At 38.1% G+C, this 144179-nt stretch overlaps 1 long non-coding RNA gene across 1 annotated transcript; it reads right to left on the minus strand.

Annotated features, from left to right (window-relative positions):
• Window positions 1-4368: 4368 nt before the first annotated feature.
• Window positions 4369-93417, minus strand: LOC148183883 (uncharacterized). The gene is made up of 3 exons (XR_015773141.1): window positions 93313-93417; window positions 6058-6140; window positions 4369-4591 (listed from the first exon to the last, which is right to left on the minus strand). It is a non-coding gene; the product is annotated as an uncharacterized LOC148183883 (long non-coding RNA).
• Between the last annotated feature and the right edge of the window lie 50762 nt (window positions 93418-144179).

Consider the following 144179-nt stretch of genomic DNA (forward strand, 5'->3'; position numbering starts at 1 on the left):
CACACAAACTCTGTAAAAGAATAAATGACAAAACTATGTTGTTAGACCTGAGCAGTTTATCTCTGATTTACCTCACAGTGCATCAAACATGTTAATGATGTTTTAACTGACATGATGTGGGAGTTACAATAACGCTGCCCAGCATTTAGCTTGCAAATGGCTTCTTAATTACAAAAAGGTATTAAGGCTTCATGGGAAGCTGCACCCTAATGCTGCACCCTAATGGCCCCTTTTATCCCAGCTGAGCATTTCAGTACTAATGATTGTTTTAATCTCACCAGTATTTTGTCCAGCCCTATCTTTGACAATTCCTCAGTTCGATATTTTAAGAATCTCAGCTACAGTGTTGATATTCATACTAATCAGTCTCTTCTGGCATCTGCAGTGTCAGCTTGGAGCTGATTCAGGCAAAGCCATAAAGTCATAACACTACTGTTTCTGTAATTTTCTGCTATTTAGGATGCATGTAACTCAACTTCTGAGCTTTTAAAGATGCATCTGTAAGGCCTCTCGCTGTCGTTTTGAGGGAAAAATATAAACCTCAAACCACATTTGTGTTCATGATGTACAAACAATTCTGTTTCCCCCCATGAACTTAACAGTATTTCCTCTTCATAACAGTGATAAAAGAAAACTTCAAAGTTCAGAAGAGGGAAAAGGGCGATATTGGTTCCTCTGATTTAATATCTTGTATCTATCCAGTTTGCTTTGGGGAACCACTACCATCTGATACAGATATCTTTATTAAAACATCACATCCAGCTTGGACTCTCTCAATCTCTCCTTTTTTCACGATCATAGAATGGTTTGGGTTGGAAAGGACTTTAAAGATCACTTACAGCCAACTCCCCCTGCCATGGACAGAGACACCTTCCACCATCCCAGGTTGCTCCAAGCCCCTTCCAACCTGGCCTGGAACACTTCCAGGGATGGGGACAGCCACAGCTTCTCTGGGCAGCCTGTGCCAGAGCCTCCCCACCCTCACAGGGAAGGATTTTTTCCTAATACCTGATATAAATCTACCCCCTTTTAGTTTAAAACTATTCCTCCTTGTCCTCTTACTCCAGGGCCTTGCCCAAAGTCCCTTTCCAACTCTCTTGGAGCCCCTTCAGGCACTGGGAGGTGCTCTAAGGTCTCCCCAAAGCCTTCTCTTCTCCAGGATGACCAACCCTAACTCTCAGCCAGAAATACCTCAACCCTACTAGTGAGTTTGTCTGCTACAAAAGCACCTTAAGAATCACAAAATACAATAACCTCCTCAACCATCTATTTCTTCTGTTCAGGTAGGATCACAGGTAACACCAAGAGTAGCATATTCAAATTCTTAAAACCAGTAAGAGAAGCAAAATCAAGAGGTAGTTTTTATTTTCCTTTGATCTTCCACACTGAAAGAATTCAGAAACCAGCAATAAAAATATCTCAGCTATCAAACATAATATTTTACTTAGGTTGTGCTTACTTAGCAAGGCCCAGACTATCAATGGCAATCAAGGCTCTGCTTCCCAAACAGAAATGGTTTGAAAACCACCCCAAGAAAAGCACTAAATGAAGGTAAGTAGCTGTGCCCAGCACATAAAATTGAACAAGCTCTATACCCAGCATTCCAGGTCTGTGCATCCATACATGGGTCAAAATACACCCAACATTTCCCCCAGGGAATGCTGATTTTCAGCTCTTGTCATAGTTCACTGCTGATTGCTCTCCAACTACCTCAACTATGCATCAGACAAAGCAGATTTAGTGCTCTGCCTAGGACATGCAAACCCAAAAGTTTTCACTACTTTTACTTCTTTGCACGGTTCTGGGTCTGCTTTTCGTGCTGCTGTAGCACAGGTTACAGCATTCTGCACTCACTCATTCCTAGAGCATATCCAAGGAGATTATATGAGGCAGTAATTTATTGTCCTAATCCTTTGTCCAACAACAGATGCCTGCAAGGACAGAAAGTTCTCTGCTATTGATATTAAGACCAAACCTACTGCAGGTGAAATTCAGACTATGCTACCACCACTGATTGCAGGGTTTTCTTAGGGTGTGTTTCCATCAAGTCATTGAATTCCATAGATTGAAATTTGTATTTAAGACTAATCTTTTATGTACATCACACTGGTGAAAGCTGAGACCCTACCAAGAGCAGTTTCCAAACAAAAGCATCTATCTGTAGGACAATTGTTTTAATTAATGATACCTTTGTACAACAACAGAAATGGTATGGAACAAAGTCAAGCCAAAAAAACCTATTCAAATGCCAGTGCTCTATGAAGAAAGAACTCTTGGTAAGATCAAGTCACACCAGAAAACAAATCAAATCATATTCCTGGAATGCCAGAGTACACACTGGACATTTTATTTCACCTGCAATATGTGCAAGTTAGAGGATCAAATGGATGTGTTTAAAAGATACTTAAAATTTCTCATATCACTTAACTAACTTTCACATACAAGACAGGGAGTCTGTGTGACTGGGAGGGGTTTGTTCAGATTTCTGCTTAGATTTAGACCAAGAAGGTGCCATTGCATGATCACAAAGCCTGAACAAAAACCTTCACTGACAGTTTGGCAGATTTTTAAACATATATGAACTAAATACCAAAACAAGGACAGCTCATCTGGGTCTGTGTCAGCAGCAGAATTTGATGACAGCAGCAAACTATTCTTATGGGGAAAAGGAGTTTTCTGCAAAGCTCTTATCCTCAAGGCCTTTCTATTTTAGAAGTCTTGAATAAGAGGACAAAGATTTTTTTTCCTATTCTATTAAGGCAAATTCACTTTAGTAGCACTATAAAATATATCAAGTTTTTGTTAACTTTACTGACTTAGGCTAAAGAAATTCCATTTGTTCCTAAAACCTTGACATGGTTATGGTCAGTCTAACAAGGAACTGCATTCCCTTTGGCAGCTGCATCTTTCCTTAATCATTTTTGAAAACACTATTTTGATCATAAGTATAGAAATTTGCATCCTGTCAAGAGGGGTTGTAACTAGTAAACAAGAATATGGCTCCCACAGAGCTTCCCAGACAGGAAATTTTCAGTATCTGTACTCTTCTAGATCTTTAATATCTGTATTAACACATATATTTTTACTTCTCTCAGGTACCACCACAGGAAAATGCAAGAAACTTCAGAGAGATATTACAGAACATTTACTACATTCAGCTGAATCCTACAGTGCTCCCTATTAGATATCAATCCATTTTGCTGACACCTGACTGTTATGAACAATGCAACATGTTATTGTGACTGTCATTCAGCCATCCTTGTAATGCTGCATGTCAAATGCTAAACAGTGCAGGGCTTCTTACGGAGATGGCATGACTTCCGTGCAGGCTTCACTTTTACTTACAGGCAGAACTCAGAGTGCACTCAGCACTCCCATCTCCTACCAGCCTGCCAGCAGCTTTGCTGAATTCTTACATTCTCCCCGCGGTTGTTTTGCTTGAAATTTGTCTTCGTGTCAAATTTCTGTTCTGTTGTAAACATTGAAACTCCAGTTCCAGGCATGAAGATGATTTTGGATCTATTATACACTTCCCAAATGCTTTTCTCACCATCCCTCCCAAGTCAATTTAGTGCCCATTAAATGTGCCAGATTGACTGAGACTTAGGGCTGCTCTTTATTCCCGAGGAGCTTCAGGAGAGGCAATGGCACAGCAAGCTCCTACCTGGACATGCCAAACCATGTCCATCATGACCTGGTGGGAACTAAGGAATTCCCTCTGGCTGGTTTATGTGTCACAGGATCATTACTCTTCCTTGCAGCATGTGTCAGCTGTACTGCAGAGCAGAGGAAAAGAAACCATTTTTAGCACACAGGCCATACAGACACAGCTCTCGCTGTCATTTTGGACCAAGACAGGCAACCCAGAAGTGGAAGGCCTTGTATTCCATGATGAACTCTCTGGGTGCAGGGAGCACCCCTTGGCTCAGCCTTCCTGTGTCACACAGCTCCGGAGAAGAGGTCACCAGCTGTCATGCAAGCTGGCTTGAACTAGACACAGACATGTAAAACATCAGTAGGCTCAGCTTTGCTCCAGGGACTCCCAATTTATCCATGAGGCACCAGCATCACTTTCTACACGTGGAAGGGGCTGCAAACAGCGATTGCTGCAGAGAAAAATCTGCATGCAGCAAATCACTGTCACAGCCTGCACTGCTGAGAGAGCCTGTGCAAATCACAGGGAATAAAACAAGCTTTACTTGATGCAGGCTACTTCATCATCTGTTTTACACCAAAGCCTTCATGTTACACCTCACTTTTCTGTCTCCTCTTGCTAACAAAGAGAAGCAAAGAGAGGAGACGATCATGGAGAGGTGCTGCAACAGAACCAGATGGTCCAACTCTCACAAGCCTTGGCATTGTGTCTCTTTCTCTAACTTTGGTATTTTTATCTTCTCCTGCCCCCCTTGGTCCCATCTGCACCTTCCTCTTTCTCCATGTCTGTCACGTTGTTTTTCAGCTCAGCTTCCCCAGGAAGAGATGCTTATGCTGTCGTGCTCCTCACAGTGAACTCAGCAGACAAAGGAATGGGACTCCTCTTGATTTCATGGCAATATGCTTGAGGGGAGCAGAGATTTCCCAAGGCTCCTTCCTAGAAAGGGAAAAGCTCTGTGCTGAGCTTTCATGTGAGTCTCCCTCCGCAGCAGGGGCCTATGCAGAGGTCGCACCACCCCTCACAGACACTGAAGGTGCACAGAAAGAGCCCTGAAGGAGCTTGTGATCATTTCCCAGGCACTTGGAAAGTGGTTTTGCACAGCTTTTACTCTCCACCTTTTCCCTACTCTTGCCTGCCCATTTCCCAGCCAGGCTGGATCTTCTCTCTCATTGTAGCTGCCAATCCCCTTCTCACACATCTACCAAAAACAAAGGGCAAAGCAAAGAGAATTTCTTTCCCTTTGCTCTTGTCCAGCATGAATCATGAAAAAGAGAACCCACATAAAACTATTATCCCACTGCTTTAACTGCAAGCCAGGGCTGACTTCAGTGGACAGGCATTCCTCTGCATCAGTTGGTGATCTGCTAGTCAGATGAAGGGCCCTAAAACCCCCAAATTTCTTCTTAGTTTCAGTTGCAAAGAACATTCCAAAAGTAAAGCAATGAAATCATGCTGGTTTTAGTGGCATGGCAAGTAGATTTATAAAGGAGTTTGTTCATATACTCAAATATATTCTCTATATTTAAATTTAATTTCTATGAAGTTCTGCCTTCATATGAATATTATTATATACCAAGGATAGGGTGTCTGACTCTTTAGCCCATTTACTCAGATGTAAATTAGTGTCTTGCTTTTAATCCTCCCTCTGCTTTTATTGCCTTCATTGAACAATAGGGAAGCCTACTTGTAGTTAATTTACCACCTGAAGACACTAAATAAAAGTTGCAGTGCCTCATTTATTAAATCTCTCCCTAAGACTGAAGACACTAGGCATCCAGTCAAGGCTATGTTTTATTAAATATTTTCATCACTGAAATTAGAGTATTTATCCAAACAAACTCCCCATGAGGGAATCCAACATAAACCAGCTTATTTATCGGTGAGTGTTAAGTCAGGTTGGTACTGCTGACCCTTGTGTGATTCTCCAAAGCATGTTATATTTTCATTCTCAATATCTATTACTTTAGCAAACTCTCTGGCAAGTTATCTCTTGTGTTATTTCCTTTATTGTCTGCCTTTTACTATTCTGGCACTCTCAGAGTAAAGCTAGAGAAAGAAAATAAACCCATCCAAAAGGAAGAATCCCATGCCCCATGTGCTCCAGCTTGCTCCAGGCTGTATCACTGCCCCAAGACCATTTCCCATAGCAGCCCTAACACTCAGCTTGTGAGGTCAGTGCTCTTGCAGGTGCATTTTCTACTTTTCTGGGCAGAGCAGTCCCTTTCTTCCCATAAAGAACAGAGATCATATTAAGCAGGAGCCATATCAGCTGGAAGTTCCCTGTTCACACAGAATGTGAAGCTCGTACTTCTTAATCCCCAGTACAGAACTTTTAAGATTCTGAAGTGTCTGCAGATGTCACTATTGTTGTTTTTAAGTGCAGGGTCCCTCCTGTATCTTACCTGGTCAGCTCCTGCTTGATGCTGATGATGTAAGTCCTGCTAGCATGAAGACTTGGGATGGTGATAAATGGTCCCTTCTTTGGCTGCAAAAATGTCAGAAGATATGCACTGAGCAAGGCTGATTGATGAGAAGAATTTTTGGTCTAAGTGAGATTTTAACATTTTGAAGTTTACTTCTCTTCTAACTCATAACATGTAATATTTTTAGATGCCCCAGAAAACAGATGATCTGTACAACTTTCCCTTTGGACAAATATTAACACGCAGTTTCCAAAACTAATTTATTCCCTCAAACCTCAGCAGCTGCTGACTGAAAAGGCTTTGTTCCTTAAAATATGATTTGGCATAATATAACCTAACAGCATACCCTAGTCTATTATTAAGGTTGAATTGTCAAATGAATTGTGTCAATGTAAATTAAATGCTGGGTTTATATTTTTTCCCTTAGAAGAAATTTCCACCCATCTTCAAACTTTCTCATGAATTCAGAGGAGACATTTTCAAAGACATTGTTGTTATTGTTTATGAAATGTCAAAGTTTCCTGCAAAACTCTACGACATTTTTCCAACATCTTTTTCAAGCTGAGCACAAGAAATACTGCTGAGCTGCTGGTTCTATTATCTCAGATTCAGCTCTCTGACAACATGGAGAATGGCTCCATAAGAAACAAGTGCTTTCCCAGCTCATTGGATATACAGCAAATACCAAAGATCAAGTGGTTAATAATGTGCACATCAGTCCAGTCCCAAGTGATTTTTTTTTTTTTAGCAGTTTTTTTAGCAATTTTTTGGCAATCAAACATTAATACATATGAAAATTTCTGCCAGGCTCCATATGGCTTTAGCTCAATGAGAGTAAGCACTTATTCCTTTGAAGGTCAGCATAATTCAGCCAGATTATTCTGCACCTCTCATGGGAATGAACATGTCCAAAAAGCCCAGCATGGATTGGGTTTGTGTAATCCATGCCCAGCGACCAAGAACAAATGTTCTGTCTTCTTTCACAGAAGAACTCGTCCCTGGCTACTCTGGTACAGAAGTCACAGTCCAGGTGCCACCAGATCTGTTTGACTGAGTCTCTTAAAGCAGAGCAGGCCTTGCTCACACCCTCCTGCTGAGAAATAAATGTGGGAGGCAGTGAAACAAAACCTATGAGGACAGAGCCTCAAAATGCTGAAGTTCAGTCACAGGGGAGGACAGTCAGACTGTCACTCACTATTAACCTGCCATCATTTTGCAGATGCTCTGAACGTGCCACTGCATAGAGCTAAAGGACATACCATGAGGTAAAGGATATTTTATACCCCATAAATGTACAGAAAAAGGTGTTTAGAACAACCTCTTTGAGAGGGATAAAACCATGCAAAAGCATCTCGGTAATGACAGAGCCGTAGAATTGCCTGGGCTGGAAGGGACCATCTCATCCTGCTCACTGCCATGGGCAGGGACAACTTCCATTGCCCCAGGCTGTTCCAAGCCCTGGCCAGCCTGTCCTTGGACATTTCCAGGGATCCAGAGGCAGCCACACCTTCTCTGGGCACCCTGTGCCAGGGCCTCCCCACCCTTAGGGGAAAGAATTCCTTGCCAATAGTCCATCTAATCCTGCCCTCTGGCAGTGGGAAGCCATTCCCCCCAGTCCTGCCACCCCTATAATGTGACATCCCATCCTCATTGGCTTGGCTACCTTTCATTTTTAATGTCTTGTGTAATAGATCTTTTCAGCTTTATCTTTCTGGCTTCTAAATTAGGCTCAGCTGAAAGCCAGCACTTTCTTGACTTCTGCACTCCAAAAATTGATATTACATGTTGTCCTGTCCTGCTGTACAAGGGGGAGTTGGGGACAATTCTTTTAGATAGATTTCTTGGGTGAAAATAAAGGGCAAATGCAGCAGCATTATATGTGAAAACTGTTTATTGCTAAAGGAAGATAAGTGTTCCCATAGAAAGGGGATAAAAAAGGGAGCAAAAAGGGGAAAAGAGAGACAGAGAAAGAGAAGACAAGAACAGCCCCTAGAGTACACCTATGTGTATGTATAAAATAAAAATAAATACACATACACAACATACACAGATTTTCACCTCATGTATAGCATATGTTGAGGCATAAATAAAAATCAGATTGGCCCCTCTCACATGTGCATCACCACATAAGTATTTATACATATAAACTCATTCATATATATTTGTGCCATGAAAAAAATCCAAGCCTTTAAAAATTTTAATACTGACTATGGGAATATTATAATGAAAAGTGCTGAAAGAAAAACAGTCATATATAAACAAGCTCATGCAGCCTCAAAATTGGATGTTAAAATAAACCTATATTTTTTTTGCACCAAAGCCCTGCAGATATGACATCCACAATGGAAAGAAAAAAAATAAGTATTTAGTTGACCACCTGGTGGTAGCAACAGTTGTTTTAGTTAATATAAATGGCATGAGTTTTATTAATTCAAGTCGTTAACATCCTCTATACAACCTTGTTAAAAAGCATGTCCCAACTGGAGAGGATAATGGGATTGTAAAGATGTTTATAAGGAATCTGATTTACCAATATGTTCTTATTAAAATTAGCATTTATTTTGTCATAACTGTTCTATCATTGAACCTGTCCGCCTACATTTTGGTTCAGTTATTTATGACCAGTGTGTGTTATGCCAAATATGAGTATAAAACCTAATCTTAAAACAACTGTGGCTAGATATTTTCATCCAAGTTTAGCAGGAAGGCTTGGAGGCTTAAACATCAACTGGAGAAGTGCTACCACCAGCTGGATAAGTTCTGTACACCTTATGCCCTTCAAAGACCAATGTCTTTGCTTGGTTCCGTAAAGCCCTCACACTTATTTTATATCTCAGAAATAAAAAACTTTGCCATTTCACTTTCTGGAATGAACAGTAATTAAACTAAGGATTTCTTCATAATACCGTTTCACATATATTCTTTAAAAACTAAACAAGAAAACATTATTTATATCCACTTTTACAAGCAGAAATAATTCATTCCTAAACCATTTTAATAAATTACTGTTAACTCAACTTTTCCAAATGTGAACAAAAGAGAAATTCTCTTCATGAGCACAGAGCCATCATAGTCCAATTCAGTAATAACAGCAATTTCATACTGATATGAATTTGTTTAAAAGGTGACCTAGACAATGAAGCAAGTATAATTAAATTGGAAACAGCTAATTCAATAAAGTACTGATGTCAAAAGTAATAATCAGGGGAAACTTTAGTGCAACACTCATCTGCAGAAAGGATCATTTTAGAATAATGGTGTGCTTATGTGAAGAAATTTAAAATATAAAACATCTGATGGTGGTTGATTGAAAAATAAAACAAAAAGGGGTTTATGATAATAGATTTCTAAATGAATAAAAGGAACAGAGACACAGAATTGCTATCATTAATATGTTGCCACTGGTTTATAAAACAAAGAAAGCTCATTGAATTTGATTAAAATATCTGCTTCCTGGCTTGAAATGGTTAAGTATAATTGAGTTTCATCCAGCCTGAGCATTTAAAAGTGCTCTATTAAATAGGTATTATATTTTCCAGAAGACAACTGCCACTGCACAGGCATTCAGGGTACCAGCCATTCCCTCTGTGCTCAGCTAGTGCCCAAAGCTGCACTTCATCTGCCCACAACACAGAGGGCAAGTTCTCAACCTCTTCCATTTGTTTCTGCAGAAAATCAAGGGTGGCTTAATATTAATTCAGTCCCTTGATCTGCTGGCCCAGCACACTTATTGAGCTGAGGTCAGTATGAAAAATACCCAGCAGAACTCTGCAACAAAGGTCAAGCTCCTCTGCCCACTCTTCAACCACGAAGGTGAAGCTCACCTGTCCAGTTCACAATGCACTTTTCAGTCAGCTTTGGACTGTTCCAAGGCAACGGAATGAGATCCTACTTGACCATAAAAAGTCTCAAGCCATTCTAGTCCAAATGTAACGTATGTGGCCTAAACATTTATTTTTATAACATCAAAGACATTTAGAAATACAAAAGTATAACTATAAAAATAATTTGCTGAGCTGCATAAATGGTTCTCCCAGAGGGAAAATCACGAGAGACAATGAAAAAAACCAAACTTTTGTGCCATTGCTTACTGAGCAACACTCCCACTCATGAGGTTTATCTGATTTTGAAACACTACCAACAGTTTTCCTAGAAAAAATTAGTTCATATGTGCACAGACACATGGGAGAAATATTCCTTCTGCGCTGTCAAATGATGAACAGTCTATTTAAGGTATCTAGCTGATCTGTGCAGAAAGATGTTAAGTACTTAACCTGTTCTGTGTGAGATTTGCACCAAGCTATAGTCCCAGAAGGTGAAAACAACGCACTGTTATAACCGAGGATCAGGATGAAATGGGCTGGCTTGAACAGAGCCCACAAACAAACAAATGTCTTCTCCCTGTTTAAAAATTAGGAAAACCCAGATTAACTTTGCCTTGCAGACCACAGGTAGCATCACCACCTCGTGAGGCAGCGCTGCTGCACGGCAATGAGAGGAAGAACCGCGGCAGAGCTCGTTCCTCTGTTCCCATGCAGACCCAAAACACTGGCAGCTGGAGAAACCACTGCCTGACACATCAGCTGAGCCACCTGCAGCTGGAAGTCCCAGAGAAAGAAAATTATGGAAGCCCACAGTCTCATTTTTCCAGAGTCACTTTTCCTGACTACAACCGCACTGTAATTTGTCAGTCAGAGTCTCTCGGCCCAACACAGATCTTGTTTCCCTGGAGACGAGGCTTTTAAATAGCAGTTCAAAACACCAACCAGATTGAAAAGAGGAATTCAATTAAAGGGAAAAACCATCTAGTTTCACTGAGGGCCTGTGGTAGGAAAAGCTTCTGGAACATGTATTTCTGGTTTCCCAAAAAGCACGTCTGGGGTTTTTTAATTTATTTATTATTTCTTATCAACTTTGTCATAGGCACGGATAAACACAGTATGATTTTAGCTGATAATTCAGTTATGCAAATGTTTGCTATTTTTTATTATTGGCTAATAACTTGGATTACTGCTATTTTTCAAACTTTATGTAATTTAAACATTTGCTTATTTATAACATTTTGACAATTCTCATGATATTGTGTCTGCTGCTTGAATGAGATACTTTCAGAGGAAAACAAAGTTAAATCATAGTTAATATTAATGACTTGTCTTTTAGACCAGACTCTTCAAAAAAAACCTGTTGGACTGGAGAGATGTTGAATCAAGAGATCCACATGACTCACTCTCAGAACTTCAGTGAATTATGAATTTTGAGAAAATTAGTGACTCTTTATGATGTGATGCAGCTCAAACGCAATACTCTAAAATGACATATCCATGTGTAGACACCATTCCCAGTGGCACCTTTAAAAAGTATGTTTTCATGAAGGAAAAGATGGATAACCTCACACTTGAAATACACCTCTTTGGAATTTCAACACAGATTAATATAAGCTCTGTTTTTCACTTCTGTGAAAAAGCTGTGCAGCCCTTAATGATGGAAAGAAAACAGAAAGTCCCTTCCAGGCACCATTACTTGCAGCAATGATAGGCTGTTTCAATAAGTTAAATTTCAACAGCAACAAAAAGCAAGTAATTAAACCTCTGTTTTCTTTACACATTCAAGCACAATTTTCTCCTTTACCTGTAATGTTAGCCAACTAAATTTGGTGCCAACTTCCCAAGCAGATTTCCAAATGTTTCTAAAGAAACACCAAATACTTGGAAGATTTTTCCCTTCTTTGCACCAGACTAAAACATAAAACATTACTGTTGGGCTACCAGCTGAGTCTTACTGATCAATATAGAACATGATTTATCACTGAAAAATTAGGGAAATGTGAACTGTTTCTTCTGCATCACAACAGAGCAGATCACACAGAGGGAGAGAGGAAACTCATTGGCTTTTAAACAGTATAAAGACATAGTGTTACATGGCTTTTTTATGCCACTGTTGATGGGAATATGATTCAAAAACCTCTGTCAAAAGTGGTTTCCTTTGAAAATACTGCCAAGACACCAGAAGAAAACTGGTACTTAATCTTGCAAAGGAAAAAAAATAATATTTAATGCCATCTGAATAACTTCCTTACATGACTAGGCTGCAAGTTCTCAAAGAAAATTTCATACACTGAAATGTTAAAACTTTGTGCAGTGCCTAGCCCAAAGCAAATTACAGATACAAGTGAGGATTTATATGTTGTTCAGTTTAAAGTGCTGAAATGAAGTATTTGGTACCTTGAACTTGAGAAAAATTGTTATTACTTAAATAACATTGAGAAAAATTGTAGAATTATGACAACAGTCTAATGTCAGACACTTAGTAGAGAACAATATATATAATGCAAACAATTTGTCTAGTAACTGCAATACTCTTATATTTACCACTTTAACACAAGCAGCATAAACTCACCCATGTGTTGTACCTGAGTTTATTAAATCAAAATTAAATAGATTAATAGTATCTGCCATCAGCCTTTAAAAATTACCTAATTATTCTTCCTACACATGCTTATCTCCAGAAACAGAAATTAGTTATATGGTTTTCATCATACAAAAGTATGCCAAATTATACCTGAAAACATTAAATTTACTTTGAAGCATTCTGGGGTGGGGTGCTTTGTTTTTAACTGAACATGAAGGATATTAGATATCCATCATGGTTAAGACCTTACACATTTGTGAAGCAGAGCAGCAGTGACCAACACAGTGAATGGGGGAGTAGGTGACCATAACTGGTGGGACCTGATCTAACATAAGACAAGAAGTGGATGCTGTAAGAGACCTCTCCAGTAAAAATAATGGCATTTTCAGAAAGCCTTCTCCAGAAAACCTGGTCTGTATCCTCAGATACATAGGTTTTACTCTTCATAATATCTGTTTATTCCTATTTTTTTGCATATAAATAATATTTTTGTATTTACATATAATCAGCAATTTTAGAAAGTGCCCTCCTAATTTAAAGCAATTATCTAAATTAGTATTATCTAAATGACACAGATTTATTATAAACTGAGGCTCTATCTTGTTCAGCTGTGGGAACAGTGCTGAAAAACGCAATAGTGCCTCTCCAAGAAGGGTGACCTGAAGCAGTGGGCAGCTTCAAGTTGGAATTAATGACCAAAGAACTCTCATGAAAGTTTTCCTCAAGTCACCAAATTTAGGTGCAGACATCTATTTGTTTATTTTCTGAAGATTCACGTGGGGCTGGATACTCAGTGGTAGCTGACTGAACCCCTGAGAGCTGAATTAGCATCAGGATCAGCAACTCTCCACCAGCTGATGGCTCAGGGAGCTGTCAGGAGAAGAACTCTCCCTCCTGGCAGTAATTCCTTTTGGAGCACATTTGTTCTTTCAAAAAGTACACCAAAGAGACAGCCAGTACTACTACAGAGCTGCAAAAAGAAGCATTCTGTCTTAATAGCTGGGAAAGTTGTGAGCAAAAGAAAAAGCCTGGGGTTTTGAGCCCTCCTCCAAAATGTTTCAGTTATTCAGTGGTGCAGGACAACTGGAATAGGTGGTTGTTAACCATTATTTCAAGTTCATATACAGTATACTTCAATTCATCTTTTTTTTAAATCATGCTATCATAAGAAAAAAAAAATTAAAGAAGAGTTGATTGTACTGCATAAAACCTGAAAATCTCTTTTTATCATTACCTAAGCTGATGATTTTTACTGGTAGGAAGATGAAAGTCCTTACAACTACAGATTTTGATCACCTGCTTTTGTTTTATATTCTACTGTAACATTTTAAACTGCTAGAGTTGTAATTTATTCCATCTTTTCTCAAAATTGCTAGATGTAGCAATGTACAGATTTTTATATTAAAAAGAAACATTTTTGACCCAAAGACTTTTAACAAATGCAACACTCCATTTGGAAAGCATGCTTAGGTATTTTTTACCTTAAAAAAAGCAAAGATGGAAAAAACCCAAATCACTTAATACTGAGATCAGCATTGATCAAGTAGAATTAAACAAATTTTCAAAGCACCACCACAAAACGGTGTAAAAAAGAACCCTTCTCATAATAGTCTTTGGAAATAAGAAAAAAAATTCCTCTTGATCTATACAGGCTGAGTATCCACTGGGTGAAGAACAGTGTTAATTAATATTTACAATTTTGGATGATTTTTACCAACCTGAACAACAGCGAGATTCAATTCTCACCTCCACTGACATATAAAATGTGTGCTGGGAGCATTCTGGCAGGACCCATAAGCTGTTGAACAAACACATCCTAAGACAAGTCCTGAGAGATGTCTATGCAGGAAAGAATCATCTTTCTTTCAGCAAAGGACACTTGGAACAGTTTTGGTCTCCCTTATCATTTCTGCCCCCTCCTCTCTCCTCACATAATTCTTTTTAAATGATAAAGTTGAATCTTGACTCATGCTGACTCAACTCATCACTTAGTGGATTTGAGAGGGGACCTTACCTCCCCTCAGCCTTGCCTGTCATTTTCATTAAATCTTCACTTTCTTCCACACTGAGACTGAGCAACATCAGAAATGAGGAAAAAAAATAATAAATAAGGAAGTAAAAAAAGGTAACTAACTTCATTCTGCCTTGGATGAAGCCCAGCAGCAGCATCCTGCTTACTGGTCCATCAAGAGCTGCCTTTCATGCCCTTGGTAGACATTGCCCTCTCATATCAAAACTATTTACTTTTGTCATTTTCCAAAAACTGCTTTCTTACTCAAATTTTGGCCAGGAGCACCCCCATCCTGGCTTTTTCAGCCCTTTGGAAGCATATTGTCAGATATCTGGTGAAACACACAGACCATGGGGGAGTCCCTGACTTCTTGGCTTGCAAAGGCAGAGCCCTTCCACAATACATTCTGAATACCTCAAAGATCAGCATCTCTATTAGGAAATAAAACCAAACAAAGCAACCAATCTCAACAAGAAAGGACAACAAAATTTGACTAAAAGGTACTCAGTCATCAATGTGAAATATTGAAAATGTCCTTGTATTGACAAGGGACAGGACAAATCCTATTTCTCTCAGGAGAAATTCAAAGCAGAACACTCTCTTAGGTACCATGTGCTCCATCCTCCAGGGAAACCTCTCTCACTTCACTGAACATAAAAGAGTCTAGACAGATTGTTTCAGGAGATAAGCCTAAAATGAGGCAGAAAGAATACCACCCACAGGGAATTTGTTAAAATTACTGAAGATACAGATTGCAAAAAAAAACTCCTCAGAAGACTTTGAATTCAATCTTGATTTCAATAGACTATTCAAAGAGAATTTATTTTTTATATACTCTCCCCACAGGAAAAGAAAAAAGATACATTTGGGCTGCATGCTTTAAAGGTTGTATTCTTTTCCATACATAGAGTGAAAAGCAGAGGGATGAAGCACTCAAGAATTATTTAGCAGAAACTTTTAATCTTAAAAGTTGACAGAAAAGTTTAATATCAACTACTTGCTAGAAAGATAAATTCTCAAGAGATTTGATGAAAAATGGCAAAAATAACAGCTTGCATCACCACAATTATAACCTGCTTTAAACTACATATGCAATGAGGATTATCATTATTATTGATAACAAAAATGATAATATAAGGAATGAAATTCCTTCTGTGAGTGATAAGGAAAAAAATATGTTCTGTGTGTCCATTATGGGGTGGGGGTGGGTAGGGTGGAATCTGAAAATCATTGAAGGGAAGAGCTGCATCCAGTTTGATTTATGCCTGCTCTTCTTTTTATGCGTAGCCTGGGGAGCCTCATGATGATGTGTAATGAGTCAGGGTGAAATGTGTATAAATAAATGCACTGCACAATTTGTGAAGGCTCTTTAAAGCATTTTTTTAATACACTCTATTCCAAATTGCATTTTCTGGGGGAGAGATGGGAGACATCAGACAGAGCTCATGCAGCAAGAAAAATCTCAACTTGTATTCTACTTCTGTTCCTTCCTTTGTTTTGTTTTTTTTTCATTTTCCTCTTGTTCACAAGGAAAGCCATGCCCAATATTTCATCCTGATGCAGTAATAACCAGGTGGGCAAAGTTCAAGATGAATACCTCTGACAGATCTCTGTGTAGAAGCGAGTAGCAGGCTTTCTCCTCCCTGGAGCTAGGGAACTCCGTGCCATAAATATAGTGTCAGTTTTACCAGGGAAGGATCAGAACACCATCCCTCTTCTTTTTTCCCCTCTCCCTTGCTTCTCCAGTCTGCAATTCACCTTTTTTTTCCCCATAGAACATCAGGGGTGAGAGTTCAAGCAGCTACTCCATTGGTAAAGGAAAATCTATAATATCCTAAACAATGTTCTTCATTTATGGAGAGTGTGAGGACCCATCCGCACACACAGCAGTTCAAAAACCTAAATTCCTACCCAAGAAACAGAATGACCCTGAATCCTTTCTATATCTTTAAGTGCCCCTAATTACAAAGGGCAACAGAATTGCAAGTTTTCTATATTATGGCAAATTTTTGTTCAACCACAGCCAGCTAAGGGAGCCAATCCTATATTTTTTTACTGTCCAATTACAACTAATCAAAATAAATCAAGATCTATTCATCCACTTCTATTTTTTGTTTTATATTTTCCCCTCCCCCAGTCTTCACTCACTTAAAAGTATGAAAAAGAATGAAAGATCTTACAAAAAAAACTGAGTTATAATGTGCTGTAATTCAGTCCACAGGAAAAAAATCCCTTCACCTTTATGGAGGTTCAAATAGAGCTCTTTATATTCATTTCTTCCTATTCTCACAGATTTGCTTTTCAAATTCTTTCCTCTAATCATGGGGAAATTTTTAATAATTTACAAGACTGAAAGAATAGTGGTTTTAAGATCCGAAAGCAACCTTGAGCATTCAAAATAAAATAACAAAAGCTGTCACTTACACAGAAAGGAGGGTGTGTGCATATATATGCAACAGCTTTTTTTTTTTCTACATGAAATGTTTCATATAACTAATAATTTTCCATCAGTTTGTGATGGAAAAAGTTATGAAAATCAGTTATGCTATTCAGTGACTGGTACCTGGGAGTACAGTGTCACATATTCCTAGGAGTTCAGTAGCTCCTTTATTAGAAATGAGCTTCAAATTACCAATTTACAGACTTAGCACTCTAGGATATCCCTACCCAAATTGTAGCCTTTATTCACTGAATGGTGAAGTTCAAATTTAATTAGTACATGCTAAAGTTCTACCATGGCTTTATTGCGATTATTGCTATTCACTGGAGGCCACACGCCAAAAATACTTGTTATTTCTACCTGAACTTACTTGCATTTGCTAAGAAAGTTGCTTTAGAATAAAATCTAAGTCAAACATATTTTTTAATGAATCAGCACGTTGCCTTTCTCTCAGAAATTTTTATTATCTAGGGTAAATTAGAACACATAGCTTTCTTATTTGGGTAAGTACCTGCTAATGTACTGGAGATACTCGGGTTCAATTGTTAAGACTCACTAATACATCATCCAAAAGTAAAAAGGACGAAAGTAAATACATTTACTTTATGAAAGTAAAGACATTTGAGCTCACTCTGCCTTTTGATAAAGGTCTCTGCTGTCCCCCTGTGTTTATGACCAGAGAAGGAGGAAACCATTATCTGCAATAACATTCAGTTCCCCTGACATTATCACCACTTGCACCTCCTCCATCTTGCACCTCTTGCCTCTTTCAGCAGCCTCAAGTTTAGAGTCATATTTATCAAAGGAAGTTTGAATATTTATCAAAGAGCAGCATCCCAGTTGTGCTTCTGATCTAACTCATGAAGCACTTCTCACAGTGTGCACTGCACTTCAGGAGTTGCTGGAGAGCCAGCAGAGGAGCAGTGCCTCACTTATTTCCAGAGAAATGGCCTCACTGCTTGGGATGCTTGGCATCATTTACAGGAAGGGATTCTCAGCTGAAAACAGGGGTCCTGCTGGCAGTGCCCTTCTATTTATGTACAAGGAAATTAAATTTCAAAGACATTTAAGAAATACATTTTAATTCAGTGAGGTCAACCTCACCTGGACCCACCATAAAAGCACCACTGAGGAGCAGAGTGCTGTCAGTGGAACAACATCACAGAACCATAAAATGGTTTGGGCCGGAAGGGACCTTAAAAACACCTCATTCCACCCCCTGCCATGGGCAGAGACACCTTCCACTCTCCCAGATTGCTCCAAGCCCCTTCCAGCCTGGCCTTGGACACTTCCAGGGATGGAGCAGCCACAGCTTCTCTGGGCAGCCTGTGCCAAGGCCTCCCCACCCTCACAGGGAAGGAATCCTTCCCAAGTATCTCATCTAAATCTACCCTCCTTCAGCTTAAGCTATTCCCCCTTGTCCTATCAGGAAAAAAAAAAAAAAAATAGGTAAAAGGCAGTTTTAAGAAGGAGTGAATATCATAACAAAACAAAATGCAAACAGATAAGATATATTAAAATTATTTTTAAAATATGGATTATTCCTACAATTACATATGAAATCAGCATATTTAGAAGAAAAAAAGCTGTTAGTCATCATTTCCATTTATAAGGTTCTGTCTGCCTGTTAATGTTTGCTCGTTTTGTGTTTCATCACTTTTCATTTAGAAAGGTTTTATCCAGAGACTACACAGATGATTGTGTTTAAGATTACTTCAGATAAAAAGAAAAATTATTGTACACACTCCACAAGCTGCTGGTTTAAAACCCCTACCTTACAAAAATACATCACAAATATCAAACAAATAGGCTTGTCTGAGGTTTTGTTGCAATTTTCCTATTCTGTCCTAGACAAACAAAAAAATTGCTCCCAGTATTTTGCTGATATTAGTTATTTTCTGCACTTTAATTTCACAGGTGAAGTATTCTGAACTGTTTGCCTAGAATAGCTATATCAAAAAAGAAAAAAAAAAGTATCTTCTCCTTTTTGAAATGGTTCTTAAAGAGAAACAAAGATTCAAAAAAGAGAACTTTTATAGATACATCCAAGTCAACCTCTGGCAGGAAATAAAGGTCCTTCTAAAAGTTTTACCCAGCAAAAAGGAGACAGCAAAATTCATGGAATGCAAAGGAAACATTTATTTCTTCTTCTCTTGCTTACTTACTTGAACATGACTATTTATAACTGTAAGTGTTGTGAAGACAACACTTACGTATGGCAAAGATGCTCCTGCTTAGCTACTCCATTTTGTGTGCAAGACACTGAGTTCTGAACTTAATTGTAATGTGAATGATGAGTTAAGCAGATGGGGGAAATGTGAGTGCTACATGGGATGAGCAAAACATTCAAAGAGCACACAGAAAGAGAGCAGCAATAGAACAGAGGGAAGAACACCACAGATCCCATGTCCTCGTCCTTCTTTGTCTGTGTCTAAAGGAGCACAGCAGGACTGAGGTGTAATTGGCACTCGATGCCATATGCAGCTTCTTCCAGATTATTGCATTGCTTTCCCTCCAGAATGTTAAATATTCTTTATGAACAACCAGTATTACAGCACCATACCTTCCTTGGACGTGCTGTTAATGTCAGAGGGATGTTTCTGCCTGCCACATCCTTTGGGCTGTGGCTGTCAGAAGCCCTGGGGCTGCAGGGGACAAACCCTACTCCATAAGGCTGAAATTTGTTTACAGCCAACTTACTGAAACAGTGATTTCACACCTGTTGTTTTCTCTGCAAATTTTGGGCTCTTTTGTGTTATCAAGTTTCCTGCCAGGTAAAAATGTTCATCTCCAATGTTGGCATTGAACAGAATTGTATATTCAGCTAAAAGTAACTTATTGCACTTGAAGCTGAAGGGTAAAGTTAATTATGAATGTCCTAAAGTTCCTTAAAATTAATTCAAAGAGGACATACAGTTTAATTTCAAGATATGGGAGTAGATTTTTTTCTATGATTCTGCTACTGAATATACTTACAGTCTACATTCTATTTTTCATTTCAATTTCTCCTTCACTGACAGCTTCTCAAGTGCCAGTTTCTATTTCTGACAATTTTACAGCACATTTTATTAATTAATTATAAATTTACACGTACATACACACAAAAAAGATTCCTTAATTATCTGGGAAGCTCCACCAAATCATCACAGGTTTATGTCATGGGCATAAATGTTTTCCTCTTTTACTAATTACCCCAAACCTTCAATAAACACCCTCATTCTAAATTTCATCAGCCACTATGGGTGGCATTATAAAAACTAATCATGGTCTGCAGACTGGGACATTTGTGAGGGCTCTCTCAGAGGGGAAGGTACCTGTGTGAGCAGCTTGGACCAATGATACCCTGATGTAGTCCCAGCACATTAACAAAGCCCTGAAATTAAAAAAAACAATTATTCAAAGTTTAAATGTAAGTTCAGAAGGCCATGATTCTACTATCAAATTCAGCTTAATTACAAACAATAGATGCCTGTGTGGGTTGTAAGAAGCGTTTCTCACCGAAGAGGCATCGAAACACTGAGATAATTTTTACTGTGAGAGACGTTGGGAAATACAAACCTATACAATTTATAAATACTCCCAAGAGCTGAGTCTGCAGAATTGTTAGAGGTGAGCATATGCTATCAAGAGATGAAAGAAAATGGATTGTATTTATGAGACATGGCAGCCTCTACATACTTTTCTTGAAACTGCTTGTTCATGGCCTAGAAGCCTCTGTAAATGTTGTGATAAAATAAGTGCCAGAATAGGGAGCAGTCATGCATGTGATAGGAAAATTCACTGGTGTGGCAGAGGAATATATATGAGTGCTTGCATTTGTTTGTTTGCTTGCTCATACTTTTCACAGCAGAAAGAGTTATTACATTGGATGCTCTGAAACACTCCTAAAATATGCAGGATTTTGCAAAATATCTTTGTAATTGTAAAGAAGAGATGTTCTGCTTTCTTTTAAGAATGATTATAGAAAATTGGTCGTGGCAATTTAATATCCTGTGCTATGTGGCTTCATCTCTCCCCATTCTCCGCTAACCTGCTGGAAAAGGTTGCTGTTGATTTATGCTTTTGTTTGTGAATTACACTGTAGAGTTTCAGAGGCAATAAGAGCTAGAAAATTGCTTCTTACAGTCAATGACCTTCTTGTAGTTTACTTCCTTATTTTATCATAATAGAGACATTCACTTGATGGAGATTTCCCTACCAAAGAGAAGACTCTGATCCTTGACCTTAATGAACATGTTTTCCTACCTGCTCAAAGCATTACTAGTATTTTAGTGGCAGCCAACTTTGAGCAGAGATTTAAAGATGGTTTGTTATTCAGTGATAAAAGTGCAGTCTACTGAGATAACTACTGCTGTTAAGAAAACAATGGTTTATCCTTTAGATTACAGTACCGCTCACATAAACTTTCATTTCTCTTCCCCAGCAAATTCATCTTCTAAACAGGACCAGCACTGCTTGATCATTGTTGTTAAGGCTATTTATCTGTAGCTCAGAATGAAAGAAAAGTCTCTAACAAGTGCCCAAAACCTGAAATCACTGGGAGGCCTTTCCTTGACTCCAGGAGGATCTGATCAATCTCTAAATGCACAGAGCAATTATATTTTCAGATGAGGTACAGAGGGCTGCTGTCTTCTGTCAAAAATGCTCATGTAAATGAAGATTAACACCACCACACTTGAGCTAGTGGAATTGCTTTATGGAATCATTGAATCCTTAAGGTTGGACCTTTAAGGTCACCGAGTCCAGCTGTTAGCCAGCACTGTCAAGTCCACCACTAAACCTCGTCCCCAAGTGCCACATCTAAATGTTTAAATACCTCTCGAAATAGTGCTTCAGCAGCTTCCCTGGCTAGCCTGTTCCAGTGCTTGACAACTCTTTTTTGTGAAGAAATTTTTCCTAATGTCCAACCTAAACTGCCTCTGGCACAGCTCGAGACCATTTCCTCTCATCTATTACTCGTTGCTTGGGAGAAGAGACTGACCCCCACCTTACCAGAACCTAGGAGAATCACAGACTATCCTGCGGTGGAAGGCACCCACAGGAATCCTCAAGTCCAACTCCTGGACCTGCCCAGGACACCCCAAGAGTCACACCACATGCCTGAGGGTATTGTCCAGACTTGAATTGTTGCTGGGCTTCATGCCATGACCACTTCCCTGGAGAGCCTGTTAATTCTCAACCATCCTCTAAGTGAAGAACCTTTCTGTAATATTCAATATAAACCTCTCCTGACTCAGCTTCAGACCATTCCCTCGGGAGCTGTCACAGGTAACAGAGACAGCAGTAGTTGTAGGCAGCTCTAAGGAGAGATAAAATCTCCCCTGAGCCTCCTTTTTCCTGGGCTAAACACCCTCAGCTCCCTCAGCTGACTTGTGCTCCAGACCCTTTACCAGCTCTGTTGTCCTTCTCTGGACCTGCTCCAGAATCTCAATGTTCTTCCTGAATTGAGGGGCCCAGAACTGGACACAGCACTCGAGTGTGGCCTCACCAGTGCCCAGCACAGAGGGACAATCACTGCCCTGCTCCTGCTGGCCACACTATTCTGGATCCAGGTCAGGGGACATTGACCTTCTGCCCACCTGGGCACAAGCTGCCTCAGTTGTTCAGCCACTGTTGACCAGCACCCCTGGATCCTTTTCTGCTGAGCCACTTTCCAGCCACTCTTCCCCCAGCCTGTATCTCTGTGCAGGGGTTGTTGTGACCCAAGTGCAGGACATTTTCTGTGAGCATAAGTGCTTGTTCTTAACGACAGATGGAATGATGCTGTAGCGCACAGAAAGATGTGGTCAGCCAGTTCTGGTCAAACTGGGCATCATGAATTTTTGCAGTCATTTTGCATTAGCAATCATTTGTTCACAAGTACCACATTCCAGGAAATGCATGCAAGAAAACCTGTTACAGAAGTTTCCTTTTCTAAACCCAGCTCAGAATTCCCTTCTTCCTAAGGAATCCAGATTAATAGATGGTCATTATCTATCATTCTCCACCCTGTAACTCTCCAAACACTAAACTTTCCAACCATGCCTAGGAGTTATGGTGACCCTATTTGAGATGGGGTAGAAGCACCAGAGATGTGAAGCTCCCAGCCTTGTCAGAAGAGGTGGCATGAAACAAGCAAGCAGAGAGAGAGAGAGGCAGATTAATACTCCCACAGAAAAAGTGTTTACAGAGCAGATTAAACCATTATTAGACATTCCCTGCGACAGATGGCACTGGAGAAAATCAAGCGTCATGCATTCTGCCACTCACAGAAATACTCGCTAAATAGGATGCAGAATAGTCGCTAATGAAGATAACACGTAAGAGAGTATTATACTGCTCTAAGGCTTAATTTGACTCACAGGGAGCATTTCCATCTATCCCAGATTGCTGTTTCTTTTTGCAGAATTTCTTTAATGCCTTTTTTTTCTTTTAACACATTTCGTTCTGTTACCTTGATGATAGGGCAGTAAACAGCAGAATGAGATTTCTCCTAGGTTTCTTGACAAATTTCATTCCCTAAAAAAAGCAACTGAGGTTGAAAAGCCAGTTTTCTTTGTCTTCCTTTCTGTGCCACTCCAATTAGAGCCTCCCTCTGTTGATGAGTTCTTGCTTGTCTCATCTTGTTAGATGTTGTAGAGTTTACGCTAAATATTTTTATATGCAGATTTTTGATGTCCCCTTAATTTAAATATCTATTGTCTTCCTGCAAATTTAATAACCTATTATTCGGTTATGTTCACGCTTGTTTTATTCAAATCCTTCCATCTTAGTTTACAGCTAATGTCAGGTAGCATAGAAGGACAGACTGCATTAACAAAAAATGCTCTTTTTTTTTTTTAAATTTAAATAATAAGTATGAAATTGCTGCAGTTGAAAGTAAAAAGGAATGTCAACAGTTCCCTCCACCCCAGACCACCAGGTACATCTGCCAAATGCATATCAATTACTGTATAGAATAAGATATATATGCACGAGGTTGATGAGTTTACCCTCTGGTTATGGCTCTGCAGCTTCAATTACGAGCTAATCCCTCTAACTCTGGGGTGACTGAAAAATGGCTGTGACTCAGTGAAAGCCCAGTTTCAGAAATGACATTCGAAAAGTTTCAATAGAAGGAAAGAAAAATACTTCAATGGCAAAGTAATTTACATTCTGGATGTTCAGGAAATGTGTTGGACCGTGCAGGTTGTGGTTCCTCAAATTGAATTAAAAGCACAAGTCAGGTCCCCCCGTTCGAAGGCATGAGGCCACCATGACACACCCACAGGATGAGATCCCTCAGAGGTGGCATGTCCTGAGACTTCTGGATGAGCTGGGTGCTTTCACCAAGGGTCTTCTCTATTCCCAGATCCCACCTGCATGTGGGAATGCTTTCAGAGAGCATGTGAAGTTACAGGCAGGAGCAACTTCCTTGTGTTACAGTAAATCAGTAAAGTGCCTCTGCAGTGGGCATAGTAACAAACTGCAGATTTCCTCTGGCATCAAAGACAAACCTTCTGATTTACATGGTTACCTCTTACCCAGTTCCTTTTAAACAGTAAGGTGTCCTGTTGGGGCCAGGCAAACACACCTGTTCTCTCAGGACTGATGCTCCAAATGAGAACCTCAAGATGACCAAAGACATACTAAAAAGCATAAAAACTTTCTGAATCTTACATCCATTTTCTACTTTAATCAAGAACTTTCCAAGAAGTTGCCAAACTGCTACAGAGAGTAGTGGAAAGAGCCAAAGACCACACAATTGAAGCTGAGTGGAATGCACAATCCCAGGGGCATTTATGTTATTTCTGAGATACAGCTGCATCACCATCCACACGCTCACAGCAACAGGCTGAAAGGCACTGGCACACCATTTCTATTGGACCATTTTTCCAGTGAATAAGTTTCCTGTTATAAAGCAGAGGAAATTATATTTACATTATCAGTAACATAATCAATTGTAGTGAACCATTGCAATATATTAGAATTAATTTCAGGACATTTTGTTAATTACCATCCAGGAGCTTTGTTATTCGGCAGAACCTGAAGGAATTCATTGCATTTATCACAGGGCAGGGGTGAAAGTTTTAGGTTTAGATCAGGAGCTGTGTCCATGGCAATAAGCAGAAATTAATTCAATCTTCATGCTCTCTTTCTGAAACAATAATACTTTTGTCTATTACCTCTTTCTTTCATCACCTACCAGCTGTTTTTACAGACACTTCCATTTTATAAACACATCATTCTTTCTTGCTTTTATGATGATTATTTTTTCTTTATGCTCCTGTAAATTCTATAAGACTCCAGCAATAAAGAATATTTCATTTGCAGTCTTTGTGCAGAATGAAGCCAGTCCTGACACTTATCTCTCTTTAAAGAAACTACTGATTATATACCCCTAAAAAGACCACCCTATTGACATTCTCCTGTAGTGCATTGTTGTCCAGGTCAATTAACTGACATCACATGATCTTGAAATTGATACAGTTTGGGCATTTCTTTGTGACTTCAAAGGGTAGCAAAAATCTTATTTTTAATTTTCTTACACTGCTCTTTTTGTCTTGATTCAAACTAAGCTAAACAGTAAGACAGACAGAAGCATTTTATATTCTCAGCATAAATTTCCCCTTTATTCCAATGAGGCAGTCTGTTTTCCATGGAAAGGAAATGCACATTTCTGTGAGGTACTGCAGCCAAGCTCCTACAATGCAAAATATTAGGACATGCACAGCATTTTGTAAAATATGGCATACATTTTTGTTTCTCATAAACAGACTCTAATTCAGCTCACTCACTACCCATGGACAGTAGGTGTCTAGGCTTTCAGGAAAAACAAGAAAAATGCAATCTGGATAGGTTTTAAATGGAACTTGTTTTAGTTCAGCCAAGAGCAGCCTGGGAGATAGGAAGGGAGCTGAGGAGTGTTCAAAGAGACAGGCTACTTGGAGAAATTTTTTTTTGTCAAACACAGAAGAGTCTTGCTGAAAACAGACAGAAACCAGTTTTCCCCTGCAGCAGGCAGAGATATGTACACATGTGACATATTTTGACAAACTCTTGAGAGCTCACTGCTGTCTAGGGAAGGTCATCTCCTTCGAGCATGATCCCCACAGCTTTCAGCTGCATGCTGCTGCTCTTGTGAGGGATCATAATCCCAACTTTCACTGCACACCACAAGCAAAACTCTCACATCCCTTCAGCACATTTCATTCCTCATCCAGGGAACATGTAAAACAAAAAATCTTTTCTTTTTCCCCCCCCCCCCCCCAGTCTTGTCCCTTTTATTCTCCTCTCCTGAGAGGGGGATTTCCTGCCCCAGAGGGTAAATTTCACTTAATAATACAGAGTTCATGGCTGCTTGCGTCACATGCAGTCAGGAACAGATGGAGCATGTTGTGCCCTGGCTTCCCACCAATACAAATTTAGGTCTCACATCTGCCATCCCATCCTCATCTCTGACAACATGTGCTTCAATCCTCCTTCCTGGCTTCACCATCCCAATGACTAATTCCCCTCTCCCATTCCTAAAATGACAGAAAATTGGGGACTGCCATGGCAAAGTATAAAGGTTTTTGCCAGCTTTATGCCAAGAGCAATATTCCCCAGTCAGCAGTTTTGCCTGGTACAGGGTCACTTCTTGCTGCTCCAAAAGCACCAAGAGGCCACAGAAAACCTGAAATTCAGGCCTTCTGTGGCTGTGTGACAGCAGGAATTTAGAAGGTTATATTAAATTTACTGTAGCATGGATGCTTTATGACATCCAGTAAACTGCACATAAGAACATACTCAGAAACATGAGCTTCAGCTTATCTCCCCTGGTCTGCATTCCCTCTCAAGACAACAGAAAATTTCCTCCAGGAAAGGGTTCGGAATTGCATTTTAATTAAAAAGCTACTTTGGCAACTCTTCATTTTAGCCATCCTCTTCCAGCTCAATGAGCAAGAAAATCCAGGGAGAGCAGTTTTCTCGGAGCTGGCTGCTAAGAATAACCTCTCCCACCCCACATCTACACCAGAGCATGATGGATGCCACCTTCCAAAACATCTGTGGGAACTGTGCCTTTAATTTCAGTGCTTCCAATATTATTTCACATCACTGTATCAATGTCACTAAAAGATGCAACTCCTTTTGGATTTCTCTTCGACTTCTGAAGTTCTACTGTTGTCAGCCATCTGAAGCCCACGATTTTTTAATCTTGCCAGTACCAGTTGAATATAAATCTTACTTTATTCCCAATCTATGCAAATAGCAGTTTATGGATTGTGCCCTGTGTATGCTGTGAGGGACTGATTGCAAGGGCAATGGTTATTGATTCCAATGCTTCTTGGAACCCACTGTACCATGCAAGTTCAGGGAATTTTCTTGTTTGGGGTTTCTGGTTTTGTTTTTGTTGATATTTTTTTACTTGGTTTCGGGTCTGTGCGTGTGTTTGTTCCAGCCTTTTCTTCTGTAAAATGGCAGAAGAATTCTAATAATACCATTTCCCACTTCCCTTACACAGGAGAGGAGAATCTTGGCAGTTACTGTGTGATATTATTAATTTGATATTAGTATTAGTGAATGAAAACACTACTAAAAAGATCACTTACATTTTTAGAGATTAATGGGATTCCTTGACGCATATTTAGTTTCTGTCATCATAGCCTAATTACCAAAACTTCTTTTTATTAATGAGCAGCACAGAAATGTTCAAAAATAAACAGTTTTTTCAAATCTCACTTCAAGTCCTAAATCACTGAAGACAAGAAGAGACAAAGATCTGGGGACTTTGTGTGGGGCCTGGCATAACTTTTAAACATTATATTCTTATTATATAGTGGAACTTAACAAAGTTACTTTTATTTTGACAAATCTGCTCTTCCTGAGAACATCAGAATCTCTTCCATTAAGAAAGGGGGAAAAAAATTTCAGACATTGTAAAAAAGGTTAATCTAAAAGAAATAATGCATCTGGTGGGTTTAGATAAGAACCTTGTTTCAAAAGATATGTTGTAGTGCCCCTGTTGTAACCACAAACTCAGGGGAAGGAAATTTATCCTGGTAGACCAGTCCTGCATTGAAATTTGAAAACACCAAGGGGCTGTTCAGAGACACTTTCACCTTCATGGGAGATGTGTCCAGATGACTGCCCAGGAGACAGGTAAAGGAATTTTCTCCTGGGACCACAGCACCTGAGTGTCAAAATTTTAAGTCAGTTTATGCAAACAGTTACTTCCTACAAAACAGAAAATTATGTAGCTAACTTGCTTCAGACTCAGCTCCTAAATGTGCCTTCTTCCCAATGATGTAACATTCCAAGGCACAGAGAAATTAAATCAGCACAATTATGGCATATAATAATAGTAATAAACATCATCCAAAATTAAAAAGGTAAGTCTCAAAGGACACTTCTTACCACCAGAACAAGCATGGCCATGGATTTTGTTAAGGTCACTAGCCTGGGGATTTGCTTTTAGGTCAACAATGGCACTGAACTCTCGAAAAGAGGAAAAAAAAAACCTATATTAAACCAGAAGCATCATGAAAACCACAGGCAATGAGACATAAAAAATATTTCAGAATTATAAAGAATAGTCATATTAACTTGCTGCTGAGGGACTTTGCAAACCCTGCATTCAAGTTGAAACTGAAGATACAAACTCTAGAGGCCTTATGCTTTTTTCCAAATCTACTTGAAAACCATGCTCAGGTTGAAACCTAATCGATCTTTAATCATCTATCATTGCAAAAACAGGAAAATCACAGATTGCAAAGGGCAGTACTGCTAAATCCCAGGAGTGTGGAACCTTCTCAAAACACCGCTGAAGGGAAATGTGTTTTGCCAGTTTTGTCATTAATTTGCCTATCCTGTTGGGTTTTATTTTTTTAAGACTTCCTACAATTAAAGCAAAGCAAAATGAATAAAAAGTTTTAGGGCAGAACATTTATACTGCAGGACATAGCAGCTCTTGGGTTTGCATTTGCCCTATTGTATGTAGTTATTATGCAAATTTACTTATTCATAATCAATGAGGTACCAGCTCTTATATACTGTAAAACTTGAAGTGGAATAAAAACGTTTTCAGACGCTCTACAAGATTCACTACCTTACAGGACAGATTTCTGTCCAGTAACAAGCCCTGAAGAAAAAAATCCTTCCATCATCACAGGAAAATAGTGATACCTACATTCATTTGGGGAGGAGTGAGTGTCTGCCCCTTGTATAAAGTGGCTACATTCTACACAATTTTCCTAAGCCCATTGCTAATTGCTTGTTTTTGTAAATGCTACGGATGGCTACATAGGAACCTTTACCAAAATTTGATTACATCTGCTACTGTGCCTTCACCTCATGTGCTCTTCATTGAGACATGCTATGAGCAATCAAAGAAGAGACATGATTTGTGCTTGACAGACCTCCATATCGGCAGTTTATTCTCAGTTTCTACATATATACATATGGATCATTTAAATTTACAGCATTTTCTTTGCTTTTTGTAATTAGGCTGCCTGCTTAATATTTCCTGAAACTCTCTGCATTCCATCTGTCATTGGAAATAAGGCTTATTTTGTGACTTCTCTAGTTCTCTGGGATTTTACCCAATTTTAAGAGCAGACATTGCTTTAGTTAGTCCTGAAATGCCCTGGAGAAAAATTCATCAGATCCTGTTGAGCTAAAAGCATCTAACTGATGTAAAAGTTCTTTGGCCTGTTCTTTCTCCCTTTCCTGTCCCCTGTTGTCCTTCAATAATTGTATTAAAAGTAATTAAAATAATTAAAAATAATTAACCTTTTATGGGAAAACTGAAAGGGAAGTTATAGGCTACTAATATTTGGTATTTTCAGCTGTTTATTCACCTTCCTCATGAAGTCGTTCTCTACAAGGTAAACAGTAATTTATTTTAAATCTTCCCTTAAATTACATAGCCACAGATTGCCATAAGGATAAGACTTCCACTCTCTGCTGCAATCATTTTGTAGTGGCTTTTCCATGAATATTAGCTTTTTGGCATTGATTATGCAGGAATACTTCTCAAGGCTACTTTTCCACCTTTTAAAACAGTGGAGTGTCAACTGCTAAAAACTTTTTGGATATCAGCTATTGCCTCCTGATAATCATCATGCATCTCTTTTCCATCATCATCATCATCAGACAGATGTGTAAAATTACCATCTTTGCTCTCAGAAACAGCCCTGGACCCTGCATATTTATATAAAATGGTACAGAAATCTCAGGTTTTGTTGGGACCCCATTTTAGGCAGTGTCACCTCTGCTCAGAGCTCCCTGCTGACAACTCAATAATCTGCATTGTGTTTTACCACATATGATTGTAGTGAATATCTCAAGTTTTATAGTTTACTTACCTTAGTGCTGTGGTTTGCTCGTGTGACTCTAGACCATCACTTAAATGGAGGAAGGAAGAAAAAGTATTTCATTGCTAGCATCAGAAAAGAAAAAGTATAAAACCCCCTATATTCAACACAAAATCAATTCTTATTTTTCATAAAGTCCTTGCCTGTACTCATTACAAGATGCTCTCCATTTCACTTCTGCTTAGCTTCACAGCTGTAAAGCAAAATATTTGGTGATATTAATACATTAGGACAACCTTTTAACCTCTTTTCTTAAAAATTAATACAAGGGGTGGAAATGCAAATATTTCCTACATGGCCAGAAAGGAGCACAACACTGTGGTGGTGAGATTTTCCTTCCCAGTCAACACCGAACTATTCTTATCTCCCCAGCACAAAATCTCACCCAAGGGATTATTAGCATTTGTACTATGCTGCTCATGATCTACAGTTTGAAACACATCAGTGCCATGGAGAAAAGCAATATAACAACTTCCTAGATTACACAGAGCAGCAATTAGCCCAATAGCAGATCAATACCATCAATGGTTTTAGCACAAGGATAAATAAAACCTGATATTGATAACAGGTTGTGTTTCAAGCTGCTCGTGCCAGTGATAAAAATTTGATAAGACTGGAGATTTCCAAGCCTTGTTCTGGATTTTTTGGTTGTTTTTTTTTTTTTTTTATGACTAAAGTAAAGGTTTAAACTCAGACCATAACTCAATTATGCTGAGAGAGACATAAGAACAAGAAAATAAAATCAGAGAATTTAATCTTATGAAGTGTGGTGCTAACTCTGCTACAGCAACAGCTCAGTGTGTCACTGTGCGAGTATGGGATGAACCGCAGGAGGCTGCTCTGCTTTGCCACTTACATTCTAATGAAGCTTTTTCAGTTCAAAGCAGAATTTTCTCAGAAAGGGGCAGATTCTGACCTCCACAAAGCTTAGTCTGTACCTTGGTGACCTTCAGCACCTGACAGAAGATTGTTCAGTATTTTCTAACAAATCCTGTAAATGTTGGGAACACGACCTTTTCCCCCCATAGCTATACTTAACTACTCCGAGGTAAAATTGCACCTTACTGAATGATCAAGCCACAAAAACACAATACAGACCTAAGGACCAGATGCTCCCTTTGCCACAGTGTATTGAAATTAACATTTCCTTCTCTCAGGCTTGCCCTGCATTACAGAAAGCCTCTTTAAAAAATATGCTGGGAATATTAGTACTCAACTTTTTGCACAGTTAAGTAGCAAAACCTCATTCTCACTTGAACTTCTATGTATTTTCCAACAGTCTGAAACAGTCTGTTTCTCTGTGTAACAGAGAGGGGCACGTTATAAATGAGTTATGTGAAGTAAAAATTATTATTTTTATGTTGAACATGATTTTTGTCATTTAAATGGTCATTGGATTCAAGGTGACTCAATCATGCACTGAACCCAGGGTGTTCAGGAGTGAAATTTAATCATAGACATATCTCCTGAGAAACTAAACATAATCTCATTGTGATCATATGGAAGCAGTCACTTACAGAAACCTCTCTCATTTCAGCCTTTAGTTCCCCTCAGACTTTCCTTTTTTTTCTTTTTTGCCTCAAACTCTGCTTGCTAACTGAAATTATTCTTCCACTACTGTGTGGAAGCTCTTGCTGACTGGAATGTCAGAGTTATATCTATATACATGTAGTATGCATATATATATGTATGTATGTATATATGTGTATATATATATGTATATATATATATATGTAGTTACATACACACATGCTCACATTGCTCACTTAAGGGTTAATCATTTACTGATTATCTCTGGGAAGGAAATTTTCAGTGGGAACCCTGGTGATTACATGCCCAACTTCCACTGATTTCCAGAACTATCACCTTTTCCCTCCATAGAAATGAACTAGCTAACAACTGCAAATTTGAAAAAATTTGTCCATGTAGATGCCCAACAAATTATTTCAATATTAGTTAAGAAGCCGCATATAAAACTCACTGCAAAAGAAGAAAAATGTATAAAAATAGCATGCCTCCTATATTGCCATATTTCCTAAATAAAAAATAAGGCTAATTAAAATTCTACTCCATTTCAAAGGAAGAAAAGCGCCTCATTATGATTCAGTTTTCCTAATCTCTAAGTAAATGATTATAAAATGCAAATATTTGCCCATTTATGCATAAAGCAATCACCATTTTTCTTTTTAAAATAAATAGGTGTGGAAGTCAGCTTTAGCAATATTCCCTGGACTTGGTGAGAACCACATCTGACCACACCAGCAGACAAAGGGCCAGGAGCACCACACATCTGCAGCTCTGGTGCTGACAAATTAAATTCCAATTTCTACTGTATGCTTATTCCACAAATACTGGTCAGAGTTGGAAGTCTTCCATCACAGATTTTATTTATTTATTTCTAGTCTAAAGCTTGTGTTTTAAATATATAACTCTGGGGTACCTTCTAGCAACCTACACGTTATACTGTTTAATGTCACTAAGACGTTGTAGATACCGAGGAACAATGTTTCAAAACAGGTGAACTGACCTTTAGAGTCTTTCTGGGGATTCCAGTCATATTTGTCTCAGACAGAAATTGTATTTTGTTCTGGATTTTATTTGATAAAAGAAGGTTAAGCAAATACAAACAGCCAGAGCAACAACTGCTCGCTCACATAAAGATATGAGCACCAAACATCCCAGATATATTGTAGGCACATTCCCACTATTTCCACACATGCTAACTTGAAGCTTGTCTCTTTATCAGTTTAATTTTCCATGTTTACAAAATGTTCTTGTTGCTGCTTTTTAGTTGTATTTTCCTACTGGTCAAGAAAACAGACCAGAAAGTGGCAATTAAATTTATCTAGACCATGGGGCAGATTGTCTCAAACAAATGCTGCATATTATCTGCAGTGTCTTTAATAACAAACACAGCAAAAAGTCACTTTTTGTATTTAAAGAAAAAATCTTGCTATATTTAGGTCCTTCCACGGGACCAGAATAGTGCCTTATGGAAACATTCACTAGGCTTTTTTAATTAACTATGTGAGTAATCACTTTGTAGGAAGAGAGACAGAAACCTTAGCATCCTTGGAGTACAAATTCCAAGCCTACCCAGTGAAGCTGGTGGAAACTTCCCAGCTTCCAAGTAGCAGCTTGTATTTCAGAGTCATTTGCAAATGCAGATGTAAACTAAAACTGATAAATCCCAGCAGTAAGAGAAGGATGAAAAGACCTGCAGCAAGATGAAAGAGAAAGAATAGTACATAGATCAATAAACCCAGCACTTTAATTGGGCTGAGCTATTTGCAGGGAATATTTCAGAAGAATGAAACATCATTAGTTATTAACCAGCACACTCACCAATTATAAGCCATTATTGGGAAGAATTTAAAAGTGGTGCCTAGTTATGTTTTCCACTGAACCTGGTCATGAGGAGAAGTGTCCCAGTGGGGTTCTGAGACCTCTCTTTGGGGTTTGGCCAGGTCAAGCATGGCAGAATAAATCAGGATGGGTACGATGGAGTGCCCAAAGATAGATTTTAATGTTCACAGAGACCACATGGTCTGAGGGGCTGCTCCCAAAGACCCAGGGGTGTGGTTAACCTCACAATGTAAAATGTGGGTATCTGAGGGCACAGGTCCAGTTGTGACTGCAGGACAGGGACATGACCTATCATGGAGTAACTCCATCAGCATCCCCCAGCACCCTGCCTCCCAAGGATTCAGGTTTATTCCCTCTCTCAGGAACCCAGTCCAAAGCATCATCCACCCCAGATAATTCAGTTCTCACAGAGAAGTCTTTGTTTTCTAAGAGAGAGTGCAAAAAAACCCATCACCCTATCTTGTGGAGGGCCCAGTGACCAAGATTACATATTTATTGCTGGTCAGCAGCAATTTAATGTTTCGGGATGTACAAACTACTCATAAAACTTTAATATACTTGCTGAGTTGAGGTCGATCCTGGAAGAATCTTATCTCCAAAAGCCTCCTCTTGCATCTTAACCACTTTAAATACATAATCAAATTTTCACTTAAAATGCATACGCACGTATGAAATGCATTTATGAGCCAGCCACATATCTTGTAAAATGTTTCTCCAATGCAAAATAATTATTTAAAGGATTAAAATACCCTGTTAAGTTTGTTAACTAGAAACAGGACCAACAAATTATGAGAGAAAGTCAAGAAGTACAAAAAAAGCCACCAAGGAGTAGGATGTCTACATAAGCCTATTTATGGAAGTTTTTGAAGGATATACAAGGAACTTATGAAAGGTCATATATAAACTGAACATCAAGAAATGTTCCTGGCAGTGAAAATGCAGGCTAAACAGCAAGAAGTATTTTTGACAGCAAAACTTTAGTTGGTGAAACAAGCTTCCAAAGGAAGTGCTTCAGCTGGAGCCCTGAGAACTGCTCAAAGCAAGACAGGACACACATTTTCAGAACCCTGAGGTTTACATTAATTGTCCAGATGCAAAATGGGCTCTGGTTGGCATGAGAAAACAGTCTCATTTTCCTAGTTTTCAGTCAGACACATCTGAAACTACCAGTGTTACCTTATGGTCTTGTCTAGATATTTTTGTTTTTTTTCCCTTAACATTCACTGCTATTATGAAAAAAAAGTTTTATCTCCAATTACTTTACAGTCCATTAAAAGGCTGTAAGAAAAGGCATTTATAAAAGTAAGAAATGGGAATTTCTAACAAAGGGAGGAATAAAGCAGTATGCATTTCTCTATAATTAAAATTTCTGCCCTCATCACAGAAGTCACTAACATTATACAAATCTCATCAGAATAGTCATCTTGTTTGCAACAAGCTGTGAGACAGAAATCATCTGCAGTAAAATCAGTTTTGAAAGCATCCTTTAAAAGAAATCCTATCGTTCCTTTTTTCTATTTTATTACAGATACTGTTAAAATGGTTACTAGCAATACCTGGCAGATGTAGAATTAAAAACCCAGATATATAAAAATATTAAACCTTAAAGGTGTTATTTTAAAAAAATAATAATCTTGTGGCTCCTGGCTATGATTGCCAGGAGAGTTATTGGTGTATGGAGCAGGTGAATGGAGCAGAAGGCTCAGTTGCCTGGAGAACAGCAAAGCACATGGATCTGCTGCCCCTCAAGTGCCTATCCCAGCTGTACAGAGAAACAGCCATTTAGTGAATAAATGAAGCAGTGAAATTATGAAAGCAGGGAGGAAGTCCCCTAAGGATGCCAATTTTCATGGACTGTGTAAAGCACTTCAGGCATTTCCCACTGTCTGTGAGAGCCTGTTTAATACAGCACACACAAGGCAGCACTTAAAGCAGCGCAACTCCAAACTCGCTCCAGTACCAAAAGGTGTCTAACCTGCATTTACATCAGAACTCAATTTTGCCTTTCTAATTATAATAGAGTCTTCCAAGTTTTTCCTTTTTCCCATTCCATCTCATTCTTTTAAAGCAGCCTCAAACCCAGCTAAAAGCTGGAGCTCCTAGCAGAGAGAGCCATGGCTTTGGGGATGGCAAGCTGCAGTTATTGCTGGAGGACTAACCATGGCTAAAACTTCTGGAACACCTTTGTTTTGGCTCAGTGCAGCACATAAATTGAAAATTGTTATGAACAGCTTGCATGTTGTTTACTCTCCAGCGTTATTCTAGCTCCATTTTAACAAGTTTAAGCTCAAAACAGACACTCAGGGATATTTTAGACACTCCAGACCCCGTCATTTCCATTACCAATAAATAAGTGTTTATATGGACCTGTGAACTGGAAACTGTTCCAGGTCTCATCTGTGACAATGATGTAGAGATAGGAAGATTATCTTATCCTACAGTAAATACCTTTGCAGTAATCCTAGTATAGCTGGGGATGAACTGTTTTCAAACTCCTGAGGTGTCTGAGTTCTGACAGGACAGGCTTGAGGAATGAAATGCAAAAGAGTGATTTCCCCCAGAAGAATTTGGGATGCTTCCTGCTTAGAGATCTACAAAATACCTTTCAGGATGGAGCACAGACTATTCCAAAAGCCCCAGTTCCTCAGGGCTGAAAACTCAGCACTGATTTCTAGTTCCCTGTTTTCTCAACCCTTTCACCATGTTCATCTGAAGCAATGCTGGGATAACAATCTTTTACTGTCTTCTCTGCCAACTGCAATCATGCTAAAGACTTTCTGCATATGTTCTGTAGATGTCTCTGACAATATCAATTCTCTCCTACAGCACATCATCTGTGTGCAGTTGGAGCTCACAGTCTTCCAAGAGGGTTTTGCTCTCCACATTTGGAAATATATAGGAATTAAATTCTGTAGATTTTAGAGGGCTCCACAACTCCTCTGTTTCCAGTGCAGTTACCAGCACATTATGCACATGGAAATATAAAGTGGCAACTTTTTACCAGAGTCTCTCCATTATTAAGCAGCTTAACTCTGACAATGTTTTTCCCTTTACACTATTTACATGTCTATGTTTTTAAGTTCTGCCTGATATAGCTGCATAACATACTTACAGAACAAAAAGAGATATAAAAAACTCCACTGAAAAATGACCTTAAGGGATCAGACATGAAGATTTTTGAATTATACCCATACTTCAACCATCTTTAATAAATTCAGCCACTTTCCCATTCTCCCCCCCACACCCCCAAAAAAAAAAAAAAAAGAGCACAGTAACACTTTTAGATCAAATTTTCCTCAGGACTGCACATCACTGAAACATAAAAATGAAATAGGCTGAAAAATGTGGCATTTTCTGGTTCACCTCCTGTGAGGTGCATTTAAAATTTTCCATCCAACATATGTGCAGAATTAATACTTGCACACAAAAATCATTTCAGTTCAAATAAGTGGTGGAAAAACTGAAGGAACCAAGAGTCACTCGTATTCAGAACCTTTCAGGGAAAAAAGTCAAGAACAAAGAGTTAATTTGCTATTCATTTGCAATTCCAGCCAGATGACCTTTTTGCCTCAATTCTTCAGCAACAGAAAGTAGTTTCTTCCAGCTGATTTTCTGTAGATTTTTGGGTTCCTGACTTCTTCCACCAGCAGGCAGCTGTGTCCAGCTACAGCTCTCTTAACCCAATTAAGCTTAATTAAGCAGCATAGTCTCCATGTTGCTCTTAAATTTCATCCTACCATGAATGTAATGGAGTGCTCTGTTTTCTCCCATCTTGCACCAGTTCTTACTCGGTTCCTCTTTTCAGCTTTGCATTATCTTAATGATTTATTTCTCTGCTGCATTACGAGTTCCTCTGTTGCCCTTGTGAGCTGTCACACTAAACCCTCAGCTCTCCCACCCACAAAAGTTCAAACCCAACTTCCCAAATGATAAATCCTTAGCTTGTGACACACAGCTTTCCTGAACTGGATTACAGCAGCTGTCTGCAAAGGATCACACTGAATATAAATATCAGGTAGTATTTCTGCTTCCACCTTTGTGCATGTGATTTCTGGAAAGGATCTGTAGACAAAATAATTGGAGGCAGAGAGCAGAAGAACTTGAGGGGAATCACAACAGCTCTATTAGGAGAGCAGTCAATACTTCAATGCTAGTCAAGAACTATGTGAATAATTATTTTCAGTCAAACTGCAATCACACAGTGTGCATGATGTACCTAAATTATTCAACATGCAGGACAGATCACACAGTGAAGTGATGAAACAGGAGAATTAAAGGGCCTATTTTTAATAGGAGACTATTTCTAGTGATGTTCTTGCTTCATAATAAGTAGCTAGAAAATAGTGGGTTGCAGCAAACTTCAAGAGCTCAGTCTGCATCAAATATTTCTAATTACTTAATTTCCAGCTTTAATTTTCAGTAGTGCCATAACATATACCCACAGAAACATCAGCTCTCCTACCTTGCTATGGTTTCATTATCCAGCAAAGGTTCTTTGTTACAAAGGAATAAAGGTGGGAGTAAGTAGAAGCATGCAACTAATATCTCATGATAGATAATTAAAGACTAGCAAGAAGTTTTTTCCTCATAAATTGTCACTGGTGTTGCAAAACATGCTGCTGCTAACGTGTTTTATGGGATGAGGTGGAACTGGAGGTGGCTGGCAGTAGCACGTGGATGCTATCACACTGTTAAGGTAAACTTCCCTGGTTGGAGCCCTCTAAACTTTTACATTTAACATAAACCTCAGCAGGGAAAAAAAACAAAAAAAAAAAACCAATCTACAACTTCAAACCTGAACTGCTTGACTTGCTCTGCAACTGGCAGGATTTCCAGAGAGAGAAACAGAATCTGATCAGGGCAGAAGAAAGAAACAATTCATGGTAATTCCACCTTCCACACCATTTCTTAAAGTGGCTTTTCACAAAAAATACCCTTCACAAACCCTGCCAGGGGAGATCTCACTACAAGCTTAAGGACAAAGCAGATACAGAAGAGAGTGCAAAGGGTTCTTGCAGAGTCCTATACTTTATACTTGCCTTTCATTTTTTTGTCAGAAAAAAATTATTGCATTTTTTTTACCCCTTTGCCATTCCCATAGCAGCTTACACCAGCTCATATTAGGTTTATAGCTTTCTCTTTATTTTTTCCCTTTGCATTGCATTTTGGGCATTCTCATCGCTTTTACACAGCACAATACATTCTCCAGTGGGGAAATACAGAAAGAAAGAACCCAAATAGTCCAGATTCCATATTTCCTGGGAGCTGTCTCCTAGGAACAGAGTTGGAGGTGCCTCCAGAAGAAGCTCTAAGGGAAGCTCATGGTGCAGCCTTGACCTTACAGATGCTGAAAAGGGGAACTGTTGGACCCTGTGGTAAGGAGTTGGTGTGGAGGTGCATACTGGAAACCCCAACCTTCTCTCAGCCCTCTGGCCTGAAATTTAATTGCAGAGTGGCCCCAAAATGAACAAGTATTAATATCCCATGCAGCCAGCAATCCACTGCTCATTCCTCAAACACACGGCTCTGGAGGGTGCATCTCTGCCAAAGGGTACAAAGCCATCAGGTAGAAGAGAAGAGTTTTACACGTAGAAATTATTTACTAGAAGGTAGAAGTACAGTTTGACTTTGACATTTGAAGGGGGCACAAGCTGACACAGCAAAAATCTATTTTTACAGATTTCCAAGCTGACACTGAGCAAGAGGTGAGCAGAGAGAGACGAAACAAGACCACGCGTTTTTCTGCCCTTCCCTCCTTCTGTCCCACAAAGAGGGATCTGAGACATATTCCTATTTTATTTCTTTGCACAGGGAAAACCAAAAGTTCAAAGTGAAGCTGAAAGCACACTATGATCTTCCCCAAACATAGTTAACACACCCCTGCTGTACACAAAGAAAACTCGTATTTTTCTAGCTCAAATATCCCAGTCTCAAAGTTTTCTCTTCAATATAAGGACAATATAAGTAGTCAGGTTTTTGTTTTAACAAAATGCTGATACTGAGACTTTGTGTTAGTGAATAACACCAATGAAAATATCAGTAGTTTTACAACAAAAACACAGGGGCTATGCAACAAAGTACTCAGAAGCATTAATGTAAGATAAAAAGTTCATATATTAACAAAAGAAGAGAAGTTAATTAAGACTGCTGCAGCTGTCTGAAGGTCAGTGGGCACTGCAGGTGGTGTCTAAGATGGCTTTACCCAGGTCTCACAGCCACACTTCACCTTGGGCTTTAGTGGCAAGGTTTTAAAGGCAACTGAACCACATCATCTATTTTATATTATCCCTTCATTTGATTCTCATTGCTCCCACTGTTTGCAACACTGCTTGAAGAGGGTGTGAAGGACAAACCAAACAAATTAGTTAATCTGGAGAACATAATCCTTATTTAACCAGCTGACATTTCAGAAATGTGGGAGGCTGAAAAGACAGACTGACCCAAACTAGAAAGCAACATTACCCAGTTAAACTAGCCTTTCCCTGCTTTGCTATGAGTACTATAGCCTCTAGTATGTATTTCAAAGTATTTTCATGCAAAGTTGTGAAATTATGAATCAAACAGGTTAAAAAAAAATTAGACATACAAGCAGAAGCTAAATTTTAGACAAAGAGAGCCCATATAAATCAACACTAAAGGTATGGCATAAATCCTTGACTTGGCTTATTATCCTTGACACATGATTCCTTGACATTAGTGTCAACTGGAAGATTCCTATACCAGCCAATATAAAGTTTTCTGTATCTTCATTCTGACAGCAGACAGCCACAATCTGCATTTCCATAATTTGTGACTAACAACCAAAGATTATATTTATCCTGACATTTTTTTTCCCTCCCATGTTTGTCAACCCTCCCCTTACACCTTCCTGTGCCTTTTGCTGCTACACATTTCCTCCATGGCTCATAGAAATGTAAACAAAACCAGGAGCTGAAGGAATGGCCAGGCTTCTGCTTTACACTGACTCACACTCATGTCACACAAAGGCTTGGTCACCATGGCAATGAGATGCCAGTACCCATCTCCAAACTTCCATGAATATTTAAGGATGGGCAGAAAAGTTCACAAATTACTTCAACGTTTTGCTTCTTTTTCTTCTCATGAGCTGTTACGAACACCATCGCTATTTTCTTAGTCATTCTTTAGTCACAATTATTTTTGGATTAATTTTAACAAAGAATTGATATTATTACTATTAAGGCACTTGAATTAGAACCACAACATGATGTTCAGAAGTAGGGGACAAGGTCACATCGTACATAATACTGAAAAAAAATACAGATCAGAAAAATGGTTATGGTGGCCCCAGTAATTTGAGAAGTATCAGAAATTAATCACCAAAATGGTTGTTACAAAAAATGTTGCTGGAGAACATCACACATTGAAATTTAATGATTTAGTGCCTTTATGATTTGGTGCCATTGGAACTGAATGTCACAATTCAGTTCTGTCTTTAGGAGAAATGGGGGAGTATTTTGTGTGCAGACCTGGTGGTAACAATTCTGTAATTTTTGTCTGAAACTCCCATTCAACAAAAGGAGAAACAATTTTCTAGAATTACTACAAAAAGCCTATATAATATGTATATAAGCATCACTAAAGTCCCTTTTTTTTTAATAAACTCACAACTGGCACCACAATAAAACATGAGTTATGATGTCATCATAACTCAGCAAAAACTGCAAAATCGCAGCTTTGGTAAAAGTATTTTCATTGTGACACTGCTAATGTCTTCTTTATTTAAGAAAAGATCTAAGAACTTTTTTTTTAATTTGTACGCATTGCAAATATTAAGAGATATAAACTTTCTAATGAAAGTTTTTCCTTTTCTCACTAAACACAAGGCTTCTGCCTCTCTCACACCCTAAACTCAAGGCAAATAACATTACCATACTTTCAATATTTGATGTTAAATTAAATGGAAATAAAACCCAGAGTGTCTGAACTAGCTCCAAAAGATGATATTGTAACCTTTACAAAAGAACTACAAAAGCAAAGAAGGAAAATGTTTCAGCCATCTTGTGCCTCAGCATTATTAAATGCACGATCAGTTTCCAGGTCTTTCTGAAAGAAAAACCCAAGTGGTAAATTCAATCTCATTCTTCCTTTTAGCCTAAATCCTCACATTTACTGCATCTAAGTACAGAAGACATCTTTCAGCCAAAATTCTATCCCCATCAAGCCAGCTCACTGCCTGACAGCCGACATACATATTTTTATAAAATCTTTAAGGCTTGCCACAATTAAAAGTTATTCCACAGCACTGAAGACCACATTTCCCACTCCTCCACGGGCTGCCCAACCTTGCTCACTCCCACTGTGATGGTTCTGCAGCATTTGAAGCTGTATCCAGAAAAAGGGGATCCTTTTTTCCCCCAAGCATGTCCAAAAGTAGCGCAAAGTCAGATAGGTTGCTGCATCAAGAAATCCAATGTCTAAAGAGATTTTTAGGGATCACAGACATAAATTTAGAGCCTCTATACATGGCACATGTGTACATGCATTTATCTTTAACTTTAAAACAAATACTCTGCTTCTCCCTGTGCGGAGATTCCAAATAGCCACACACACAGCAGAAGTACCAGTGGTGTTTTACCCAAGATGATTTCAGGATATAAATCAGCCAAGGACCGGAGGGAGAGGTATTATTTCCAACTGCTATTTTTGGAAAGGAACAGATCATCTTTTGGACACTAGAGCTTTCTTTGATCTGAGCAAGAAACAAAAACCTTTAAAGCTAAAACAGATGGAGAACAATTGCTCAGAGTTTAAAGCTGATTATACTAATCAATAACAGTCTAAAAAGAGATGGCTCCTTCCTACATATATTGCTGCACTGGCAGGGCAGCTGAGTGGAATGTCCCAAGCTGCTCCCAGCTACCACTGTCCCCAGTCCCACAAGGACACCCTGAGGGGAAGAGCATTCCAGCCACATCTATTTCAACAAACAGCACTGAAAAACAGCACAGGCACAGCTCTAGACCACGTTTCTCTAATTAATCTTCATTTCAGGTCTAATTCTGTTTTGTGCCATGATCTGCATTAATGTGCTGGGATGCAGGTCCAGAAAATGTCAATTGTAAAGGCAATATTTGTTTTACAGGAAAACAAGCACATAAGTTCTTTAAATAATAACATCGTTGTTTTTAGGTCAAGTTTTATTGCAGTGGAAAATTTACCTTTATCAGAAGTTTTGTAACTGCTTCTCTGTTGCCTGCATTACCTCTTGACAAGATAATTGTTGGCAAGACACGAGCAAGCAGAAAACAAGGCATCAGACAGACAACACATCCCTCACCAAATTAAATCAATGTCTCCTTTCAGCTTAGTTTGTCTAGGGAAAAAACAACAACAGGAAATTAAGGAGGATATAGCTCATTTTGGCCAGAATGTTTGGATACATTCTTAATTATTTTGAGGTGTGTGTGCACATATTCCATCCCCTCAGTATCAACTCTTCATGAGCATTTTTATACTTTTGCTTTACTATAGTCCAGATATTAGTAATAATAATAAATGCTGATACAATTCAGATCCATTCCAAACTGACTACAAAATCATTTGAACAAATGCAAAGTCATTAAGAGGCACAATCTGTTCCTTTTCCAAGAGAGTGAAAATTTATTTTCCCAGCCCTTCATTAATATAATCTATTTTTTGCTCTCCTGAAAATGGAAGCTTCAGCTCTGGGTTATTTATTAACAGTAGAAACAAACTTTTAGAGGGTTATTTTCCCTACCATAAATTGAACCCTGGACAATTCAAAGCGCCTACTGCTATAAAACTGTTTTTTTGAAAAAAACTTTGCTCAAAACTCAGGGGTTTTTGCATATTTCATAGACCATAATTAAGTATTTTCAAATTTAATCTCCTTAAGTTTTTGAAATTTTGCAGGTTTTCATTAATTCCAAGTTCTGCATTTGGATGCTTAAATTAACATATAAAATAATTTTTCTGGAGGAAAACATCGCTAAGCTGCATGAAATTTAAATAGAGCAGCCTGATGCTCTCCAATGTTTGATAGAGGTACATATCAAACTACCTCATTCCATCTAAAGAAAAAAGGCAGTTCCCAGAGATTGTAATCAATATTTGGATGTTCTCACAATTTAGGTATTTACCAAATTAAATATGCAGTTAGGGATGGATGGCATTGTAGCTACTCTCACTTGCCTGCCAACTTCAGCCACTTTTAAGAGCATTCAGTGATCAAGACTGACTTTGGATCTGAGATGAGAAGGTAATTCCAAAAGGAGACAGAGCTGGTCAGGTGTTGAGGATTATCCCCACCTTTTTTCTCCCCTCCTTAACACTCCTTGAAGTTCACAGAAAAACTATGTTTCCTTCATCACTTTAAAGACTGTAGTTTGTGGGGGTTATATGACATTTAGAGGAAATGTGTCACTTTCTACCCAATAACTAAAATATTTATTTTTGCAGGAGAGTTTTGATCAGTACTTGTAACAAAACATTCAAACAATGCAAGTGATTCCAAGTTGCTGTCTTATGTCCAATTTGTATATTTTCAACAGCTCTAAAATGGAATGTGAATATCTAGGCTAACCTGAAGATCTTTAATCAAGTTACTTACTTCAGCTAAGGCTTAAGTACTCAGCAATTTGAGAGTCCAACTGATCATGAGAGAATCATGGAATTGTTTGGGCAGCTTGACTGGAGGAGTTTCCCTTGTCCTTTACAAGACTGGTGATTTTGGGAATGGGAAATAGAAAAAACTGTAAGGCCATTGAAGCAGCAAGATTCGCTTGTCCTTCTACAAAACGTATTCAACCTTTTATTTTCTACAGGTTCTTCACTTTCAGAATAAAGATGAATTGAAGTTTACAGTATACAACAGTATAACAGTGAACACCAGTATAACAAGCACAGCTACTTTTTTGATCCTTTCAGTCTTAAGAGTTATGGATTTTCTTGGACTACATCTATTCATCTCTTCTCTGTAGCAGTTGCACCAGAGCCTTCTGTATACAGAACATTTGAAGCTGCATTTTTAAGCAGAAATACTAAAAAAAGGTTAAAAAATTAAAAAAATAATAATAAAAATCAGAAAAGCTACCTGAAAGTCCATTCCCTGAGCATAATTCAGAGAAAGCATTTCCTGCAAAGGAATCCAGCTGCGAAATCTTCCAGCAGGTATTACAAATTTGGATTCATCATGGCAGATTTCAAAGTCATACTCTGAAGAGCAAGGAATTAAAAATAAAAATAAATAAATAAGAATAAAAATAAATAAATAAAAATAAAAAAGCTAGGTTAGCAGCACTATGGGAGAAGGATCCAGCCTGCAGTGGCTCAGCATCCCAAGGAAAGCCCTGCAGCACTGCACGCTCAGAGCGACAGGCGTAGAATGTGGAGCACAGCTCACTGCAGACACAGGGCAGTGTTGGGGCTGCTGCTCTGGGGCTGCACCTGGCTGCCACCCACGCTCCTCCTCAGATGCCAGCACACCTGGAAACAGCCTTCACCATCAGGAAACTTGGAAAAGCATCCTCAACATGACACACTGCCCAGCATCCCCACAGCTCACCAGTTAGAGCACCTGAACCCGCTCTCCCCCTCCTGCTTCTCACTCCAAAGGAAGCTCTCAAAACCTTCCTCTGAATATGCCCATCATTCCCCTCTCAGCTAAAGCCATCAGTAGAAAATAATCACATCCTCAGAATATACACCATTTGGACCTATGGATTTGTTCCAGCTTAAATCTGATTTCTGCATCTAAATATATTCTTTATGGGCGTTAAAGGAGGAACCAGCACCTTCTTCTCCCTACAGCTTCCAAAGCCCTTTTTATTAACTCTTTAAGGCCAAAAACTAAATAGCTAAATCACCATATGAAAATTTCCTTTATGTTACCTGTTTTGCACATCTTGGGCTTTTTAGACTCTTGTCTTACAAATTTATCTCGGCTCTTGTTTCTTTACACATTCATTACAAGCTCGTTACCACAGATATATCACAGGAAAAAAATTAATTGTCCATGAAAGTCCTAAACTTTTTTGGTCTAAATGTATTCAAAGAACTTTCAATGCACAGTGTACTTAATTTCATCGTGGTAAACAAGGAGGGATTGCCTAAAAACAATAAGTAAATCCTGAAACCTGTTTCAGGACACCACACTGCATTCTGAGCTGAGCTCATTTTTAGCAGAAACATTGATCCCCATGGATTTATCACATTCTGCCCTTGTGGCTATTACTATTCTTATGACTTCAGCACATCCATTTTCCTTTGTTTCCAGCATTTACAGCAGCCAATTCTTCACATCATTTGGCAGCTTATATATTACAATCTTCAGACTAAATTTACATGTGTAAGATATATTTAAAATGTTTTTCTGCAGCACTGAGAGTTGTACAGTTGCAAGAATAGTTTCACATCCACATGTTCAAATTTTGGGTGGGGATTTTAATACCTTTTACACATCATGTCACAAGTATTTTTATTGCTATAATTAGAATGTATTTTTTAATTTCTATTTTTTATTTAATATTAATTTACATTTATGGTGTAACTAGCATATGATTAGCATTACTCACAACAGATGTCATGAATAACTTCTTTTTATATATATATAAATACTGGATTTCATAGATTTTCTGCAGGATCCTTAAGACAATTTTTCCTGGGAGTCCAAACCGTATTTGTTCTGCTGCTAAATATTTTTTACACATAAAACCAGTGTCTGACATCACTGTGAATTCAGAGAAAAACAGACATAATTTTAATCTTAATTTTTGCTCTTTTAGGGCCTTGGAGCTCAGGTTAACTTATTGATTGGGCAATGTTTTGATTGGGGACTGAGCAGACCTGTTTCTGCCAGAGGTTAATATGGTTAAAACAAGTGAGAGCATGTAAACATACTTGTGACTTAACAAGAAAATTTCTCTATTCCTTTTGTAAATAGCTCATATTTTTCTACTAAGTATCTCTCTACCTTTTTTCATCTGTTAATACAGTCTTACTTTTTTTTTTTTCTTTCTTTCTGAGAAAGAAGCAGAGCAAGAGCATCACTCCATGCACTGACCCAGCCTGCCCCAGCACAAGGTCACCAAACTCTGTTAAACACAGCCTGTGTGAGGTGCATCTTTCACATCAAAGATGCTCTCAGACATTTTTACGTGTTGGCCTGGGCAACTTCAGCACCACTTTAGCAGATGTCTCTGTAGTATAGGCTCTGTCGCCTTCCTTCTCTTTTTGAATCTAATTCTTTAATATGGAGAGCACAAAAGGGGCTGCAGAGAATGGCTGCAGAGCACAGAGAACATCTCACAGGTGTGATTTGGGTTTATCTGTACTAATGACTTTGAGCCTGTGATATGTTTTCAAGCTGAGGATAAATAAAAGTTCTATTTTACAACAGAAATGTTCCCTGGAACCAAATCCATTAAGCCTGCAAGAGTCCTCCCTAGAACGAGGTATAAGAGAGGCAGAGGAAAATGAGACAAAAGCATTCTGGTGTTTGGCTAGTTCCATTTGATTTTCATTTGCATTGGAATAGAATTTAGTCTGTTGACAGACCAGACCAGGCACTCAAAATGTAATATGTCGGATATAAAATTAATTTGGCAGTTTTACAACAAAGCTTACAGTGTCCCAAGTAGCTCCCTTAATATTCTTCTCTGTTTAAAGCACAAATATGGATTCTATTTAGACAACTTTAAGTTACACCCAAATTAAAGAGCTGACTAGGCATTTCCTGGGGGATGCTGCTCCTGCTTTACTGCAGAGCAATTCCGGGGCAGATACACAGCAGCTGAGTGTTAGTTCTGTGCATTTCCAACCATGTCCACCCACCCTCCCCTACACCAATATTGTGATGCATTCATAAGGTACAACCAAAACTGTGGAGCCCCAAAAGTGACCTTTCAGACGGAGATGCACATCAATATTTTTACTCTCAAGCAGAATTTGCTTCCTTTTTCTCTTAGTACTGGTGTATGTAACACTTTCTTTCCAATAAGGTATTTTCAACTGAATCAGGAATGGAAGCACCAGACTGGAGCAAAAAAAGTCAAGTGCAACCAGAGACTCACACAAAAGAAAATAAGGGTTGGATTATCATTACCTAGACTGTTAATTGTGCCTTAAAAATGGAACAAACCCCTTCTTTTAAATACACCAACATGAAGAACAGGAATACTTACAAGGATTCCCTAATACAAAGTTTCAGCATTGGAGAAGCCTAGCTCTTTTGAGAGCATGCTGTGCAAGAAATATTTTGAGGAACTGAGAGGGATATGTGGGAATCTACACTAATGTCACAAGTTGTCACATACTGATATTGTCCAAAATCCCTGTCGCTGCATGCAGCAGCAATACCAGCCTATCCTCAGAGAGAAATGCAAGCAGATTCTGCTAAAGTACCTGAATTATCTCCAGGGAACACAAATCTTAGCCTGATTTTTTTAACCTGTAGTAGAAATGTTTTCCCTTAAATAAAACAAACATAGCATTCTGTGAGATAGTGCTTCTAAGGCATTAATTATTTTTATGTCCCAGTAGGCTACCTGGTACCAGAGGAAGAGAGACATTAACTGCCTTCTGGAAGACAAACGGGAGCAACATTTGCATGCATAATTTTCAAGTAAGTTAATGTACACATTCAAAAAATCTCCACCTTATTGCTAAGATGATGTGCAATAAACTAGGAAAGTATCCATTCATGGAATAACAAGGTTTCATAAGTGTTTGATTTAGGATGCACAGTCCAAACTGTTCTCTTCCCAAGGCAGGTATTGTGAGAAAAACCAAATAAATTGTTACACATCACAGGTCTCAGTCATCATGCTTATATTTGAAGGGCAAAGCTGCCCTAGATGTAAATTCACATAGGCTGTGCAGCTGCACTACCTCGGTATCAAAGCAAACAGGGGATCAGCCAAGCTATATGGGGACAATGAACAATAATTCTCTTTTTACACTGCTATTGTTAGTGTAAGAAGAACTGCTCACCTGCCTGCTGAGGCCAGGCCAGTCCCTGGAAATCTGAGAGTCTGAGAAAGAGCATCAGTGGAAGCACAAGCTGCTCCTGCGGTCCTGACACTCACCTGGGACTCAGCACAGCTTTGTATTGATCCTTGCTCCCAGAATAAAGCATCCTAAGCCAGCCTATATCCACCTGCATTTATGGATGGATACAAGCTACTGCCTGGTGGCAACTCTGAATAAAATTACTTTTTTAATTTTTGCCTTGGGAGGCTCCTAGGGGCATTTTATTTTCACATCCTTTGTCATATTTCTGAATTACTCTTCTCTGAAGTTTGCATTTGCTAATTAACGATACAACAGAGCACCGAGCTCTGTTGGCAATTTTGAAAGAGTTTTTTGGTATTTCCTTCAATAGCAATTGATTTCTTTAATCTTTAGCACAGAAATTGCTGATTTTTCTGCTGAAGGTGCCATATAAACAGACCCAGATCTACCTTTAAACGACACTGTTTAGTGCTGTTAAGCTGCACAACAATCTGCACATAAATCCCATCAATTTCCAGTTCAGTTTTTTGCAGTCCATTGTAGTGTAGAAATCAACTGCAAGGATGGACCACTGAATCCTGAATAACTGATTCCTGTGTTAGAAATGACAGCAGACAGGACACAAACTAGAACATCATAGGATTGTTGGCAAAGTCCTCTAAGATCACCGAGTCAAATAATCAACTCAGCACCACACCCATGTTCATCATTAACCATGTCCTCAAGTTTAGAACCATAAAAATCAAAAATTTTAATGAATAGTCATGACTATCAATCATAGAATCCCAGAATGGTTTGGGTTGGAGGGAACCTTAAAGCCCATCCATCCTGCCACAGGCAGGGTCACCTTCCACTACCCCAGGTTGCTCCAAGCCCCATCCAACCTGGCCTTGGACACTTCCAAACATGAGGCAGCCACAGCTCCTCTGGGCACCCTGGGATGGTGGAAGGGCCTTGCCACCTTCAGAGTAAAGAATTTTTTCCATATATCTAAACTAAACCTAACTTCTTTCAGCCTGAAGCCATTCCCCCTTGTCCTGTCACTACAGGCCCACGTAAATAATCCTCCTCCATGTGTGTTACAGGCTCCCTTCAGGTCCTGGAAGGCCAGAGTTCAGCTCAGCGTTGTGCAAAGAGAAATATCTACCCCTGGCTCCAGCACCTGAGTAGAAACACACTGTTAAAGTATGTAACAAGGTTGTTCAGTTTCAAGGACAACTCATTGCCTGTTTTCAGCTAATTTTTATTCATGCACATGATGGCTAAGGGAAGAGCTTAACAGATGTTCCTCTATGCAAAGTTGTGTATTTTCCTCATGATTTTGCAGACTGGTTGTTTCAGGGGAAGGAAGAGGAGCAGCCATGCAGACAGAGTGTCTTCTGTGCCAGAGAGGGGGAGCAGCAAGACCTCTGGGAACCTACACATCTATTAACATCTATTTTATTCTGCATACCCTCAGTCCAGTGCATTAACAAGCATCAGGGAGGCTTAGCGTACAGCCTCTGAGGGGTCAGGAGACACAAGATGAGCAGCAGCAGTATCAAAAAGTAAAATGAAGAGGAAATTGTCCTAGATCTGAAAGGAAAAAAAATCATTAAGTGAATTATTTTTCTAACTGTGAAGTCATGAAGAGAAGGGAAAAGAAGAATGAAGGGAGGAAAAAAAAGATTCTTCCTGGATGTGTCTTTAGAATAAAAGAAACCTTTAAGGTCTTTTCCCAAACTTTTAAGCGTAAAATCCAAAATCTCTCCAGTTTCAAAATCATCAGAAGTGTTTGGAAAAGCATGTGCATTTAATATAATATTGTACCTCCTGGGAACAATGGGAAAGAGCAATAAAAAAATGATGAATAGGCTTCATTCATGAAGATTTCTTAACAGGCAAGCTGAAGGGAAAAAAAAAAAAAGAAAGAGGAAAGGAGGAAAGAAAGTCTAAAGAGGAAACTTGGGCTTTCTATTTGTAACATAGTGTATTAAAACTTCCTTGATGAATAACACGTGCACTGACCTTGCATTACAGTGGTCACAAGAGGAGAACACCACCATAAATATGTTTTGGTCCCATCAGCACCTTTGGATTGTCTTGCTCTGCCTAGTGTTAAAGGTATTAAGAAATGCAAGCAGTAGATTCTGAGGGCAGCAGTGATGTAGTGGTTTTATGTGGGGGTGGGATAAAAGGGCACCAAATCACAGCAAACCTTTTCTAAAACAGAAAACCTTTTTCCTAGAACCTTTTCCATAGAAGAAACCATATCAATTCTATGATATTCGGTATCAACACATAAGAGAGCATGAGAAAAACCACCTCTCATGAGCTTCCCTTTCCTCCCCCTGCTGGGCAGCAATGCAACACTTCCAGCAGGAGCAGATTTACTTACCCATATCATTAAATCTGGCCAGATCACCTCTCAAAATTTGAAATACTCAGCATTTCCTGGTGGCAGTCTGTATTGACATCTGGAATCCTCTTACGAATACTAAACAACTAAATCAACTAAAATCTATAAAATAAAATCTATAAAATCTATAAATGGAGTTTGAGATTCAAATATCGGACTGAATTTCTCTGTAAAACCACAAGGTGGTCCATAAAAGTTGTTGGCATTTTCAGTGACTATGTGACATGGCAATACACTTGAGCTGGTTTTCCTGAAGCTTGATTATGGGAAGATACAACGGTAAAGACACAATAATGCTCCCAAATTCTTTATTGGGGAATTTCAGGGATATTGTTATTGGCCCTCACTTCTTGGTCTTCACCTAAGGAGAATCAAGAAGTCTTCAAGCAAAATTTATTGTAAACAGTGGCTAACCACAGATAATAGAAATCTAATACATTAATTGGGAAAATATAAATATTGCATCAAATAAAAATTGAAAGAAAAATAACTGTTATTTTGCATGAGTAGATGCTGACTCTCATTTCACATCTGTGCACATGTGGTAACCAAATAAGTGCTCTTGATTCCTATCTAGTCAAATACAAATTTAGGATTTGGGGTAATGTACTTTGATTATTTTTATAATCTTTTAAGGAGCAGGAGACAGAAATCAGAAATTTACACAAATTACTATACCTGACTATGTCCATCACATTTTAGGCATGGCAAGTACACAAGTACAAGCAAATTAGAATGATGTTTTAACAGGAGTTGGTTGACAACATTCATTATTTTTCAGAGATCTTTCATCATTAAGTTTCACAAAATTAGAATTCGACATAAGTCAAAGAATAAAGCATCATTTTTTTTTTCATGTCAAATCAAAGATTTTCTTTAAAATTTTCCAAGAAAATACTTTGATTTTGTAAAATGTCTTTTAAATAAGATCTTCAGGGAGGGAGATGAAAAAACTATATATTTTCCACCCTATTTTAGGTACCTTCACACATCTAAGAATAATTCTTGGATAAGACTTTTTTTAATTAAAAATAGAAAAAGAAAAAAGAAAAATATTTCTGTTGAAGACTGACAGAAAGCAATTGCTCAGTATTTCCTGTCAACCTGCTTCAGAGGTTTTTGGGACCTGTAAAATATGCCAAGTCAGACAGTTTATGCCTCTCTAACATAAGGCTTTTGCAAGTGGCTTTCATTTCCAAGGCTGTTGTAACACATCTCAGCTATTTGGGAATCCAATCTGTTTAACCAAAGCAAATGCTATGATTTATATATATAAAAATACACACACACACACATATCTGCACTCACCCACCCCTTGTGAGCTGCATGTTCAGGTTACCTTTTTAAAAAAAAACACTGACAGCAGCCACCAAGTTGAGCACGTGGCCTCGTACAGCCTGTGGCACTCCTAGCAGTCCCATTCTCCTGGGGCTCTGGTGAAGCACAGGGTAAAAGCACATGAAGATTTTCTTCTAAGAACAACACAGGAATTCTTTTTTCTGTCAAGGAACTAGATGCAACATAGCCAGAGGTGCCCCTGTAGCCTGAACCTTGTGACACGTCTTACCCAGACTCTCTGAACTCATCTCCTCCTGACTTTTCATACTTTGCTTTTGCTCTTTTCCATAGCTAAATGAACTCTTCCTACCTGGCCCTGCCTTGGTAAGTATTTCCTCATCTGTAAGAGACCTGCACGTGGTAAATAAACTCCTAATTTCAGGATCAAGTCCCAGAGCTACTTTGAAAACAAACTGTCTCGTACCCTTCAAATGCAGTTAACAGATTACACAGCATCTTTTAATTTTGGTTTAGAAAACCAGCAACAGATGGGGATCTGTGATTTGAAGTCACTAGAAATGGCTGAGCTTTGAAGATAAAGACAAAGCAATAGGAAATACTTGGTAAAAGCCTGCAGAAAAGCAGAGCAGCAAGACGAATACAACTGCATCAACATCAAAGATACAATTACCTGAAAAAGCAGAAAAAAATCATTCCACTACAAGTATTAAAATAGGCAGCACATTCAAAAGTCCTGAGCACACAAAAATGATTGTTGCTCCAGTGGCTTTGATTTACACCACCATCAGCAAGAACTTGGAGGCAGCAGCACCCCCAATGATTTCCCTCTCTTGTAACAGCACCCAGCCACGGTACAGAGCACGCCCCATACCTTGAAACAGCTTATTTTTATGGAACAGATCACTGATAGGGTAAATCAGGTTCTAAAATCTCCCTATAGAGTCAACTGATAAATGTATTGTATAGGAGAACTCATTCTACTATAAAAAAAAATCTGAGCAGTAAAGAATGGTGTTCCCAAAGATGACAGCACACGATGCATTCTGCAGGTCTGACACCAACAGGGCACATCCCTACCTGTGCGAACAATTCCAACTCTTGGCACCAGTAATCGAGATCTGAGCTGTGTGTGATTATTAGAGACAGTGTCTTCAGTGAATCTCTCTTTCTATATCTGCTCATTTATGATTTTAAATGATTGCAGCGCTACTATATTCCAGAAAAGCCATAAGCACACAATTCCCTGCTTGTTAAAACATCTTTACTAACAAGTTCCCTGTTTCACTTGTTTCGGCAAGATGGAAATAAACATATTTTCATTTGTGTTCCATTAAATTATTCCTCAACCCATATGCAGTGTCTTGATGCAGTTTGAAAGGTGAACAGATGGGATTTTATTTTTAGCTCACGTTAACACAGCCCATCAAATACTCATTTGCCTGATATACTATCATAATATAGTTTACTATTCAGCCTTTAAAGTATATCTTTGCTTGCCTTGTAACATCCAAATGACAAAAGAGAACTGTATGATAAATATTTAATTACAATCATGATGATCACTTTGTCACTGAATACTAGCAACTGTGAGTGAATGGGAGAACTTGGGTTTTAAAGAGGAACATTTAGCAACCGTGTGCTGCTGAAATCAAAGCACATTTTTAATCACAATATTTCAAATACAGGCATTTTTATGATTGGAAGAGTGCTGGAGGGGAACAAATATATGGTTTTATATAGATACATGAGGCATTTGCAACACTTATTAGGTATTAGAAGTAGAGCAAAACTTTGTTTAAGTACTTAACTATAGGAGCTTTCAATTGCATATAGTAATTCTGCAATATTGCAATATGCAATAGTACTTTTAACAAAATATTGTCTACAAAAGATAGAATGATAGAGTAGATGTAAGAGCTAAAACTGTCTTGTTCTTCCTCACCCAAATAATTAACAAATACAATTTGGAGCAGCCTCCACACTGGATTTCTATATGTTGTGTGTTTTGCACTGGGTACACACACAGCCATGCAGAAATAAAACTGAGTTTTCCAGGTCGGTATGGTACAACTTTTAATTTTCCATTTCCTCAATACATTCCACTCCACAGTCAATCTGCTCATCCCTCCAAAGGGATCTATGAGCTAAAGGATATCCCCAGCACAGAGAGCATTTCTCCACATGAATACCTCACTGAAGGAGAAATGCAGTTGTGAGAGTTCTAAAGAATCAGGGAGCAAAAGCCCTCATGAATACTGTGCTGGTATCAGAAGGAAAAAATTCAAACGGTTCCCTAGAGCACCACAAGTATTTATGACCATCTCATACATTTTAGGGAAATCTCAGCAAATATAGAGGAAAAAAGAACCACAGCTGTCCAGCAGGTATTCCCTGTCCTGGGGAAACCATCAGCAGCTTTCCAACGCTGTGTGTTTGACAGTGCTGAAGCATGAGCATGAACACTCAGGGCACGTTCTACTGCAATCACAAAATAAAGCAAGACACCAAACCCACAAAAACCAGAAGGAATCAAATGTCTGTTTGCATCCAGACCAGCTCTCTTGGCCCTACTACATCAGGTCTATGTCCTTCAGTAGCCACTTCAAAAGTGCAATCCCACTGCAGCAGGACCTGCAAGGGCAGCGCGGCACAGACTATTAGCACGTGTTAGACAGTGTTAGAGTCAACATAGCAGCTTCTCTGCAATAAGAGAGGTTTCTGCAGAGAAATGGCTAATAATTTTCACATGACAGAGGAGGTGAAAAGTTTTCACACAACTCAAAAGCTGCCTTTCATTTTCACACAGAAAATGTGCTGTGAGGAGCAAAATACCTTTGAGAAAACCACCACGAGGACTGACGGAAAGGATTTGTTTTAAAATAGAGTTGTACCTTTAGTGATCAGCAATGCTGCTCATTTGGAAATGTTGGGGGAAAATGGAGAAATTGCAGGCTGAAATGTGAATAGAAAAAGTAGGTCCTGGTGCCTCACAGAGCTTGAATTTCGTGTTTGACGGGAAAGGCTAAATGTGCTTACATACCACTTAATGCTAAATCAACTGAGGGTAAGCAGATGCTACCCTCTCCCTCAAGTTTTTGCTCATGCTATGTGCTTCTATCTGTATTATGAATGTGAGAGACAATAGTGATAATAAAGTACCCAGAAATAGTACAAAATCCCATGTGAAGAAGATAAATCAAATGAGACAAGTCAGCTATATATAAAGGCCCTAAATTATTCAAGCTGCCTAAACACCCAGAAGTGCATTCACAGCTTTATACTAATGATTGCAAATTCCAAACTGCATTGCTATATTTATTTCTAGTTTCTTTTTTTTTTTTTCCCTCAAACAGTTAGGCATAGAGGGATTAAGTCTTTAAATCCGTATTTAGTCAGCAGACACTGTACTAATTAATATGGAAAACAATGACCACAGAAAAGGAGCAGATGGCTTGAAGAGAGAATGAAGATAAGCTGAGAGAGATCTGTGTGAAGATACCAAGTACATACTTGAGCTTTCTTAAACACTGAAAGCTATAATATAGCTCCTTAATAGATAGATTTGATTTGAAATAACATTTTAAGCAGAAAGGTCAGATGAGTCTCCACATTTAGTCAGCAATGAACCTTTTTTCCAAGCTCTTTTTTTATCAAATCACATGACAGAGATAAGATTATTTCCCATAAGATGCTGATCATTTGATGTTTGAAATATTCTCATCCCTCACTAACAGCTAGAAATTTCTTCATGCTTTGTTGGTAACTTTACTAGTGTAAAAATTAAATATAAAATGGGGATAGAAATATGAAAAAAATGTAGCAATAGTAATTTTTATTTTTTTTTCCTGGCTCATGTTTCTGATACATAGGTTCAGAAGTAAAAAAAAGGAAAATGTGTTCTGATAATTTAGATACGAGTATTATTCTCATGTGAAAACTGACGCCTCAGCAGAAGAATAGGTATAGGATCCTTTTAATACAAGAATCCCAATTCCAAACTATTTTTGGTAGGATCACCACAACCTGTAGCCAATACTGCAAATCATTTGCATTCCTATTAATTTATAAGTTAAAAAAACATGGGAAAACACCTGCCTATACCTAATATTCCTATTAATCAGGAAAGTGATTAAGCAACCTCAGGGGAGGCATCAGACTTTAGCAGTGCTGGGTTTCCCTCCCTTGGTCTCATTAACCAGGAGAAAAAATGGAGGGAAAGGTGTTGGGAATTGCCCATCAGCTGCTGCTGAAGTAGCACCAGCATCATGTTAAGGACATAAATAACAGAGGCTGAACTGGTGCTGCAGCATTTCAGAAGGCAGTTTGGTCTGACAACATTTTACATCTGTGAAAGCATCAAAGCAGTATGTTTACACATCCTAAATTAAACAATTCATAAGCATAAAAAAAAAAAAAAAAAAAACAGGGAAAAACTTAATGAGTAAAACAACCCACACAATGTTGTGAAGAGGAGCACAACGTTTTGCTTTCTTTTTGTAGATATTGGGTAAAAGACATTAAATGCTTTGAGCAGGATTTCAGGCACAAATTTCAAAATATGGAGAAAGCCAGTGACCAATGTCTAGTCCAGGTGCTGCTCATTTCACCCTAAGGCTTAAACCTCTGACTGAACATTCACACTTTGTACATTTATTGAAGCACCTCTCTTATCTGGGTGCTGACACTAACTCTCTTTGGTTTTCTTTGCAGCTTCGGTAACATAAATTTTAATCCCCCTTTTCCCTTTGTAGACTCTGTAAATACTGTCACACCTGTACCCAACCAGCAGTCATGTTAATTCCCTCTATTTGTTAATTTTGTATTTGCAGCATCTAATAGGAGACCTGGAAGTCTAAATCTCTCCACAGGATTCTATTTAGGGCAAAGAACTTTAAAAATTCTTCATACTGTTAATTTTCTACTGGATTAAGTTTTCAAATCTTTCCTACTTCACGTTTTTATGCCACGATCTTCAATTGATCTTTGATTTAAAAATTTGATTTTTAGGATCAAAGACCAACAGAAATTATTCTAACAAAAGTTAAGAGTTTCTGAAGAAACAAAATGGGATTTACATTTTCCACCACAGATGCATTTCTAAAATGACAATGACTTTAGAAATTATAATTTAGCAGGTTTTCTAAGGGTGTTTGTCTACTTCACCTCCAAGCAGCTTTCATATCTGGCCTCTGAGCAGCCTTCACAAAGCCACAGTCCATGGGTATAGGAAAGGAAGGAGGAAAACCTTAGAGATACAGAGGAAAAGCTTATTCTTAACCAAGGAAAGAAAACTTGTGCAACTCAGTGGTGTGTCTCACTGAATGGCTGATATGCAAATACAGTCAATTCTATTCATTAATGTCATTCCCTCAAATTTATAAAATTTCCCTATAGACATCTTTTTTAGTAGATAACTAGAACTCCAATTTTGATGGCACCATGATGAGTTTTACAATCCCAGAGTAATTTTCAAATGAGTTTACATGACTATAACTTCTCCATTAGCTTTTTTCAATGCTGTTTCAGTTGGTGGCCAGTTTTCATGGGTTTACAGACACATTTCCTCATTAAAATAATCAAAACCAAGAAATCACATAACAGAAAGGGGGTTGAGGGTAAAAATGCTGCAGTAAAATAAAGAACATACACATATCCTGCACCTATATAAAGCAGTCTGAAAGGCACTCGACTCAAAGTCTCATTAAACTTCAATTTCTTCCTATGATGTTTCTGTGTCTCAATATACAGCTCTCTAACCTTTCACCTTTCCAAGATGTAAAATTAACAATACTGACATTTACAGGATACTGGCTTAAAAATGTCAGTAGGGGAAAATAAAAAAATGGAAACAGAAAAATATTTATCATTTGCAAAGATTTGGCCATGATAAACGCTAGCATTACCCTTGACAAAATTATACACCTGGAAGTATTCCTCCCTTCAAAGTACAAGTTTCTGTATTTCTGGCAGGTGACATTTATATAAAATGTATGACAAAAATTACTGTGGTAACAAAAAACATATTTTTTAAAAATTATCTTTCCTATTTCTGTTTCATCTTTCTTTCAGAATAGATTAACTTCAAGCACTAAGAAATCCTTATATTCTTTTTCCTTGGCTCTGCTTTTGAGCTTTCTGAAGGCCAAGGATGCTGGGCTGTCCAAGATTTTCATCACTATGAGGTGATGCCCTGCTTTCATTTCAGATTCTAAGGCACATTGCAAATCACAGCTGTAATACTAAAAGATTCCAGCAGAGAGAGACACTTTTTAAAATTGCAATATGAAAAATAATAGGTATATTACAAGGATATATCTCTTGGGATATTTAAATGGAGGAAAAAATCCTCGTAGCTAACATACCATCCAGTAGAGAACAATCCCAAAGGAAATGGAAAGCACTTATTAGTTTTATTTCTACTCCTCTATAACTTACAGGATTCTGTTCTAACAGACATATAGCTCTATTCCCCTGAAATAAGGCTATTTTATTGATTTCAATCTCTCTCATAAACTTGAAATATTTTAATTACCAAATAATCCATTTTGCATTTTACAGGCAGCAATTTGCTGAGCAACATAAACCTAACAAAAACAATGTCTGATTGAAAAAGTGAAATATGTTCCTGTAAACAGAGAGTACCTGGTGCGTCCTTGAAGTTTATTGTTTTGGGAAGGTGCCAGAGAAAAATATTAAAACATGCAATTCAAGAGAGGATTTTCTTAGTTTTAATAAGTCAATTTTTGAAATTCCCATAAACATAAGACAGAAACCCTCCAACATCTGCACTTCAAAAATGCTCAGAAAACAGGGTGGGGAGATAAAAGGCAAATATCTGCTATTGAGTCCACTCTGAAGACAGACAAGAGAAAGATTATAAGGGTCTTCATTTATTGATGCTCAATAATATTTGTTCTTCATCTAATGCCACTTATAACTCACAGCAAGTTAATAGCAGCCAAGAATTTCCTTCAGCATCCAGTACTCCTCTTAACACCAGCACAGCACTTTCAAAGCCACATTTGGCAGCACTGTACATAAAAAAGCAAATGAAAAGCTGTGCTGTCTTTGTGTCAAGCCCTGCAGACACCGTGCTGGAGCCGGGGCTGCCACAGGGCTGCTCTGAGCTCTCACAAAACAAGTTCCCTTCACAGCTCTGAAAGAGTTTAATTATAAGAAAGAATTGCTCTCCCCACTTTGCAGTGAACACACAGATAAACAGAGGCATCGTATCTGCAAGTGAGAGATGCTAAAATCAGATCTTTAACCTGAAGGCCACACCAACATGCTGCAGAGTCTGTCACATTTCTCCTTCAATAGCATAAATAATTCTTGGTTTTGTCAATCAGGGTGGCTGCAAATGCATTTGAAAGCTTTTGAGGTCTGTAAGTAGTCCACAGGAACACCACATTACAGTTTAATATGCAAGACTATTATATTTCTTAAAGTTAGGCCAAAATCAAACAGTGTGGAGATGAATATAAAAGTTCTCCCCACGCTGCAGAGCTCTGTGGACTTTGCCTGAAGCTCACAGTTCACACAAGAGAGAGACATGGATTTAAAATGCCTGCTGTTGCTCACTGTAAACACATATACTGTGGAACTGAAATTATCAATCTGCCATAGCAATGAAGTTTTAACCTGTGAGACACACAGAAACAGAGAATAATCGCTTTAAAAGTAAAGCAAGCAGAGGATTATTCTTTTAATTTAAGATGTGAGATGTTAAGGCTTTTTCTCAAGATAAATTAGTGCATTAAAAGTGAACTCAGTTTTACTTATTTTTTTTTTTTAATTACTTTCATTTTCCAGTCCACATTTGATCTGAATGAGTATCTGAAATATTTAGAACAGCACTGTGGTTAGCCCTTAACAAATCTCCACCTGAAATCTCCTTTAAAATATTGCAGCCTTCTTTTCCTTTCACTCTGCAAAGAGAAAGACAAGGGAAAGGGGGATAAAAACTAAAAATAAACCCACAGCCTCTTTTGATGGAAGTAGTGCTGTGGTTTTCCTTGGGCAAGCTTACCTAAATCCACCCCATCAGCTCTCATACATTGGCACAAGAAGTAGGTTAGAGGCACTCACAATGCACAGACCACATCAGCCAGCACCTGCTAAAGAAGTGGAAGAGCAAGTCCTCATGTGGTTTTTCAAGGTTTTCTGCTGGCTGTTATCAGTGTGGTGTGAGACCATCCCACAGCAGCTCTAACACAACCAGTTTGAGTGAAACTTTTATCAGCACCAAGGCAATGTCATTCAGATGAACACTCTTCACTGCCAGTGTGGGTGCAGACATGCAGGAAGCAGGAGAGGAAGATCCAACTTTCCCCAAGCTTGGATGCAATGTGACATTTCATTGCATTCTGCCTTTAAATTAGCATTTCAGAACCTAAGCCTTGCTTACCCTTGTGTTTCATTCAGTTGTTCTTCAAATGCCCTGATTGTCCCTTCTGTGGCCCTGATCTTCCAGAGACAAAGTCAGACATGCTAAACATAGAACAAATGCAGTGAGGGGGCACCCATCATCTTTCTTTTCATGCCACAGAACTCTGTGTGTTCCATACACCTCCAAATTCTTCCTACAGCTGACAGTAGGATCACTAGTGGTGTTTGCTGGGTGAAGCTCTAAGGCAGGACAAGGTGACCTCATCCTTGGGGCATCGCAGCCCAGGAGAGACAGACAGAGAGACAGAGATCTGGTTTTTCCTTCTCACTGTCGGAAAAAAGAGCAGGAAAACCTGACAGCCTAGGAAGGGAGGGTGAAGGACAGGCAGTGCATGAGGAAGGGCCAGGAAACAGCATGACCCCTCTCACCAGATGTGGCTCTGGTCAGAGGGCACACCTGGGGTTTTATTTAAAGCATGACTGACACGCTGCTGAATTTTCTGCCTCCTGACTCTGCCTTGGGATGCTGCCCACTGCATGGAAAAACCTCAGCCATTCTCTGCAACCCTTATTTCCAGTTTGGAGGACTTTTTTTTTTTTTTTTTTCCTTACCTGATAGGTTTGGGATTTTAAAGTTTTGGAATAAATCTGCCTTAACACCCACACTTAAAAATGCAAATAAGCTTTTCAACAATGAGGCTCCTGAAGAGGAGAGTTTATTGAAAACATAAGGCTCTTACACACTAAGCCACGTTCTCCAGGAGGGAGGAGACCTGTGGGAAGAGGAAAAAAGTGAGTGAGCCCCATGCAAAATGCATGAGTCTTGATAGCTTCCTCTAGTCCACCATATGCATATTTCATGAATTCATTACAGCAACTACTGCATCTATAAGTCAAATAAGCCAAATTGTTCAAGTAAAATGACCAGTCTGATATACAGGAAACAGACACTGTTAGAGGAATAATGACAGTCTCCACACTGAAACTGCCACATGGTTGTCAAGACTACCCAGTGTCCTGTAGGCTTGGCCAGAAGGAGACACAGGAGAAGAATAGTTGTTTCCATGGGATCTGCATGAATAACTAAGAGCACTGATCCTCAAAAGCAATTGTAGTAGCTAAGCTACAAACTGTAGTTCTAGTCACTGCTAACTCACACCCAAAATGAAAAGTTTGTAGATGACAATGTTCACTCTCAGGATCTGCACAGGGACACACACTAAAAAGATGACAAGGACCAAAAGAAAGGAACCAGCAATGCAAAAATTCTCTGTTCTCCCTCCTGTCAGACCGAGTGCTATGTATTCTATACGTGGAAATAGGCTGAGAATGAAACGGGAGAGAGAAATTCAGGTTGTCATGCAGATGGACACAGTTGCACAGTGCTTTTGGCAAGGGGGAGACCATTTCTGATCATCCTCAAACCCACTCCAGCAGGCACCAGCCACGGGGAGATCCTCTTCCCACATCCTGGCAGCAGTGGTAAGTCAGTGTACAGAGTCATCTGGATCTGCAAGGCCCCTACAAAAGTCCAGAAAAAGAGGGCAATACCAATGGAAATTGTTTATCCAGCTGATACATCACTAAGGAAAGCCAGATTTGTTTACCAGCATGGATACACAGAGATTCAACACTATTTTTGATCTGTCTGATGAGAAGTCTGAACAATGAGGAACAATAATCTTTTTTGAGATTCAGATTAAAATAGAATTTAGATCTAAGAGCCCCATATCTTGAGCAGTAAAACACAATTCAAGGTTTTAGCACTGAGACTCACAAGGAATGTCACAGGAGCACATCAGCAGAGACCAGGAGGTCTCACCACCATCCATCCCAACCTTCCACACACCAAACTCAGCACCCTTGGACTGCGTGACCTGTGTTTCATTGGGGTGAAATGAAGCAATAAATCTCTTCTCCAAAAGTGCATCTAAAACTCTTCCACTGACAATAAACACTCATCCACAGCACTGGACTAGACAGAGTTAAAAGTGGAAAACACCACCACACTTCATTGGGTACTTACATCACTTCACTGCTATCATAACACTGATCCAATCCTCCTTTCCAACACAGCCAAACAACATTTCAGATTGCCTTAAAAAAAACCAGAAACATTTAATTATGATGTTTTGGAGGCATATAAATTTAATGCAAAATTATCTCAAATTAACTCAAAGCGGTTTGAGATTTGTTCACGACCACAGCATGGTTTCCAAGGCCCACTCACATTTAGCAGGCTTTCAACTTGTCACTGCCTTAAAGAGAAAAAAAGAAAGGAATATTTAACCTTTCTTTTCTGGGTACAAAATAAATGAAAGTTTGTGAACTTTATACAGTAACATTTGTGCTTTGAATGAGCTTAATGTGCCTCCAGCAAAGCTGTACGACATTCGCCACTTCACAGCTTTAAAGTGTGTTCTAATAAAAGGTCAAGGGAAAGAGAAAAATAAGGGAAAGGCCTTCGAGGTTATAAATATACTAGACAGGAAAACCATTTCTGCTCTGCTAAATGCCTGTTTAAATATAAGTCTATTAGTCTGATGAGGTTAAGACCTGAATATAAATTTATGTCTGATTTTGAAAAGAGAGTAGTGGTATCCTCTCATTTTCCATTTTCCTCCATTTTCTAATTCTCTTCTTCCTCTTTTCTTTCCAGCTATTTCTGAGGTTCTCAGGGTTTGGGATTTAAAGATTTAAAAATAAAGCCAGAATATTTAACAAAAACATCTCATCAGAAGCAATTAACTACTTTTTGTGAGAAGTTGATATTAAATATTTTGAATGGACAAATAAACCTTGTGGTTGACCATGAAAATTTTTATATAAATTTTCAACAATCACAAAATTAATTCTTTGTCTGAAGTTTCAGAAGGGGTCTGAAGCATATGTACAACTTAAAACCATTTTCCAGCCTTTATATTGTGGAAGGACTTTCTTGACAATTACTGTGTGTGTCAAAAGTGGAGAGGAGTAGATGATGCCTTCCCAGTTTGGCCTTGGGAATTAACAACCCCACTTTGAAAAAGTGCCAGACTCTTCTAAGAAAACACCTTGGGACTGAAGCCACAGGGAAGTTTCAGATTTCTGCACTATCAGGGACTAAACTTGCCCTGCAGATGCATCTCTTTTTTCCAAGACTCTCCACAAACCCAAACCTCATTAAATGTCTGTTATAAAAAGAATCTGCCTGTGATAGTAGAACTCTTAAAAACTATTAGCTCACTTAAAAGTAATTTATTCCATTTTTTCTGTAGTTGAGGTCTATTAAATAATATTAGATATATATCCAGATATTTTTAAATGTAGTTATAGATTCCACCTCAGTAAGAAATACATACCTTTCATATAAATTTTTTTAATGTTTAAACTCCTGTTTTATAGTTTCTAATTGATGATTTTTATTGCTGAAAGGATAATTCTAGCATTTGTAATAGGAAATACTCATTTAAATTAAATCGTATATTTAAAAAATGCCATGCACAAGATCTGATTAAATATCATAAAACTTACATCACTCTGTTAATTTTTTTCCTAGTTTTTTTAACCCTGTTGTATATTTCAATTTCTAATTTGTTTTGGTTGATATACTAGAAACTTTGAGGCTTGTGATCAATCCTGCATCTGTGACCATTTTGCTGTTTATGTCAGAAACTTCTCATCCTGTATTAACATGCAACCTTGAGCCTGAAAATTCTTGCAAGGTAACTTCTTGCATCTCCTTTTGAGATATCCACAGAAAGAAAGCAACAATTAACCACAGAAACACTCTACCAATTTTTACTCTGCTACTAAAGATTAAGAAAACATTGTAAAAACAACAAAATCCCACTGATTTACAAGATTTATAGAGTTCAGTGTTTACCTGAATAGTAGCCAATAACAAGAAAAACCTTGCTTCTGGAAAAAAAATTAATAAAAAAATCCAGCATTCAAAAAATACAAAAGCATAATCAGGTCCACAAAATACAAGGGAACTAGAAACTATGATTTCAATTTCATTCTATGTTTATTTAGATATTAAAGAAGGCAAATGTGGAAATTTTGAAAAGCTAGATCTGAGGAAAAAACAGCTATTCATTTAGTAAGCATTATGCAATGCTTACTAAAATCACTATATTTATGTCATTTGGTTAGAACCTTAATCTTTGGTGCTCAACACTTAAAAGCAACTACTTTTTTTATTACCAGAACCACAGTGAAAGACAGCCTCATTTAAAATTTTCTCTAAAACAAGGATTAGATTCACTGCATTAGTTGATATGTTGAGAAGATTAATTTCTTGAATACTGAAAGTGGTTGGGAAAAAAAGCCCAAATCCTGTACCCTGCTTTGTTGTTATTTTCCGTTTCACTCTGCCAATAATTTAACTCTGGTTTGCTCTTAAAGATTTGCGAGTGTGCCCTGCATGTTGCAGAGGTGTAGGTAAATAACTGACCCAACTGGATGAAAATGCAAGCTTGGATGAAAATAGTTTCAGGAATTGATGAATAGAATAACTAACAGTGGAAATTTGCATTAGACTCTTAAAATCAGCAAATTTGACACTACTTTTATGTGGCAGATCACCCAAAAAATTTGCTTAAACTTTCTCTGGGCTGTCAGTAATGTGGTAAAAAGACTTTCAAACATGTCATCCTTAAAGGGTTGATAGCTTTAATTCTTGCTACCTGAGAATTTTTAGGTAAAACATCTCTTTTAAGAGATAAAGACATTTTGTCAAAACTGAAAAATTTATGTGAAATAGAATACAACATGTTCCCTGATGCATTTTTGTGCAGATGTTTTCAAACCTCCCATTGTCATAACTGCAAACTGAAGTTTCACTAAAAGTGAATTTTTTAAAAAAAGTTTCTAAGTACCTGATATAGGACTTTTCTTTCCCTATAAAGATTTACAGGATTTTGTGATTTCATCCTGATTTAGGATAAAGTATTTCAAATACAAAAACAAGTCAAAATATCTCTTCCTACTTACTGCTACTGCTCACAGATTAACAAGAACTCACAGCTGGAACAGAACTTGATAAGCAGGTTTTCCATTCTTCAGCTTTCTAAAAAGTTGTTGCAAATTTCAGAGGGAGAAAAAGATTTCCTGAGAACTCTACAGATTCATCCTTACAACACTAATTATCTTTCTTACCACCAGTTCAACTCTGCTCTTAGGTGGAGCCAGCCAAATCATGGAAATATGACGCTTTTGGGGAGCATTTTCAGATTCTGCACCTTTTTAGGATGATATTCAGGCAGTTATAACTCTAAAAATGGCAAATTTGCCATTGAATTCATCCACTTTAGAACATGATCCTGAATTGAAAATCAATTTTTGCCCCACTTGGTTAGGGAAGCAGTAAGAGTTCATGGCTGTAAGGAAGATTGTGACCATGCAGGCACTGACTGTACTCATAATAAAAGATCATCAAATGCTCAATTCACTTTAATCTCTGAGCATCATCTGCATATTTTATCTTTGTTATCTTTGCTTTGTTATCTTTGGTAACACCCACTGTGCTTTTATTTGCTTTTCACCAAATTATCTTTGTGCAACACTTTTCACATCAATCACAGCCTCAGGCAATCTTGTGAACATTGGGTCCATACCTCTTCCATGAAGACAAAAAAAGAATATGGAAATGTCCTGAGTAGCTGACTGTAGGGAGTTCAGACTTATTTGTTGCTCTTTTAAATTGTCATTTAAAGCAATGTTTTAAAACTTCAGGTTATCAAAAGCCCAGTGAGCTGGTCTCAGGTTCTCCAGACTCCTAATGAAAATGAATTAAAGTGTACTTCTCCAAAGACTCCATTACTACTGCAAAAACATATTCAAAATGCAGAACAATTTCACACTATCTTTACAGAAAGGCATACTCATCTTTCTATCCCTGTCCATCGCCAGAAATTAATTAATCCACAAAAGATGAGGAACAATGAAAATCTCCAGTGACTTTAACCAGACACATATAGGAAAGAACATGCCACTAGCAAAATATGCCATTATTTGCCAGTACCTATTGTCTTTGTTAAAAACTCCATATGCTATTTATGGGGAAATATTAAGGATGAAAATGTATCAAAATGATTTTTTTTTTTAGTTTTAAGCAGAAGAAAATTGCTGTACAACATAACCCATCCTTAACATTGCTGCCGTTTCCTAACATAAAGATATTTTTACAACATTTATAATAATCCTTGACTTTTAGCTATCATTTACAAATAATGTTCCTAGCATCAGGTGTCCTGTGTCCTTTGATAACATTTTCTAAGACACTGTGGCAGAGAATGCCAGCCCTCACCAGGAATGTCAGACGCCAGCTGACACACAACACTCGCCACCCAATTGCGTCTCAAGCACTCTTGATAATGAATGTTTGAGAAACTAAAGCAGCTGTAAAGTACTTCAGTTTCTCATATTTAATGAGCTTCTAACCCTTCAACAATTTGCTTTTGAAGAGAAGATATATTAATGACAAATAATTGTTAATAAGTGGCACATTATGCAGTAAAGGTAACTTAAATGTAAACCAAAACCAGCATAAAGGGGCTGTGCTGAGCCACACCAAGGGCTCATCCAACCACAACTCCTTGTTTCTGACAGCTGCCAGCAACAGAAGCCTGGGAAAGCAAGCAAGAATCACACAAGCATGAAATGCTAATTTCATGTGACTGTCCCCCAGATTCCAATTGTTACCACCTCAGGGGCCCCCAACACCAGGAATTGCATTTTAGACCACAGTCATTAGAGCAGAGTGCATCTTACACCCTCCTGGCTTTTTCTTAGCTAAATATGCCTGCTGACTTTCTGAAAATTCATAAACCCTGAAAAAAAAATTGATTACAGTAAATGATCAACGATTCAGAAGTCAGACTATTAGAAGAAACTGGAAATGTTGTGTGATCACGAGGTTTTACCAAGAGCAAAAACAGGAATGGATGAAACAGCAAAAACCTGTGCATGTGTGTAAGTGGATGCACACTGTGTACACACACACAGAGCTGAATGCCCTGAACCCACATCATCTCTCTTTTTTTTGGATGGAGAAAACTTCAGGCTGTACTTCCAGGATACTCCCAAGTTACTAGCAAATCAGAAGATAAACCTTTGATTTGGCTTGCTCTATCCTCCAGTTTTAACTCCTGCACTGGATATGAGGAATCCACAACGTAAGGAAATATCTTCAAAATTGCTTGGGCTACACTGTCTGGAAATCACAATTTAAGCAAGCTTCAAATCATGGACACACCAGGCAACAGTGTTCTAGACTTTACTTGGAAATACACAAACACAGAAAAAATTACTTGTTTTCTGTGTTTTGTTCCACATGCTTTAACAAACACATTTTTATAGAATTCTCCTGCATTTTCAAGACACATTTTGAGTGTAACCAAGCAAACTGATTTGCATACAAAAGTATTCACTGAAGCATTTTAAAATATATGTCAGCGTAGTTTATTATCTCCATGCACATTAAAAACAGTTCACACATCAAACTATAAATACTGAATATTTAAAGGAACTCCTCTACTGAGAAACCCAAAAAAACCACACTATATAAAAAATAATGTCTTTAGAAAACAGTCAAAATAATGAATAATTTAAAACAGAATGAGTTCACTAATAATTTGCAAGAGAAAGAGCTACATTCTATAATATGTTCTTCAGTCAATATTCTCCCTCTTCTCCTTCTAGCAGTTACTTTTTGTAGCACATTATCTAGCTTGACATACATGTTATAACAATTATGCATACAGAATATTAATTATCCAATTTGATATTCTCTAAGACCCTCCAAAAATGTTTTATTTTCAAATTAAATATATCTTTTTGTTTCTTCTACCTTTTATACTCCTTTTTATCTGTTCCAGGACATACAAATCCGTTTGAACACAAAGCAATGATAGCAGGTAGTAACAAGATAACATAAATAGGAGGAAGACTCCTCACAAGCATGCAAGGTTCAAGTTGCAGCTGACTGGCTTTGCCACATTATCTCCTTCAGTCTCCTTCCATCTCATAAATACTTGGGATTATAAAAACATTGCAATATCTTTCTGAGTAACAGATGTTATTTGGCTCATACAATGGCTCCGAGTACCAGATTGCAATGACTTACAAGAATCCAGAGTACAGTATGTTTTTCTATTGCTTAGCAATTCATGGAGCTGAAAATAGGAAGTATCACTGAAATCAACATATGTCTAATTCTTTTGATGGCAATTTTCTGTATAGGAAGCTAAAGGGTTTTTATTAGGAATTTTGTATTTCATTAATATCTATTCATTGCTTTCGAAAAATAGTTATTTGTGTTCCATGTGAAGCTAATGGATTATATCATCCTATCAGAGCATTTACATGGAGCCCATTCACAAAGAAAGGCTCAAATCCCTACATCTGAAACCTTGACATCACAAGGAAATATGATTCAGGATGCAAATCTTGAAGTGCTGAAAGAAACCCCAGGACTGGTCCTTCCTTCCAGGTAATCCCACAGACCAAAACTGAGAACATCTGCGTTTTGCAGGTGAAATTCCTGCCTCTCAGAAATGCTTTTTTTTTACCTGATTCTTCTCCCTCACACCTTTCCTACATCAGGACTTTGCTGTTGAGCAGAAAATATTCCAAAGGATAATAAAAAATTCTCCCTATTCCACCTCCCAGGCAGAGGAGACCTTGGTCCCTGTGCCTCACCCATGCCAGGGGATGCTCTGCTGGAGACAGAGATGCACAGCTCACACAGAAAGCACACCACAGGTTAAATCACACTTGGATTCCAAAACTTCAGAATATAACAGAGGGTGCTGCAGTGTTTGTTCAGGCTGTATATTTTATGACACAGTCAAAATAATGTAAATATACATTAAAAGTCATGAACATGGAGGGTAGGACCCTGCTTTGCGCCTTGCAAATACACTCAGGGAATAAAGACTCCCCAAATAATCTGAAAGTGAATTTAGCTCTTCAGGTGTTTTACTTGAAAACAAAACATTAAGCCTAAGAATAAGAAACTCAAAATATTTTGATAAATGATAAATAATAAAAAGATAATGAAAAAAGTGAACACATTTTGGACTCGAGGGTTAAACAACCAAAGTATTCACAAGCAAATGGATTTATAGAAACTATAGAATACTATTAAATGCATGTGTTTGCATCAGTAGAAATGAAGGTGCAGGCTGAAGAAGTGAATAAAAAATTTGCATCTTATAATTGTTTCTACAAAACACTGAGAACGTCATGTTAAGTGACAGCTGTCTTTTTTCCCCTCATTTCTTGAAACAGACTTGTCACCAGCTTCCCCACCATTATTCAGCTGTCAGCAGATAATGTGGTGGTTCTGGAGCATTTTGAGTTATCCAGAATCATATTTTTTAAGGTTTGGGAGGGAGGGGGATGTTGTTTGAGGGGGTTTTGTGGTTTGCAGAGGTTTTATCCTTTTTGTTTGGTTATTTGTGCGTTTGTTTTTCGGGTTTTTTTTTTCGCATGTAAATGAAAAATATGTTTTTCTCATTGCAGTTGCTAATTTTAAAAAATGTTCATTAGCACTATTAATTGGCATGTTGCCACCCAAGCAAGAGGTTACCAGGCTGCTGCCATAACTGAAGTTTTGTTAGACAGGCTTTCTTTCAACAAGATCCTTTTTGCCTGAGGTAAACATCCCCATAAATAGGTGGGACTGGTACAAACATTTACCACAGTGGAGGGGGAGCAGTGAGGCAGGATTAGAAGTCCCTATCCAGATTTTGAAGATATGTACACTGAAATCAGGAAAACTGCAAATATTTATTGGAATGGCAGGAAGCAAAGCCTGCTCTTGGAGAGGCTGGGTTGCTGCTTCCAAAGAAGTGTTGCCAGCAGAGTTTTGTCACCTCCACCTGACAAAAGTCAATTCATGGTGAGAAAATTGATAATAAACATATTATTCTGTGCTTAGATTTTATATTGTGTAGCTGCTAAAGGATTAACCAATATTATGGAAAAATACAGTGAAAGCAAGAGTGAAATCTTACTAGCAGTTTGTGGTTGGCTTGTTAAGTGTGTTTAAAACACAATAAAATGTAGAGTAATCAGTACTTGCCCACCAAAGCAATACTTCTGGCCTCCTGTGAGAAGGCTACAATTTTAAAGACCCACAGGCTACTTATAGTGGCCATTTATTGGAAAGATTTTCTATAAAGCTATGCAGAAACATCTCCTGATGCTTCATAAAGAACTCCTTTCTCAGATGTTCAGAAATTCATAAGGAATTTCTCAATACACTCCTCCCTTCATAAGGCATTATGTCACACAATTAGCACATCCAGCATGCAGAAGTAAAACAGTTTTGCCAAAGTGCTTTAACTTTTATTGTAGTCAGGAAAAAGACAATTATCTGGAGCTGTATCACTTAATAAAAAACCTTTTATAACCTCCTGAGTTTCCCTCTCCTTTTGTGCTATATACTAAGACTGTAGGGGTATGTCACATGAAAGATACTGAAACCAAAGCTATGTATAATTCCATTTTCTATACGGTTTCCTAAGACACCTTTTGCTGAGAATATTATGCACATCTTATAGGAAATACCTGGGGTTTACAGCAGAAGAAAATGGCCACAGCCAGCCTTATGCAGTCCCACGATGTAAGCTGCCATTTAGCCCCTGAACTTCACTGCCTATATGTGAGGTGCCCCCCGCCCAAGGAGGCAAAGATTTCGTTTCAGATGTGCATTGTTAAAGTGAGAAGTGTGGCTTTACAGCCCAGGAAGAGTGGATTCCATCCTCTGCCTTGGGAGATGGGCCCTGTGAGCCTGGGAAGGGTTGACCCACCCTGGACCCTCGTGGGGTGGCAGCCCAGGGTGTTCTGATCGGGTTTGAGCCCCTGGGGTTTCTCCCTTGCTGTGTTCCTATTAGACCCAGACCTTAAACTCCACTCTGGTTCTGTCCCACAAAACCCCCACCCTGCCTCTGTTTGGGGTCTCTGGCTCTGAGCTGAGTTTGTTCCTGTGTTGAATAAATGGTTTCCTGAGCTTAACCAAGCACAAAGCCCATCTCGTTGAGTCCCATGTCAGTCACCAGAATCCATAACCTCCCTGGACTCGATCCTGCAGCTGCAGAACGCAGCACCTCCATCCCATTTAACACCTTATTATTCTTCCCACATAACACCCATATAACACCTTCTCCACCTTTTGTAGAAAACTCTGCCCACAATCCTAATACAAGAAAAAAACTGTGATAAGCAGGACTCAAACCAGAAGCAGAGGAGCTCTTTGAAGTCAGATCTTAACCCTGCTTCCTTAGCACTGGGGCAACCATTTAATTATCCGGGGAAGGAGCAAGTAGATGTGTTTCACCTTGAGACTCCTAAAGGCTTTCCACCATGTAAGGCTGTTCCAAAGGCTGCAGCTTCCAAAGAGAAGTGTCAGGAGCATCCTTCACCCTTTGGCCAGCCAGGCTCTGCCAACAGCAAGGAACAAGCCTCAATTCCTCAGCAAGGCAAACTGATGCTGAGCTTACCTTCAGTAAACAGTGTCCAGGTCACTTCTCTTCAACACAGAAACAAACAAACAAAAAAAATAATCTAATAAAGCCTAAATCATGTAGTGATTCTCAGCTTAAAAGTTTCTGCCAGGCATGACCAGGGTGGCAGGCAGAAGGAATGAAAGGATCTGACTTCTTCTTACAAAAATAATGAAAGCATGAGAAATCTCACATTTCCAGAGGTTCTAAACATACATGACACAAAAGCACAAAATAAAAAATGCCTTATGATCAAAATGATCAATTCAGGCATAACTGAAATAGGTTCTATATTAATTAAAATATATTTTTCTTCATTTCACTGAATATTTTGCACTTTTAGTGTTCATAAGTAGTATCACTACAACACAACTGGCATAATTTATCAGGGTATTACTTTAAAAATGTAGCCAAGGACTATATCAAGGCTTTTCCAGCACAAAAGCACACTTTTTTTGTGTGTATTCTAAAGAAGATGCCAAAAAAGATATCTTCTAAGCTATTTGAAATCAGAATTCTCCGTATCAAGAAAATCTTTGTTTTTAAAAGCATTTGCTACATGTAAAAACATAATGTAATGCAATTCCAATTGCAATTCCTAGCTTAATTTTCATTCACAGTCTCATTTACTTTTGAAGCTACTTTAATTTCAATGTAAAAAGGGACATATTAATTTAGAGTTTGTCTACTGGGACTTCATGCACAACATAATATTGCAGATCTTACATGGGGTCTAATCTTGATAGAAATACCACCACCTTTGCTACCCATCAAAATTCTCAGTACCTCAAAATATCTATTTTAAACTGCAGTATTTTCTACCACAAGCTGATTTTCATGGCAAGGTTGCTCAAGAGCAGCCATGTGCATCATGTCCCCACCACTGTAAAATGTATTTCCACTCAACCACTAGCCAAGTGCCCAAAAGGAAAAGGTCATCCCAGTGCTAGCTGAAATGATGGAACAGCCATTTGTCTTGATCCCCTGCACACTTTGTTAATGATGGACTGAACAACACCGTGACTACAGCCAGCTGACAGGAATTCTAACCTGATTAAATGTCCCGGTATGTTTTAATACCCTTAAATGAAATTTTTATGGCCTGTTCTGCAAGCTTATTATTAATACAGAACCATCAAAAAAACCCACAGACATCCATAATAGCTCATCAATTTATAGCCAGGCACTTCTGACCTTGAAAAATCAGCTGTCTTTCAGATTAACACAGCTATGTTTTGGGCAGGAAAAAGAAAAAGGAAGCCATAAAATTATCATACTTATTTTGTCACATGTCATCACTGCAGCAGGGAATAAGGGCCACATTGCTGGCTTTTTATTGATATTGCTGGCAACCTCTGACATCAGAATTAGAATCTGGGAGACCTATTTCTAATAAAAATCCACTTAGGCATTAACATTTCAGCTACAGTAGGTCACAGGATGCACTGCTGGTGGGAAGGTGGTGTTTAGTCTGACTTGCAGAGTGGGTTTTCACATTTCCTGTCCTTCACAGAAAACCTCAAAGCACTTAAAAAGCATTTCTAGTGTGGACCACAACATCCACCCACAGAACAGGTCAAGGGCTCTTCTGGGAGAAGAGATGGTGAAGGAAAAGGACGAGTGGAAGTCAGGAATTCCATCCCCATCTCTGAATTAGGTGGTGGTGCATACAGTGTGCGGGATATTAATGGTGTTGAAACATTCAGGGAACAGAAATACACTTATACACCTTGGGGAATGAAGCCCCAAATTAGTGTGGTGGGAAAGAAATGGACAAAATGAGGATAAAGGTTGCTATGAAAGATGAATTCTCATACTAGAAAGAAGCCACTAATGGGATTTCTGGAGGACTGGTCTCAGGATCTGAGACAGGGAGATGCTCCTTAAGGTAAGAGGAATGGCAAATCATTCCAGGCTATAGAACATTTCCATTTATAGCCAGGAAAAAGGCACAGGGAACACAGTCTTATAAGCAGATTTTTAATTCACATTTTTTTTCCTATCAGTATCAAATGCCTCACAATTGGTTGTTTCTGAGGAGCCTCTCCCCTGGCACAAATAACCAAATGTAGCTCCAAACACCAACACAGCACTGGGCTTCCATTTTCCACCTGCCAGGCCACTGGGATGCAGGAACCACTGCTCATGCCTTCAAATAAACACTTATTATGTACTAAATCCAAGACAGATGCTTGACATTTCAGTTTACCAAGGTTTTTGATTAATGGAGTGTATTTTAATTACCATGAACTTGACCTAGTCAACTTTATTATGTACATTATTACTTTGGACTACAATAGATTTAAAAAGAATTTTTTTAAAACAGACTCCTATATAATTTTAGTGAGCCTGAATATTTTTTTTTTTTTCCTGCATATGTTTCTTCAGGAAGCAAAGACAAAAACCTTTCTCCATATTCTGTTCTTTGTAACAGACTTCTTTGGAAAATTAAGTAAATCACAAATCATATATGCTTTTATTTAAGAGAGACCTTTCAGTCTCGATTTCCTTCCTTTTGTCTTTACTTGGCTTGTTGTGAAACAATGAAAGTGAGAAAATTCTGCTTCTTTTGGTCTGTTTTTTTATCCTTTTGTCTTTAGAAAAATTAATAAAAAGAAACATCAATAAATCAGGAAAAGGAGAACAGTAAAAGAAATACTCCCACACAGGGCTTTTAATGTTCTTCTAGCTTGATTAACAACCTGTCCATCCAATCAATTAAAGATTCAATCAAGACAGGCATCTCCATTCATTTGTATAATTACAATGCAGCATCCAGGAGAATCATAATGGTACCAGATGACAGAATCTCTCTAGTTCACAGAATATTAACTTTACCTGATCTTATGATTACATTGTCTTTAAAAGAAGACATTATCAGGGGAGGCCCACAAGTGCATTTTTCACGCTGGTATCGATATCAGATGTGATGAAAATAGCTAGACCAGCACCACAAACCATCCTATTTTTGTCACTTAAACTCAGCTATTAAAAGCCAAAGGCAGTGCTGATATCTCCCTCCTGGACTGAATCTTATCAAGTAAAGATTTCATAATTAAATGAAAAGTTTAAGGTGCCCTTCTTGAACACATTCACAATTCTCTGTGAGATTTAGAAAGGATTTTGAGTGGAAACCATTACAAGTATAATTTAGAAGCATTGAAAATGAAAGCAAAAGAGTGAACAACAGAACAAAATTCTGCAACACTGTAATTTATAAATCAAATCAAGCAAGCAACAAAACAAACTCCCCTTACATACAAAAATCAGTACTAACTGTTCCCTTGTGACATTCCTAAATTTTGATTTTAGCTAAATGTCAGTCTCCTCCGAACATGAAGTAATGATATTAAAACCACCAAGTTCTCCTGCAATAATCTCTGACACTTTATTAGAAGTGTTCCAGAAATAACACCTGAGCAATTTATCCTCATCAGAGCAATCCCATATTTGTGCCCAGAGAATCAAGGGAAGGAGAAAAGCCCACTCCCAGCCTACACATAAATACCAGGCATGTTCCCACAAACCACGGCAGGCTGCCTAAAGGTTTCCAAGGCTTCATTTCATGTTCTCCTAGAGACAATTCTCCCAGAGCAGAACAGTGACAATCAGCCTGGTGCAAACATTTGTGCTGTTAGTGAGGTGACACGCTGAACCATGCAATGAAATTTGCACCATCCTTCCCAGAGCAGGTGTTCTGCTGCACCTGGGATTCCCACTGCACTGCCCAAGGACTTCTGGAAAAATGAAAATAATACAGGGAGATAATGGAATCCAGGTCTTTGCAACACAAGACTGTGATTTTGGTCCTTTTTTAAAGATATGCCCCAGGATCATTGCAATGTTTTTGTTTTCCCATGTCTCCAAGCATGCGAAGGGAATTCTTTGGAGATGAAATTGAGCAGAAAGGCAGAATCCAAGAGCCAAAACTTTGCTCACTTGACAGGACTTGGCCACAGATGCTACAGGAAAATCTTCCCCTCAGCATATTTAATGTGCAAGTAACATCCTCAAGACCACCTATTGTCTCCCAGACTTCTGTGGGCCCATAACACTTGTTGATGTGGATATATTGTCTCAGACATATTTTGGGGTATTTAGCATAGTTCCAAGCAATCTTTCTTCTCTCTAGCATCTGCACTATGGTGCAGCATTTCTTACAGATTTGTATTTCTCCTAATTCAAGTTGTAAGGCTGGAAAAAACTACCCTCCTTAACCGAGATTTCAGCTGAACTGAATGCAAAAATCAGACAGGTGAAGTGCACAGTAAAACTGTCTAATCTCTGTTCTAGAACTTTCTGAAGCTCAGGCTAACTACAGACTCATTAGATCATGTGAAAAAGAGGTGGCAATGGCTTTCAAATAACAGTGGAAGAGGGCAAGCTTCATGCTTCATAGTAAAAACCCCTCAGTTTATCTGCTTTACCCTCGTGTTTTGCCAAGCTGAATAAGGCTGATACTTTCCATTCATACCTCATAGCAGGTTAAATGAAGCTGCCCACAACTTATTTCTTTATTTATTTCTTTAAGTTGCTTTTTGCTCCTGTATTTGTATCTCCCCGACACATCACTGCAAAGGTGGACATAAAAATCTGTTGTTCCAAAAGGCTTTGGGTGTCACAGTACACCCTCAGAGGCAGCCCTATTTGGAGAAACAGCTTGCAGGGGCTTTTAGTCCTTATTTTCAGTACCCCCTGATCACAGAAACACGGAGTGTTTGAGGTTGGAAGGGACCTTTAAGGATCACCTCATCCCAACCCTGCCATGGGCAGGGCCACTGTCCACTAGACCAGGCTGCTCAGAACTTCAGTCATCCTGGGACACTTTCAGGGATGGAGCAGCTCCTGTGGAAAACCTGCTTCACTACAATCACTGATTTCTTTTCCTAATGTCTAACCCAAGCCCATTCTTTTTCAGCCTGCAGCCATTCCCCTGTGTCACTACATGCTCTAGTAAAAAGCCTCTTTCCATCTTTCTTGTAGGCTCCCTTCAAGCACTGGAAAGCTGCACTTCAGGTTACCTCAAAGCCTTCTCTTTTCCTGGCTGAACAATCCCTCTGATCAACACTTGGTGTCCCTTCTCTGGACTCACCCCATGTCCTTCCAGTGCTGAGACCCCAAAGCTGGATGCAGCACTGTAATCTGGGTCTCACCTGAGCAGAACAGAGGGGTAGAATCACCTCCCTTCGTTAATTAAGAGGAAACAACTCTGTGCTGTCTCTTTTATCCTCATTAATCCAGATTTGATCCTAAAACTGTGACAAGTGGCATAACTCTACTTTGCAGCAAGAAACTTTGCTACAGCCCTGCTGAGTGCTGCTCCTGAGTCCTTCAGTGTACATTTCCCTTATATTCCCAATGAACATCCTAAGTGAATGCTAAATAGAATATATACAGCTCAGAAATGTGTTTGTGCATAAAGGGTCAAGGTTATAAACAAAGGACTGGGCTGACTGAATCAATTCCAGTAACACCTTGGCTACCAGCATAACACAGAGCCAAGACAGAGATTGTTCACACAAGCTCTTGGAAAGGCTTTTCTTACCACCTTCCTACTCTTGAAGATTTCAAAGAGCTTCCTGGGAGGTGCTAAATTACTTTTATTATAATACAATCTGCTAGGCAAACAACGTGGGCTATCTAAAGTGTGTAGTGTGCATATTTAGCTCTTTGTCCTTCATGAAGCAATTACACTAAAAGCAAAGTATCTTCATACAAACAAATCAGCAACTTCCCTTTTTTGCCAAATTGGGATAAAAAGCCAAACCAAAATTAAAAAAAAATTCCCAAATGGCTTATTTCAGATAGGATAGAGTGTGCCTTACCAAAGTTCACAACCAGCCTGGACTGGTCCTACCCTGAAAGAAACAGTTCTATTTCAGACACACATACCCACACATCCACCTAAATATCTTCCCATTTACTTATCAGCATTCACAGTTTAATCTTAATTTATTTGTTTGGGTTTTTTTTAAAAAAAAAGCCTTCAACTGCACTCTGAACAATAGCTGTATTTGATATTTAGCTTTCCATTTCTTACAGTTGCTTTTTTCTCCACTTCCAATTCTAGAATAGAATCACAATAAAGTTTCATTTCAAATATCAATTTTAGCAATTCAAATTAAAACACCAAAAACTTGCACTGGCACAGCATTGTTTCAGAGGAATTTTGGACCATATTCTACTGAAATGTAATTAGACCAGCATTTCATAGTGCAGATGTTTTGTTTTCAAAGGTAAATAAAGGTGAATCTGTGGTTATATGGGCAGTGAAGGGATATTTCACTCGTTGCCTGCATAGCCCTGTTCTACTTGTTACTGCAGGGCTCTGAATTGTGTAAGAGCTTCCAAGGGAGCAGGTTAAGGGATAGATTTGCTGAAACCATTCAGGCCAAAATAAGTATTTATCCCTAAGTTCAATCACAAGTCAAAAGTACAGCCCCTTCTATAGATAGATGCATGTTCACATCAGTGCTAAGTCATAATAAAAACTATCCTTAGACTTAGAAAAAGAGATGGAAAAATGCTGCTTTGTTGTGAAAATCACAGGGTGTAAGGAAATGGATTATTTGAAGAAGGAAAAATCTTCTTTCAGCCTGGACAGATCCTGATTTCCAGTTGTTTTCCAGCTCTACACCAACATAGCCCTCTTTACTTCTTGATGTGGTTTCCAATTCATGGCAACAAAACCAAGTAATAGCACACAATGGGAACTAGCTACAACCACTAAAAAGGGAGCAAGTTTCTGTATTAGGATGACACTGCTCTAAAACATCCAGTTCAAGGCAAGTCCATGGTTTCCCTCAATTTTCTCTAAACATATTCTAAATAAGTTATGTACTGGCAGCAAAAAGAAAACTGTCTGAAAAATTGCATTTAATGGCTAAATTCATTATTCATTTTTTAAAATTTTTTTCACCATTTGGTAAGGCATAAAAGACAAATTGCATTTTTTAACACAGAAAAAGGCACAATACATGATACAAAATTCTGTAAACACTGAAAGAGCATGATGCTGCGATTTGCTGGTGCTACTAAAGAGCTTGGAGCTCACTTTCCTCTCCCCCCCCAAAAAAAAGAAAAACTATATTGCAGTTCTATAACTTTGATACACTGGCAAAAGGGATCAGACCAATAAATAAGCTCTGTAACTTCAGTTATAAATACTACCTAGGTATTAATACAGTCTTTCATTTAACATTCAACCCAAGACTATTTCCTCCTCCAAGGTTTCTTTTATTTATGTTTCTGTGCATTTTATTACAAGTTATCAAGTACTAACTTCCCATGCTTGTTTCTCCCAGATAACTGCAGGCACCAATAATATGGTGTCCTGTGGTTTCCCCCATCCCCCAGATATTCCTCCTTTGTTATTTTAAGTGAGAAAAGCAGGGCATGAAAACAAATCAAAAACACAATAAACATAATAATAGGCCATAGTACATTTTCCACTTATTTTATAAAGCATGTACTAGCACATTATATAAAGCCATAACACAAAAAATTGACCTAAAATCTTGGCAAAGGAATGTGGGGAACGGGTGTCATTTCCTACTAACAACAAAGCCATTTCAGATTCAGCCTCTCTCTTGCTATATTTTATTATAAAAATAAATTGGTTTACTGTAGTAAATGTGTGTAGGATCTGTTGTTGTGAAAATAGCTGTGGTGCAGCTATTAATGAAAGGTGTACCCAGGATGACTGGATGAATAACACCAAGCTACACACATGGCTTTTACCTCAGTCGAAGGAACTGCGTTAGTTTCTGTGCTAAATTATTAAGAACAGTGACCATCTGCGTTCACAGATGTGCAGAACAGATTGTACTTCAGTTTTGAGAAGGAATTAATGGTTCTGTACTCCAAATTTCTTACCTCTCTTTTAAAAGGAAAGAAGTAGAAGTAGACCCTGGTTTTGTGGTGCAGTTCTGCTCTCCCACCTATCTTCCATGTTTTGACTATTATTGCTTGTTACTTTTGTTGGTTTGATCCCTTTTCCCAGCCTCTTGTCCTGTGCTTGCTTTTCCTTAAAGTTCAGAATTATTTCTTCCCAAAGCAGTGGGAAAGTGGGGAGTGTAAAAATTAGAAAATTGATTTTTTTTCCTAAAATACTGTTATTGGTATTTGTTCCTCATGACTGTTGGTTTCACTGGCTGTTCACCAGGATTTGGCAAATCCCAATAAAATAGACTGAGCTTGGTAAAGCTAAAGGAATGGCTGACCTGTCCCTGAAGGGGTACAGAGAAGGCCAGAAACACTTTTTCCATGCATTAACTGAACGCAGACTTTGAAGCTGGCCAGGATTCATCTGCACTGGAAATACTGCTTGTGCTCAAGGGGGATCTGGGGAGAGGGCTGGGCAGTGCAAGGGATGATTGAGATCCTACCAAATCTACCAGCAACAAGAAGCCTTTGATCTGGTACTTCTATTCTGCATAACTTCTAATTCCTATTGTGCACCAAACACCTGTCCAGCTTCCCATTTTCAGGTATTGTATTTAAATTCATGTTTTATGCTTTATAACTTCATGTGTTTCAGCATGTATACAAACAAAATATACCTAACAGTCAAAAATTTTATTTTTTTTTTATTTTTATTCTTGCACCAAACTACATTTTCAAATACTGGAAACAAGCATGGTGATTTTCAGGACCGTAACTCAGTGTCCCAGAACACATTTATTAACAGTTAAAGGAGAATACTTAAATCTGGCTAACAACACTTCAGCAAATCAGCACTTAAGAGAAGCACATATGGTTCTGCCTTCTGCCTGGCTCCACGCTGCCAACAGGAAGAGTAGGAACTTAATTTAATTTTGGCACTTAATAGGAATCTATTTTTTTCTCATTAGCAGAACTTTGTTGCTTCACGTCTCTGGCCCAAGATGGACCAACTTTGACTAGAGTGGCTAAGCTCTACAAATAGGAAGTTCTATCAAGAGTAATTGCAGAGGTTCATGCATGCCACAGAGGTTAGTGAATCCTGGAGTGGCTAACCTTTGAGCTATTTCATCCCTTTGCTTAAAAAAAGTGAGTAGAGGCTTTCACTTTGCAATGAAGACTCTTTCAATTAAAGCATTTCAGGATCAGAAGCAATGCTGAGCTCCAAACCCCTTATCCCTGTCTGTCCCAGTAAGGATACACACAGCCATGGGAAACAGTCAAATACCCAGTGGAATTCCATGGGACAGAAGCTCTGTTTGCATAGGAAGAGGCTGTGTGAATCTGGGGGAGCAGCACACTTTCCCCCTGGACAACATTCCATCTCCTGCTAGATGGAGTTGCACTGACTCATCAATATTCCTTCCCTGTACAATAATATCACATTCAAGGAATTTTTTGATGTAAACCTAGATTTGCCCCAGATTAGAGGGGGAAATAAAAACTACACTTCTAAAAAAACTTGACATTCAGTGGAAGTTTATTTCCTTAAAGCTTCAGCAACCAGAGCAGCAAAGCTGATCCTGCAACTAACCCTTCCTTAGCCCAAAAGCCCTTCCAAATCCCATCAATTCTAGAAAAAAAATTGGGTCTGTGCTACTGTAACTTCCTAGACCTCAGACTTTTCTATGCCAGAGCAAGGCACATCAATAGCATGAAGGTGCTAGCAGGGGGAGACTTTTTTTAAGAATTGCAAAGAATCATAAAACTCAAAAAGTCTTTGAGTAAAAAAACAGTTGAATGACAACCTCCAACAGTTTTGCAATCCAACATTACTCTCTGGAGAAGATTATAATAAGTGAACTTTCTGTATAAACATTTATTAGAACTGAAATCCATGTGATTGGAGTATATAAAAGGTTTTATGTAGAACTGACAGTATATTAAGATTTTCAAGTTTATATCCATCTTTCTCTAAGTTTCCAGAAGAACAAACTTATTTTTCCAAGTCAGCAGTTGTTAGTTGAGATTTTAAAGAAAGGAAGAAGAGATATATTAATATTTTTATTTAAATTAGCTCACAGGTAAATATCCTCCTTTATCCCCCTTCTTTTAAATAATCAACTTTAAATATTTATGACCCACCAAAGGATTTTGGAAGCTGAGCAAAACCCTCTAAATGTCTTTATAATGCCATTTGATTTGTCAGAAATTTTAAAATAACATGAAGAAAATGAAGGAATTTCCATTCACACTGGATCAGTGCCTTAGGGCTCCAAGATCTTTAATACTGTGGCTGAGTTTGCAGCTTTGGAGCTGACATATGGGAGTTCAAACTTTAAGAGGATGCAGGCAAATGTATTGGCTATCACTTAAGCTCTAATAAGCTCTGCTCCCTAAAGACTTCATACATTGCATAGAGGAAAAAAATTATTTAATATACAAAGATAGGCTACAGCAAAAGAATATTTCTGTGTAACCTGACTCAGAGATGACTTCTTTAGCATATTGTGTGAGTCACATTTTGTATGTGTGGTCCCAGTTCTAATTAACACCCGTGACAATTACTGATTTTAATCTTGCTGTACTATTTTAGCTCAAGCTTAAACTGCTCAAGAGATTTTTTTCCTCTTTTGTTTCCCAAATTAATTAACAGTTGCTGCTGTCTTGCCAATGGACCACATTTGCCTTTGCTGTTGTTTCACCATCCATACACAGAGCCTGGAATCCCAGTGAGTTGGTTGTGCTGACACTTCACACTGGTTCTGAATGAGACTATACATTTTAACAGTTTATATTTATTTAAATTTAAATTAATCCTCTGTATGGAGCTACTAGGGTCATGCTGGGAAAAGTCTCCACAAGGCATGGACATGGTTTCCAGGCACCAGGAAAAGATCTGATTGCTCCTTGCCCTTTGGACACCATCATACTTTTCCCCATGTACTTCAGTTGTTCCTTCAGACAACAGAGTAGAGCTTTTCTGGATCCTCATTCCATTTCTGGCTAACAGCTTGCTCTTAGGTATTCCCCACAACTCACCTGAACTGCACTGAACAAGCACCACAAATCTGTGTACAGCCCCTCGACACACTAAGAAATTTCAGTGTAGTCTCTCATTTAAGCACTCTCCCCCACTGAACCTTTCTCCAAGGGGAGGGAAAGAGCCAAGAAACAGGTAGACCAATGATAGGGATCAGATATAAAGATAGCCCTAGAAAGGGAATGGAGTTGGTACTGACTTCCAGAGCTAGACCTTACAGTAAACAGGAGTATCTTTCTTAAAATGGAGAGAGAGAGAGAGAATACACAAGTCAGACAAGATAAGTCAGTGTTACTACAGCTGACTTAATTGCTTAGTCCTGAACAGTTCAGACAGGAAGGTATGATATTAAAATAATCATAAGAACATGCAAATACTTTCAAGTTAATAGAATTCCAAATTTCATCATTAAATCACAGACAATTAGTATCTGCACAGTGGCTACTTCTAAGAGCCAGCCAAAGCTCTCAGGCCTCAACAGTCCTATTCAAATGTCAGCGTGATGCTCTCAAGAAAATTCACTGAGGACAAGAAAAAGAGATGATCGCAAAGTAGGGGTCATTTAATCTTTCCTTGCACTACACACCATCAGTGCCAATGCACTCTGCACACCCTCTCTGCAAAGCTGCGCTGAGCTGAGACTTACTACAGGTATTAAGGTTACAGGAGTAGACTTGAGACCTCATCATCTTCTGTTCTTTCATACTCTGGGAAAATGAAGACACCAAAGTTGCCTTATAAATATTACATACGACTCAAATGAAACGCAAGAGCTGCTCAGAGTCAAGCCTTATCTTCTTGATGACTGAGTTAGAAATATCTTCTGTCTGTTATGAGGAATACTTCTGTGCAATGGCTTGGCCACAGAATCCCCACTGCCTCTGAGGGGAGCTGGGACTCTCGGCCTCCCCTTCTCTCCCGCCTCTCCTGCTCGTCCCTTTTCCCTCCACTACAAAGACTGACATGCTGCCCTGGAAAGCTTTTTGAAGTTAAGACCTTAACACAATTTCTTCCTTTGTTTGATATAGAAATCTCTGATCTCCCTCTCTTCAGGATCCTCTTCCCCAGTCACATAGCCCTTGGAGCTGTGAGAAGATAGCTCTGAGCGTTTCAACAAATACTTGTTGCAAAAAACCTGGAATTAGGACTTTGGGCTCTCCACGTCCCCCTCCACCCTCCCCCCGACTATTTCCTCTAACATAAATAAAGCCTTAAATATCTAGTGCTGTTGCAAAGTCAGAAAGCACTTTGGACCTGATTAGCATAAGAGATTTGATAATCAGGATGCCTTGGCAAGAACAATCGCAGCTTTGAAGATTGCAAGAGGATTGGATCAGACTGTCGACAGGGAAGAAGATTGAATTTCTGCAAGTAGAAGAGATGTTGCAAAAATGTGTTAAGTTTGTTTGTATGATATTTAACCCACTGTAGTAAAAAATTACTGTCTTTCCTAGATTGGTGTATAAACACATGTAGGCCACAGTAAATCTGGATTCTGATCACCAGTCAGTTGTCCTCATCTCTCTCTCAATCACTGGTAACCTAGAGCAAGTAAAGAATACAGGCCAGCTCAGATGAAGCCATTTTAAAGTCTTCTAAGACTGCTGTAATCCACCCATCATCATAAGAAAGACATTCATTTTAAGTACCTTGCCAAATTCAGTTTGGGTTTTTTTTTTTAATATTATCTCGGGGAAAAAAAAAAAGAAAAAAATTAAAAATCACAATTTTTTATTCTGTCCATTTTTCACTGCCTAGAGTTCATAAAGAGTGAAAGGAGCAGAGGCATAAATGTGAAAAATATACTCTATATTATATTAGAAGACAGAAGCCAAGATATAGAGGTTGTCAGAGAAGAACATTTAAAACAGCAATATATGAAACAGGATTACATTCTACGGCAAAATCAGATTGCTCCTTTCTAAGCACTTCAATTGTACATACAAATGGAGTGATTGCATCTAATAAAGGAAAGAAAGAGGAAAATAATCACAGACAAACACAGATGGATATGTGGGTTTCCTACATATAGGGTTAAGGGGAGTGTATCTGTATCAGTATAGAGCTATACACACATCAAAACTGAAGGTAGAGCAGAATGTAACTAATAAAAACAGCTCATTATTTCTATGTAACCACATGAGCCTTAAAAAATTTCTTTGCTAGCAAAAAGAATTGTATTTACTCTACTTACCAGTTATGGTACACAGGCAAAATATTGTGCTTGTTTCTTTCATTTTAAAAAAAAATAAAATTATTATTTCATTTTGTTATAATTTAAAGTACATCTATAATAATCTTATTTTTGTTTTACTTAACTGTCTAAAAAGTTATTAGATATGTATTAGCTAATTGAAAGATACTTTCAGTTTAGTTTCCTCCCACTAGAGTTATTTGAGATAGTGTACCAGCTCAAAAATCATCTTTAACAAATATTAAATTGTTAGCATGTTAATAAAACAAGAACAAACGAAACTGAGAAGGAAAACTATAATTTTGCATTCCTAGTTTTATTATGATCATGTGTTTAGTCCCAGGTAAGAAAATATTTTACCACTTTTATTATGGCTTACCCTTCTTACTGCTCATCTCCTTCATGAGCCTTAGCTTAGACAAAATGCCTGAAAACAGAGGGTGCATTTCAATTACCATCCCTTCTATAATTAGGTAAGTCTTTTACTTTTCCTATGGCTAACAAACAATGAATTATATAATTTAATAATCTGAGCTAAATCCCCTTAACTCAAAAAGGGAAAAAATTGTCCAAAGTATTCAAGTAACTCCATTTATGTGGGCAGAAGTGTGCATACAGCTATAGCATGAGTTCCTGCTTGGGCTTGCTTTTTCTGTTGTTTTTAAAAATAGATTCCAAAGCATTGCTGATTTCTAGGAAAGCTTTTGTGCAGCACACTATGGTGCTAAGAACCCAACAGAGTCCTGAGACAAGGAGACAATGTCAACTCACTAATTAGAAAAGGTTCTATCATTTAAGACCTTGGAACTATTTTCAGGCTGTTTAGCAATTATGGAAAAACTACTGAACGCTACTGAAAATGTTATAAATAGACTGCTTGCCTGCATTAAATTATTAAATAATCCATCTACTTCATGGCAGCTGCACAGTTCCACTAATCCACCTTCCTTCACTTTCACAGTAGATGAACTCTATGAGTTCTCTCTTTTTTTAGTTTCACAGGTAAAAGGTTTTATACATTCAGAGCAGGAAAACATTCAGAGTAGAACTAAGAGCAGAGGAAGGCAGAGTTAGGAAAATCCCCTCACATCAGCACACTGATGTGGGAATGCTCCAGGCAAAGCCTCCAGAACCATAGCTGGAAGAAAGCAAACCTAAGAGCACCCAGCCACTCGGCTTTTGGGGAGTGTCTCCTGGAGCAACACATCCTCTGCACTGTTCCCAATCTTTGTTCCAGCATGGGCTAGAGGGAATGACTCAAAACAAAGCCAAAAGCCTCATCTCACAGTTAAGCCATGCAGGTGATGAGGGTACTGTCCACATGCTCTCTGGCCTTGCTCACACACTGCAGACACAGTTCAAGTCTCTAAGAGAAGCAAAACCAGATAGAATTCAAGGATGTTTTATGCATTATGCCTTTTTCTAAAGACACTGCACTAAAGCAGCAGCTCCCCGTGATACAATTTATAGTAGTGCCACTACACACTGCTATACTAATTTGTGAATGTACATGGTAATTTTTTTAGAGGCTTATTCTGCTTTGGTGCAGAAATGAAACACTGCCCAGCTCTGTTCAGCACAGGTCTGGGAATATAAACTAGGTCTCCTCTGATTTTAGTAATGCCAAGAAATTCTTGGATTTTACACTGGCAATCTCCCAAGGAGGGGAAGTCGGTGATTTATAGGAAAAGACAGCTATAAAAAGCTCTTGCATTCCTCAGTTTTAATCGACTACAGCACCATTGGCCTTTAAGATTTACTTCCCCTCTAGATATCTTTTTAAGGTACTACATGCATTTTGCAGAGTGCAGATTAGACTGCGTCTGTTTGCTTCCTCATTTCTCTTCTAAGAAAAAACCTCAAGAACACAGATAATGAGAGTGGGGAAACCACAGCCATTCCTGTCCAAGCCAGGCCCCAATAGGCCTGGATGGCATTTCTCTGGTATTACCATTTCCTACCAAAAATGTGCATCCTCACCCTGTGGACGCTGTGGTGCACCTGACACTGAGTATATCCATCATATACATTTATACGCATAAATATGCACGGCACAAGGCCAAAGCTGCAGATCCCTCTTACCAAGCACACTGTTTAATACTGACATTAACACCAGGGAAACATCCTCTCAAACGCTGTAGGATATTTTCATCTGGAATAGCAAAATTTCAAAAGCTCTGGCTTGCTGAGACACAGGAAGCTCAGATCCTCATTGAAATCCCTACTCAAAAAGAGGAGCAGAACCATTCTCACCCATCAACCCAGCTGAACACCTGAACTAGACCCATTCCCAATAATTCTGTACCCTATAAACCCAACAATCCCCCTTGCACCTATCTGTGCTTCTCCACAAAGCAATTTCAAGATGAGATGAAACAACAGCTGCCCAGGAGGGACCAGGGGTTGGCCCTTCAAAGCCACTCCAGCTGTGCCCTTCTCTGTGCCACTGCTCTTGGTACAGATGTTTTCTGCATTAACTATTTCTGCTGCTGAAATTAACAGTCTTTCCCTTCAACATTGAGAAGCAGAGGTTTTTTGGTGTGATGTTAAGCAAATAATCACGCTACAGAGAAATGACTGTGTACAGCATGTGATCACAGAGCCATCCAGTGGACCAGCAGGAAAAGGAAGGAAGGAAAAGTCATCTAAAAAAAGGGAGATGAAGTTATATGTAGGGAATGAAATACCATTCCACTCTGCTGAATGTTTTCTGATATTTATCCTGGGCAGTGACTAATAATAACAATAATTTTTAAAGTCATTATTTAGAAAACACAAATATGCACAAACTCTGCATAGATGTTAAAGGGCAAATTTTCCTAATCTATATCTTCAGCTCCACTTTCTCCTTACACAATAAAACCTGTAAGAAAGGGGTGGGGGTTCTGCCTTTTATAATGCCCCAGTGCTATTTTCATCAATTTCTGCCTCTGCCATCCTATTTTTCTCTGAAAACTCCTTCATGGATGAAATATTCATAACCAATTATTCTTGATCAGTCTTCACCTACTTCTACACTCTCAGTGTCAGAGACAAAACAAGTTTTCTTTAAATAGCTTTTCCCAGTGCAGAGCCTACATTTAGTTTTAATCTGAAACAGCATACATTTTAACTAGCAGGGCATGAGAAGCCCCATACACTGCACAAATATTTACTGCCTCAACCCCTCCCTCCTGACTTGTTCTCAGTCTTTAGCAAAACAGCACTTATTGTGAAAAATCACACAAGAAAAAAGGTTTTCTGTAATACAAACAGCATTCGGTTAATGGAGACAGCAGGTGAAACAAAATCTCACTGGAAACAAAGTCTCACTGGAATTATAGAAACACTTACACTAGAATTTCATTTTCCTACCACCCATTTTATCATTTTTATTTCAGTTTAAGCAACATGGTATTATTTTTTTGCCTTTTCATATAGAGCACTGACATTAAAAACAAGATTTTTTTTTTTTTTTACTCCAAAAGGTTTGATATTTTTATTGTAACTGCCTGAAATAATTAAGTAATCACCCAAGACTTTATCATGTCTACAAAAGAGAACCCAGAAGGGAGTTGTAATTGATTAGATATCCTGATGGGAAAAAACTGTGGAGACCCTGGATGGGACACAGAGTCTAGTAGTAACTGTCCTTGGTGGTCCCAGATTATGAGAGAGACATGATTTAATTTGCTACAGTAAGCAAACATTTTTCTAGATACTGTGGGCAGGAAACAAAAATACAACTCATCATTCTGCTAGAAGCACCAGTTCCCACCAGTGTTCCTGAAATGTTACTGAAATAAGCTGCAGTTATAATTAGATCTCTTCTCCAGGTTCCCCTGCCTCTCCAGAGCATCACACTAGCTCACCTTTGACAAAACAAATGGCAATGTCACCACTTGAATTTGCAAATTGTTCAAGCAGCACAATTGTTAACACAAAATGAGCATTTTGGAGGCGTGATTGAAGTGTTTTGACCTTGATAGGCTCCTCCATATGGAGTTGTGCTTGCAGGTCTATTGCTCTATGCTTGGTTGAGAAGGAGGGGGGGAAAAAAAATGGAAGTAACAACAAAGACACAGATAAAAGATGCCTCCATACCCCCTCCATGCCACACAGGCCTCCACAGCACATCACATGCTCCTCAGTGATGTACATGCAAAAGAACCAATCAGACAAAAAGTTACAGTATGTGAAGAAAAGATGACTTTATTCCTTTATTCCTTAGTTAAACAGAATCCTGCTATACTTAAGAAGAATTCCTAGGGTTTAAATGCTTTCAAAGGGGGAATTTCACAGTTTGCAGCAGAGACACAGTGTTCTAGAACTAAAACTAGAATAGGCAGAATGGGACCATTCATGGTAGGATGGCATCCCTGCTCCCTGCATATGGAATGAAATTTTCCCTGATGGGTACACACCACAGTAAAATAAGTTATTTGCATTAAAGGATATGCCAGATGACTGAATAGAATGGATGCCACATGCTCACAGTACAAACCAGGGTGATATTTTTATTATATTTCTACACATTTCATGGGTAAATTCTAATTGTGTTTTGCCTTTTTAAGATCAAATTTGGGCCTTTTCTCTATGGCTTGTCTATCTCACTCACAAGTCCCCAGAGAAGCACTGCATTTCCCTCTCATACATTACATATAAGATAAATTTTAATACTATTTTAAATACTGGTTGAAAAGTGTATTACCATTCTTGATTAAAATAGACATATTTGCATACATAATTGCATCATTGAAAATACATGGATTAAATTAAAGTATAGGTGGTGCTAAGTGAATTGACTATTTATTCAGGTGACACTATTACATTAACAAGAAGATATATACCGTGCTTTTAATACAATTATTTCAATACCTTAGATACCTATTTTTCAATACCATTGTTACCTATTTTTCTTGTGAATAGAGTGTATACCCACAGGTATCTCATGTTATTACATGACAGAATCAATGATAATTAATTAATATTTCTGTGGATGTCTGTGGTGGTTCTAGAGCAACTCAGAAAAAGCTGCAATATGTTGAAAGGACTTGTGAATTTGATGTGAAAAAAGGCAGCAGCTTGTCAAAAAACTTGGAAAGATAGAAATAAGACAAAGAACACCCTATAAAATTACAATCTCAATATAAAGGAAGGATGATAAACACCACTCCTTTGTGGAAAACTGGGAATGACATCACAACCCATTATACATACCTTTTTCGAGGGGGTTTTGGGGACAAAGCACCCATTTTGAGTCATTAGACCATAGGTATTTAGACTGTTATTGAATGCCCAAGGGCCACCCTTTCCACAGGAGTAAGGATAAATCCAATAATACAAAATGTATCCTGTTTTTTCAGGATACATTTAGCAGTAATTATGCAAAAAATAGCCCCCAAAACCCCACAGTTTTGTTAAAGATGAAGATTCACACAAGCCAGAAAGACACCCAGGTGTGTATCCCAAAATATCTTCCCACACCTCACCAGCTTCCCATTTAAGTGGCACTTGTTTCCATTGCTATTCACTAAATTATCTTATCCACTGCATAGATTAAGAAAAACATAGAATGCAGCAAACAAAATAATCAGTCACATAATAATAACACTTATTCATGTTCAAGTAAAGTAAGAGAGCAGTAAGTAACTGGTATTTACAAGCCTCCGCAGGGTAACACAGAGGCAATTGCTATTCTTGCCTCCCAAAATAAAATTATTCCAAAAGAACAATTTCAGAATCAAAAAACCATAAAGGAGCCCCTTTTTCCTCCCTATGTGTTACAATACAGACAAAAGAACAGCACTATGCATCTAAAAATGTAACACAGGCTCTCCAGAGAGAAAACAATTGATGAGTCTTGCATACCCTTAACCTCCGCACACGAATTCCTACAAATGGAGCCTTTGACTAGAATTAGAAACAGAGGAACCACCAAATTCCTCCCCACCATGTGCAGAACTGAGGTTTCCACTACAAACAGCTGTTTACATTTGGGAATACAAGAAGCATCATCACGAACAAGATACCACCTGTCCACCGAGAAAATCTCTTTTATTTAATGATTGATTTGTGACATTTGCTATTCGATATCCTTTATGAAAATTACATCCCAATGAAACTGAAAATGAACCACATCCAGAAATATATGCTCACTTTTTTACCCATTTATTGTGCTACAACAATACAGAAATTTGGGGTATTAAGTCCTGTGTTTAGACAATAAAATGGTCCTTCTTGCCCCACAAGACAAAAGGAAACTGGAAGTGGTTGACATCTTTTACACCCAAGTCCATCCTGCTGCCCTGGCAAACACTGCAGCTCAGAAAGATTTTCTTGCATTTATCAGTCCCCACTTTTGAAAAGCAATTTATTTATTCCCTACCACCATTCCCCCAGCTTTGATAGTCAAACTGAATTCAAACATTGCTCCTGGTATTTGAAACTAATCTTTGCAAGGTATTATCTTTTCAACCAGATACGAGCACAGGGTTCCTTCAACAGGCACCTGGGTGTGTACAAAGTGTACGTACACAGAAAAAGGCAAAACACCAAAGTGCAAAACACCTTCATCTCTGAAAACACCATTTTCTACAAGGTCTTAGATCCTAGAGAACAGCAACTGAAACAGTAAGGATAAGAGGGAAACAAAGAGATCTGAGAAATCACGTGTATTTAATCTTCAAAGCACCATAAAACCAAAGTGAAACATCTTTCTATTTAACATCAAAGCTGACTTTTTAAATCAGTGTTCTGCCCATTAACAAAGATAAAGCTGAGAAAACGTTCTTGTTGCCAAACCCAGATGGATATTCTAGAGACCAGGGGCTGGAATTTATGGAGACTTGCTATCTTCAGCAGCCACACCATTTCCAAGCGTCCTTTTGTTTGTCACAGAATTCTAAGCAATGGGCAGAAAGCCAAGTTTACATACTCCACTTCCCCCATCGACATCTCACTTGGCATTTACTTCATATCCAAAAGAGCTCCCTTCCAAGAGTTTGCCTAAATCTCAGTGGGCAGCCAGTCTAGGCATCACGTTTTCCTTTAACATTATACAGCACAACTGACATGTAGAGTAAAATATTTCATTTTGGTCAGACTTCCTCCATCTCACCTCCCAAGTGAGATCCTCAAATAGCAAAGTGATTTCCAAACCCTCAGCACAGTGTGTGTCAAATCTTACAAAACGCCGAGACATGAGACAGCAGAACTGGCACAGCACCAGCTCTTTGACAAAAATTAGAGTAGTTTAGTGTTGTTTTGCTGACTTGTGAAAGTAGATTGCAGCCCCAGCTGCTGTGCAAACTGAATCACATTTTCCACAGAGGGAAAGGAGTCTCCTTTCAGAAGTTCTTCCAGAAGCATCACCATGTATGGGGCACATTTCCTTTTCTGCTGAAGCCAAGGTAGGCAGATCCACAGGAATTATGAAAAAACTTCAGGCACAAAGAAACACTTACAAATTCTGCTGCTGTATTATTCTAGGTGTTTTGACTAATTTTCCATGAATTTTCTGTAAAGGAAAACGTCTGGGAAAAAAATTGTGATGAAGATTTGCCTGGTTTTACTGGGGGAAGTGAAATGCAATACATCACATCCATAGGATCCAGTGACAAGTGATTCACAGAAGTTGTACCACAAAGGATCTCTTCAAGAACAAGGCATCCTGGCATGTAAAGCCAGATACTCATCTCTGCCTTGTTTTTATCCTATATGGGTTAGTAGGTTTTTGTGAGGTTATTTTTTGTTGCTTTTCAGGTGTAGTTTTTCTTTTTATCCCTAGAAGTACTTGGCAGCAAGAAACAGCTTCAACAGAATAATACATGTCAAATCTAGCACAACCACATCAGGCTGAGGAGGTCTCCTCGATAAAAACAAGGCTGTAGGATTGAGAGGAGCAGGAATACCATATGAGTTTGTCACAATATTGCTTTTCCCTGTGAATCCATTTATGACACTAGGTGGATATACCAACACCCTCCTGAGAGCTGAGTCTCCATGGAAAGGGATAGCTCCACGCACCAGATACTCACACACCGCGGTCTCCATGACTGTCGACAAGAGTGACCAGAGGGGCTCTTTGTGTGGTGCTCCTGGGGAGTTTAATAAGCTCACACAGAAAGGAACCAGGGACAAAGAACCAAGAACAAACCAGGGTCCAGGATTTTATACAACCAGGAAAGGGCGGAGCATCAGCACCGAGGGCCAATGGGTTGAGGTCACAGGGGTAGTGGAAAGGCGCGGTCAAAGGGAAACAACCAACCCATTGGTCCCTGTTCCCTGTCCCTGAGAGACAGGGAACAGGGACCAATGGGGAAGACAGGAGCAGGGAACATTCTGGAACTGGGGTGGAGAACAGGGATGCCACTATTCTGGGGCAGGGACAAGGACCAACATAACTTGGATGATTTAACTGGGATGATGTAACTTGGAAACTGGAGTACATAAAACAACAAGGGACTGTGGGAGAATATTCCCAAACAGGGGTCTCATCCCAGGGTATTCCACTCATGGGATCCCCCACCAACTCCTGAGATGTAACAAGATACAATTCATAGAAGCGAAGGAAAGCAGAAAATGCAGTGGATTAACAAAAACTGCCCGGAAAGAATGTGTAATAGATTTTATTTTCCTTTTTGATATAACAGTGTACACCTTATTCTCACCCAACTAAATCACTGTGTTTCAAAGTCACTGTGTAATGTTTTTCCATGAATTGTCTTTGCTGTGGATGCAGACAACAAAGTCCTTGTTTAGCTTACCTCTTCTTTTAGCAGAGAAGGATAATGAACAAACTCCAAAATGAAAATTTGCAGAGGCATCCAAAGGTAGAATCTACACTTTCTTATTTCAGACCGGTGTAACTGTATCTCAAGAGAAAAGTCCAAAACTGCAAAAAGTATTTTTTTCAAGGCCAAATGGATCAACTTCAAGCTGAAAAATTCCACAAAAGGGAAACGCTTGCCTAAAAACACTTACACAAAGTGACACGTTCATTATTAAACCTGCAGTTTATCTCTAGTGATTAAAAATGTTGAACTTCCTGATGGAGTCCAAATTCACCATTGTGCTTTATATGGATGAAAGTATGTGTTTCTGCATTGGGTCATCAACTATTGTTCAGTAATGTCTCCGTGTTAAAATAAAAGTAATCCCAAAAATTCAAAACCATGGCTTTGGAGCTTCTTCCTTGTTAGAACAGCAGCTCACACAGGGGAAGTTACATTGCAAGAAATAAGCTGGAGATTTATTGAAAACAATTTCTTTGTAAACAGTTTAAAGAAAAACAAATATATAAAATGCACATATTTTATTTCCTTATTAATTTTTAAAATTGTTTCTCTGGCCTGCTTGACTTACAATAATGTTTCACCTGATTGCTTATGTCAGGTGTATTACTGATGTGTTACAAACCATGCAGTACTCCAAAGCAGATTAATGATGAATATTTGGTTAGAGATGAGAAAACAAGAGTGCACTGATTTTTGGAGAGCAGGTCTGAGCAGAATTAATAAGGCAATCTGCACGGGGCAGAGATCTGCTTTGCACAGATTCTGTGGCTTGGCCAGTCAGAAAGGAGGGATGAGACTGTACATAAGCATTTTCAGACAATGAAACTTTTGCAATTATTTTCTAATGTCAATAGGAATTTTTGTTTGCAGTTCAAAGTTTCATTGAAGTAAACAGGACTTTCAGCTTAATATGTGGCACTCTGCATTAATTGAAATGAATGCACTTGCTGGATGCAAGCAGCTGGCAGAGGACAAAACATGGAAAACCTTACCTAGAGTTCTGCCATTCCATCTGATCAAAAAAAGTGTCCCACTGAAATTAGTGAGAATTTTTTTCTAATTGTTACTCTACCACTCCCCCTCAAGGTACTTATTCTATTTTTCTTCCCTGTTAAGCTGAGGCAAAACAAATTTAAACCACTATATTAAATTCATTGCTGCTTTTAAAGATAGGCATAGGAGAAAATTTCACTATTTTAAAGCATATATCTTCTCTAAAATATCCACTCATTTGGGAAAAAAAAAGCTTACTAAAATCACAATTCATGATGCGCACACATTTTGCAAAAGTTGTCATGTAAGCATGTTTTCCTTATAATCACCACTAACCTATAAAAGCCCAGATTCCCCAAACACCTTTACCTTCTTTATTCTTACACAATACAGACTCAAATGATTCTGATTAACTCACACCAAGGATAAATGGAATTCTCTCTTAACATTTACAAATTCAAGAGTTGACACGCTCCAACACTCCTCTTTTCTCTCTCTACTTTGCAGCATCCCTGCTTGAAATCTGCTGCTCCAGAGAATCTCAAACTGTTTCCCAAACCTGTTCCTTAATGTCAGTTCAGCATTCAATGGTCAGGCTACAATGTGCTTATCTGAATTTGACATTATGAAATGGAAGTTCTTGGCAGGGAGAAGAAGAAAAACACTTTCACAGATGCTATACTTTGAGCCCTTTTCTAGGTAAGCTGCATGTACATTCACAGCTAAAAAAGCTTCTCATTTTATCACAGGATTGCTCGCAAATATTCAGTTTTACTTCAGAATCGAGAAACAACTGTCCAAGGAGGGCATGTAATGATTGTTCTGTTTATTCTACGACTTAAGACTTTTTTTACTGGAGAAGAGCAACTGAATAGAGAATTTTCACACTATTATTGGTCTATCAACTACATCACGCATTCACCTACCCAGTTCCAAGTAAAATCCAACCAGCTGGCGGGGGACATACCACACTGCTTTTGAATTTGAAATGGATGCTACCAAATAGTATAAGGGGAAAAAAATATCCACTGAAAGTAATTTATAAACTGTCTTCAAGGTCCAAAACAAGTTTCACTGGGAGGGAATAATTTTGATTACACATTCACAATGCTTCAGCCTCATCGTATGCATCACTGGGCAAGGCAAATAATTGCTTGTAGGAGATAAGCAGCCATACCTTTGAAAGCTGAAGTGTCACTTAGGTGACCCCTGCACAGAATATAAGTCCCACACAATATTTAGTTGAAGTCAACTTAGAGCAACATAGTGATAAAAAAAGCCTGACATTTGATTGAAAATCAAGCTGCTAGTAAATGTTGGCCTGGTGGTTCACCAGCACAGATTTTAAAAGTTCCTTCTCTTTACCCCATTACTTTGTTTAGCCTTCTGGGTGTGATGGGAAACGAACAGAAAATGCAAATACATGACATCTGAATAAGCAGTTCAAGCACTCATTATATCCAAGTAGGTGAGAGCTGTCTCAGCAAAACGCTCAATTTTTCAAAGTGTAAAATACCTCCTCTTTAATTGCTGAGTTCACAATATCTATTCCTTATCACAAGGTAAGGAATAAATATTGGTCTCTCTGTGCAATATCCTAAATGACTACCAATATTGTTTGTCTCACAAATTAGATAAATCATTCTTTCTCCTCTGAAAATCAGGAAAAACCTTTCTCTACCTCCTAGTCATGACAAATTTAGGCTGGTTATCTACAAAGAGGATGCTAAAATGTTAATTTTTTTTTTAAATACACCTCTCTCAAAATCATATGCACTTGTTTTATATCACATTTCAAATTCAAATATACGTACAGAATGGTATTTGCTCAGAATTTACAACCAGAAGCTGAAATAGGCACTTGCTGATTGTATCTGAAAGTCACCAGTCACAAAGAAAATCCATCTACCAGCTCATGCAAAATTATCTTTTGTTACTTATTTTGTCTGTCAATCTTCATCCAGATGGTTTAATCTTCTCTTTCAAGGTCTGTCAAGAATCTCTGCCTGAATCTTAAGTGATTATTGAAGAGCTTTAAACAAAGTGCTATCTTATTCAATTGTTATTTTGTCCTCTAAATAGATATTACATCAAATTGTAGCTTGTAGAACATGAACAGAGTGAAGAGACATGTTTGAGCCACATTCTTACTCTAAAGGATGCTACTGAGAACCACCTAGCTGATACATTCTTTTACTATTTTTGGTATAAAAGGAATACAGAAAGGAACTTTAGAGTGATTCAGTGTCAGATTTGACACAGCATCACCTTTACAGTTGAAGGACGTATTCCCATTTAAGATAACTGTCAGTAGACATTTTTAAAATTATTTGGTGTTTTTTAACTGTTTTATCTAACAGATAAAACTGTATTTAACTTGCCTACATAATTATTTTTTCCCCACTTTCCAAAACAATTTTTTCACTAAAAATATTTGCCATCTTGAAAATAAAATCACAGAATCACAGAGTGAACTGAGTTGGAAGGGACCCACAAGGAGTTCTGGCCAAAACCACAAATTAGGTTGGATTCAATTGTGAGAGGGAGGGAAAAAAAAAAAGAGGATACAGTGTTGATGCAAAATAAAACTACCCTAATGGTTTTAGCTAGTAATTTGGTATTGAGGAAGAAGTGGCTGCCACATTCCAGGGGAAAGCTAGGATAACCAGAGTCATCACATCCTCTAAACACATTCTCTCTGCTGGTATTCCACAAGGCATAAGAACATAAAATACCTGTTGCAAATATTTATTCTACCTCCAAATGAGAGTCAGACACAAGATTTTGGAATTAATTCACACCTCATTCTCATTATATTCATGGAGACACATGAGAGTGAATAGCACAGAGAATAAAGGTGAAAACACCCAAAATCCGTTTACCTCAACTACCATTATAGTGATAATTTCACAGCAGGCCCTTATCTCTCATATCTCTTAGCTACCACACTGCACATTTGTTCTCTCCCTGACTTTCTCTGACATAATACATTTTCAGCTGCTTCACACAAAACACCACATTGGGCACACACAACAAAAGAGATTTAACCCTAAATCTTCTAGCACTAGGAGACCCTGAATAGCTTAGTGCTCTGGACTCCTCAATCAGAATAAAATTATGTAAGTCACCTTAGTGCCATTATTCCTTGGAAGAGGTGAAAAGAAACTCCCACAAAATCCAGTTTATAACATTTGTAGCCTCTGTTGAAAATGACACTTCTGAGAATTCAATGCATCTCCTAGCAAGACACAAAAGCACCTTTCTCTCAAAAATATACATATATATATATATATATATACACACATATATAATAGAAATTTTATATAGAAATTATTATATAGGAAATGGAAATGTAACTGTAATATATTATTAAAATAATTATATAAAAATACTGCTATTAGTGTTATATTACTAGGGTTTACTTAGAGGGAAAACTAATACAGTTCATGCTATGCATCAGTGTTTGTGCCTCTATACAGAGCTCTGTGGTTTTCTGATCCCAGTCAGAAAATTTACCTGCATATTGACCACTACAATTAAAGCTAAGTGAAACAAGGCTACAAATCTTTCCTCTCTTCACTGGAAATGAAGCAGCTGAGAATAAGTTGCTTTATGATGATGACCACCTAAGAAAACACTGAACTGAGCATTGTCAATCATGCTAGAAATTCAATCTCTTCTGCCAGCTTTCATGGCTGCATGTTGCAGTTCTGATTATCACTCAGGTTACACAAGAATTTCAAACTTTTGTATTTTTTCTGTTTATTTCCACATAACCAGGCAGCACCTGCTGGCAGAGTCAACACAGTAAAGTGGGCCATCATTACCCTTAATTCCCCTACTCTCCCCTCTGTTACTTCAAATAAAAAATATGAATATAAGTTGAATTGCATGCAAAATTTGAGATGAACTTCCAGAACTTAAAACAAACCAGACTTACTTGGATCAACATATATATTAATACAACTGTAACATTACAGCTCAACTATTATTTTCCACATGAATACAAACATGAAATTTTTTTGACTTGATCTTTCTGCAAAAGAAATTGAGAACTTTCTCTGTAAGAGAAATTCCTACAGATGTATATGAATATATTTCAAATCAGTTAAAATGTAGGTTTAGTAGTTAGAGTGATCAAAGAATTCATTAGACTGCCAGAAGTTTCTCATCAACTGAAACAGACAGAAGATAGACCTAAAATAAGGAGTATCTTGAGATCATATTATTCAACTAGCAAAATCAGCTTTTTATCTAGAAATTATGACTTCAAGCCATTTTTTATTCTGATCTTCATAATGAACAGTTGTTTACTATGTCTGTGCTGATTAAAACCCAGCACCATTATGTTTGCAGTATTGTCCTGACACTTTTAATAGAGGAATAGTAGAGTAGCACCAGGAAAAGTGATGGGATGCATAATTATGCATAGATGTTTTACTAGCTAATGTAACCCCCAAGTGTTTGTGATAAAACTTCCAGTGGGACTAATGGATCAGCATGTATTTGTGTGCAAAGGATAAAGAGGAACTAAAGATGCTTTGCTTGTACCCAGGAAGCTCAGTTTTACAATTAATCTAGATGAACATGGAAATAAGTGTTTGTGACTATGTTTCTTCATCCTTAAATGTATTTACATTATTTGTTCAGTCACATATTGAATTTTATGTAAATATTTCAGCGAGAAGTTTGATGACAGAATGTTTATACAAATACAAAATTTCAGATGAACTGCTTTATATGAGTTCTCCGACAACTCTAACAGAACGATTCATTGAAACAGGAAATAAAAATAACTGTGGGATTCCGGCATCCTATCAAACTGCTTTGATTTCAAGTGGCAAGTATTTAACATTAATTACAGACAATTGTAGACAATTTATACCCCAAAAACTCTCCACACTGACTGTCTGCTCCACACTGCTTGATGCAAAATAACAAATACATTTGAAGACTTCTTAAGGTTCTTTGTGAAATTCAATTAAATAAATCATCATGTGATTTTTATTAGTGAAATATATCTACATACCACTTCTTTCAACACGAAGAGTACATGTGAAATATGGGGGGGGGGAAGTAGTAGTGATTTTAAATGACCACAACAATGCTAACAACTTGAGTCATGATGATGAAAAATCAACTACCAGTGAACTACTGGACATGGGTATGTGGACCTAGATTTTAAAAATTCAGTGGATAACACACTGCTGAGGAAAACCTCACAGTAGTACATGTACCATAAAGACTGAAGCTCACAAATACAGATCAAGAGTAAAAAAGGTGGAAGCATAAAAATGGAACGACTATTTTATTACCTGCCCTTCTAAAATGTTATTTTGAGTGCAATTAGAAACTTCAAACTAGAGGCACAACTTTCTAGTTCTTCTTATGTTTTTAATTTTTAGAGTAAAATCAGGAGAGCCCTGCTCTATTCAATCCCATTTATTATAAGATTGGAACCATTTGATGATTGCATGTAAAGAGATCCCCATGGTGTAATCACACACGAGAAGAGCCTGCACAGCCCATGGTTTTGAGTACAGGATCCACAGCAAGAAACATTTCACATGTCAGGAAATCTAACATCTCGTTTTTTAACTTTATAATGTGTTGTGGTTTTAAAGCAGTAACTAAAAATCACTAGAAAATCACTCTGCGGCCTTGTCCGGCCTGGTGGCAGGGGGAGGAGGCTGAGCCAGAGCCTGTTCCCTCTTCAGAAGCTGGAAACCAAAGAGAGCCAGAAATTCCCTGGTTTACATCTTAAGGTAGGTGTTCACAAATTGATCTCACTTTTCAATGGTCAAAACCACTGCCAGTTCTCAGAAATGGCCACTTATTGGTCAGAAGAAAAAAACTCTCATCAGCATCCAGCAGTTTCAACTTCCTCCCAAAGCTAATCTTAAAGCTGCAGAACTTAATAGATATAAAACAGGTAATTGGGAATACCTGTATCATAAGGTCACCCCAGGACATAATGTTAGCCTTTAATAAACATTATTAACCCCCCAGTGATCCCAGTGACTTTACCAAAGACATGGCACATCCCAGAGATGACATTAACCTCTGCCAGGATCTAAGTGCTCCTGTCAGCATTGGAAGGATTAACACTGAGCTCCAGCAGTTTATGGTTGGTCTCTAATTAATCCGAAAGAAACATTTGATCCTTGGTCACTAATCATTGCTAGCCAGCAGGTTTTAGACTAACTACTTTCAAACATCTTACAGAAAAACTGGCTATGCTATTGTAGCGTGACTAGACACAAAATTCACGGCTCTTCACTCAGAAGGGTGAGAACTGTTTAACTTCATGGAATCACAGAATGGCCTAGTTTGGAAGGGGCCTTTAAGAACATCCCCCTGCCAGGACAGGGAGAATACTTCATAATACTCAATTTAATAATGCTTCTTAGAAACCAGTTTGCTTAATTCTGACAAGAAAATATTAACTGGTCCTTCACAGTTACCTAAACTTTTCCCATACTACATCAGCCAATCTGGGCTTTCACTGGAAAAGTAAACAATACAAATAGTTATTTAGGGGGGAAGGAGAGGGCTCAGAAGTGGGGTTTTTTTGTACAATATAATCTTATATTTTTAAAGTTTACTTAACTTGAGGACTTGGAAAGCTTTACTGTTCATGCCAAGGCATTCTGGTATCAGTTCCTGCAGACAGAGGAAAACAGAAAAGAAACTTGCTTTGAACATAGTCATGCTTGTTTGCTGAGTTAGAATCTGGGGATACAGATACACAGGCTTGGACTGTGTCTCTGACAGCTGCTGGCAGAAAAGCTGGTAGAAGATCATTTAAGCAATTTCTTACATCAGCCATCAGTACATTTGCTGTTGCCTGTACAGCCACAGCCCGCTGGCTAATGCACAATCCTCCTGGCCAGAACAGTGACAGAGCACAAGCTCTGATTTCTCATCTTTATATAAGTTTGTGTTTATATTATATATATTATATATATTTATATATTATATATATTATATATATATGTTATATATATATTATATATATATTATATATACTATATATATATTATATATATTTATTATATATATTGGGACCCTTCTCCCAAGGGTGGCCACTCTCTACTAAGCCATGTCACTGTTTCATGCTTTTACACAATTTATCATTTCTATGTTTAAAACACAGCTTATTTTCAATTTATTTAAACTGCAGCAAGTCCCATAACACATAGACCTGCAGTTCTTGAAGATGCATAGACTTCATTTTTTTTTGTTTATTTGACAGTTATGGAAATCCACAGTTATCCCTTGGGCTTTCAGAGCTTTGCTGCAAGCTTCCTCCAGTTTGTTGGGGTTTTTTTTGATGATAACTGTTTTGTAAAGTACCATACAGTTTTAACGTGTCATGTTTCACACACAGAGTGAGAACACCAAAGCTTTGATGTGTGATTTGTTTCCACAGCTGCACTTCCTTGTACATTCTGACCATATTAAGGACTCGGTTTTAACATCTTGGCAGAGGATTTCTGAATGGGATTGGAGATGAGGGTGGAGACTGGAACTTGGAAACACTAATTCCCTAACCACTTCACTACAGGCTTTGATTTAGGTTCCGCTGCCCTAAAATGAGTGATTAAATTCCTGCCTGTTGAAGAGGAAAGGAGGGAAGTAAAAGAATTCAACAGGAAACAGAAAAAAAATTAAAATCCAAAACCTTGTAGTAAATTAACTTCAAAAGGGCTAAATCCAAATAAACTCTGGCTATGATGCAGATCTCAATTATTCTGCTACAGGAAACTAGAAAATACTCTTCTGGAATTCCTTTAAATTCATGTTTCTATCTCTGTTCATAATTTAATGTAATATATTACTTAGAATATGAGTGTTACCTGGCAAAACATTTAGTGTTTCAATTGTAAACAAATCTAATAGATAAATATAGCAAAACCTCAAATTAAATATTGATGCTGAGAATTAATATCACCTTTTTCTAATGAGCAGCCTGTGCTCCTGAGGAGCAGAACCACGAAGGAAGTACAACTGCAACTTCTTTTTCAGATATCAGTGACACTAAATCTTCTTCTTGGCTAAGAAGCAGCTGTTGGAACCCTCCCTTATCACTAGCTGAGGCAAACAGATTTTGGAAAATTACACTGTATGTTCTGTGTGGAGCAGCAGATTGGTGATTTCTCCCAGTTTCTCCACACAAGTATGTGCACAAGAAGCTGCTGGTGGTTTCACACCCATTTGCTGGTACTTTGCTCCCTGAAAAGTGAAGTTTGGGTTCTGCAGAAAGGGAAACCCGAGGCTGGAAAAGCTCAAGCATTTTAACTGGATATATTAAGAGGAGTCACTGAGATTGAATCTTGCTAAACATACCATGGAATATCAAAGGAAACAAAGAAAAATCCTGATGGTTTTCTGTTCTATTTAAAGTCTGAGTGTCAAACTTGTCACTTTTCTGATTTGAGAAACTATTTTTAAAGAAGCCAATAACTAAATGGGAGGGCAGGGGAAAGCCCTTTTCTAAACTATTCTGTTTCCATCTAGGAATTTTTCTCTCTGGTCTGAACAAGATCAACAGGATGGGCATTACTTTTTTGCACATGAGCAAACAAGTGGCAAGAAAATTAAATGCATCTTAAATAACTGTTTTTAAAATAGGAAAAATCACAGAAAAGATAAACTCAGCATTCCCAAGCATTACACGTTGGCATCTGAATGATATCTTGTGTGCATTCAGTAGTTTTGAATTACAGAAAGAAGCTGTGATTTTTCAGCTACAGAGCAGGTGCGCTATTTAGATGCAATATTAGATCAGAGACAACTATTGCTTAGAAGGAAAAGCACAAAGACTACACTGAAATCTACTTTAAATTTTCTTTCAAGATAAAGGCTTTATTTATAGCCAATGTATTCAAACAAAAAAAAAACAAAAACGTAATCCTTTTATATGTTAAATCAATCCCCAGGGATCTATCTGATTCAGTACAGGAAACCATAAGATAAACACCTTTGCTTTCCCCACAAGTCTGTGGCAGCAGGTTTTAGAGAGAGAAGGCTGCACTAAGAAAAAAAAAAAGAAAAGGGCTAAAAAAACACCAAACAAAATCAATACTTCTATTTCATTAGCTGTTCAAAAAGACATTCAGTCAATACCATGTATAGGAAGCATCTATCGCCACTTACAAAAGAATAATTTCAAAAATATTCTCATTCTGATCCTACCTCTGATTTGAATTAGGAAAAAAAGTATTGTAGAAGTAAGAAACTATTAAAGTGCTACTGGCTATTTAAAAAATAGTATTCAAGTGAAATTAAAATATCAATGAATGAGTCCAAAAGCTCTACTTGTCTGGCTCAGTCTTGTTAGCATTCTCAGGATCTGCAATGATTTACTCTTGATGATCTGGTCTCTGCAGCTTCACTTCATTTACTCTAATTGCATTGGCATAGACAAAGAATATTTGGCTTGAATACAAAGCCTGTGCCTGGACCTCCCTTATCAATCTGGCACCTAACAAATTTTAAAGAAAGAATTCCAAAGTGGATCAAAGAAAAGACAGGACAGAGTGGAAGAAGAATATTGTGATTCCTTCGAAATTACATTGACTGGGACTCTGAACTGCTTTACTGAAAACTCCATAACAAATCAAATGAGTTGCTCTGTGCTGCTGCAGTTGGATTTAGAAAATTTGTGTTCCTCAGCACAGGATATGAAAAGCATTTCCAGAAGTGTCATGAGGAGGGGTTTGCCTTTAAAGTATTTATTTTTAATATTAGAAGTGTCTTACTTTCTGTGCTAACAACCAGTTCAAACATTTAAATACACAATTTATGCAGCCATATTCACTACTCTACATGGGTTTTCTGGAAAGAAATCAATAATATAGTCTTAACTCATCTTGATTGTAATCAAATTATTTAACTGAATAGATTTTAGAGATATACATATATTTCTGTCATTAGAAGTAAATTTATTTAATGAACAAGAAAATGCAAATAACCTTTTCAAATAAAAGTTTATAGATCTGTAAATCAAAGAGACTTTTATCCCCATGATTTGTCTTTGTTCAGAATATTTCATCTTCCTGCAAAACACCCAGCCAGCTAATGCCTTGATACAAGTGACAGAGGTTGAAGTTTGGCTTACACATTTAAATAGTGTCTGAAGCTGCAACATGCTGGGTCTTGAGTCTTGCTGCCTCAGCATCTGAGTATGGCCACAGCCAAAGCCTGCCAAGGAGCTTTAAAGAAAGACAGCCAAAAGTTATGAAGGAGTTGAACTGGAACAGGAAAAGAGCTGCAGCACCCTTTTAATGTGAATTATGTTGCCTTGGCAAAAGCAGCCCCTTTTAGGCAGATTTCTAAGTTTGAAACACTCAATCATTGAGCAAGTCAGCCCAAAGTGTTACCGACCACTTGTGAGCAGCAGTGGAGGATCCCAGCACCCAAACAAGCACTGCATGGCTCACAAGATTCAAAGAGTATTTCAAGAGAAAAAACAGCTGGCAGAAGGCAGCTGGAATGGTAACCAGACTGAAAGGAAAATGGGAAAACACTGGCAGTTCATGGAAGCAAGGTGACAGACGGAAAGAGAGGAAGATGCCCAAAGTGCTATTAGAGATTTTAGGCAGAAGCTCACCAGCTACTAATTTGATCATGTGGAGAAAATTGCATTGAAAGTCTTCAGCCAGAAAATTGATTTACTGGTTCCCCTACCAGGTGGACACTCTGGTACAATAAAATGCAGCCATTTTACACCACAAATAGCCTTAAAATAACCTGAGTTATTTTGCAGCCATTAGACAAAGGGATTTAGGCATTTTGTGTGAAGAATGTAGCTACACCAGGAACACAGGGTTTGGTACAACGTTAACAGCAGTACAATGACAGGGATGAGTTTAACATCTTTCTCTTACAGTGTTTACATTTGTCCAGATCTTAAGACAAAGATAAATAATCCTGATAAGAGAGAACAGCTCACAATAGGTCTAAATTCAGCTCCAAAAATATAGAAATTAAATTCAGTGATTTGTATATTCATTTCATCCAATGTGATATGATCAGCCTAAAACTACTTTAAGTTGCCTCTTTACACATAAGTTAGCAAGAAATATAGGAAGCACCATTTGTATCAGCTTTGTTGATGTGCATGCAAGGTGCTGTCAGTTTTAGTCAAAGCAGTATCAGTAAGACAACCAACAAGCTAAATTTGGGTTCAATAGGTCACACCAATCACTTGCACGTTATTTTTATTTTGTCATTTTGCTTGGCTAATCAGATTATACCTGCATTTCAGTCTTTCACTATTTAATTAGGCAAAGCCTTTATCCATTCAGGCTACTTGCACAATTATGGCAGATAATTTAGGGAAGTAGACAAAGATGAAGAAGAAATCAAAGCTGACATGATGTAGGAAAAAAAAACGAATTAGCATTTTCTCTCTGTCAGAGGTTCCTTCTCCACCTGCGCTCCCTCCCTCTCCTCCTCTCAGGCATCTGTCTAAGCAGAGTACTCACAAGTAGTGACAGGTTGGCAGATTTCTGATGATTTTTTGGACCTGTAAACGTCCATTCTTTATTTGGCAGTGGTGCCCATCAGTTTGCAGCAGGTTTGCAGTGCAGGTGTTCCAGACACAGCCAGGGGTCACCAGCACAGTGCAGCCTCTCAGAGACACCTTCACACCACATCCCAGCAGACCTGTGGTGGACAGAGAAACCTTTTCAGCCTATAGGAGGCAAAGACTCAGGCTGAAAACTTTGTCAAGTCTAGAAAATTCTTCCATTGCTGTAGTAAAAAAACGCTGCAATTTTAATACAGCTGATTTTGCCATTTTTGTAGACAGAAACCTGTCATTAAACAAGCAGTTGAATTGCATATTCAGTGTGCAGGCCCTGGTAGCCTGGTTTTCAGTGTGCTTTTTGTTTGCAAGCAAGACAAAGACAAGAGAGGGAAGGTAGTGCAGTGTTAGAGAAATTACTTAAATGATCTGTTACAGCAGCCTCTAGAGGTGTTATTTGCTTTACACAGCATCCACATTTGGATAAGTAACTGATACTACACCCTGGCTCAGACATTAAGCCATGTGAAGCATTGCTGGAGAGAGCTGAGCTTCTTGTTTGTCAATTTATAGTTATTTCTTCAAGTATTCCCAAGTGGAAGTGAAACCTCCCTCTGGATTAGCCACACCTGATTTCAAAGTAATTTACACAAAGAAAATACTATTTTATTGCATTTTTGATGTCAGATTAATTAAAATTTCTCAGACAGACACAGATGAAAACTCATGAGCTGGAAGATGTGCAGGTCATAGCTTAGAACAGTGCAGCCTGGTTTTCTGTAAAATAAGCAGACGACTACAAATACCTTCAGGACTGGAAGAAAAGAAACAAAGCCACGACTTTAGCAGACACCACCTCTGAGCACCATCATCAGGCAGGCATTAACCCACTCACAAAGGCTTGAAATTCCCACATTCAGCTTAGAGTAACACTGCACATTATAAAAGAAAACAGTAGGAAACAGAAAGTTCATAGATACTACTGAATACATGATGTATTACAAGTACTTATAAGGCATTTGTATAAAAAAAAATAAAACAGCAGATCAGGTAAGCATTTACAATTATTTGGTAACTAAGAGAACTGTACTAAGTATATGCTATACCTGTATAATTAACTACAGCTCTATCACAGTATTAGGACTGCTGCATCTACAGGTCACTGTAGTATAATCATTTATTGAAGGATGTGTGTAGCATTTCAGCTTTGCCACCTTCAGACCCAGTCCAGCCAGGAGTGGTGTGGCAAATAATGGGACCAGTAGGGTTGGGTGACCTGAAAAGTAAAACTGCTTTAATGGCAAAATAACAAACAGCAGAAGGTGAACACACAGTATGGGGTCAACCCCAAAAGGTGAAAAAAGGGTGGGTATAACAGTGTGCATATGGAAATGTGAGGGTGGATCTGAAGGCAGGGCTCCAATCACAGACTGAGATTACTAATATTAAAAATAATGCAGCAAACAACAACCAATCAGGGAGAGAACTAAGAACATTCTGGAAATATAACCTTATATGAACAGGCTTGCTATCATCCCACAGTCTCAAGTTGGTGCCAAACCAGTTCTATCTCCACAGATGTATGTACAGTTCTCCACTTAGGAGCTCTGAGGCTGCAGTGTTATAATCAAAATATTTCATTGCCTGGCAGTAGCAAACTGAGACCTCTTTAAAATTTGCATGGATCCAAGAGGACCAGGAGGAGACTAAAAACTAAGAGACCAGCTGGGCCTCTGAGGATACAAGAGGAGAGGTACAAGAGAACACCCCATGGCTGGCAGGAATTCCTGCTGCTCTGATGTTTTGCAACATTTCCACTGCTGGTTTTCACGTGTTCACATCCTCCATACTTACAAAAGAGTACATTCACCATTCAACAAAACCACACTTGATTTGTGTTTATTTCCAACTCTCTATTTCCTGCTCGAGAAGTTCAGGATTCTCTGCAAGTCTTCTCAAACACACAGAGCTCAGCTAAAACAAAAGCTTTTGTTTTTGTAGTGAAAAGCTCAAGAAGTATTTGGTGAATGAGAAAGGTTGCTGAAATTTTGTGAAGGGCTTCCATTTGAATAAGACTGCTGAATAAAACTTGAACAGTTCTTGAAACACCTGAATTCATGGGAATTTACTGCCAGACAGCTTCTCAAAGACTTTTTATATCACAGACAGTTTCTTTCATCAGTTGCTGGATCACTTTGTTGTTTTGTTTTTTTTTTTTAATTTAGGTCATTTGTTGCTGGCTCCCTCTCTCATGACCTCAAAATCAGATAGAGCTGTATTTCAGGCAACCATCAGCATCCAAGTCCAGAATTCATAATAAAGACGGAAAAGCTTCAAGCACTCTCCTGTAGTACCTGTTTTATTTGAAAGGAAAAGCTCAGCTAATGAAGCAGGCTTTGGGTGTTTGTTTTGCAAAAGCCTACAAACATGGATCAGTTTTTTTGGGTCAGTCCTTGATGAAATTAATGACAATTTAAGTCATTTACATAATGTTTTTAAATTTCCCAAAATTACATAAATACTGACAGAATTACATTGTGCTTTGAGAGCCATCCAGCGATTTTAACAACCTTTCATCATTAAATAATACTTGATTTTGATCCTCCTTGTGTCTGGGTTTTACTTCAGAAGTTTGCTCTCTGTTTTACTGTATGCCTCAGGCTCATCCAATTTTTATTTTTTTTCACAAGACCTCAGATTTTCAAAGAAAAATCAAAGTCCAGTTTGGGAATGAGACAAGGTGTGACAGGAAGTTATCAGTCTATGTAAAACACTGGGACTGAAAATTAATTATTTCAAATACAAAAAGGAATAAAATAAGATGCCAAAAAAAAAAAAAAATAAAAGTGAATCATGTTTTTAAAAAGTATCCTTAAAAATACCAGAAAGCAAGAAGAGAGATGACAAAAAATTAATTGCAAAAAAAGAGACTGAGAGGACTAAATTTTCAGGAACAAATAAGAAGTTCCTGGTAAATAATCTCCACTAATATATCTTCATCATTTAAAGACAAAGTCTCAGGAATCCAGAGTCTGCACGTATTCTTGCATATCAAGTTTACTTTGATTCTTTCTATCAAGGCATCTAATTATTTCCTTGTTAAAAAAAAAATAAAATTGTTTGGATATTAGGGTTTCTTAAAGATCAATGAAGATTAATATGAGATCATTAAAATCAATGAGGGCAACTCCATACACAGATTCCAGCAAGGTTCCCATTGATACTTCTATTAGAAAAATTTAACTATACATCCACAGTGAAATAGTCTTACAAGTTAGACCCATCTTCACTAGATGCAAACAGTATCAGATGGAGATGTTCAATTTCAAAAGTGATTGCTGGGTTGGTAAGAAATTAAAGATATTGCACGTTGCAATTGCCCTGCAATACTTAAAGAGTGAGCGGGCTCATTTCTACAGTCTCACTACCATGCTGATAGGACTGACAGGGACAGAGCTGAAACTTTTGGATAAGCAGAAATTTATCTTTTCCTTAAAGGAAAAAAAAAGAAAAAGTGAGAAAATCTACATTAAGAAAAAAACTTGTATTATCAGTAGACCAGGAAAAAGAGAAGCATGTTCACTTACATTGCTCTTTTATAAGGACTGATCCGAGCAATTTGGCGCTTTCACTAGTGCAAGGGTTTTATTTTATTCCCATCATTTTTCCCTCTTGGAATCTACTTTTCACAAAAGAAGCTTAAAGGCTTTGGACTTTGGCTTCTTCTGACCCAAATATACGATGCTACAGAGAATGTTTCATTGGGAGACACTAAATAAAAGATAACTCTTTCAGGCATCAGAGAACCAGGTAAAAATTTAAGATCTGATTCATCTAATGTCATGGGAAAAATAGCTTAGCTGAAAATACACCGAATTGCAATATATCATTTTTGATGATGTATGCTGTTGTTACACCTGAAAGACTCAGAAAACTGTAAATGAAAAATTGAACCCCTAATTCAGAGATTTGACTCTAGGAAGAGATGAGAAGTACCAGCATGAGGTGCTGTTAAATATGCTTAGCTACAGTAGTGCCTGACGTGACATGTCATCCCCTCTACTCCAGTTCTATGAACTTTGGATGCTGAGCCAAGTGTGGTTTCCCTTGCTGTACCAACAGAGCTCAGAAACACATTGCCTGACTGAAAAAGGCTTTCCCATGGACAGTCAGGACCCCAGCACAATGGCTTTGGGAGGGTGTGCTGCTTCTGGCTGGGGCAGGGTGAATTTTATTCCCAGTGTTTTGGATTTGTGCTGAGCACAGAGCTGATAATACAGAGATGTTTTTGTAGTTTTTGAGGAGGGCTTACACAGAGCTAAAGCCTTTTCTGGCCTTCTTTCCCTTTGGGAGGAGAGCCAGCTGGGACAGGTGATTCACACCGATTGAAGAGAGGTTCCAGACCATATGGCAACGTACTCAGTATAAAAAGTGGGGGAAAGAAGGAGGAAGTGAGGGGACTTTTGTAGCAATGGTGTTTGTCTTCCCAAGACACTGTTATGTGTGACAGAGCCATGCTCTCCCAGAGATGGCTGAACACCTGCCTACCCATGGGAAGCAGAGAATGAATTCCTTGTTTTTCTTTCCTTATGTGCACAGCTTTTGTTGTTCTTATTAAATTGTTTTTATGCCTACCCATGAGTTTTCTGGCTTTTACTCTTCTGATCCTCTCCCCAGTCCCACAGGTCAGGGAGCAAGCAAGCAGCTACCTGGGGCTTGGTTAAACCACAACAGAGGACCAGAGGGAATCTTTAGTATTTCCAACTAGTTTAGGAGTATTAATTAATGGTTCCCCTTCTTAGCCAAAGTTTTAATTTGTTTTTTTGTAGCCATGGTCCCCTGAACCTATTCCAGTCACATGGACAAAAACTGTACCTTGCATGTCTTGTTTCCTGCTACAACAGAAACTTCCCAAACAAGACATGTGAGTAATCGAGTAAATGGAGTAAATTCTCAATTTATTGAAGAAAAATGTTATAAAAAAAATGGTATTAAAAAAAAGCCCTCTCAAGAGCACAGCACATGGCTAATAGTGTCAAGCCAGAGCCCTACTACAGAGCCTACAGAGCCGTACTTCAGCTGCTTCTGCAAGAAGATCCAATCTTTCCCAGAAGGGAAAAGTCTGCGCACAGGAAAAATTAGAATGAGGTGCAATTCACATAAGCTTCAGTGACTCAGAGACACTGTAGTAACCACCCCAAATATGAAGAGGTGGCACAAAATGCATCAAGACTTGCATGCTTCTTGCACAAAGGCTTGGGCTTGCCCTTGTGTTCTAAACTACCAACCCCATTTCAGTTAGAATCGACCCTCTAGGCAATGTAAACTTGATCTCTTCACTGCTTGTGCACTAGTACTGTATTTCTTCATGAGGTTTCACTTTCAGGACTAAAATATTAGGTCAAGTTCAGTGAATGAATTTCCTTTCCTTAGAAGGAAAACGCAACCTGTAATGACAGGGCAGTCCCACTCCTCAGGATACCACACCTATAGTGTGGAGCCATAATAAGAATAAAGAGTGTAAAATGGGAAAAGGGGATCAGGGGGAATCATCTATGCCAAGGTACTTTTCATCAACGAGAGCACTGACCAAATTAATCTGTTACTCTTTGGCTGCCTGTATTCCTGCATGGTCAGCAAACAATTGGAGGGACTTTGCATTATTAGAATGATTTCTTTTGTGTGTCAGTCACATAGGAGTAATATTCTACTCTATAAAAAGGAAGAACTTATGGGTAAATACCTCCTTGCCAGCTTCAGCAATGAATTGGTGCAAAGAAAAAAGTCCCTGCCCAAATCTGAAGACTAAAGTCTGTACCAAACACAATATTTGGCTCAGTATTGTGACATTCAGCACCCTGGATGATGGAGGAAAACCACCTCAAAGAAAGGAACATATGATGTAAACCTGGCCTTCCCTTCACCCAAGTGTAATGGATATTGTTTCAAAATACAGCATTCTTGAGAAATATGCAAGTGTAACATTTTCATTTGCTCTGATATTATCAATTCAACATTTCTGTAACAGGGCTTCTATTCGTATCCTTTTGCAGTCACTGCTGTCAAGACCTTTATTTTTTTTTTTTCACATGCAGATATAGATTCTGCTATTAAAAAAAAAAAAAGAAGCTTTTTTCCCTTACCAGTAATCAGAGCTGCTTTTAATCTCTCTGATCTTGCTCATTTCTTTTTCTTTCTATCCAAAATAATTCAAAGTTACTAATAGAAGACAAACTGACCAAGAGGGTCAGTTTATAGAAAAAAAAAAAATATAGAAGTTGAGATTATGAGGAATAACAAGTCTTGTGCAAAAAGAATTGAAGCATCCACATAGGGTTTTGCCACTGCAAAATTACTATATGGATGTGGTTACATGAGAAGACAGGCAGGCTGTGAATCATAACAAGGAGTAAAGAATAAGAAAACCCACGAGCTTTAAATTAAATTATTTTTAATGGTAGGTATTTAGGTTAATTGATGTCCAGAGTAATTTTTTTAATTGGTGAAAAGCAAAAGTTAGGAGAAAGAGCAATTGACAGCACTTTTTTTGTCATATGACACAGGTTTAAATTGATGTTGTTGGTATATTCAGCTGTAGACTAGAAACTAAAGAAACCAGAAAACACACACTTGAAACACATCAGAAGCAGCACACATTACCTAAACTAACTTGGGCACAGGGAAGCATAAAGGACACCATGAGAGACATCTTTAGTGTTAAGGAATAGACTGATTTTGACAGTATATTTTCTTCTCTCTTTCCCCAACCCTCCAAGCAGGCAGAAAGTAAAGAAAGTGTTGAAATTACTAAATCAATAGAACAGAGAAAAAAGTGAAGCTCCACTAAAATAAGGCAGGTCACAAGCTCCCTAGGGATATGCACCATCTAGGGAAAAAATATCTGAGGGGAAAATCACTCTGTAAAATCCCAGAAAGTAATACATCAACTACATTAAGAATATTTTTCAAAAGAAAGGCATTCTATTAGTAGGTCAGAACCCCAGTACAAATGGTGATGGGATAACTACAGTTATTTTTCTGTCCAAAGTGATGAGGGAACAATAACTGATGACAAGAATGGCATCTAGGAGAAAAGTTATATTGGCAGCCATTCAAGAACACATTTCTCCAAACAAAAAAAAAGTCAATATGCAGCTAAAAATAATGAGATTAAAAGTTAAAACAGAACATGTTTAAGTTATCTTAAAATGGTGTCAAATCAAAAAGAATAAAGAATTGAAAGTTACTACTAAAAATATACAGAAAGTGGGAGTACAAAAAATGTTGAGCTCTGGTGACGGATTTTCATAGAGGCTCCATACTTATTCCATAAAATAGAGTGCAACAGTCCATTTTCTTTTGCTTATTCCATCTGTAATTTCAAATTACTTGAAGTCTGGACATATCAGCATCACAGCACCTGATTTCTCTGCACAAGTAACATGTGCAGAGATTAATCCTGGAGTTCATCAATCAAGCTATGGCTTAGGTTATAGTTCCTTGTTCTGAAGGAGACATGGATGCATATTTCATTAAAACACAATAAGAAATATTATTCACCCTTCAAAGGAACAATAAGCAGATGGGAAATATACACCACTGAAATATTTCCATTATAAAGTTCTAAAGCAGCAAGTGAAATCAGAAGTTATTCTACTTTTGATAGCTAGCTTTTTGGCAGATATGACTTCCAGATCAGTTTGTTTTGTACAAAATATCCTTGCATATCTATGTAATGGTCATCTATATAGTGGTTATATCTATTTAGTGGTTACAACTGAAAACCAACCGTACCAAATGTTTAGTCTCACCTTCATTTTAATGAAAAAGGATAAATATTTAAACCACACACCACACACCAGACATTTCTTTTCCCAGCTCCTAGACAAGTACTCCTTACATCCAATTCTTTCATCAGTCCTGAGTCATTATACCACATTTAATCCAGTGTAAGACCATGAATTTTGGAATTATAGACCAGTTGGTTTATGTGTTGTTTCCTGAAGAGTCATTGTACAATTTAACATTAAGTAAATAAATTTGTATCACATTTAACGCAAATTTTAAAAATAAATATCTCCTGGCTCAGAGATGTTCCACATTTGTCTGAAGGAGAAATGGGACAGGGTCACAGCCAAATAGAAATATATTTAAAAACTGGTCGAAAGCATCTTGTGAAAGTCAAATGCTAAAATATTTTGGGTAAAGATAAAAGGCAAAAAAAAGGGTAAATTAGAAAAATAAACCACAATATCAATCATTGTCTATGAATGATAAAGGAAAAAATATTTAGTGAAGAAAAGTATTATGTTAGAGGCACAGTAGAGTCCTGGCACAGTGGAATAAATGACATTTATTTTGGTCAGCTTATTGGGAAAGCAGCAGGTGATTACAATGGTGATTTGAATGTCGCAGGAATTTGATGAGGAATACCTCAGAGCTCAGCAAATCCTGCATAGCAGCAGAGCCAGAGGCAGCTCAGCCTAGAACAAACTACATGTGGCACAGATTATAGAATCTGGGATTTTTACCTGAGATTTTTTCTCCAGAGACACAGTCTATTACAGTGTGTTCACAGCCTCACAAGCCATAGAGATTGCAAGTTCACGGAGTCTGATTCTCAATTTATTGAAGAAAAATGTCAGCCAAAAACCCCTCTCTAGAGTACAGCACAGCTGCCCCAGGAAAGGAGAATCTGAATCAGTAAACCATTTGCCCCCAAAAACTCTGATGCTCTGCCCTCATGTTCTGTCCTCTGCCTTCTTCCCAAGGCAATGCATTTTTGGGAAAGCTCAATTCCAGATCTGCCAGCTAAAGCCACTTCTCCAAGTCTCCAATCCCCTCTAGAGCTCTTTGCCTGTTGACCAGTAAGTCACTTGGATGTCTCTAATACATTTCCAGTAATGCTGACTGTCATACAACGAGCTGGAACCAGTAAAGCCAGAGCAGCAGTGCCTCTGGGAACCCCGGGATGCAGCACAGAAGTTCTACAGCTAGCAGAGATTTCCTAGTGTGAATGTTACTGCTTGGGGAAGATACAGACCAAAGTGCAGAATCAGTGGCATTCCTGGGAAATGATGGCAGTACTCTGAGATTTGGCATCACTGATGCAATATATCACTGTTTGGAGATGGAAATCATGACATTCATCTCAGCTCAAATATATGAGATTCACTTTCATTTAAGAATCAGAAAAGTAATTTCATTGCAATTATTTAAAGTACTTTTAATTAAATCCATCCCCTTTATTTGGAAAAGTAAGGCTTGATAAACTTCATTTCCCAGTGGGAAAATGTGAATTAAAAGAGAGAATTTTGCTGGTTCTAAAATGGCACTTTATATCTCCATATTAAATAGATCAAATTACTTTAAAATACTGACACATTAAAATCCAAAATAAAAGACAATTAATCACTGCCAAGTAAAATAAACAGAGCCACCATTAACATACATGACTATCTCCTTCATTATGTTTGGAATAATAACTACCTTATTTTATTACAAAACATAAATTTTGGTATATGAACACATGGAGTAAGAAATCATTTTCACATACATTTCTTACATATAGGAGAGTATATAAGAAGTAGGAATCTACAAGTACCATAAAACCAAATTGTTGAAAAAATAAGTATGAAATAGAGCCTAAATCAATTCCAGCAATTAACTGGCATTTCACAAGTGCACAGTGAAAACAACTCCTCCAAAATGCCTTCCCTCTCACTTGGCAGCCCTTTATAAAACAGTAGTATTCCCTGGATACAGCTGGAGGATGTTTTTGGCTGTCCTCTATAACCTCTGTGAGCCTCAGTGGTTTTTTCTAACCTTTGTATTTCCAACCTGTGTAATGACAGCCTTGCCTGGCTGCCTTGCTGAGGCATTTTGAGGCTTGTTGGTTGGTTCCCAGCAGTTATGTGTCACAGGTGCAGGGGAGCTGGGCAGAAGAGATCCAAGGCAAAGGAAAAAAGATTCTTGCTCTGAAAAGGTTGAGAGACGCTGTATTGGAAATTTCTTGTAGCATTTATTTATTCAGAGGTATTTCAAAATAGAAATTAGAGATGTATTTCCTTTCATTTTGCTCAAAACATGTACACTGTACATTCAAGAGGTAAAATATAAAGCTACACACCAATCATCAATGAGTACTTTATGTCAAGGAACATTAGCCTTTCTGTCCTCAATACTTCATGGAGTCTGATAAAGCTGTGAAGATTATTGATCTATCACATACTATTTAATTAATCAGAGTAGGAAAGAGTGGTTAGCTCTTAAAAATACACAGTATTGGTAAAACAGACTTTTCTCAACTGGAGATTTTTTTTTAAAGAAGCCATTTTCTGATAACTAAGCATATATGTGGCAAATAGAGACATTTCTAAGACAAGCAATCATCAAATGGTCACAAGCAACTCAAACACAGCTCTAAATACCTGGTTCAGACTTTTCCTTCCAGTTTATTTCTGAGAAGATAAAGTGTGAAAACCCAGTTTTGGCATAAAAAAACATTATAATGGACTAAAGGTATGCAAAGCAAATAGAGGAAATTCTTAGATATAATATTGGGTGCTTAAAGAAAATCAGTTTTCTATCGTAAATTCTTTAAGAGTTCTTCCCACAACTAGACTTAAGCAGGTTATTTGCAGGGAGCAATTTATTCAAGCCTGGATTTGCCCCTGCAAAAAAAAAAATGAGCTAAAAGAATTACATTACACAGAAATAGCTTTAGCTAATCCTTTATAATGCACCAGGGATATATGCAAATTAATTTCCTTCTCAAAGTTTAAAACATTGCACAGTGTAGAATCATTTTATGATTGTCTGGCAAATTGTTGTAATGTTTGTTTATGCCTGATAATGCATACTACAAAAAAATGCCCAAATTCGACAACAGTGTACACCAAAGGGACTTATAAAGAAATTCCAATTTGTTCTGTGTAAAATGAGAGAATCAAGTCATGTAAAGATGAATTTTTGTAAAATATCAAGAATATCTGCAGCATCTCTGTGGAAAAGTCTCAGCTGGGAAGCTCCATAAAGCTGTTTGAAGGGAATGCCCTGGGAAAACCTGACTGGAGGGTTCCAGTACCTGAAGGGAGGCTACAAGAAAGATGGAGGGAGAGTTATTATAAGAGCTTGGAGTAACAGGATGAGGGGAAATGGCTTGAAACTGAAAGAGAACAGGTAAAGGTCAGATAGTAGGAAGAAAACCTTCCCTGTCAGGGTGCTGAGGCCCTGGCACAGGTTGCCCAGAGAAGCTGTGGCTGCCCCATCCCTGGAAGTGTCCGTGGTCAGGCTGGATGGAACTCTGAGCAGCCTGGTCTGGTGGAAGGTGTCCCTGCCCATGGCAGAGAGTTGGAATTGGATGATCTTAAAGATCCCTTCCAACCCAAACATTCCATGATCCTACCGTTTTTTAATGGCACATCAGAGGCTCATACAGAAGCTGTTCTCTGGAGATTTTCTGCAATATTTTCGTTTGGGATCTATCCACAGTAAATATTCCTAACGGGAACCAGGTTTATACAATAATTTGTCTCATGAAGAAAACCCAAAAGGCAGACTGTGCTTACTTGACAGTTAAAGGGGCAATGGAAAAGGCTCCTTTGATGAAGTATTTGAGTACCAGCACAGCTCCAAGCACCTCTCTTGTACCTGGCATACTTTGCTAAGAACTAATGCTTAATGAAGATGACAGCTCTAAATTGTCAGCATGTCTGCTGTAGAATGAGTACTCCTGCAAATGACTACCATCAGCTGCAGAGTCATCTGTCAGCCCACATGACTTGGTATTGAAGGGTATAAAATAAGAGGATAAACACTCCAAGTGATACTGCTATCCCACCGACAGACCCTCAAGATTTTTACTGGCAATGGAAAGTCCAGAAGTGAGAGTTGTTGCCTATGAGTTATGGCTTTTCTTTTTTCCTACAAACTTTTTCCTGTAAAGCACAAAGGTATTAGAACCTCAGCTGTTGCCACGAAGCCCTACAATATAGTCATGAAGAGGAGAGTCATAGAATTTTCTATTGAGGATTAAAGATGGTAAAAGAATCCTACAGCATTAGATATAGTCAATTATGACCTTGAGTCTTTGTTTCTGGCTCATCATTGCACCTCTACAGTAGTTTGATATCTGAAGCACATTTTGCAATATCAATGACTTTGCCATTATGTGTCTATGATACACATTAGAAAAATGCCCACAGAACAATATATAGCCAAAAAAATCTCCACTTCTATACAAACGTACCAGAAATGAAAAGAACTTCTACATATTTCTAAAACATCTTCGAGTATAAACACTGCTGATGGTTATACCCTGACTCAAGGACAGAATAATTCCATTTATTGCTACCAAATTAGCTCTTCCACATATGTCCTTGCCATGTCTCATGGTCAGCCCCTAGAAACACAGAATAATCTTCCTAGAAAGGAGCAAACTCTTTCTCCTTCCACCCTCCTCCTCCTGTTTTCTTGCATGGCTGAGATTTCAAAGCTAAATCCTAAGTAAGGCATTGTACAGAAATCAGGAAATGAGGATGACTACCTGGATATTAGAGAATTTGCTAGTAACATTTTGGTTTGCATTTATGTCAACATCTGCTTGGGCATTTGCTAGTCCTGAGTCACATCAAGATGAAGAAACTCGATTTATTCCTCATGATGTTTTCTTCTATGCCAAGTGTCACACAATGATTATGATGAAAGCAAAGACTGAATATGTACTTATATTAATTAGCAATTATTAGAAGACAGGTCCCTGTGATTACTTCTTCACGGGCATGAGAATGAATTCATTATTAAAAGACTGTTGCCACCGCATGAATATCTGATCAACGCTGGCAGATCAAAAAAGCATATTAAATAAATGAGTAATCAAATGATAGTGTATCATTTGTATAAATTACCAAAGGACAACCTCCCCTTCTGACTAAGATACAGATTTTACAGAGAACATTTAGGTAGTTCCACAGAGCAGCAAATCCTGTGTTACCACGAGTCGTGCTTGCAGAGGCAATGATTGTTACAAGAAAGATGGGAAAAAAATATTGATTCCAATGAGTTATTCGTATTCTGCCTGATGGTTCTGTAGCACACAACTACCACTGATTTTAAATGAATAGTCTTTTGACCCACACCACAATATTTCTATTTTAAAGCAAAAGAAAAAAGTTAAAGATGGATTGAGAAGACAATCCAAGATATTCTAGACCACAAACACAGAGTACCTTTGTATTCTGGGGTGCATTTTTCTCAGACAGGGGAACACTTATTTCCAGAAACACACAAGGCACTGGTATTGAGATAGCCCAATATAAACTTAGAAAAAGAATAGAGTGGTTTCAGGGCAACAAATGTACTCTTTGGTATTTAGATATTTCACAAATATGTGGACTTTTCTTCATAACTGAAGTCATTATGAAAATCAATAAGCCACTGAGCTAGTTCATAAATAGGCAGCATAAAACCAAAGGATTCAGTTGGCAAAGAATTAAAGGTTAATTGGCCACACAACTTGCTCACCAGTTATTTATCAGATTATTGGAAAGAAACAGCTGGCAGCAAGAAAGCTATTGTACAGATTTGATTCATATATACTTGAACACATATGTAAGAAAAAAATATATAATTATATCTGTCTCCTAAAAGTTGATTTAAAATAGCTATTGCATATGTTCCAGAATTATATCCTCAGAAGGACTGATATTTCAAATTCATCTGAATTTAGAGACTGTCCATTTCCCGATGAATTTATATTATACAGAATTTATTATTGGGCATGTCTCTTATAAATAAGGCATCTTTCCTGTCAATATGTTCAGCAGCAATAAAAATTTATTATTATTATTATTATTATTATTATTATTATTATTATGTCTGAAGAACATTAAACTTTACCTTTCTTTCTTTCAGAGAAGCAAGTAAGTGCACAGAGACTGCCTGAATTTATCAAGTGAATCAGAAAACTTTTTATCAGATCTGTAAATTCCCAACATGCTGGTTGTGATTATTAGCCTAATGATAAAGCCATTATTTAAAGTGCTCAAAGTCCCACATTCTCTCCCCCATAACTTATCCCCCCTCCTAATTACATACTTATATACTACAATTAATATGGGAAGATTTTTTAGCAAAAATACAAATGTTAGATTGACATTACATATTTCAAATTTTAAAAATTGTTTTGCTCTTCCTTGATATCTTTCTTTATATACTTTGCTGGGTACTTTGTTTTGGATATTTTGATTACCAGTGCAAGTATTTTTTCTTGCTTATATCATACCTTTGAGATCCAGCAGAATATTATCATTTATTCTGAGTATGAGCAGACAAAAACATTCACCTTGGCTTCTGCTTCAGTTAAAATGCAATCAGGATCTAAATACACATTTGCATGAAATTGCCAGTTGTGGATGTGCTTAAAGATGAAAGTTCAGAGATATGCATGGCTGAAAATGCTGCATATGTAAGCTCCCAGTGAACAAAGGGCAGAATATTTATTGCAATCATTTTGAAGCTGCAAATTTGAGTGTGCATGAAGAATGGTAAAACTTAAATAAGGAATATGGGTTTTAATTGACAGATTGGAACTGGGAAATTTGTTCTGGTTCTTCTACAAAGCCAAAAAGGAACTACCTGGGCAGGATCAGCTGAGACTGAGGAATTATTCAATTGCTATTTCCATTTAGTTATGAAGCTTTACAAAATTATTAGCATCCAGTTACGCTATTTGCTACAGAACCATTGCTCCTAGTTATCCACAGTCTGTAATGAGCCTTAAAAAGCCAAAGGATTAGTACAAAATCAGCATCTAGAAGTCCAGTCAGTACCTCTTTGGCTTCTTCTGGTGCCCTACACCAGACCATGGCTGGCACATGTAACAAATGCAAATGCAAAGCCAATAACCAGAGCAGAAACAAAGGCAGAATCAATGGGAAAGGCATCATGGTGCCATTTACTCCCCTACACAGGACACCTGGAATTTAGCAACTTCTTGAATTTGGAATCAGCCCTAGATTTGTCTCTGAAGGGAGAGAGGATGCACAACCATCCAATAATGAAGTTACAGAAACATTCATTTGGAGTAATACATTTGTTTCTGGCTGTGATAGTCAAGTATGACTTTTATATAATATTTGCAGAAAGGCATAGATCAGCAAGTATAAAGTCAAGCACACTTTTCTTTTGCCTCCAGACAGCAATAAACAACATTTGCTAGTTTAGGCATCCTTGCACACAACTATCCATGAAATCCAGGTATTTTCAATATCCTTCAGAATCTGCATTTTAATGTGATGCTGAGACTACTGTACAATATTTCAGTGTCTGAAATTTTTCCTTACTGTGTTCTCGTTAGATCAAATTACGTGCACACAACTGATGTTTTCTCATCCATCAAACTTGCAGCATTCCATCCAGGTTTTATTTGTCTAGACTTACTAAAATCCAGTCTCACAGAGATGTCTAGATAAGTTAATATATATTATTATCTACTTCTAAAGCTTCATCTCATCCCTACTGCTTTCCACATGGGTTTTCCTTCTTTTTTTTCAGTGTTTCTTTATCTTTTTAAGCTCCCACCTATTCCTCCAAGACCATTTGCCTACATTATTTATTAATGTATGCCTGTAATGCCATACTGAAGCAGAGTATTAAGCCTATTAAAAAGATCAAATATACACAAACTCAATAAGCCAAAAATTGACTCCAAAGTTCTGAATTTTTGCAAATACTTGAAAAGGAATTTCTTGAGCAGCAACATTTACAGAAAGTTCTATTTTCACCTGAGTAACTTTTTTTTTAATTGTCATTATTTGATACATCACAACTTAGAAGTTTTGTGAGGCTGATGGGCAAAGTGACAATCAAGTTCAAAATTACAGGAAGGCATGTCACCTCTGTTAAACCCTTAAATTCCTTCACTGAAGGTAGGTTATTATAAAATTTACTAAAATAGAGATTTCAGACTCTGAAAAGAAGGACACATCTAACAGCATTGGTCATACCAGTTAGGGGTACAGTCAAAGCTAATTATGAAGGCACTCTCTGCATTCAGTAGAGACTGATGGACACCAGATGACATTTTCTTCAGTAGATTGATTAATTAGGTTGACCAAATCAGCTTCTTAAAATGTCTGATTTTTCTGTCTTAAACACAGAGGTAGCCCAGGCAACTACCTTAAAATAATCATGCTGCTTTCAGTCAGTTGAAAGTAACTGAGGTGAATGCCATCCTAAGAGTGTGACTTTTAAAGAATGAGCAATCCCACTTTTCCTAAAATTCACAAGTCACTGTGATTAATTGAAAGATTTTCATAATGATGATTGAGTGCCCTTTACTGCAGAAATTTGTGATGGGTGGAAGAGTAACAGCACACAGCATCACCATTCAAAACAGCTTCCACAGCTCCTAAACCATGGGCAATTTCTGGATAACAAATGCCATACAAAATGTAGTTTGATTATTTAGTCATTAGCAAAGTTAGTATTATTTCAGTGCTAAAAACAATACATGAGTTCTGTTTCCTTTACCAAAAAAGATTAAAATATTTGCCCAAAACAAATCCTATTTATTTGTTGCATTCATGCATGGGGAGAAAGTATTTACTGAACCAGAATCAGGTAACAGTTAAAATGTGATATTTATTGAATTCAACACAATTAATTTTCCAGATGGAAACTTTTTTCCTGAATAGTACCTGTAGGATGGTAATTACAGAAAACCTCACACCATCACACCACCACTAAGCAGAAAAACCTGCTTTTTTCAGAATATTCTCACTTTGCCAATTAGCCAATGGTCATTCAAAGTAGAAATGCAGTAACTGCTTTCAACACCAAAATATCTTGTATTTAAACAGAACTAGTTAGAGTAAAACATAGACTAAGTATTGGCTGCATTTAACACCCCATGCAAAGACACACAGCTCCCAGTCACTATAGGTACTGATATTTTAATTGATTCTTTTTAAGAGCCACTAAAATTTTCTGCCTGCAGGTTCTGCTAAACTGGGAAGTTTCTTTGTAAATGTTCATTATCCCACTTGGAATTTTGCAGGTACATTCCTTGTCCAACAAGGAGATACAAGCCACAGTTGTGCCCTGAGTTGAGAGACCCTGCTAGAGAGTGGCCACCCTGCTTTAAGGAGCTCACCTTGACCATGTCAGACCCTATAACAACAGGGATTTTGAGTGCCTGGTTTATCTTTTTCATTAAAATAGTCATTCCCTACTCTAGTGATTGGACAAGAGGAAAAGGGGTTGCATCAGGATTAAAAAGTCCTTTAATTCACATTTAAATATGTGGGAAATGTAGTCAAACCCCTAACAGTGTCTGATTTAAACAAGGGTTTCTATTTCAAGTTTTATTTCACATTAGAACTCAATACTTCCTATTCTCTGCCTCAAGTATGTCACACCAAAAATGTAAACAGCAGTGAAAACTGGTAACTTCCCTTTCAGGAGCTCTACATTAGACTCTTTCAGCATCACTTTTGGTTATGTTTCCAGAAATGCCATCACAGAAAATCATTCAGCCAATAAGCTTTTTAGTAAACCAAAACACAGTAAAATCAACAGCAAGGAGCGTCAAACTCCTCATAATCGGTTTTAATTGATCACATCTTTCATCTTTCACTCAAGCAGCCCATCAATAAATACTTATTATAGCAGATATCAGCACTGCATGTCAGCCACCTGATGTGAGCACCCCTTCCAATGACACTGACCAATGGCACTTCTCATGCACCAATGCATGTTAATGACATGGTCAGCACTAGCACATGTGTTCTGCCACTTGTAGCAGCCCCAATCCCAGAAAAAATTGGAAAATGCAATATTGATCCAAAAGGCAGAATATTAATCAAAATATTCATCACATTAGAAACATCAGCTATCTAATTAAGTAATCAGAAGCAGTGTGAATGCTTTAGCATAAAGCATCTGGAAGATGTTGAACTTTCATTAACAATATTTGCATTTATAGGCCCTGTGATAAATATTGACAGAGCTGAAGGTGGAGAAACCTGTTTACAAGATTGGGAAAACTGCATTTGGCCCTCAAACTGTTTCCAGCTGACAGAAATCTCTTGTGAAAACAAGTATGGGAGATTGAGAACTCATAAAAGATATGCATAGGGAATTAGGAAAGAAATACATTTAACTGGAAGTCACAGGAGTTGAATTAAGCAAAAGGAAAATTAAGAATATAAGAAGCTGCTGTATATGCACCAAAATTTCTCCAAAATTTCTTCCAGTGGGATCCAGGTTAATTACACTTGGTAAAGTGAGTAAACCTCACATCATCTTAAGGACTTCTGAAGAGAAAGCTGAAGGACATTATTTCCATACTGTACAAACTTGCATCATTCCAGTTTCACTGGAACTGCAAATATAATTTTACATTCACAAAGATGGTCATCAAAACTGCCAGGGATTACAACAACAAATTAAATTGCTTGTTATGCAAATTTGCAGTCAAGTATCTGACTAAAAAAAGCAGTAAGTGGGCAGTTGTGTTTCTCTGCCTCATCACTGCTTCTCCATCAGGAAAGCTGAGCTGTGGGACATTTGGGGAGGAATGAGGGCAAACATATTTAGACTGTTAGAATAATGAAATGCAACTACATTGCAATTTTTTCATACTATAAATATATAAAAGCTGAGTACCATTGGAGAAGATTCATCTTTAAAAACAAAACAGTGTTAGCTACACGTGAAACCAATGAACTGCAAGGATAACGCTGACACGTAAGGGACTCTCACACATGCTCCAGCAGGATTGGTGATGCTGTGGATCCTTCCTGCCCCAGGTTCTACAAAACTGTATATAAACTATGAGAGTTCTTGGGCTCCTCAAGCTTTACAGTACTTGACAGTCAATATGAAGAATTATTTTGGAATAAAACTCCATGATATCACAGACATCTTAGATTAACAACACTTTCCCATTAAAAACCCCATCTTTTTTTTTCCTGGAGTATGACTGCCTGTGTGAGAAATATGTGCCAATATAATTATTCAGAAAAATAGTCCAAAAGAGTTATTTTGGGGCATTTGCATATGTAGACAAATCATTAATGTCTCTGTTTGGATGAGAAAAATATCTTCGCCACAAGCTGGACACAAGTCATATTCTTTTTACCTCATTAGTCTAGGATAATTTAGTTTAATAGGAATGAATTCATCCTGCTGCACTTTCAACTTGCCTCTAATTCACTTGATAAGTAGTGATATGGGGAGATATTAGTCCTTTGGATAAATTACTCTCAGCATCATTTTCAGCACGTAGAGTATGCACAGCTTCTTTACAAGAGGAGTGTGGTGTGATTTACAATTAGCAAGTTACAAAGCAAGAGAAATTATAGTAAAACAACCTATCCCACACATATATTTTATCTGAAATTAAGAAAGTGCTGGGATATATAGCTGGAAATGGTAGATCTGCCCTCAAGAGCAGAAGTCTAAAGCCTGCTATGCAATTTGAAAACAGCCTCTAATAACATGTGCTTCAGACAAGAATCGTGCTCAGGGTGCAAAATTACTTCTCTAAGGCGTCTTTCACACAGAGCAAGTTGCTCACACTGATTAAGAAATATATAACTTTGCAGGTATATTTACATCATCTGAATTTTACTGAGAAATTGATCCCTAGAAGGGCTCTGCTTTCTAATCAGACCACCAGTGTAACCTCTAATTAAAAACTAGTTTATTGAAGTAACACAAATACCCCATTAGTATGGACATTACACATGCCTAATTTCCATTAAATGATAAATATTTGGGACTTCTGAATATTATGCTTGCTAGATAAGGGGTGTTTGGGCTGAAGCATTGGCAAGGAAGAACAGATTGTGTGAAAATAATTTTATAATTAGAGGCTTTATTTCAGAATGCACAATGTCCCAACGCTTGTTCTTTCCCTCAAAACACAACAATAGGAATTGCCTCGAATTCATGCGCTATCAAATTCCAGAAATGCTGCAAGTTAAAAGTATCAAAGGAGACAAAAATGTTTCTCCCATTCTCTCTCTTCCAGGTCTAGGATAGGTATTTTAAGGAGACAACAGTCTAAACCAGTAATTTAAAAATTAAGTTAAAATTTAGTGAGAAAGGAATGTCACTCACAGAATAACCCCATTGAGTGAACAACCTGATCATATGCACAATCACAAGGTAATAAACTAATTTTCATGGGCCTCTGCTCAATTACTGCGAACTAGCACTCTGTTGTCAGCTCCGAAGGTTAATGCAGTAATGAAAGCTGACAATCTCTCCTAGGTGATTACTGAATGCCCAAGCAGGTATCCACTATTTAAATTCAAGGTGCTCCAAGCAGCCTGAGGATAGCAGGTTTGTCCCAGGGCTCTCTCACAGCCTGTGTACAAACTGAGGCTCTGCTGCTCCTGAGTGTCAGGCACAGCTCACGTGCCAGGGTATGGCCCAGCTTCAAATGGAATATTCTGCCCAAATCTGAGACAAAAATATTTAAATCACCTGAACAGTTCATAAATGGATCCACTGTTATTTTTCAGAGGACAAAACTTTTGGGTATTTGCTCCTGTCTAATGCTGATCAGTATTTCCTAGAATCTCATTTAAAGTCTGTGAGATGCATTTAGGTAAACGGGGAATTAAATTATAAATTAATAATCACAATTCCAATTCCCTTTTTAAATAAACCTTTATGAGCTAATCTGATCTCATTGATGGCTGTCATGTCTTTATCTGGAGATAATGTTCTCCAGGGGCAGATCCAATACTGGAACAGCCAGCACACCCAAACAAATGCTCCATTAGACACCCATAAACAACACACAGATACCTCACATGGGATGGAGGTAATGGTGGAGAGGGACCACCACCCACTTAAATTCTGGGTAATCTCAAATCCACTTGGGTTTTTATTGTGCCATTCATAAACAAAAACATAATTAAACTATAACTAGCAGCAATAAGCCAGAATTCAGGGGCTGTTCTGGCAGACATTTCAACCTCATCTTCATTCCTGCCAGCACTCACAACACCAGAACCACTGGCCACCTCAGCCTCAAACAAAACAGTGGTGATCTTACATCCACAGGCATCACTAACATCCACAAGACAGTTACTGAGTACTCCCAAGCCATTCATACAGGGCCAAAAATGACAGCAATGATAATGTCTCCTTTTGGGGTGAAAGGACTTCACAATTAAGAAATTAATTAATTTTGCTTTGATCATTTCTTGTATCTGGAAAGCAAACCAAAGGGAGGTGATACACACTCAGTGATCGAGAATGAGGTTTGAGAGAGCCAAAATGCAGCAAGTCAGCTTTGGTCTTGCACATACCTTTTGGATGTCATTGTGCTTAGTGCTTCTAAGACAGTTACTACTTTTCACAAGGAATATCTTCAACTGAATTTCATGCAAAGAATAAAAAAAGGACATCCTACTTTTTTCCAGAACCCATCATCAGTTTAGATTCCAGCTTTGTCCTGATTCCATTGCAACAGAAGAGTCAAAGATTAAATGGCAGGGATGATGTGTCCCACCATGACCTGAGGGCATGTTTAATCCCAGATCAGAAATATAAATCTGCATCTTTAATAATGCATAAAAAGCAATTATTAAATGTCTTAAAGATGCTGGAATTCAAGCCTCTTCATGACAGTGTTACAGACACACCGATGAAAGCAGAGAAAAGTATAAAAAGGAGATACTGTTTTAATGTTTCCTAGCTCTAGGTAAAATAACAAACCAGTAGTTACTGGTGAAATTAAGAAACATGTAAACTCTTTTGAAATCTGCAAATGATCCAAGAAGCGAGGACTTGCGTGTTTTACACGTTCCTTTAAAAAAGCTAAAAGCAAGTTAAAAGCCAATTTACTATCCAAATCTTAAGCATTTAGCATTGCTAAAAATATTTTGCTGCCAAGATCACGTAAGTTAGATAGTGCCCCCGTTAAGAGCAAAGGTCAACACATCCACCTGCTGCATTGTGAGCAAGAAAAATTGCTGTTAAAGTGTTTGGGAAAATGCAGTTTTGTTCCCCTCTTGGAAGTGGGAATGTCCTGGTTCCAGATCTCCCTGGATTTAAGAGCTAATGAAATTTTGATTTTTAAGATTGGCATAGCAGCATGCAAATGTTGGGCAAGAACAATTGAAAAATGATGAAGTACTAATTATTTTGAAGTCGCTTGGTCTTTTGTTGCCAGAGACAGCAAAAAGTTTTGATTCAGAGAGAAAAAGTTCGCCATGGAACACCAAAGGAATACCTTCAGAAATGGTGAGCTATCTCTTGAGCGGTTGAACCACTAAAAAAACCCTGTTGTTTACAGAAGTACTTTCTTCCTCACGATATTTCTCATTAGGGAGCGGCTGCTGAAGCCCACAAGAGTGATAAGAACACACTCAGGTGGCACAATCCTGACAGAAGGAAGAACTTTCCCATCATTAGAGCCTCATCCACAGGGCTCATTCCATTATGGATGGCCATGGAGACCCCCTGCAACTCTCTTTGAGACTCATTAATACCTCCCAGATCTCTTCATGTGTAGCAAGAGCAAGTCTTGTTCTCAGCAACAAGCGCATAACCGTACGTCCTAAGCAACAAAAAGCTGCTGAAGCTGTGTCACCTGAGATAATTCATTATCTGTCCAAAATTATTTTGGCTTTCATTGTTAATATTTTCAGCAATGTGAAAAGTTTCTCTGCAATCCCAATAAGAAAATGGATGGAGTATCCAAGTGAAACGTTCCTAAAAGTTTCTAATTTTGAGGAGTGCAAGACTACGTACTGTAAGTGCTTTTTAATAAACTATTCAGACAAGGTTTATGCCATAGCTGGGCATGTTGGTGATTTTTTTTGGGGGGAAAAAACACTGAAAAATAAAGAAAAAGTTTAGGGGATGTAGAAACATTTTATTGCTCAGACTGAGATAAAACTTTAATGATTTCAACCGTGTCATGAACTACAAGATTCTTTATTCTTCAAATTAAAATGTTCATATAAGCAGAAATTAATTTTATTGTATTTAGCAACTGACAAGTATTTATTGACTTCAGCACAGAAGGGTTTCAAATCCCACACAAGGGGAAAAGATTAAGCCTAAGGTTAAACAAAGTAAATTTCTACCAGCTGCCCTTTAAGCAAAATGAACAAAATAGATTGAAAAATAGAAAACTGACTGCAGAACATATAAATTTCAGTTTTAAATATTTTAAATAAATCTTTAGAATAACAAAAAGGAAGAAGAACCAAAGCAGTAGAATAGAAGAAGCAGCAAAGTGGAAACCACTTTTTTTAAAGCGTTGACAATACCCTTTATTTTGCCTTCTACTATTGCCTACACTTTATTTTTTTGAAAGAGTGGAGGTTGATTGAGAAGAATGAAACAATCAGATTTAAAAGAGCCCACATTTCACACAATATTATGTTTGTCATTCTGCTCCTAGCTCATGGTCAGAGAGGGAAACACTGATCCCAGGACCTCTTTCTAGTCTCCGTGGTCTCCCTAATGGAGTAATTACAGGCGGTGGAACCTGGCTGCAGCACCACATTGAGGGGATGCAATTGCAGTCCCAGCTGACAAAACAGGCTCAACTGCTTGAGCTGAGCTTTTCAAAACCTTCCTTTGCCAAACACAGCTCAAGGCTTACAAACAGAAGGGCTTGCAGACCCACGTCTGAAAAATAGCCATACAGCAGAAGTGGGCAAGGTGATCTCAAATGCTGTTACAACCCCACGCTGCAGCTTTAAACAAGTGTGCTCAGAAGGAGGAAAATACCAAAGTGTGTGTTCTAAACCCTTCAGTAAAACAATATACAACTTCTCAGAGAGGGTGGGTGTTTCAGCAACACAGGGATAAAGTTTCATGGTCAAAGCAAAGGAAGACACTGAGATGCCACCCACTTCTTGAACTTGCTCAATAGCTGCACTCCCAGCCTCCTCTCAGAGCTCAGCAGTACCCAAGAGCATTCAAAGCCTGAAAATTCCTTTTCTACAGTTAAACTATCTGAAAAAAACACCTTAAAACACCAAATAGTTATGAAATCACAGAAGTTACATTTGTATATAATTATGTTGTCCAGCTGGGCTTTTAAATAATGAAATCTTTCACTTTTACTTCATGGTCTTCCTCACCCAGACTCCTCTAAGATACACCCTACAGCTGTGTAGTTATATACTACAGGAATTTACATTAAAGGTGAAATGTGACATTTTTCTTACATACTCCTCCATCTAAGCTATCACGTTATAAATATACTTTTATACTGCCCAGCATGAGACTAATGATATAGAAAATAACAAAAAAATCAGATTAGGTGGAAAAAACTTCCAAATTCAGGTTATAAACTGCAGCCTTTTACTTTTTTATATTAGAAAAACACACCAATTTTACTGCTATTTTACAAAAATACACTAATTTTATTGCAATTTTACTAGACCTTCAAAGGTTATGCTATTCTTAAATATAGCAATCATCCAACAAAATATTGTCCTTTTGCTCATGAGCCTTTATCTGCTGGTTGCAGATGATATCACATTCACATTTTAAATAATATTTAAAGGTCAAACCAATAAGGCATAGAAAATGTTAAACATCTTGTACAATTCAAACAAGGCACTGCAGAAGCCACAGGGGGGTACTTGCTAAAATGACCGAGCACTTTTTAACACATTTGTTCAATGATTTCCAGGGGCACAATATAATCCACTTCTGATGGAACCCCTCAGGAAGGGAAAACTCTGCTGAAAATTCATAAAAAACAGAGTTTCTTCCTCACCTGTTTTTAAACAATATGAAGGAGAAGGTATAGCTCAGAATATACCTAAATTACTCTTTATTATGTAAAGATGCCCAAGCTAATTTTGAATTGCTTCAGGCAATAGGAGCTTCCAGATGAGGAAGGTGACCAGGCTGGGAAGTTCAGGGGGTCCATGGGGCAGATAAATCCCACTGAAACATCCCATGGGGGAGATTCTTGGTGTGCTCTGGGCATCACTGTGTCTTAACACAGGATAAACTTTTCAGCTACACACCTAAGTATCTCTCACTGGATAATTACAGCTTGGCTCTGATTACTATCAGTTTGCCCCCAAGGAGCAAGAAAAGAGAGATAGGAGAAAGGGCTCATTTTCCAGTTCTGACTAGTGCAATTTACCAACACAAACCTTCAGTCAGTCTGCATCAGATGCTGCTGAGGATATTTAACCTACATGCAGAGGTAACGAGCAGGTAGATATTCAACTACAATCCTGTTCCTATTTGAGATTAAGTGTGTGCATCTTTTCTTACACTGTGAATTTGTCCAGGTTAGACCTTATGGGAGCACATAACCTTCTACTCCTAGAGTCTCCTTGAAGCTGCTCAGGGCTTTGTCCACACCAGTAATTATGGTCTGCTGTGCCATGTTCTAGGTATTCAGACTACAACAGCAATCCCCAAAGCCATAAACCCTACGCAAATACACTGCTGTGTGCATTAAAGGGCATTAAATATGCAGAAAGGAAAAAAAAAAAAATCAAAAGAAACAGTGGCTCAGAGAGGTGTTTTGAAGCCAACACCTTCCTGTGTAAAAAATAAGGCTTTTTCTGTGATGAGACGTTTACATCAGCTTTCTTTTTCCCTGCATGAATAATTGCTGAAACTTATAAGCCATTACCTGCAAATTTCCAGGTATTTCTCAGCTCTCACACACACCTAATACAAGAGAAGAGGGAGGCACGGACCTGGGTGTCACAAGAAGCTGCATCTTGTTAAATCCCACACAGGATGCTGAACCTGCAGGAGATGGAGATGTGCCAGCAGGACACTTCAGTGCTGACAGGAGGCAGCAGCCCAGCTCCTCTGTCTTTTCAGTGCTGGGATAGTTTTGCCCCACCAGAACAACTCTTGGATGCCAGTGTTAAGGGACAGCCTCAAGGCATCAACAGATTTTGACCACCAAATCTTTTCTGCCATGGTGGATTGAGCCCTTGTCCAGATCCCTGAAATTCTGAGCATCAACTCTATTTCAAGGTACCAATTGGAAGAGTGCTCAAGCACAGCTTTTTTTCAAGCCTTCCTTTAAACGAAACAAATGCTTAAGGCGCTGCTCAGAAATGCATTCACTTTTATTGGTAAGATAAAAAAGAAAGCCTTCATGACAACACAGTTAGGTTCCTCAGTGAAAACTTATACATGGATGAAAAAAACAGAGCACAGTAAAAATAAAAAAAAAAAACTTAAAGCAAAACTTGACTTATGTTACTGGTGCCACATTAACAAACATTTCCAAGGACATTTGGATTTACTGGATTGCTGGATTTACTAATGCTGCGGGAGTGTGGGGGCACCTGTGCCTATAACAGACACCTATGCATATTTATGTATCTTGTATATAAAAATGCTATAATAAATATTTCTAATAATACAAATATTTGTGAGAATTTTTATTATATCAATGTATTAACATAATTACATATATAAATGCAAGTGATATTTATGCACTCAAATACCATTACCAGAGTTTACTCACAAAAAGTTAACTTTAGTATGTCCCCTTGCTTCAGGGCAGAACTGTCTCCAGACAGGTGGGGTTTAACACTTCCTTAAAAAATCCCTCTTAGCAGGGCTTTTCAGAGTTTCTGTTGAGTAATATTTATCAGTTTTTGCAGACTCACCCTTATGTTTCTGGAGGATCCTGCTCTGAGCTTGATTGATGAAGTTAATTATTTTGCCAGCATTATCTCACAACTGCAGCACAATTTTCTGCTTAGGTTGTTGTTATCATGGATATTGAGTTGGTATTGACAGTCCAGGCACCAAAAAAAAAAGGAATTTTCACATTCTCAGAATGTTAAAATATATTTTAAAAATTCCTGTCTTATTCTTTGAGACAAATTCTCTTTCACAGCAATCTCTCATATTATATTTCTAATAAATTTTAAAATAGACAAACTTTCATCTTAGGAGAAAAAACAAAAAACATCAGAAATAGTTTAACCATGTAGATTTGTTAGCTTGCTTGGACTGAATCCTTGTGTCCAGTGTCAAGGATATTTCACTCTGAAAACAAAGGTGTTCTGTGATCTCCTATTTTCTATTTTAGACCTTTCTTTCACCCAGATCTTCACTTCAATCACCAGCCTGAGCTCCATGTGCCCTCTGGAGCTGCTACACCAGGGGTGCCACCAGCTCCTGACCAGCCAGGATGTTAAAAGCCACAGGAATAACAACAGCAGCTTTTCCACTGACTAACACTTGGCCAATGGGCATCACAGGACAGAGATAATGAACTAGAACCCAGATTCAATTGAGGATGCACACCACACGTTTTGGTTAGTGACTTACACCATTGGGTCAAAAGGTGTGAGGAAAATCAAGATGATCAACACAATGGCATTTTGGAGGTGTTTCTTCTGGGATCCAAAGGGTTGATCAACCCATGTGTCAGATGCCATCCAAATATATCTAAAGTAACTACAACTTCTGTTTGAAAATCAGTAATAAGTAACCTACACTGTTAGCTTCGCTGTGCAGCAGCGAATAAATACAGCTGATTGTTTCTTTTGATATTTTAAGAAATGGAGGGAATGTCATTGGGATTAATTCTTTGCAAGAACAAATATCTAGTGTCTACATGGAGAATAATCTCAGTTTTTATATGTTTAACCACTAAATTGGTGTTGTTTACACAGACCCACCCATTTTAAACAATTAAAAATAAACAATTTTAAACAACTTTTTTTATTTGAAATAAAAAAAAACCACGCTGATGCTGTGGTGGACACTTCCTTAAAGCATATGTAAAATTCTACAGAAGACATAGAAAGAGATGAATTTTTAAAATACAAATCATGAGCTGTACTTCAATGATATTCCTTATTGCCTTCCCTTTTGCTGCAAAATTTATAATAAAAATCTTTTCCTTGACAAGCTTATAGATATTAAAGATGGTAGTAACAGCTACTTTGCAAAATAAGAAAATACATTAGTGAAAGAGCTTTAAATCTCTTGTTACTGTTAAAATTTTAATCCTGTTCTGGAGAAGTGACATTCGAGAAGAGACAGAAGAAACAGCATAACAAGACACCACTTCTGAGGAAGCAGAGAGAAAATAGATGTTCTGATCAGCCACTCCTGGGCCCTTTGTCTGTCTGTTTCCACCTTTCAAGTGCTGAGGGTTTCTCAGCAGCCCTGGAAGGAAAAGGCAGCAATAGAATTGCAGATTTAGTTTTTCAGGTGTTTGTCTCAGTTATCAGGACACCATGCAGATGTTGTCATCAATATCTTTTCTCGGTAAGTTCTCTCTGTCTGGCTTTGTCAATAAGGTCATAATATCTTTTAGAAATAGGAGATGGCAATCCAACTTCTAGGAAATTGTTTAATGCACCAATAAAATAAGGTATATATTATTTCAATCCCCAAACACCTTTTCTCTAAAGAACAACTTGAACATCTTATTTCCTTAAGAGCTTCTCCGTTAACTGGATCTACTTTGTAATGTTGATATTATTCCAGTAATTCCCAAATGCTGCTAATGGTGATTTGAAGTCACAGTCTGAACAGGTATTTGCATTAAGTTCATTACAAACAGCTCTGTTCTGAAGCAAGTGGGGTCTTGTTGTACACCAGAGACAGCAAGGAAGTGAGAGAGAAAAACATATCCTTGGGATGATGGAGTGTGCTTATGCAATAGGTCACTTTTATTTAAAAAGCAGTGGAAATATGTAGGTTTTGTGTGTTTTACATCAGTCTTCTAAGTGACCTGTGAGCTCCTACTAGCTTACATGATCTGAAAGTAACTAGAAAATTTTATAAGATAAATAACAGACTATTAAATACAAAAACCAAAATATACCTAGGTCAAAGTTTACATAAACTGCCAATTGTTAATGGCTGGCAGACCCCTCTGAGGAAATTTCACTAAAAGCTTGCCTAGTTAATCTATTTTTTCCCAGGCATGATCAAGTAGCCAATTAAAGCACAGGGCTGAATGGACAAATCTCTCATCTAGTCACGCAGCTCGTTTGTTCTAGTGGGAAAAAATATGTTGAAATATTCTCTGAGGGCTTTTTCTCTTTCTATTTTTTTTTAACTACAACAAAACTACCAAAAACAAATCCCAGTTTGTTCAAAAGATGAGTAACCAGAGACATTATCTTTCAGAAGCTGGTTAGAATGGGTAATAGGAAAATAAAAGTTCATGAGTTTCTTAAACACCTGGATCTCTTCCCTGAGCAGACATCAGACTGCCAGAGTTCTACCTCATAGCACTTCTCCCCTGTCTGGCTCAATTTTTATTTCATGTCCTCCTTGGAGGAAAAATTGCCCACTTTTTCCCTATTTTCAATTAAGATTCCCCTCAAGTGAGAAGTGCATAGACATGAGGGGCAGGGGTTGTGGTAGTAGTGGTTACAGCTGTATTGACTTTCCAGTGAGCTTTGAGAAGTGAAAATTGTGCTGGTTATTCCAAATGTAAACACTGACAACGAAGTTATACAACTCAATTCACTTTAAACCACACAGAAGCAAGATTTACCTTGCCTTTTTCAGAGGTCCACACTACCTACAAGTCATCATGCACTGTGCTGTGGCCAACTTCACTAAAAGAGCAGCACAAACACAGCTCCCTGTCCAAGTACCACCAACAGCAACCCTATCAATTCTGCAATTTTCCCCTTAGAAACTATTTAAAATATAAATTAATGGCCTGAGTTAGCAAGTTCAGGGTTCTGTTGGGTTGTCAGTAGATGACCATTCCTTCTTATTGCTTTAATAGGATTATTTTGGTGGTTTTCCACTGTTAAAGGCAAACTGTATATTCAAGATACTCCCAATCTATTAAGCTTGTGATTATAATCACAATTTAGCTCTCAGTTATTGTGATCTACTCAATCAGCTGTTCCAGTGAGGTTTATATAGTAGCCAGTAAAATGGGCATCAAGACAAGGCCATCATTAACAACAGAATGTATGTCAGTGACAGTTCACATCTTTATGCACCATCAGAGTTGATGAAATGAGGAATGGAATTCCTTTCCCTTTCAGGAAGGAAGATATAGCCACAACTTCTTCTCAAACACACCCAGGCCCCACTGAGGCAATGAATTTGAGTTTTTCATGCTATGAGACCTTTTCAGGCAAATTCATAATCCTCATAAAGATTTCACTACAACCACCATTAAGTTACAGATTATTACTTGCTTCCACACAAATACCCTTTACCACATTACTGTTACCTAGAAGGACAAACTGAATTTTAAACATTTTTCCAAATACTTCTGGAGAAGTTTTTTTAATCTGAGACAAAAGAAAAATCAGAATGAAGTCTAACAAACCTCGACCTTGCTGTTAGTTTTCTTCAGAAGCATTTCATAAATGAAACATTTTCTACTTTATCTGCAAGGCTTCGCAGTACAATAAGCAAAATGTAACTGCTCCATGTGATGGGGATGTTTTGGGTACACTCAAGTGACCTGCTGGGTGTGCACAGCAAACCTGACACCTCTGATGGGTGACTCAGTGCTGCACCACATGCAGGGAGGGCTTTGCATGCCTGCTACACTTCCTTCCTACAAGTCCTATGGTGATAAAAACCTGAAGCAGTGCTTTATGAAATGTTAATTCACTAATGAATGCTGTTTTGAAGGGTTTTCAGACCATTCATTGCACTGTTAGGATTTTGTTTTTCTGCTCTTTCATTCAAGCTGCTGTTTCCTGTGAAGTAAGTTCTGTTGAAGTGACTGAGTGACAATTTTTTTAGTTATAACTTCATTGTTTCAGCGAAATCTACTGCGTAGTTAAACATCAGTGATTACTTGCACAATCTTTATAATGAAAGTGTCCTCAGTGTGCTGGCTGACTTTGCTATGTGAGGCCAAATAATTAATCATGTAGCTAATCTAGTTCTCATCTGACCTTGATTTAGCAAAACCACAGTATTGCAAAGAAAAAACATCCTGTGGAGATATTTTATCAGACTTAGAAATCTTTATTGCTCCCTACTTTTTTCCCTTTGCAAAAGGATTGAAAGGTTACTGGATACTTTACCCTCTTTCTTTTACTCTCACCTCTTTCTCTTCTCTAATTATGGGTTTCAGTCAAACACTTGTAGGGTCTTTCCTTCTCCCTGAGAATTTCAAATTAACATTGGGAAACACAAGTATTTTTGTGAGGGTTTTTATTAAAAGACAGTTTCAGGCAAGCCTACAGTAACACAATGAAAGTGTAAGTCCACATGGCCAAGTGATAACCTGCTACCATAACATTCCCTTGCCATGTTTAACATTAATACAGACTCTTACAATCTTGAAGATTTTTATAGTAGGAACATGGGGAAGGGGAATTTGCTCATTAATTAGAATACAAACACAAACACTCAACTGTGGCCTAATCTCTTTTTCCATGAATATTTATAGCCTAACAAGCATCATTTCAAAAGGAAGGGAGAGATGGGACAGGTTCACATGGGACACAAACTCTCCTGGACTGCAGAATGAGTTCTTAAAAGCCCTACATAAAAAAGTTGCAAAGATAATAACTGGTACTGGAGGGATTATGTATGAAGTGGAATAAGTGTTACTTAACCCCAAGTGTTTCAATTTAACCAAAATCCCCCTCTCACACAGCAAATGAAGAGGCTACAGAGACTGTAGGAGCGGTTCCAGCACCCTTCCTCCACTGGAGAAGCTCAGCCTCTCTGCTAGGGATTTATGTAACAGAGAGGAGCTGTTAAAATGCTCTAAAAACTTGTTTCAAAGTAAGAGTTTTTTTGACCTTTCAGTGATGAATGTGAACTGAGAGATGCTAAGGTTGGCCCTCCCGTGATGCTAATCCTCTTGGAAGCCCAACCAGTGTTCCTCCTTGCCTCGGGCAGGTGACAGTCGCAGTGATGACATGCGGTGTCACGCTTGGACAAGTTGGACAGCTTTAACTTGGCACTGGAGGGCAATCTTTAGGCTTGCATCACCACAGTGTAACCCCTATATGTTCCAAATGCTCCGTTCCACAGGAGTTTATCCTTTATTAAGTACTTCCATGGGTACTGCTCTCCCTTATAACACTGTTCCAGTTTACCTGGGTGATCTGCCATCTACACACGTAAAAGCTACAGGGAGGTGCCAAAAAAACATTTACCATTGAAAAACAGGCTAGGGAAAGATGCCAGTGTAAAGACAAGGCTGCAATGAAAGTTCTACCTGTTTACACCCTTGCTTGGGAAAAAGCCTAAAGCAAACAATAAAAAAAGATACATTTTCATGTGGCAGACTTAGGGTCCAGGTAAACAATGTTCAGGTCCCATGAATATTGGGCTTGATAGTCTATATCTCAGCTTGAACTGAAATGGGGTGTGCTCACAAGCCCTGGGATAAACTGCTCTGAATGTCTGAGTGGAAAACAAAGTAAAAATAGGAAGAGGAACACAGAGAACCAAAGGAGAATATAGCGAATTTGTGTCAGAAGGCCCAGATAATTCATGATGATGTGTCAGTCAAGATCTGGTCACAGGAGATGACAGACCATATTAACATTTGTCCTTCTCTCACTGCACCCAGATGAGTGACCTCTGCCTTTCTCTGTGGTGAAGATTTGACCAAGGCAGTCTTCAGCCTGAGCTGCAGCCCAAGGTTAATGAGCCCAGTCTGCAGTAAACCCAACACAAATGCAATCCAAAAATCTATTCCTGAGCAAACACTGCTGGTTTCCAAGCTTCCAATACTTGGGCATTTTTAAATGTCTATTCTCTTTTCCTTGCAGTAGAAAAGGAAGTGCCCCTAAACACAGCCACTGCTTCAGTCTGCTGCTTTCAGGAGCCTCAAAGCAAATCTGCCCAGGAAACAGAGAGCAAAGAGGCTTTTCAGCATGAGATCCTGATCTTGAAACTGGACCTACAGAAACCAGGAGGGCTGAAGGGAGTGCTGTATATACACAGTGTCATTCAAATGCTGTTGTTATTACTTACATTTCTATTTAGCACTATGTACACATCAAAGAACATCATTTTTATTGTATCTACAAACAAACACATTCCTCATTTCATTTTTACTGTATCTCTGGTACTTTTAACTTCTAATATATATTTACATGGGTAATTAAGCATAGCGGCTTAAAAGATATTTCAAAATGGTAATTATCAACTGGAATAATTCCCAGAAGTAATTTCTAAAATCTAGGGCACTGCATTTCACTAAGTTTCAGTAGTACTATATGGTTTCTTGCTTTTTTTTTTTTTTAGCTAGCTAAATGTACATCAGAAGACTACTTGATCCAGATGAAATTGCTATGATAAACACAAACTGTGGCTTTTCCCAGCTTGTATTGATTCTCTAGCAGTTTCAGAGAAAAATCTGACAATGCAGCTAAGACTGCAAATATCTAGGAGACTTCCTGCAGGCTGGAAAGAGAAAGCCAAGCACAACACTTGCTCCAAGTTAATGCAGCATGGAACAGCACAGTTATAAATTATTGTAAAATACTGAAATTCCCTTTATTCACTTGCACACAAACAGCCTCTTCCTGCTCTAAAACTGAATACAAGTAATGGAGCTGTGTTCCTGGGTTTATAGGGCACATCCCCTGAGGCAGAGGGGTGGAATCCACTCTTCCCAGGACTTAAAGCCACATCTCTCACTTTAACACTGCTTATCTAAAATCAAATCCTCGCCTCTTTGGGCAGGGACACTCCACAGAGCTGACACTTGACATTCAAATTTGAGACAAAAACAAAATTATTATCTCTTGTTTCACCTGCGCATCCTAAAATAGTCAGCCTCTTCTTTAATAACATGTTTTAATGGTCAAATTTCACTTAAAGTCATGCAAGTCTTGTCCTAAAGTTCTAATATTAATGATAAACCAAATTTAGGAAATTCCCATTGATGAAGGCACCACAGCTTAACAAGTCAGCAAAGCCCATACAGCACGAGCCAAATTTACAACACCAGATCCATATAGCAGTCAATAAACAGAAATGAGAGGACAGGTGGTTTCCTTTTTTTTGAAGAGTCTTGAAAAAACCCTTTGCTGGTAATGGCAAGCACGCCATGCCTCAGTATGATTCAGTTCTGAACCCCAAAAAGATTAATTAAACCAGATTTTCTTTGTAGGTGCTAGTCCTCTCATCCAGTCTGGTAAGTTTGTGATGCAAGATGCTTTCTATCCCAGAATAAAAAGTGACCTCAGACAAGCCTGAGGATTTTACAGGCCCCAGTCAAGGTAAAATCACAGAAGAAACAGAAATAAAGAAATACAGGGAGACAAAGCTCTGGAGCTCTTCTGTGGTCACTTCCCTCTTAACACTTCCTTGGTAAACACCAAGTAAAGCTTCTTATCACCCCAGAATCCTCCTCCCAATCTGATATAATACCTCATGAAAAGTTTTAGCTTTATCTACTAAAGTTTAGTTTGCCCTCTTCAAGCAAATGAGGATTTTCAGAGTAGAAAAGTACACTTCACCTTTATTACAGGTATCACAGCACTTGCCCTTTACTATAGGATAAATTCCATTTTAAGAAGATTCCCCTGAGAAATAACCAGTTTACATCTCTATAGTTTGGAGTAGCCTGCTGATATTTCATCTTGAATCATCCTAGAGGACAACTTCATGCTGTGAATTTCCTTTCATGTTAAAGTGTTTTTTATTTAAAAAAAAAAAAATCCTTCTTCCCCATAAACATGTATTATAAAACAGTCTTTAAATGCATAATCTTATTCCTTATTTTAAAAAAATTGCCACCTCAGTAAATGGCTTTGATTAAAAATAAGATATGCAGCTAGTGCTTAAGCCATCACAATTTTGTAATGTCCTAAATTCTAGTGCTTGACTGAGCAATCTCATTAATATTCTCATATATGCTTTTGTGTGCAAGACCACTCTGTGTTTACTTCAAACTTTCTGATAAATATATATTTTTGGCATATATATTATCAATAATTATAGTAAATCACCATTTCTCTGGCCTATATAGCTTATTAAAAATGGCATAAATATACAAATCAATCTTCTACAATACAATGTATCTCTGCACACTGTCTCTTTTTTCCCCAAGCCCCTCCAGCTGTTAATCCTTTTTTTTTTTTTTCAGATTTCCAAGAAAATACTTTCAGTTTATATATCCTAATATTTGGTCACTAGGTACAACCACCATAACAAACCTGCAGCCACAGGGATGAAGAGTTTCTTCTACAGAGTTCCCACAGGACAAGGGTCTCAACTCTACCCAGCTCACTGCCAGTGGGTACATTTGTATTTCAAAGGGGTTGGTTGGGTCCTCTGTAATTTGGATTAATAATCTGTTAATCCAAATTATCTGTGCAGCTATAGACCAGCTATAGCTGTCACACCTTAAGCATCTGCTTCTGCTATCACAGCTTTCTGTAGGAAACATTTCTACCTGAGCACAGGTGCTTCTGCTATTACAAAGTAATTGACAGCTGGACAGCTCACTATTTCTATGGTTAAATTATATTTACCCAAAGAAAGAAGTGTGATCCATTTTGAACAGGGCTTGCACTTTCCAAGTGCCATCGTGATGGACTCATACCTTTCTTCCTCATGACACTTTAAAAATATTACAGCATACTACTTATTAGAAGGATTTTTTTATGTCTAGTAAATTAATTGATTGTTAATTATTTTTGCTCTCCCATCAAGCTGTTTTGTTGGTTGCTTTTCCAGATGGATCATTTAATTAAAGTATTGATCTGATGAAGCAGATTTTAAGCAGCATTTTTAAAATACCACCCTAGATCTGTGCCTTATGAGCTACCATGAGTATGAATACTGACTACCAATATTCTATACTGACAGCTTCAATTCTTTTCCACATTTTCTTGGTGCCAAAAATATACTACAACCAATTTTCTTGATATTAAATAGTTCTAAAAGAACAGAGAAAGATCTGATTAGATGTTCCTTAATATACCCCATGTTAGCAACATAAATGCTTTAAAACTTCAGTCTCAAAACTCAGCAGATAGAAGCATCTTTCAAAATTATCTCTAAAATCAATAGAAAAAGTTACCTTATGTTATTGAAAGTTATCAGGCAAGAAGATACATCAAAAGGTTGAATGTACCCTTGAGGTCAGAGCCTAAAGGGACACCTGAAAAATCTCAACAGGAAATTTCTGTAGAAGCAGTCATTTATATTTTGCTGTGGGCAAAGGGGCCGTGCAGTTTCTAACAAATCAATGCAAGCCAAACCAAAATTAGCAAATTGTCTGATCTGACAAAACCAAGTTGAACAGTCGCCTTCAGGAGGAGAGAGCTAGCAAAGCTAATAATGCAATTTACTCTGCTGCTGACAATCAGTTGTGGCATAATGGTAGGACTCAAACTTAGAGGTCTTTCCAACCTAAAATGAATTTATGATTCTACAGCATACAAGGTCCACTTAAAACAAAATATTAAATATTAAATATTAAATATTAATATATAATATAATGTAATTTTAAAAATACTTTTAAGCCTCTCTTTTGCAGCATGCTCCTCTCATTGCTTCTGGGATCTTGTTGATTAACATGCAAGTTCCTGGGATTTCTTCTTGTTCCTTGCTGAGCTCTAGAGGCCCCTGGCCAGGCAGAGAGAGGAAAGGTCATCACTCAAGGCAAGAAAACACCTCAAACAGAAAGCTCTGCGCTGAGTGATGATGTCTGTGCTCTTCTACTGTGAGAGCAAGGGAAATACCTTACAGCCCAACATAAACCAGGCACTTCCCAGGTCACAGGCTTCCCAGCCAGCTCTCCCTGTGGAAATCAGCATCACAGCTGTCTCCCCAGAGCGGGTACCACGGCTGAGCTGGTGTCAGCAGGAGCAGTGGAGCACCTGGATGGAGACAGAACAGGATGTGTGTGGGACGAGAGTCCTTATTTACAGCCCTGGCTGATTTGTCATAGAGTCAATTAAACATTTGTATTTCAACACTACGTGAGTTTCAAGAAACTTCACAGATCTGCCTGGCAAGGAGATAGTGTCTGGAGAAGGCAAGAACTCTATGGGATTCGACCATCTCACTTCCACAGACTCTCCAAGAGTCCTCTTGGACAGAAAGGGTTTGGAGGGATGGGAGTTTCTGGGGGTTTTGTTGGTTTTTTGTTTTGTTTGGTTGGTTTTTCTTGGTTTTTGTTGTTTTTTGGTTGGTTGATTCAGTTTAGATTTGGGGTATTGGGGTTTTATTTTTGGTTTTCGTTTAGTTTGTTGGTGGTGTTTTTATTAAATGGACCAATAAGTAAGCTCTATTTTTTTAAGCTGAATACCAGCACCTTAGAGAGCAATTCACATGGAGCTGAGTGTGGCCATTTGCCTGGAGCTGCAAGATCAGGAAAACCACTGGTGTCACCTTGATATAATTTCTACTTGATATGTGAAGAAGTGCTAACAGGCACTGAGACTTCTCCCCCTAAACAATTCCCTTCTGTACAGAAACTCTCCACTGCAGGAAGCTACATTCCTCCTGATCTGGATTCCTAAAGCAACCTAAAGTATTGCACTGGCATACAAGCACAGCAGCCTCAGGGGAGTCCTGAGGAGAAGAAAACATGATGAGGCTTTCCATGTTTCATTCTGTAATAGAGCAGCTGCAAAAGCAAAGGAGAGACTACTGCT

This window comes from Pseudopodoces humilis, chromosome 8, assembly GCF_049639895.1.
Source record: "Pseudopodoces humilis isolate 2021_Gansu_Grassland_sample_001 chromosome 8, ASM4963989v1, whole genome shotgun sequence".
NCBI lineage: Eukaryota > Metazoa > Chordata > Aves > Passeriformes > Paridae > Pseudopodoces > Pseudopodoces humilis.